We start from the raw sequence: 144,179 nt of genomic DNA on the forward strand, positions 1-144,179 counted from the left end.
GTGAGTGCTCTATATTGAGGAAAATGAAAGCACCCCAAGAACAGGCTGAACAAGCACACAGCCAGGTCACATGTGGAAGAGAAGTGTGGCTTGCCATAATGTCATAAAACAATCTATATGAGCCATCTCACCAATTTAGCTTAAATGTTGGACACAAATCAATAGTATTTTAAATTACATTGAAGCAGTGATCTCTAAAAAGGCATTGAAGTCATAATTGCATCATTATCGCAGTTTCCATTGCTTTTTTTCTTTCTGTATAAAGGACCAATAAAACTATTGAATGTAATTTGCATTTATAGCGTGCTTGAAGTAGAACTGTAAAGTCCCCTTTCTCTCACAAGCCCACATCAAGCAGAAGACCTCTGAAAATGACTGCACTCTCCCTTTAAAGCCCGCAGGAAGACAAAAGTAAAGCCTCAATGAGCTACTTTTAGGAACTTTTAGGAAGAAGATCTGGATTCATCTGCATTACATTGCAAATGTGATGAGCTGTGACTGCGATTCACCCAACATAAAAGGTCCGGGGGTAAAAAAGCACAAATTGGGCCCAATCCTGATGTCACGGGCTAGACTGGCAGTTTAATGGACTGAGTAGAGTGACAAACACTCAATCCTATCAGAGGCCTGACAGCCTGACAATGCAGGAGAGGGAACTGTGATTAAACCACTCACAATCCATTTAAAGCAGAGGCGGGCCTTACATTCGGACTGCAACTTCTTTGATTGGTGACGAGTCTTTGGCAGCCAAATTTCCTCCAGAGATGAACTGTCAAAATGATTTTCCAAAGTGAGAGAGGATGAGTGGTGTGCTGGGGGAAAAAAGGACCTTGTCAGGGCAGAGAAGTAAAAGGACATCCTGTGAGGTTAGCTTTCATAGTCGATAAAAAACTCTGGTGAAAGGACATGAGAAACACCTTTCCTATGACCTGCATGGAAGTCAAAAACACATACAAAATACAAAACGGGAAACGCTGCCTTACAAGAGGGGGTTTTTGAGCAGCAATAGCAATTCACTGGCATATTTGAAATCACAAACCAATGAAGAATTTCGCCCGGGGATCAATAAAGTATCTAAAATAAAGTAAGCCTGATAAAGTATAGCTTATCTTACCTGCCCATTAGATAATCTATACCATGTGACAATTATATGGTCATTAAATAAGTCATGCATTTTATAGTGCATTAAATTGGGGCATTTATTTGCATAAATAAAATGTTTTGTTCCTTTTGAAGAGAAAATTTATGTTGGAAGAAGCTTAGGAGCAGATGGTTTTCCTCTAAAACTGCTCTGGGAAAAGTGGAATAATTTTTTTCCCCTTTCCTCATACGAACTTTCACTGGGTCTCTTATCTACAAAAGGATTTTCACCAATCTATGACTGCTCATCCTCTAAATGTGTACGTGAGAGAGAAAGGGGTGGCGGGGGGGGGGAGAGGGGGAGAAATGATTAGTAGCGAGGCTTGCGTACAAATTAACTTCTGTCAGCACACACAAGTTTTATCGCTGAAGCTCCGAAGTGCTCATGCAGTCCTATCACAGAATAGTTTCATCTTATTGCAGTGGGTTTTTCCAGTTGCCTCTGGGTTTTAGGGAGGGGTGGGTAAGAATAGATTTCCCTACAAAACAATTCTTTATTCGGCTAATATGTTTGCCGTAGAGCTTAACGACACTGCCTGTAGCTGGAGCTAGGGCTCCAAGAAAGGGTGATAGATAATGGATCACCATTACAGAGGCTGTTTGTTAGAACTAATGAGAGACACTATGGAGGTCTGAGACAGAATAAGCAGGCCAATACAGTGCTTAACCAATACTTTGGGAGTTCCTGTAAAGGGAGCAACTTAATAAAGGCTGAGGTAATCTCCATAACCTGGTCAAGTCGTATAATAATGGCTCTGATTGAGGAAGACAGGCACAGGCTATGCTCTGCGCTAATGGGAGTTTTACTTACTCAAAAAGTATTCTGAGTGCAGAAGGAAAAATGATTGGTTCAGAGAGATAACCAATCAGACTGTAGAGGAGGTAGGACTAAGACTGATTTGTCGGCCCCACCTCCTCTAGTTGCTTGGACCCACCTCCACTACAATGTGATTGGTTATCTCTCTGAACTAATCATTTTTCATTATGCCCTCAGAACATTATTGTGCAAGTAATACTCTTACGAGCATATTCTGCTAGTGTTGTGGTCTTTCTGGTCCTGGGGGTCGGTTACTGGTTAGAAGAGACTAAATGATCTTCAGATGAACAGGCAAACTTTTAAATCAACACTAACATTCATTTAAATGTTATTGCCGTCATGTGCTGTGCTGATCCCCAATGATAATCTCATTCTAGGATATTGGAGAACTTTAATATTTGCTACATTGCATTCAGTTTGTCAACCACCTTGCACTGCAAGCATATTTCAGCCAATTTTGAATATCATCTTAGCGCTTTTTGTTTTTTGCTTTTGCATAATCTCTCTGACATCTCACGCAGCCCTATGGAGATAACGCCTCTAAAAATAAATGTAACCTCTACATTCCAGCAGCCAATGTGATAAATGCCAACAGTGTAATAACTTCCAATAATGTGATCATTTTTCCATTCTTAATGCAATAAAAGTCGATACTGTTATAACATCGATAATGTAATAAAATTTCTAAATCAAAAATGTAATAACCTATTACATTAGGCACAAAAACATATTACATTATTGGCTGGTTGTTACATTTTTGGTTGGCGTGGCGGCCATGGTTGCAATACCTACCACCAAAGTATTAAAAATGATTAGGCAGTTATTACGTTATTGGGTGTTGTCACGTTTGAAACAGGATTAAAATAGCAATAATAAATAAATGCACATATCCATTAATAGTCATTTCTGACCCTTTATACTGGTGAAATGCGTAAGACGTAGTTTATTAACAGTAAAGGGAAATTCTTCCTTTCAAACATTTGATTTAAAATTACCAATGATATAAATACTGTATATTTCAGCATCCAAAATAATTCAGATTTAATGTGCTTTATAGAGAATATCGCACGTGAGAGCTCTATGCCTATTTCACTTCAGGACTAGGAGGGATATATAAGGTAATAAATAATCTAATGTTTGGACTCGAAAAACGTGCCTAACCTATTAACATTTTTGTGATCCATTCATTGTTATGGGTTTCGGTAAATAAACCCCAATAGGTTTTCGGCCGCGACTCGCTGGTAGAGGACACCGGTGATGATACATTTCTAATAGCATCTAACTAAATAATGTGCAGTTGTAGAAGTGGTATCGTATTATGGTGCAGCAGACTGGAAGGAGTTAATATTTGATATTGCCGACACGCTTAGCTGATGTGCGCGTTGACATCATCCTTGTACTCCGGCTTCTCTTCCAATCCCCGCTTTGTGGATCACTTCAGCTTCAGGACCATTTCTTACATCCACACAACGTAAGCAGTAGAAGAGGGACAGTGTACCTGACCGCATCATCACAGAAAAACACCAGACAGGAGAGGACAAGAAATCCACCCGACACTTAGGCGATCGAGCAGACGGCAGGCATTTATAAAAAAAAAAAAAAAAAAAAACGTAGCAAAAGGAGCGTTTGTTGACAGGTATGGAGAGCCTGTTGGATAATCCTATGAAAGCCGTCCTCTATCTGAAAGAACTAACCACCATCGTGCAAAACCAACAGAGTTTGATTCAGACTCAGCGGCAGAGGATAGACGAGCTTGAGAGGAAGGTAGAAGAGCTGATCGGTGAGAACCGACAGCTGAAGGACCCGCACCAGCAGCATCACTACCATCACCACCACCACCACCACCCTTCCGCGCGCAGTCCCAGCCCGCAGCCGCCAGTCCTCGTCCATCAGCACCCGGTGAATAAAGCGGCGACCCTTCCGGGGCACGGCCAGCCTGCACAGAAAGTCCAGTCCCTGCCGTCACTGCCGTCGCATCCGCATCCCGCGCCGCCTCACCAGCAGCAGCTGCAACTTGTGCCCACGTCCCCTCCATCTCCGCAGCCGGGCCAGCCGAGCCCCGAGTCTGGAGAGGAAGACAAGAAAAGCCCGTGCTGCAAGTCTCTGGTCCCCCAGACACCCACCACACTTTGCAGGTCGGTGGGAATCGCAAGGAAAGCCGAGTAAGTACATTCATTTAGTTCAGCTCAAATTCGATTAATTATTCCAGAGCGCATAATTATATTCAGTTTCACGCCACAAATTCCCAGTTATGCGTGAATTAATTAATTTTTAATAACCCAAAATATTTTTACTTTTGCACCGGGTTATTAACTACCGAATGTTATAAATAAATTGTTTCAAATGAAACATCTGAAATACATATTTTCCGTCTAGCCGACATACGCTTTAAAATGTTAAAATTAGCATACCTAACAAAACGTGCTCGTGGCAAGGATCACATGAACTGGACGTTCTGCTCTTCAGTGCTTTGCATCGAGACATCAGTTCAGTCCATGAATAGTAACAGCAGTGCAGTAATAATAAAACTTAAAAGCCTTATGGAGCATGACCCATCGTAGAACAAGCTAAGCCGTATGATAACATCGACGCTGAAATGTTCTTTTATAGCCTATGATTTTTCATGCACATTGGGATGTGTGGATTAAAAAATATTTAAGTCTTGCTTCAGCAGTTCTTTTAGTGTAGGTCAAACTGAGAAATGACCAGGGTATAGTGAATAATCGACGAGGCTTACTTTCAGAAGAGTATAATATTTCTACCTAGTGTTATTAATTTATTTTATGGACGTATTACTAGCGGTTCATTTAGAGGTGACCACTTCCAACAAATCTGTTCCCGTGCGTAATAAACTAACGACATATATGAATAGCATTTATAATGTAATGTTTTTGTAATGCAAATGCATTCTTGGATTCTTCATGCATGCCCGTTTAGATGAATGAATAGCAATTGCTTTCTGAAATAAGAAAATAAGGAAAATAATATCTTTCTGCATATACCATGTTTGAAATAGACATGCCCCTATTCTGTGTTACCTTGCTGAATAAACACCTGATTACACAATAGCTGTGTGACATTCTTTTAGCGTTGCTGTTTATGAAGAAATGCCTGAACATACACAACAGCAGCACTTGTACTATCACCTACAGATGTTTCCTTTAACTAGCCTGTTTGTTATCTTAGGTATAGTCCTACATCTCTTAAGAGTTGTACCTAACGGACGCATAGTGCATGAGAAAATGCTGGACCGGGGAAGTCAAGAAGACAGAATAGATGGACTTTGCGATGACAGTGCTGATGAATGGATTGATATTAAAGGGAAAATCTCAACTCACATACAGTGGGTTGAGGCTGCTGAAGACAATGTCCCTGGGTTCACGTCATGAACTCCAACATGAACTCAACACTCAGCTTTCCTCTCCAGCCCCTTGCACTTTGTTCATGATAGTTGAGTGTAAGATTGACCGCAGAGATCGTACTGTTGGAGACTGTTTGAAACATGTCTCCTATGTCACACACTCCTGTTCTCAGGGTGGTGGTGATGGTGGGGGGATTCTTGGTGGGCGTGTGACCTTCTGCTAGATATGGGCAGACGTGTTGGGACACACCAATGGGAGTCATGATTGTTTTTTGTGATGCTCTGCTACCTGAAACATGCGGGGGGGGGGGCTTTGTGGGGGAGTGATTCTCCCCTCTTCAGTATGTAATAGTTGTGGAGATGTAAAACCGGTATCCTTGTAATGGGCAAGGTATTACAGGGAAGGATTTCTTTTTAATATCAAAATCCCAGAATTACAGTACTTAGATTATTTATTGATCTAACACTATAAGTGAAAACCTACTTTACTCAACAGAAGCATTGTAGAAAAAAAAAACTTAATGAAACTATTTATGCTGGGTAATGGATACCTGGTATTGGTGAACGGACCATCGCAGACGTGTAGTTTTATAATGATTAAGAATTACAGACTTGTTGCACTGGATTGACAGTTTGAGTGTTAGTCACTGCACACTGTGTTATAGAGACTGAGCTACAGCTGTGAATGGGGCATGTATTATATCAGGGTGCAACAAATTGTCAGCCCCAGATTCTATAGTGATGGGAAATCCCCCTGCAAAGGAAAGCCTCATGTGAAATATTAAAATGTATCAATTATCATATAATGCAGATATTATTGAGATGACAGTCAGTGCTTTTGTAAGCCTACTAATTCAGGACACATTTAACATTGGTGACAGTGTGCAGATTCCAATCCCACACACTGCTCTGCAGCATGTGGAGAGATGTGCATAGAGCCTGCAGAGGGAACTGTCCAAGGTTCTGGTCCCTTCACTGCTGTCCTGTTCCCTAGCTCACATGACCTGCTTCAGCAGGAGCTGAAGCTTACCATTAGCAGGAGGGCGACGATAATGACACGTGGTGATAAATAGCAGCAATTTTGGGCCGGCCAGCATTGTGTTTTTCATTTAGTGCATCGATCGTGGTACTGTGCCATGTTATTGGCTTAGGGAGTTTAGAGTACATATGTATCAGTGGAGAGGACGTGAACATGTAAAGATAAATGCGAAGCCTCTGGCTTCACGATAACAGCACCTGCCAATGATGGAGTTTCACATAGAGGAGGATGATACTGACATGAATTGTCTCCTACTCCGCTCCGCTGATCTGTGAAAAATAATTGGATCGTAACAGATTGCTTTTCAAATGCTACATAGTTTTTCAACAAATGTTTTTTTTTTTTTTGGTACAGGAATGGAAGTCAGGAGGGGCTGTGTTTTAATAACGACGCCAAAAACACTATTGAGGCTCACTTTTATTTTCAACTAGGCACATTTAAAGCTAGCTGTAAGCTTACCTTCAGGAGGGACGCTGTTTTCGTTGTCTACCCAGCAAAATGCCTTCTACCTGGCATTGCAAGCAGACCTCCCTTTGCAGATTTGAGGGGCCTCAGCCTCTACACAGAACGCAGGCAGGTCTAAGCAGGTATTTAAAGAGTTTCTTGCCAGGTGTTTCAGTGGGACGTGAGGTAAGCTTGATGGGCAGAGGACAAAGATGGGGTTTAACTTGACTCACATGTGGAAAGTAATGCACAGCTGGTCCTCTGCATCCTGAGGTGGCTGCTTGGCTCAGTATCAGATGAGAGTTTTTTTGGCTTTGAAAAATGCTTTGTTTGGCTGGATGGTGAACAGACCTACGGGATGTGAAGACTGGAGAGTGGAACAGGGCGATTTTCTTACGACCCTTGGGATGGTACAGGCAGGCGAGTCAAGTAACATTCCGAATTACTGCTTTGCTCTCTAACCCAGACCAGCATGGCGTAAACCCTGAAGAGCTGGACTGTTGATCGTGGGCATCCTCCTTTTTCTTTACCGCACAGTGAACTGATTTTGTTATCAGTACAGTTACTTACACAGGAGCTTGAATCACGACCTAGAATCTCAGCCTTGAATATTGAACCTTGAGTATCAAACCTTGAATCTCCAACCTTGAATCTTTAACCTTGAATCTCCAACCTTGAATCTCAACCTTGTTCCTGGTGAGACAGCCATAGCCTCCCCATATTTCATTGAGAGGTGGCAGGGAAGATAACGGCATCATCTGCATGAAGCTAAAGCGCTATGCATTTATGTAGAGCCTGGAGTGAGCAATGGATTGAGCATCAGAGGTATTGTTAAATTAAGAAGCAAAGATCAAGTAAATAATGTTAGAGTCAGGTCTGGTTTTGACACTACTCAAGTAATTAGTGAGCGAATCTGTTTCCCGGCATTGCCTGACTCTGAATCCCTGTGTTATGGCTTCAGGCAGATTGTAGACATCCCTGGTAAGCCATGGTCTCCTCATTCTTTTGTCAGAGTGAGCGTGCCGATAATTGAATGCTTCATACGTACTTGTACTAAATAGAGCATGACAACATATGCTTCTGCAATGTAATTGTCCTTTGGGACGAACTGCAGGGAGCCGTCGGTCACATGTAATTCAGAACTGTAAATTCTGTCCTCTGCCTCGTGAATGGAAGCTTCTGGAAGCATGCTAATGAAGCCCGAGCAATACAATTAATTGAAGAAGGTGACTGAGTTTTTCCATCTCATGCCAAACTTTCAGAGGCTACCTGAAACATTCCCATTGTTTAAGAAACTGAATCTCAGAAAATAATAGTGTCGGGATAAGAAGTCCCCCTCCCCCCCCCGCTGAGATGGTGTCCTGAGAGGGCACGCTGGGAGACATATTGTTCTGAGTGGCCCTCTTCGTCGGATGAGAGTCCGAGTGCGTGCTGAGAGCGGCAGTGATCCTTAGGGGCTGTGAAGACTGGGTGAGAAAATATGGCATCGGCAGAACCCCCCTGGTGTGTTTGTCCGGGAACAGGCTGCAGCCGTCACGAGGGACACACCTCGATGCCCCGAGCCTCCCGCTCTTCCCCAAAGGCTCCCCTACTGTTGATGCCAGGCTTTGTGTAGGGTGGACATTCTGTTGGGTATCCCTGCTTCCCCTTCCAGCCCTTTCTCTGTGTACTGTTGTCCATTCATGTGGCGCCGTGGGAGACCAGCCCCTCATTTACAGATCAGTTGGCAACCCCCCCCACCCCGCGCGTCCTTGCAACCCATGATGTCTATGTGCCTCAGCTCTGGTAAGCTGGCCCTCATACAGTGGGACTGCTGAGAAAACAACAGCAGGAGCTCATGTTTCCCCTGAGGGAGTCCTCTCTGTCTGATCCATCCTCGGATCTGCAGCCCACGTCGACCTGAGGTTCCCCGGGCTGGCCGGGGTACACAGTGCTCCGATAATTACCCGTTATGAAATGAGTCACATGTGCGTCTCACCACGACGATCACACTTTACCAAAGCTGTAACAAAGGCCGTTTCCCACAGTGAAGGAGATGATTCATTCTCGCCATCCATTGTCGGATAAGAAGATGTCAGCGCCTGTATTGTTCTTTTGTTGCACAGTCAGAAGTAAAAGATGCATCTCTTGTCCCCATTAATTTTGCACCTTGTTCAGCCTGTTATGACAAATGGCATAACCTGTGTTATAGGGGCAGAGACGAGGAATATCACATGTAGCAATTTCCACGTTCAGCTTGCCAGTGGTTTCAGCGGTGGCACACAATGCTGTTATTCATACTCAAAAGCTGTGGCCCCTTTTAGCACACGTTCTGCTTTTATCCTTTGATTTTAGTTTCCGAGGATCGTGACGGAAAGACAGCAGACTTTCTTTTGTTTCCCCCTGTGGTTAACGTCAATAGTAGATTTAAGACTGGGAGGTTGTGAAGGAGATGTGTAGATGTATAGAGGAGCAGTGGCACTGAAATAAAGTTGATGTCCTTCATCTTGTTTTGGAATAAGAAAGAAAAGAATGAGAGAGACGCCGTTACCCAGCAGACAGAATTTATTAAGGTTGGACGGTTTCAGTCCTTTTGCTGGATTTAGAGACGACTTTTGATTAGTGATTTTTCTGTGCCACAGCCCTGGTTTCTGTGATGACCCATGCGAGTTAGGTCATTTCCTGGCGGTGACACAAAAAAAATGCATCATTAAAAACGAGGATGAGACACATTTTTTAGATGTTTCAAGTAGCCTGAAACAAGCTCTAATTGGCTTAATAAAAAAAGAGTGACGAAATACAGAAAAAAGGAAGGAGCTGATTTATAAATCTGCCTCTGTCTCATGCTCTGGTGCGTAAGCATCATTTCATTCAGTAATCAATCATATCAAAATGCTCACAAACTCAAAATCCATAATTATGCTAATACTAATGCATGTTGCTGCATTGCTGTTATGAGGCTCACGAGCACCACAGATCCATACCGAATGTAAGCTTTCTTATTATTCAGATCACTGCATCATTGCAGTACATTACAGCCTCCTGGCTCTAAGGACGATACTATTAATCTGGCATGCAGGCTTTGCTCCTGGGATCCTGCATTCAGACAGTATCACCTCTCATTGTCAGATAAAAGAAGGGAATTTGGGCAAAAGGGTTAGAACAGAAATGCCCAGGTTCATACCGTAGGATTTTGGGGGCTGCAGTGGTCCACTGAGTAGCACTGTTGTCCCTCTACTGTACGGTTGTGAGATTAATTACTTGCAGTGTGCGTTCTACAGTGGAATGCCATCCCATCCCTGACATCAAAAAGCTCTTTGATTCCTGTGATAGGCTCCAGACTCACAAAGACCACGTAATAGATACAAGGTTATGGAAATCAGATGGCTATCTTATTTATTAACAAATATTGACATAAATAAAAGCATTGATATAACTAGTGAAACTTACGTTGGTGTTTAAATTCCGTCTGAGCAAATTCTATTGGATCACAGCTGCCAAGACTTTAGCCTAGCAACAACATCAAATAATCATGCAGCGAAAAATAAAATATTCATTCCCGCTTTACAACAAGACCCACTGCTGCTTATTGACAAATTCTGTGGTTTTAGGTTCGTTATTTGCAGCTAATTCCCTTAAAGTCATATTGACATTTCTGCATTTATAATAGTAAGAATTTCAGTCTCTCAGTAGCAGAATTGGCTAAAAATGAATCAATTTTAACCTGCATATTGTAGTTAAGGAAACCAATACCGATTACAGTTTTTAAAGTAAGACATACCTTACTACCTGTGCCTTATAAACCTGATCATCAGACATTGTAGTGTTTGGGCTAAAACTGATGTGTAAGGCAAGTAACATGCAACAAGGTCTCCTGAGAGGACAGCCTGTTTTTTCTGACAGGTTTTTACATGTAACTTTTTCAATCCTAAGCCATCAACACACATTCTGTAGCTTGTCAAGGCCAAGAAAAAAATGGCAGTATGTGTGTGTGTGTGTGTGTGGATTATGTTTATTTTACATTGTGGGGACCAGATGTTTTCCATGTTCTTATAAAAACCTTTTATGTTGATGTTGTGGGGACCATTTTTCAGGTCCTCAGAAATATCTCTGAATGCAATCAAAAACTAAAGATGACAAAAGTCTCGTATTTTATTTTATTACTTATGGTTAAGGTTAGGGCTGGGTAAGTGTTAAGGTCGTCATGTTGGGATTAGAGTTTTCCCCATAGGAATGAATGGAGAGTCCCCATAACGATATAATTACAATCCTGTGGTGTGTGTGTGTGTGTGTGTGTGTGTGTGAGGGCAGGGGGGAGGAGGGCGTTCCTAGTGGTATGTCATGCTCTGGGACATATATCTCTGTTATTCATACCTAAGCAGACATCTGTGCCAGCTGTGGTCTCCAGACCCTAGCTGAACTGTTCCTGCCTTAGGGAACCTCTCTCCCTCTGTGGCTCCGCTCTGGTAAGCCCCCACCCACTCAGCCACATGACAGCGTGGGCGGCTGTTACATCACGTCTTGCCGGTGGGAGGGGCCTGGTCTCTCAGCGGCAGCCGTTCCCGATCTGTGGCTAGGGATCAGATGAAAAATGGGGAGACAAGCCGAAACCCTTTATGCGTGTTGCTCCCAGTATGGGGCAGATCTGGGATCCTGAATCCCATGTCTGACGGCAGTGATGTCATTTCCAAGTTCTCCTGCGGAGAACCCCAGGATTCTCCTTGTCTAGGCTGGTTTAGGTGGCCTCTTGTTCTTGCTGAACACTTCAGACAGCTGGGCCACACCACCAGATGGTCAGAGTTTATATTCTAGGAGGTGACTGACATTTAACAATTGTTTCTTTGAAGTTGCAACAATGCTATTAACTTCATTAGAACTGTAACTCCTGCTAGATCGCACTGCGCAAACATGTTTGAGCTTGTAAATAGAAGTTTTCCTTGGCTACAGAATTTAATGACACATAATCAAACTTTGGAAAAAAAACCAAAAAACTGGTGAAGGATTACAAAGCTTAAATGTGTCACACTTATGGACTCACAATTGCTCAGTGTTCAATCTGCAACCTTTTCCTTCCTCTTGTCACGTGGGCCATCGGTGAAGTTTTCACACCAATATCTCCCACCAATTTCCCATCATGCCCCATGAGAGCAAGAAAGCGCTGGTGAACATGGGGGTCCCTAGGGCCGCCTCCAGCATTCTGAGGGGCACCCATCACAATGCTGTCCTAGAGGCTCCCAGTGAGGAGAATAAATCAAGCCCCCCACCCGTTGTCAGTGTCCTTATGGTTCTCTTTAACGCTGCCTCTTCTGGCCCATCCATGGTAATGACAGGGCTTGCTCCTTTGGCCCTGTTGCGGAAACAGCTGTGCGGGGTTGGCCTGGGTCAGCGCGGAGCGGGCACCTTCCCTGACGTCAGCCATAAACCTTTCAAGAAAGCTTAATTTATCCATGAGTGCTGTGGAGATGGGGGGGGGGGGGGGTCAGCTTACCAGTGGGCTCAGGGAATCACTAGTCCAATGCACACATACCTGCCAGCACGTCTTGGCACGGCGACAATAAGATGGACCAGTGTCACCACTGAGGCTGCACTCGATGCACCTGAAGGACGACCACATTTTAAAATTAATTGGGAAGCGCATGAATATATCTAGGAACGATCTCAAGCATCTCAACGTAAAACCAAAAGCGCAGCACTTCCTTCTGCCTTGGGACTGTTTTGACAGACAGATTAATAGACCCAGAAAAGAAGAAAACAATGCTTTTTCCCCCACCCTACAGAAATATATCTTAAAAGAAGGAGGGTTATTATTTTAAAGACTTAAGTGCCCAGTCTCATAGTCGTCAATAAATCTTGTTGGACCATTATTTTGCTGCAGGTTTTAAAAGTTCCCATGATTAAACCCTCAGTCTAAAACTAAAATTGTCTTATTTTTCAAACACATCATGGTTGGTGGTAAAACTACATAAGTGTTTTGATTTTGGTTCATTATTTTTGTCATTTCTGCTTTGTTTCTTGTTGTCTAGGCAGTAAAAGCTCAAAACAGATATTTCAGGGAATGGTGCGAATTAGAAAAGAACAGCACAATGTTTAGCCCAAAAAAAAATCTCCTGACTGGTACAAGAGACTCTTCTAAAACAGTTCACCTGACTGTTTTGCATAATATTTTTCCTGTGATGCCTAAAAAAAAATCATGGAGGTCCATTTAAAAAATTGCTGCAAATCAATAGCACTGCATTTAATTACTACCACTGAAATGCATCAGGTAATTAATGGTACATTTTGATTTCCATGTAAGCCTCTGCACTCCATCTGGATTACTATGGTTTGCATAAAGGAAGACGTGTCGTGTAAGAAGATCATGTCATACAATCATCGAAAGTAGCAGATGAAATAAATGTGTGGGAAAAAAGGTACTTTGACATGAAATATCATAAAAGCAAACAGCCTTCTTGTGTATAAAACCTCAGCAGTGTAACATAAATAATAGAAATAAAACAGCGATTAATGCAGTAATATGTAGTAGAGCATCCTAATTATTTATAAATTTGGACTTCCTGTTTGGACTGGTATTGTGTAGATTGTCCACAGTGATAGTTTCAGTAGCTGAGTATTTGTCGGCCTTGGGAGGACTGTTTCATCTGGCTGTTACAGGGAGGTGTAAGATGATCCTTTGGACTGCTGGGTCACCTCCATGGCTTTTAACATGATGGGGATGGCAAGTTATAGGGACGTCCCCTTTGCTGTAGGTTCTGTTCGCACATGCTCCAACCCTGCAGGGGGTCACCTTGGGAGGGCATGCGGAGCTCAGGGCGGCGATTGCGAGGCGGAGAGGCCGTTCCGACACATCAGGCGCGCCACGCTCACATGCTTCACACTCCATCTAGCAGTCCAGCGACATGCGGCCGGCTCTCATGTCCTTCAATGAGAATGGAGATGGAGCGTAATGTGGACTCCGCTTCTGCTTGCCGGACAGCCAGCTGACTCGCCCCTAATCCAGGGTAAGCGCTGCCTAGGCTGGGGTCAGTTAAAAATACCGTTAAACCGCTGTCCAAGGATGCCCTTAATTTTCCAAGGGGTTTCATTATGAAATGCCTGTATGCACAGATGGAGCCACATTTCCGAGCAGGGTGGGCTTAGAAGACAGGGGGCGGGTCCCACCGTCTCGGCCTCGTCCCGCCCCCATGATGTCACACTGCTGGAAGCACAGAGGCCGACAGGGATGGCAGAACCGGGTCTAAGTCTCAGGCCTCCTGGCACGGTAGAAGGCCTCTTGTCGACAGAGCGGCGCTCACTCTCAGCTAGCCCTCGCTGGCTAATGGAGCGTGACTGGTTCTGGCCGCAGTTTGCTCCGATAGGCAGCCGGCCGACAGCCGGCAAGCTGTAGAGACCGGGATCTTGTTTTCCGCTCTGTCTCTCCCTAAGTTTGTTTTTTTTTTGCTGTTATTCCCAACATTGGCAATGTGTTTTTCAGTCATTAAGGCTCTGAGGCAGTAGGTGGTTCCCTGGATAAAGATGAAAGGTTTTAAATCCCAGGAGGGGAACTGCACTGTATGTATAATAAAGCAATAGAATAAATAATAACTGATAATAGAACAAATTCTCTGAAGAAACTGGAATAGGACTCATGGAACAATGGGGAAGACACTCCTGAGTTAACCCTGGGGACTCGTGGAAGATGACAATGAGTCTTAAGACCTTAATAAACATGCAAGAACATCTCTCTGAATTCAGATGTTATCCAATAAACAAAATAACTGACAAGACAGCCACATATAAACTGAAATAAAAAAGGTAATAGAAGTATAATGCCCTAATTTCCAGAAGCATTGAAAATATTTTTTCTTATTCTTTTAATTATGAATGCCATAATCTCCCTTTTGCTGTAACCTAAATGCCAATTTCAACTTCCCGTTTGATAAAAAAGCTGGAATTAAACAGGATACAAAGGAAGATTTAGCCCAGCCCTTAAACTAATGACATTACCCCGGACCCACGATTCAACCAGCTGAAAGCGTGACTGGGCATGTAGGACAATGAGATGGGGCTTGTTCCCAATGTGGAAGCGAGCCGCGATTTCCAAACGCAATTTGCTCCGTAGTGATACAATTTCAAACAAATAGCCCAAGACTAATGCTGCTTTTATGTGGCTCTAAATGATGTATTTTTGGCCCTTCAGTTTTTATTAGGTTATTTAAGTCTGATGAAGTTAATGGGAATTTTGATGAAAGCCCTGCCAGTTTGCAAACAAATTGTGCCAAAGGGCCAACACCTTCTCAAAGCTAGCAGTAGGCTCTATGGCCCTGGATGCATCTCCCTCACTGTCCTTGTGTACAGGAGAGGGGGTGTTGAAGGCAACTCACAAGCTATAATAGTTTTAGGGCTGTGTTAGTTCTCAGAATATCACTCATTATTTGGTTCGCTTGCTTGTTTTCCAGGCTTTTAAAAGAAAGTGCTTAATAAGGCTCCTTATTGTTTAGCAGTGCGCTGTGGGTGGGTGACGGGGAACCTTCCTCGGAGGTCCGGAGATGCCATTAGGAAAATACGTGACATAATAATACTGCATGGGGAGACAAGCTCCCCCCTATGGCTGCCGGTGATCTATTAAGGCATGTGGGGCGACCCTATCTCAGAACTCCAGGCTGTGAGGAGACAGCGTGCACGGAACTCGACACAGGGTGACAGTACATTCCTGACTGCAGAGACATAAGCAGAGGTGGATAGTTCAGATTCTGTAGAGGACAAGCTAGTAAATAGCAAACTAGCTCATCTGATGTAGGTTGCATTCATCCATCCATCCATCCGTCCATTATGCAACTACAGACTTGTGATAAGCCCGGATCCTATACCAGACAACACCATGGCTGACATTCAGTAATAATTAAATATTAATATTAACATAAAAGATAAAATAAATAAGCAAGCACCACAGCATCAAAAAGAAAAAGACTTGCATTTAACCAGGTAATCACCTTTGCTATGGCTTTGGACAAACACAGGCCAACAATTGTCCCAACCAGAACGAGAGACAACTACAAAACACTTCAGTGAAAAAAAAAAAAAATTTGGTCAAGATTTGCAAAACATACAAAGGGCTCTCAGGTTAGAAACTCTGTGTAGCTTCGGGGAGACATGCAGTTTTGGGGAATTTACTCACAAAAGTAACCCATTACAGACAGAGGTGGGTTCAGGTCCAGAAAGTACAAATCCAGACCAAGGTTTTGTTTCAGCTAGCCAGTTGAGTATATAGTCCCTGGCACAGAGTACTCGGCTAGTTGGCTGAAACAAAATCTTGGTCTGGATTAGTACTTTCTGGACCTGAACTTTCCACCTCTGTAATGGATTACTTCCCCAACACTGAAGACATGACATGAAAAACACTAACCAACATTACCCCAATATGTACTGTTCCATTTAAAATCATTTTAACATATCAAAAATAGTCAGGTTCGGGAAGACATGAGAGACGCCAACATAACCGAGAGAATCTAATAGTAGCCTATATAATGTTTTATTTATTTAAAAGGGTTTTACCATACGAAATGCTTAGGTGATAAATATATTCTTTCTCTTCGGGAATGCAAATCTACGCTTTTAGGCTAAAAAATAGGTCCGCGCATCATCGCCTGTTGCGTATAAGCAGAGGAGGCGCTTCTGGCGCAGCTGGGCGGACGGCGCCACGTTTGGCCGGATGAGCACGGCCACCCCGCCGGGCTCATCTGCAAAGCCGGCCGTTATGTGATGTTAGCGTCTTTCGCGTCATCCCGAAACAAAACGACTGTTTAAAGAAATCTACTGATAAAATAATTTTAAATAAATAAATAAAAGAATGCGTATTCCATAAAAATATACTAAAAATACATATTACATAAATATATACAAACGTACCACTACGAGTTATTTATGTGGGGCGAAAAATGTAAAAATGACTCAGGGGCTGAAGCGAGCGGTGCGATAAAAGTTAAAAAAAGAAATTCCTTTTTTTATTTCTGCTGTGTAAAGGATATTTACGTCCGGCATAAGCGCTTCTCCGACAGGGACATTTACGGCCCTGGTACAGAGGGCGGCCTGACCTGTCGGTATCTCCTAGCCACATGCGTTTGGACGCCTATTTTGTCATTTTCCGGACTGCCGAACCTCCAGTGTTTTTCGCACCGAAATCGCACCCAGCCAAGGTTAGCGACTCCGGTCAGCTGGCTGGAGTGAGATTTTCAAGTCTACACACGTATTTACATGTATGTGACAGTTTTATTAACCTCGTAAATAGAATATATGGTTGTATGGTTTAAACTACCCCAACCCTTTTGTTGTAGCTAATTTGAGGTTTATAATGGAATAATATATATTTGCTGAAAGCGTGAATTTTACGTCACTGACTTCGCCGTCCAAAGTAAAACTCCATTGTTGTGTTACAGCCATTAAAACATTCATACAAGTATAGCTTGTTAGCAGTATAAATTAGTCACATTTGTCCTCAGCCACCAGGGGGACGCTCTCTGTGTGCTTTATTAGCCAGTTCCGCTAATATGATTTTCTATGGCCGAAGCCCGTAGTAGTGCGCGGTCCCTGATTTCAGGGTGTTTTACTCTGACCCGGAGCCTGTGGGCGCTGGCATCACTCCTCCACTCTGCTGTCATCATGTGCCACGGGTTTCTGCGCAGTGACTGCAAGAGACGGAGAGGAGAAAGCGGGAGAGGAGGGGGAGAGAGATGGAAAGGAGCGGACAGCACACGGGAGAGATCAGTGTGGTAAATTGCCTTTTTCTCTCCCAAACCCAGGGTCCCGGGAGCGCGCAGTCTGTTTTATTAGCCGTGCCCCGTACCAATGTGGCTAATCTAGCGAATCCCCCCCAATCCATTTCAGGGCACTCTGTGTCCATCAAGGAATTGCTGCTGTGTGTGTGTGTGTCTTGAGAGGTTGGAGGACAAGGCGATGAGGTGACCCGGGGAGTCTGAGAGCTGAGAGACACATTACAGTGTCCTTATCCTACGCTTAATGGGCCAATTTAAGGACAATATCCAAAAGGGCAGTGAACACCGACATTTAGGCCATCGACCCTATTAATGAGTGCTAATCTGTTTAAGTCCCATACCTCAGCTATCTCGTGGGGCAGAGTCAGAAGGACAACTCCAACATTGCACAGTCTCAAAACCCAAAGCTGATTAATTAACAGCTATTTAGAACAAATGTTTACATAATTAAATATATTAAGTGTATTAAGTACATTAACACGCTTACCTGATTACATTTTTACACACTATTTTTGACACTGCCCCCGCTTGTATTTGGATTAATAAATGAATCATATGATCAATGTTTTAATAATGATTTTATTCGAATTATTGATGTACTTTAGTAACGGGCGGTCTGACCGTCCACGAGGCCAAGTAGATAAGATGGCAGCCAAGGCTCCCCCATGTGGTTAGCGAATGACACGCACCAAAAGAGCATTTCCTCAAAGGTGAGTCTTTGCGATTGATGACTTCTGAGAGTAGAAGTGTGTCCATTTTGGGAGCCATGTGGCCCGGGGTGCCTACTGCATGCCCCCCCCCCCACCCCATACCTATTCTAAATGTCCCCTGTCTGTCCAAGGTCGTCTTTGGCTTTCCCCGGGTCCTGAGACGGCTGCTGCGATATTGGAGACTCACCCTGTCATCCTCCGCTCCCCTATTGCTGTCATTTTTCTTGCCGTTTACCTCGTTGCCGAAGGAGACGTGACATCATTGAGGTCTTCAGCATTTTTGAGCCAGGGCCAAACTCGGATGTGACACTCTGTAAATCCTACTAAGATGGTGCCTTCTTGAACGTCAAGGTGTTTGTTTCAATTTAGAAAGTGTCTTATAACCTCCTTTCTGCAGCATTGTTTCCCTGATTTGTGATTCTGAATACGAGCTGACTTTATGGTGCCGGGCCACAGGCACCATAACTAAGTCAGGAGAAAACACGGTAGAAGGTGACGTGATCGGTAAACGATTCATATTTTCCCAGCAACTTCATCAGAAGACGGTAGCCTGGTGCTGTTGGGACAATTTAATATTTGTTGACGAATACAAATTGCATTCATTTATTTCGTTCTATTTCGCTCTTAAATTTAGGAGGGGGGTTACAGTTTTGAGGGAAGTGTCCTTGATGTTATCAGCTAAAATATTTAAGCTACTGTCACTTGATGTCGTAATGGTTATGGAAGCGTGCTTGTATTTGAAAGATCAGTGGTTTGAATCCCTGACCAGCAAGATACCACTGAGGTACCCTGAGCAAGCACTGCTCCCCAGGCTCTGACTTAGCTGCCTCCTGCCACGTCACGACGTCACATATGGGTTAAATGCAGAGGATTCTTTTCGTTGTTGTGCACTATGTGCCGTGGTGTGTCAACAATGACTAGTCATTTCTCCTCACCTTCAAATAACGACGGCTTTGTCCTTCTTACTTTTCTGCTGTCTGCAAATGATTTGTCTAACAGCTTCTTTCTGATAGGAGTGTCCAAATGATGTGAAAGCTAATACATGTTCTCTAATATTATTATTCCACAGGAACCAGACAGTCCTCCACCAATTCTGCTGCCCAGCTCCCGATGCTCCGGAGGCAGAGGTCTCCAGCGTCCCCACAAGGTAAGGGATGTGTGCTTCCCGGCACCGCAACCAGTCAATGTCTGTCTTGTTGCTGACAGATGTGTCAAGTCGCCCGCAACTGCTCTCATCGTGTCCATTTCGGAGTGGTTGTGAGTCTCCGGTCGCCGTGTGCCAGCGGTGTCCTGCGGCCGGGATTACCGCTTTGCGCGTGACAGAGTCAACGTCCTTCACAGATCTCACATCTGAATTTTAGTTCCCTGGCAGTCTGCTTCGCAACTTGTGTGGCAACAGCTTCTAAGGTGCATTTAGAGAACCGGAAAGCAACTGTATCAAAGCTTTCGAGTAATTGTCTAGTCCTCAGTTTTTTTGAAAATAAGATTTTAAAAATTCATAGCTGGGCTCATATGCCTTAGTCATCTTGAAATTATGATTATGTTTCTAAATTATGATCCACTTATCTGGAAAAGAGATGTTCAACTGCATATTACAGACAATAGGAAGAAACAGTCTTTTAAAGCTGAACTTTAATTACTGGAAGGAAAGACGTCTAACGTACTGACACTTGGCAAGCATACCCAATAAAGCAGCAAACACTGGTGGGCTCTCATTGAGAAATATTTCCTTTATACTCTTTTGTTACATTTTGCTATTAATTCCTGGTTTTTCAATGCCCGTGTTGATCTACGTAAGTTCAAGATTGCATACATCCATCCATTCCTGAAAGATATTAGTCACAATGTTTAAAATATACCCTTCCAGGAAATTACAGTATAATTCATATTTTACAGCAAAGATTTATGATGTAATCGTGCCCTAGCACAAACGATTAAGATGCAATTAAGGCGTATTCATTTGTGCTGATACCCAACATGGCAATAGGAAGTATTGATGAGCAACAACTACGCTAACTGCATTTGTTCTTGGAAGGCTCGTATAGATGACATATTCCTTCAACACCCCCACCCTCCCACCTACCAGGCCCCCAATCCAGCGTCAGGCTATAAACAATCAGATGCTGTGCCAGAATTGACACATTTTCTCCAAAAAAAAAAAAAAGAGCAGCAGTTGCTCATTCTGATATTTTTTGTGGTGTCTGGGCACCACAGAAAAAGCTATTTATTAGATAAGCTCAGGGTAGCCTATGACTGAGATCGCATGATCCTCTGCCTGATAATCCAAGTTAAAAAAGAAAGTTCCGAACCCACTTTATAGAGGCATACATTTTTTTTTCTAACTGCTCAAAGGCTGATTGGTCAATGACAGTCATGTGACTGAGAACTCTTAGGTAACAATGTAGCCTTCTGTACACCTGATTTTTCAGTGAGCGTAATTGGCGCTGGGTCTCTATCGAGGAAGTCAGGGAATGCGTGAGGTGGAGAAGCTCTTGGCCCCTCGTCTCGAGCGACGCTACCGGCCAGCGTCGGTCAGCTTTCCTCGTTGGGTTCGAGGCTGCTCGCGTCCCGAGGGAAGCCCTGGGGGGGCCACACCCAGAGCAAACCACTTCAAATGGAGTATGCTGAGCAGTTTGCGGATCACCGGTCGCAGCTCCGCCCCCTCCCACCTTTTCCACCCCCTTCCATTGTTGATGTTTTTAATTTCAGTGTTGTGGACTATCTGTCAGAGGTCGCAGTCTTAGAGCATAACATATCCCACGACTTCCACTCCGTCCACATCCTTCTCCATCCTGGCTATAGCACATCACAGTCATCTGACACCCCCCCCCCCACCCCCTTTGCAGCCAAATGTGAAACCAGTGGTTTACAGTGATTCCCATGTGGTAACACCATGGTGACAACTTGCAGTGTGATGGGTTTACCAGACGAGTAACGTTACCAAAGGACACTGCCAGTGTCTGTTTACGCGAACCTGGAAAGATCGGTCCCGCTATGAACGGCGTCCACTTGGTGTATCTACACCTACTTAAAACACTTAAAAGAGTCACAAGTGGTCGAACCAACAAAACGTAATATGAGAACCACCAGGCTACTGACAAGGTCTAAAACCTTCTCAAATGACCCTTGGTATCAGAGTTAAACCATACTTTGCTCTATCTGCAATTTTTTTCCGTTTTCCTTGAAAATGGGTTGATGTGTGTGATAGTTTTGCCATTAGTGCTTATATGAAGTCACAGGGCTATAAATGTGTGGCAAAGATTGAAATCCATTATGTGCTGAAGGAAGCCTTAGCACAGAGAAGTAATGAGTCACGTTAAAGTAATATGTGTATTATTGCTAATAATTCTAATCTTGGGCCCAAAGGTATTTGCTCCATGAATAACAGTCATGGTGTTTAAATTAGGTTGCACTGTGAATCATGCAGTATCAATTTATTCTCGTGAATAGAATGTTCAAATAAACAAATTACACGCAAGCTGTTGCAAAATTACCATTTGGTTCCAAGAAATAACATGTCTTTTTCATAGATTACCCAAGCCCCAAATAATCGGGTTGTCTTATGTATTGTAAATGAGTGGGAATAAGTATCACTTGCTTTTTGTATTTTTAGTGCTTTGACGTTAGCCAGACCATTTTTACATCTCACGTGGCACTTTATTTTGAGCAGCTGTGTTGTGTATTAAAATCCAAATAATTTTTCTTTGTCTGCAGTTGCGGGATCACAGACTTACTCCAAAGTTCAACAGGAAAACACAATGCTGTTGTTGCTACTCTTAACATTTAGTCAGACATTATTGAGAAATGGGTGATCAGTGATCATTGTTGACGAACCATAGCACGTAGTGCACAACAATAAAATGTGTCCTCTGCATTTAACCTATATGTGACATCGTGACATAGCAGGGGGCAGCTAATTCAGTGCCCGTGGAGCAGTGTTTGGGGGTGGTACCTTGCTCAGGGTACCTCAGTGGTACCTTGCTGGTCGGGGATTCTGAAGACACTGCACACATTATATCTACTGAGGGAGGGATGCCCACATTATATCTACTGAGGGAGGGATGCCCACATTATATCTACTGAGGGAGGGATGCCCACATTATATCTACTGAGGGAGGGATGCCCACAATATATCTACTGAGGGAGGGATGCCCACATTATATCTACTGAGGGAGGGAGACCCACATTATATCTACTGAGGGAGGGATGCCCACATTATATCTACTGAGGGAGGGATGCCCACATTATATCTACTGAGGGAGGGATGCCCACATTATATCTACTGAGGGAGGGATGCCCACATTATATCTACTGAGGGAGGGATGCCCACATTATATCTACTGAGGGAGGGATGCCCACATTATATCTACTGAGGGAGGGATGCCCACAATATATCTACTGAGGGAGGGATGCCCACATTATATCTACTGAGGGAGGGATGCCCACATTATATCTACTGAGGGAGGGAGACCCACATTATATCTACTGAGGGAGGGATGCCCACATTATATCTACTGAGGGAGGGATGCCCACATTATATCTACTGAGGGAGGGATGCCCACATTATATCTACTGAGGGAGGGATGCCCACATTATATCTACTGAGGGAGGGATGCCCACATTATATCTAGAGAAGCATAAGCACAAGGTGACCTTTCCAGCACATTTTTTTTCGTCTGTTTTATTGAGAACAATGCAAAATTTTACACCCAGGTTGCCAGAAATATCCGGGAAATAAAACTGGTCCTGAATTTACTAATTCTGCCTCTGGAATATTAAAACACACTTATTATATCAAAAAGGTGTATGTTACGGGTGTATTCAAACCCCAGCTTGGTGACTGACTTCATGTCGGGTGGGGGACCCCTTCCGTTAGTCTGCATGCGTATATGTGCACAGAGCCATTGCTCCAAATCCGGGCTTCCCTGACAAAATGTCACCTTGGGCCCCCGCTTAAGCGGGTTGGCACTTTCAGCCTTAAATCTAAAGAAATACGGATCCCTCCCTCATTAAATTTTGGCAAGGAGGGGCCCCTATGAAGTGCTGCCCCCCTTGAATCTGCCAGGGTATCCATGGCCCTCTGGCACCCTTACATGTGCCATCTGGTGCTTGTAATGTCCGTGGCTTTGTGTCACGAGCTGGTCCTGGCGGGCTGAAAAATCACGTCACTCGGGCCACTTCTTGGTTCATCGCTCTTCCATTTGACGTCCTGCTTCCGCAGGAAGTAAACCGACCAGTTCAGCTATTTGCTCTTCCTCGTTCACATGGCAACTCAAGGGCATCTAACAGACTGCCTGATTAAAAACCGACATCTGCTCATCATCTGAGCTCAATATTTGACTCATTCAGTGTGTTTTATACCTGTATGCACCAGTGAAGTTTGCCTTAGACATTGCCCTATACATGTTGCACTTGTTAAAAAGTTGCCTTTAATTGCTTTTAATCATCTCACCATACCTTTGGAGACTAGTGAAGCTGCTCTCACCGTTGTCCAAATGCCTTTAATTAGGAGGTTGGTGTACTGATGTTGGCCCGTTGGGGTTAGCCTTATGATATTAGGTCCCAAGGTCTCAGTCTTCTTACATGACCTTACAATCTCATATAACCCCCTCTGTGGTGATGAAGCCCCCTCTCCAACTTTATGTTCAAAATCGAATGAGCAGACCAGGCTTCTGGTGTGACAAAGGTGCAAGATCTACAGAGAGCTATAAATTCACTGGTCAGACAGCGAGAGCACTTTGAAAACCCTGGGTCTAGCTTGCACAAGACTTCACATACATTTTGGTCCTTCTCCTGTTCTCCCTGTTGTGCCTCATAAAACTCATTAAGTTCCTCTGAGACCTGATTTTTAGTGTGGAGAATATCTCTGGAGATGTAATTGGGTGTATAAATATGACATTGCAAGTACATTAAATGGCTGAACTGAAGCAGCCATTTGCAGTACAAATTTAGCACTGAACATTTTCTCATTGCTTTTTTTTCTGAAAATGCATTAATGTTTACCAAGCGTAAAATTTGGATATATACTTTATCATTACACAACAACATTTGCTTTAAAATCCACTGAAAATCTCTTTACTTAGCAAATGATGGATGTTTTTATTACTTTTTCCAATATAATAGATATAAGAACATTTCTGAACCATATTTGCCTGTAGGACATTGAGTGTGAGCTGAAGAATGACTTGCATGTTTCTGATACAACTCAGATATCATGATGAGTGGAACCGAGGTGCCAGGATGATCAGTTCCATTGCCATCCCACGTGTCGTGTGGCTTTGCTGGGATGCAGAGTAGATGGTCATGGGTGTCGTCCTTGGCTTCCCATTATGAGCTGCTGGAATCTGGGCCCTGCCCGTTAGTCTGCGTGGACGCTGTCCACTCGATGGGACTTTGATGGTCTCACATTGCCTCCTGTGCCACTTGTGTTGAGTCTATTAACATACTCTGGCTCGGTGCTGGTTCCTGGAGTCCTGCCGAAGGAGACACATGGCTCGCCTTTCAGGTGTTTCTCTTTCCAAGGGAAACATGCGTTATTATCTGTGGTCTCCAAGGCATTATTTACAGAAGGTGTTGGTAACACTTTTCTTAAGGCTATGTATTTAGTAATTTATAAACACATTCTTAATGCATTACAATGCATCCATAAAGCATTATAAACATAGCTATAAATATTTATCAAAAACGCATAACACTTTATAGCCATGTTTATTACGCATTATGAATGCTTTATGAAGCTCTTATCTATAATGCACTATGGATACCTTCATAATGCAGTACAAAGCAACATTAATGCTTATACTGACCATTATAATGCATTATAAAGAATTTATAGTGCATAATAGATGAGAGCTTGATAAAACATTTATAATGTATAATTCACATGGTTATGTTATGCCTTTTGATAATTATGTATAGCCATCTTTTTAATTCTTTATGAATGCATTATCATTTGTTATGAATGTGTTTATAAATGACTAAAACATGGTCGTAACCCTAACCCTAACCCTTACTAAACTGTCTGAATAGTAAAAGAGTATTGCAAATGTCATTATGCAACCCATGTTTTCAATTTTAAGCCTATTTTCTTTTTTTTTTTTTCTTTTTTTTTTTTTATATTCCCTCCTCCACCCCCCCTCTGCGGAGGACTACTTTATCTGAAGTAATCTATAATTTTAAGCCTATTTTCAAAAGATATTGGACAATAAAATTCAACATGAGTAAATGTGCCCTGCAAGGGTTTTCAGTCAAGGGTGTTTCCAAATTTTGATGGCACTGTGAGCTTCACTATTGGGCAGTGAGTAGCAGGCATTTGTTTTAACTTACCAAATAAATTTTGATTACTTCAGCTAGTCTAAAGCCAGATTTTTTTCCATTTTGAAAGATTTACAATATGTCATTATATATCACAGGTAATTCTTTGGTTAGTGAAGGCTCCATGGCTTTTGCACATGTTCAGGTGGTAAGAAAGAAGAATTAATTATCCGGTACTTAATATTCAAGCCTGTTTAGTTGACCTCACAACTACATTGTTACAGTGTGTGGCTCAGTGGGCTAATCCTGTGTGCCTGTAATCTGAAAGTCACTGGTTCAAACCCAGCCTCAGCATGTCTGTGGGTCCTTGAGCAAGGCCCTTAACCCCCAGCTCCCTGGGTGCCGCTACAGGTGGCTGCCCTTTGTGGGCAACTTACTCTACAAGAGCAAGTTGAGGGGGATATAAAGACAGATTCCCCTCAGGGATCAATGAAGTATCTATTATTATTAAAATCCCAGTGACCAATTACACTAATGAGACCAGGCATCTTTTCAGACGGGGACAGCCCATCGTGACCCGACCCGAGGAGATCCTGAGGAGCTAGAACCTAACAAGGCCCAGTGGGCTGATCCCCAGCCTCTGCCATCTGACTGGCTGTATCCTGCGGTGCGGTCATGAGTGAGATTCGGGCTGTCGTCCCCGCTGGAGCCAGTCAGCCTCAGCAGTAACCAAGGCGACATGAGAGACAGACACTAGAAGCACATATAGCGTTTAGCATCGATCTCCATTTTTGTGGCGCCGCCACCAGTTTTTACAGTGAAGCCACTGACATTTCCCAACATTGACATTTGTGTTGTGTGCAACCAGGCGTGTATTGGTGCCTCTTTTGCAGCAGTGTGGGTTGCAGAGCAGGCTTTGTTAGCGTAATTACTGTCCCTTCCCAGGATGTAACAAACTGAAGAGTACGTTTCAGTACCGTGACGTGAAGGACTAGAGGAGACAGTGACTGGAATAGAAATAAGCATTGCACACGGGACGGGTAAAGATACACGGCAGACCGTAAGCTCACTGATGCACGATGACAAATTTGAAATATCTGATAATATAAGACCGAACATTTTTCACTGAACGTCTAAACAGAATCGTCAAAATTGGTTCACACAAATGACTCAGGATTTTTTTCATTGGCCACAGTGACTTGGGTGCTTATGTTAGGGCTTGGCAGTCCCATCAAGAATAGGTTGTAGTCTGCCCCTCACAGTATTCTGGTAGACTTGTGGATACACATCACATGTACAGCGTACCGTTTATCAAGTGCAGGGGCACCATGAACCTGGAACCCAACCCGGATATGATGATACTGACAGATAAATTAGTTCCAGCACCATTTGTATTAAATTGAGTGACTCTAAGTCAGGGGTCTTCAACTCCAGTCCTAGAGAGCCACCAGCCTTGCACATTTTTGGGTTACTCTTCAATTAACACACCTGATTCAGCTTATCTACTAATTACCACCCATTTATTGAGTTGAATCAGGTGTGGTGGAACAGGGAAAGAACCAAGCTATATCTCCAGGACTGGAGTTGGAGACCTCTGCTCCAAGTCACATGGTCTCCCTCCAAGGTCATATTTTCAACAAATTCTGCCCGATCTTTTATTTTCGTCCGCTGATTTTCATCCCGACATCTTGTAAAATGCACCATAACAAGATGTGGTATGCTAATGTGCTCTTGCCATTTGGTGAAATTACTTTAATTGCCTTTCGGAATCGTACAGCATGCAGGAAATTGCTCACGTGCTTGTTGCATGGTTTTATGTATTTTAGCAAATGGAATGGAGAAGACAACATTTCACTCAGAAGCCAGTTATAGATGTTAATGTCATGCAACTTCGCACATAATAAGAGAAAGAAACTTGTTTTAGAATTTAATGGTTTTCCCTCACAAATTAAATTTTTTTCTGTTGGTTGTGGGGCCCTAAGGCACAGAACAGCAAGTTTCTCAGAACCAAAAGACCATCAACAAACCGAAAGTAGAATGTGGTTAAGTCCCCTTTTGCTAGTTAACAAAATGGTAGAAACATCCATTAACCTGCAACACTAAATTGACACAAGTTTGAGTAAGAAGTATCTTATTATGCCCTTGGACAAGTTTGTTGATTTTCTAAAGTTGATCAGCATTTAAACACAAAGACTATAACCAGGGCTGGAAACTTGAAATAGTGTGACCCAATCACATTTCTTAAGGGCATTGGAGTATGTTATCAGAACCACCTGCTGGCGTTCTGTACTCTCGGGCCTGAATTCTGAAAGTTTTAATTTGTCTTTATCAAAGAATCAAAGGAATTGATCTTATTGTCGCCTTTTAAATGCTAGGTAGACATTTCAAGCAATTTACTGCTATCTCATTTGTTTGTTGTCATGTTTAATCTATCTCATCTGTGAGACACCTCTTTCTCGACATTTGTGACCTGTCTTTCTCAGCCATCAGAAGACACCGTTTTAGGGTAGGTGCCGAGGTTACATTCGTGAATGCGTGATAAGGGGTGGCATACATGGACACGGGTGAGGACATATGAGCTGAACACAGGAGAACTGCTACTCCGACATCGGCGGCTCCTTTCGAGTGAAAACGTGCAATGGTGGATGAGTATTTGCAATGAATTGAAAAACCGCTCTTCACAGTGACGTATATTGGCACTCCAATTAGCCAAACCCATAAGAAGCAGCGTGCTGGAAACAGTCGTAGGGTAACAGTCATAGCTGCTAGCTAGAGGAAAGCAGTTAACCCCCTGGGACCGGCGATCCCGCCGGCGGGATCTGACAGAATTCTCGCGAGACCGTTTAAATAACTCCGCGAGTTTTTGTCATATACACATTTTAAAAATACCCTCAGAAACTTTGGACGGTCTACTTTTCAAATATATATAGGTAGAAACTAAATATATTTTTACAGCTTCGTGATACGAATAGAAAGAACAAGAGTGACTGACTTAAGCGTCTGCGTCTCGAAGCGGCTCTGATCACCCACCCACTTGCAAATCGCGCTATTCGCATGATAATAACATGATAATCCGACAGTTAGTATTGGGTGAAGAAATATGTGAATACGCCCATTGTGACCGAAATAAACAAGAGCACATGTCTGGGTAGTGTTTACACTGATCGGCTACAATATAGCACACGGATACGTCTCTGCCGCTGAAGCTTTGCGCCAGTGTTGCCACTTTCAGCAGCGAAGCTCATACCTGTGTTCATAGCTCAGTGGGCTAAGCCTGTGTGCCTGCAATCACGTGGTCGCCGATTCAAACGCAGCGTATTTAGAACGTGAATAGCGATCTTCCGCTGAGAGCGGTCCTACACGCTCCCGACGCAAGTAAAACAAAGAAAGGTGACACGATTTGCTTTTTTGCCTATTTAACCTAATTTTAAAAACCTTAATACTTCTGACATTGGAAGTTTTGAAAAGAAGACAGATAACGGATTTAGTCAGTGTTTTTTTCATGATTCTACATAATGATTTCAGCGAGATATAAACTGAAATACACGAGAAAGATACGCGGTCGATGATGCCCTCGTCCCCAGAGCGTCAATTATAGTCACTGCATCATATTTATCGCTTTCTATATTTATATAGTCACAGTTTTTCATTTTTCATTCCATCTATCAATAAACTGTGAAAGGGATTGTATTGTTGCTACTTTTCTTGCGTTTCAAACTGCCTTTCCAAAGTGATGGGTGTGGGGTGCAGTGACATTCCAGACTGATGGGCCATTGACAGTATGCAAACTACTACAGGTGTGAGGACACCTATCTCATCAATATTCATTGTGAAGACCACTGACTTTGAGAAAAAGAGTGTCACTCCAAAGTTCTAACACTTTAGTAATCAAACCATATAAAATTTCTGAATGTCACTTTCACCTATGTGTAGCCAACCCCTGTGTCTATAAGCTTCAGAGCTCAAAAGTCTTACCTAGAAATGTCTATAATGTGATTTTTTACAATTTCTCAGCATGTCTGAAAATAGGTTTTTGAAAAGTATATGTTTAAAGTTGATTTTAACAAAAAATAGAATAATAACATTCTAAGAGGTCTCAGATTATTGGTGCTGAGTTTGTGCTGAATAAAAGCAAATGTATCACTTTGGGATAAGTGTTTTTTAGATAGGTGAAATATTTTAAAATGTCAAGGCATGTCAGACTACTTCGAAAGTGGAAAAAAGGCCTCAGGCCCCAGGGGGTTAAGAATCATTACTTTTTAATGTCTTTTGCATTTTCTACTTTATGCATATGCCTTCTGCAACTTGTGCTTGTAGTGAAAAATGTTTTATTTAATAAAGAAAACAAACCATATGTCCAAATTATATTCTGCGGACTATTAGACCTTGCAGATTATTCAGTTAGGCAGTGTAATGAGCCCCTGTGGGTTTTAAATAGTCTTATTCAATATGACCGGCATATCTTCAGACTTTTGAATCACAGGTTGTGAGAGCTTTGTGTCAAAGACAGGGTCAGGTTATACTTCAACAGCGCCGTGCATCTTAAACTGCCAGGTTGTGTTGTTGGTGCATTATAGCCTGTATGAAGTTTTTTATGTCTAACTTCCTGCTTATGTAAGCGGGGACATTGTATTGGACGGTGATAGCACTGTTACCTCTCACCTCCAAGTCTACTTGTTTGTGGATTTCCTTCTGCTGTAGAAAGTTAGTTGCACCAACATCTGGCTATTTAGTAAAGGCAATCTAAGGGCATTAATGATTGGGGGCTTGCTGGGATGCTTATTCTGACTAGTAAGTAGTTTCAGAGAAGAGCATTTTCCAAGTAATCAGGGCATGACAGAACCCTCCCCCCCAACTCGCTGCATGGGGAACAGCAGAGAGAAAGACGGACCCCAGGAGGATCTCCGGCTTGTCCTCCCTTCTACGGTCTTTCCGTCTTTTTGTCCTCCAGGCAGCTTTTCCCGGAGCCGGGGACACTTGTGGCAATCCTGCCAGCGGTCCGAATGGCAATCCACCGTCCAGCGTGACTTGTTTCATCATTGCCTCTGCAACTCCGCTTCTCAGCCGGGTCAGGTTCTGCCATACCTCTTCGGCTAGGTGCGAGTTGCTACATGAGGAGATCCCCTCCAACACGTCCCTAGACTGAGCAGCAAGGGTTACTGTTGAAGCCAGTAACATACCTCGTCCACAAGGTCAAGGTATTCTGCCTCGCTGAGGGAAGGCATCTACTTTTCGGGTCCGGTCATTCTGTTATGCAAAGCCGGGGTATGGAGCGAGGAAGCAGGCACAGGATTCCAAGTGTCGGGCAAATACAGGGTTTAATCAAAGGCAGGACATGATCAGAAGAGAACTACACTACAAATAACGTCAATGACCGGACAGGGGAAACATACTCTAACGCGGACTTACCTGTAAATACACAGGACTAATTAACAACAACGGGAAACAGTTGGCAACAAGGGGATTCCACACAAGGTAACGAGGGGGCGTGGCACACGTGAGGATCGGACGAGCAGGGCATAATACCACCATGCTATCCATTTTGGTTCTCCCTCTGTTCCACCCTGTCTTCCCTCGTCCTGAGCTGAGAGTGGCTATGTAGTTGAGCGAGTGGAATATCACTCCTTGGTGCTCTGGTCATGGGTGGAGAGGAAGCCTTCAGCACTTCACCGTTGACGCTCTTTCTCCCTGAGAGGGTGTGAAGATGCCTGTCCTTGGGCTGGTGCCACCTCACCCCGGCGAGATCCTCTCCTTCTGTGTGAGTGCTACCCTTGAGGGCTGGTGTCTGACCAATCATTCCTCCTTTTTTCAGGTGCATGATAGCATGAGTGTATCGCTGTACGCCTAGCTTCCCTAACTCCGCTCTCATCAGGTCCCTGACAGTTCCGGTGCCCGGTCCTCATTATATTTGATGTGTAATGAAGGAAGAACTTTTTTTCAGTTTACTTTCCTAAATGAATCCATACAGACAACACAGTAATGACCTGCGTGTTATGTAATAATAATGATCGCACTGTCTGAATGGATGAGGGACAGCTTACCTCTGATTGGGATATGTAATGTAATGCTTGCATCACACTGGGTTCCTGGAGTTATTGTGCGAGTCGACTTGACACAGGCCTTCTGTGAGAGAAGGGGGTATTCTTCACATTTTTCTAACGCTTGGGAGTTTTACATTTGGCTTTAGACTGATAAATTTTCTGCTTCATGCTACTTTTGGGAATCGTTTTTTTTTTTTTGGAATCATACAGTAAGCAGTTGGATGAGTGATATTGCCTCCCTAATAAGAAATGAATGTCACAAAATCAATTTTGCCTCTTCTATCTTCCAGGCACTTACCCTAGACAGGGTCATTTGGGTGCCTAGAACCCATCATAGGCTGAACAGCACATAAGGCAGCAGTGTGCAACGGATGGGAATCCAGTTCATTGCAGGCCACATATAGCCCTCCTCACTCACAATCTCTCACTATGAGCAATTTGGAGATTCCAATTCAGCTAACTGCTTGTTGGTGGACTGTGGGAGGGAACTGGAGTACCTAGAGAGATCCGAGAGGACAAATACAAACTACCACATTCGCAGAGCATAAGCCAGAAAATAAATCCTGTGAGAAATATTTAATAAATTTAGTTTGCACCATTGCGACATTTTCAGCTGATGCATGGGTGATGTCAAGGAATTCTCGCACTTTGGAAATAATACATCTGAAAGTTTTCCTGCCGGTTATCAGTTGAATTAATAATTCCTATGAATTCTTTCATCTTAACCAAAGATCTTAATGCATTCTCTAAACATCCAAATTCTTATTGTTTCTGGAGGGGATTCAAGAAAGAACCCTGTTGTGGAGACCGGGAAGGTGAAGTTGAATTGAAGGTTGTGCAGACCGGGAAGGTGAATTATTTTTTCTTTCGTCTGTCTAAGAAGCCAGGCAGTAGAGGATAAATGAACTGTTGTTAGTTATGAAATGTTTTTTTAAAAAAGATTTTTAAGACATTCCCTTGAAGTTGTTTTACTGAAAAAAAAATGATCTGACATAATCTGGATCTTTTTTGATTACTTCGTATGTTTTTTTTTTGGTGAATGTCTTTTTAAATCCCTGCATCTCTGAGTGCTAAGTAGGAAGCATGGGTTGGGACATGCTCCTGAAGGGCATGCCGCATAATGTGAACAGTGTTTGTTTATGTGTGCCAGGGTGTCAGATTATGTGGGCTGAAACTGGCATCTTCAATAGCCCCTCCAACCTCCCCCAGCGAAGCTGCCCTACCGGAAATCAAACAGGGGTTCTGGGGTCTCCATATGCTACCAATGGGGATCCAGGCAGATGATGATGTTTTCAACTCTACGTCACCAACTCTGTCAACTCTGATTTAAGGCGGAAGAGGCTGCCAAGGAGGGGCATTGTCTTTCTCAGTTCAGTTATTTTCAGTTAAATTTAGTTATTAAATAGTGCACTTCCCAACAATACTACCCCGGTGTACTAAACAAAAACTTTATACCAACAGCATCACAGTTGGACATAAAGTTATAAAGTATTAAAAGTGAAATGCATGTTGTGAAATAAAACAAAAGGAAGGAAGAATCTCTGGGGAATCCCCCCCCCCCCAATGTTACAGATGTGTACATAAAAAAAGGCAACAGGACTATCAGCTGAAACTCAGCTGACGTCTGCTCTGGAAGGGGATACAGAGACTCACCTTAGTGGCACCTGCAACATTGTTAAAAGCAGTATTATTATACTACAGATAGTATAAAGTCTGTTCTTTATGTCGCCTGGCAGAATGTTCCAAAAACCGTGAGCCATACAGCTGAAGGCTTTACCAGCAGCAGGTTTTTCATTCACATGCAGAATTATAAGAGAAGCAGAATCCAGCAATCGGGGAGCATACTCAGGACTGCACACCTTAATCAGCTCCATCACATGCATGGCTAGACCTTTCAGTTTCTTGTAAGTGCAGGAAAGTCAGGAGAAAAACACTGAGGATTTTCCTTAACTCACCAAGAAGCTGGTGAAGAGGCATTGGGGACAGGTGCAGTGTGATGACGTTTCTTCCTTGTGCTTCCAGTTCTTGCAACTGCATTTTTAACTCACAGCACGGCTGCAGGGCTGCTGATCTACAATATGTTATAAACAAATGCTGTTTTCTTCCTGAACTGTACAAAATGTTTTTGCAATATTTCTGAACCGCCCTGTGCTTTTAAAAAGTAATTAAACAAGGGCACATATGAAAAATAATTACTAGCACTGGTAATAGTCTTTGTGTTTAATTACTGATGTAATTTCTGCAATGATACAGAAGATACAGCAATATGAGGGAGTCGTTTTTGGCTTCCAGGGTTAAGGGTTGAGGGTCCATGTTCTGTCAGGTTTCCACAGCATCCCATTATGTATGTGAGCACGTGCCCTGCGATGGACTGACGTCCAGTCCGAGGTGTCCCCTGCCAGCCTCTTGTGCTTTCTGAGATGGAATGGCTCACCGTGACCTGGCATCAGAAAAGCAGTCTGGAAGATGGATGGGTAGATGGATTGATGTAGATGTATTTTAGGTACTACATCAGTTGCCTAAACAGTGGGTTCCAGCTGTGATGAGAAACAGGGTCCTTGACCTCCTTTGTTGCTGCCGCATCCTAATCAGAGGGGGACGTGTCGGAAGTGGTAGTCGGATGGAAGATAGAAGATTAATGAATTCATTTTCCCAGGGTGCTGCAGTGGTTCAGTGTAGGAGGGCTGGGGAAAGGAACAATCTGAGCGCTTCCGCTAGGCGCAAATGCCACAAATGGTAACTATAAGCCCCCCCCAAATACACACTCGCTGATTGTTCCTGCCGGTCTGGGACCGGGGGAGTATACCAGCGAGGATGGCAAGCTGCAGATCACTACCTCCCTCTACCCGCCTCCGTCGCACTCGGCGGTCGCTAATTGTTGCGCTGTCACGGAAACAGATTGGGGATGCTGAGCGCGCTGCCTGCGCATCCGCTGCGGTCGACGCCGTGGAGACAGCCGCTTTTCCGCAAGGGCATTTCATCGCCTGGAAGAGAAACAGGTCAAGTTGACCTCCATTTTGTGCCAGGCATTTATGGCCAGTTTGATTAACAGCGACTCCTGCCCTGTTGCTAGTTCCGAATCACTGGGGGACAGATTTCTGAATGCCGGGCGGAGCTCCGATATGCATAGTTCAGCCAGTGCAATAATGGGGACTCGCATTCTTTACAGAGTCACTTCTATTGCCAAAGATAATATTCCTTTGATTCTGAAATCTTTGGGATCTCATTTGGGTTTCATTATAGTCAAAAATTGCCAGATTCCTCCTTCTTTACCTTCAAATTAGTAGTGGGACCTCCATGACTTCTTCCTGCTTTAATGTTATAATGACCATCATTTCCTTTGTTGTTAGCCTCACCACTGTAGTAAATAGTTAAACATTTAAAGGGTAAATAGGAACAACAGCTTAAAGCTTTGTAAGGATTTTTGCGCTATATTACCAAAAGTTTGTGGACACCAGCTTGTCTAGCATCTTCCTCTGTTAGCAAAGGTATTAATATGAAGTTGGCTAACCCTTAGCTGCTATAATAGCCTCTATACTTCGGGGAAGGCTTTCCATTAGATCTTGGTGCATTGCAGGTGGGATTTGGTGCCATTCGGCTTGGGGATCGATATCGGATATTGGTGTTGGTTGATCAGGTCCCTTTCTGTGAGCGTGTGTTTCTTATCTCCAGTGTTGGGGAAGTTACTCAAAAATAATCCATTACAGACAGTTCAGATTCAGAAGGTACAAATTCAGACCAAGGTTTTGTTTCAACCAACCAGTTGAGAACAGTGACTGTGACTCCTTCTACTCAAATTGTTGCCATAGTTTGATGCTGCAGACTGCATGGCTGTGTGCTTGATTATAAACCTTTATGTCAGCAATGGGTGTTCCTTATGTGGTAATTTCCTGTAATTGCTTGGAGTGTCCACATGGGGCAGCGTGTGGCTCAGTGGGCTAACCCTGTGTACCTGTAATCACAAGGTCGCCGGTTCAAACCCAGCCTCAGCACATCTGTGGGTCCTTAAGCAAGGCCCTTAACCCCCAGCTCCCTGGGCGCCCCAACAGGTGGCTGCCCTTCACGGACAACTTACTCTGCAAAGAGCAAGTTGAGGGAGGCGCAAAAACAATTTCTGCATGGGGATCAATAAAATATCTATAAAAAAAATTTTAAAAATGCTTTTGGCCTTTGCATCCATCAGGACCATACTTTAATCCTATGTATCGTTTTAGTAGTTCTCTGGCAGTTTCTGTGGATTTTATATTTAACTGTAAAGAAACTGGTAATCGATATAGAAACATCAACAAGCTTCTCAAAGAAAAGCTATTACTGAATATGCAATCCACGGCATACGTGTGAATTGGAATATAATAACATAACAGTCAGCCTCGTCTTCGATTATAATTTGATCGGAGGCCAGCCGTTGTTTTCCTTTGTGTTCTGTCTCTACCTGATAAAGACTGATTTGTGCATCTACTTCCATTTGCTGTTGAAGTAACCTTGCCAATAGAGATGTGCCTGAATAAAGAAGTTGATACACAGAAATACATTTGGTCTCTTGTGTTTCCCTTAAGAAAGCATCACAATATTTGCTTGCCTCCATACCTAGAGCAGATTCCCTGATATAAACTCCCTCGACACTTGTATATGAGACAGAGTTCAGATGGATATTATATGGTATTGCATATGGATAAAAAAACTTGTATTCAATAAGGATGACAACAAACCTCAGAATGATTTTGGCATGTTAGAAGTGTATTTTTTATATTTGGCAATGGATAGATTAAGGATTTTTTAAATAATTCAAGTTTAACTAAGGAGAATTCACAGGATGCTTTCAGGGAAACTAATTGAGATTGATAACAATTTAATGCCAGCTGCCATTCTGGGTGGTGTGGCTCTGAGGATAGGGATCTGTGCTAGCAATCAGAAAGTTGCTGGTCCTGTGAATGCCAGGAGTGATCCTACTCCATTGGTCTCTTGAGGAAGGTCCTTAACCTGCAACTGCTTCATCGTGGGTATGATGTTAACCTACATTCAGCCCTGCGAGAAGGTCCTCCAACTTACGGGGGGAATTAAGGGGTTGGTGGCAGGATTGGCACTCCAGTATGCCGTATGGCTGCACTCAGGCTCTCATCCCTGAGGCTGTGTGGTGGGTGTGGCAATGCGCTGTAATCAGCACATGCTTCTTACCCCTCTTTTTGACATTCAAACAGAAGATCTGAAAAATATGACATTTGCGGGGGAAAAAGTATGCTTCCTGACTTTTTTTATGGAGCCCATTTGATAAGTGGCTCTTTCTTTGGGAGGTAGTGAAGTTGCTGATAACACCCTTCATTCTGGTTTTAAGAAGCACGTGCAGCATCAACTGGGCATAGGAGAGACACGTGGTCGGCCTTGTGTGACGCGTCTCCAATGGGAAAGCAGTCTTGTTAACTCAGCTTGTCAAACAGTAGTTGAAAATGATATCATCAGCAGATATTACACAGCTTCCAAAGATGCCCATGTCTTCCGTCTCAGTCTGGCAAAAGTGGGACTGTGTGAGTAATCTCTGACAGTTTTTTGGCTGACAATGAAATGTCATATCTTGATGAATGGGAGTACTTAGCTCCAGCATTCAAAGTGGAAGCAGGGCAGCAAGCTTCTTCCTGCTGCTGAAGGGCGGTTCTTGCAGAGGTTTAATGAGTCCGCAGGCAGGCAAACAGTACAGTACCAAAGTCAGACTTCTGAGCCTCTGTCTGTGCACCACGATGAGTTGGGCTTCAGTTATCTATCTTCTAGGGTTTAATGAAGCACAAGGAAATTCTAATAGAATGAAATGACTAAGAGAGAGAACTGGAAAAGAGAGAGAGCTGGCAGAGGAGGGTGCCTGATCTGTTGCCTGTAGATTGGCATTTCAGATCTGTTTGGCTAAGGACCTCATCGGCTTCAGATGTCAGTGATACAGCACCTGTGAGAGGATAAAATAAACATTTACCACAGATGATGAATGAATGTGTCTGGAACGAAGGAAGTATCACTTACTAGATTGGGTAGGCTGAGTTTGCCAAAATGGGTGTAATGCTCCTTGGTTCTGAATTTGTGCATGTGGGCGAGTATGTGCATGTGTGGTGAGCGAACGGCAAGAAGCAGTTAGTGTGTCTCTCCTCAAATGGGTGCATCTTTAGTAAAGCCATTTTTAGGGTCAGATTTAGGAACATTAAACAGCGTTAATTATTGGTTACAGTGGAGGGGGTGTGACACGCTGAGAATGCCCCTTCTTTGGCACTAATCCCCGTGCATGTGCGAGCTTCTGCTTTGAGGCCTGTGATTCGTTGCTCTCTCCATGCATCGTAAGCTGTGTCCCTGTCTTATTCTTTGCCTAAGATCTTCTTCTGCATTCTCTTCTCATTTTTTTCCCTCTGGCTTTTTCTCCGTTTCTCCCCAGTCTCCTAAGATTTCTCTGAGTTGTGCAGCTCCGTTCCCCCCATAGTCGCAGGCGGAGCTCTGATCGTCCCCCTGCTCCTGCATCTATCCAGCTTTGGTGGGGTTTGAATTTCACAACATGTTCAGTGGCTCCTCATGCTTCCACTCTGGAATAAGCACTGGGAAAGGCCACTTGAAGAAAGCACCATTTTTTCAAGGGTCATAAAAAAACGGAGGAAATACAGGTTTAGAAGGTACAGTTCAGGGCCACTTACAGGGCTCCCTGATTTAGGAGGACATCGCTGCAGTAGCCAAATTCTCAGCAGTGTTACTGCAGGAAGATCAAACAGCCATAATTTTTTCCCAGCAGAGGTCAAGCAGAATCTAAAAACGTAGCGGTGGCTTGTTCTATTCATCCGTAAAGGCATGCACATGGATAGGAAGCTGCTTAACCAGTCGAAGGAGATCAAGGGGATTTAAATTCCTTAAAATGTTATGTCTCGGAGGCAGGGATATACAATGTTTGTGAACTTTTCACTGAAGGTGCAGGACATAAAAATGTAATGCTTCAGCCGTCACATTTTCACAGTCTCTGAGGTGTTTTTCTATCCCCCAAATGTGTATCCTTTTTACATTTAGACTGAACAAACATATGACTGTATTTCATCCCCGTAGAGGCAGTAAATGTGTAAATAAACAACTGAGTAATTCTCTTGCTGGAGTCATTTTTGAGCATGCGGCATATGGTCAGAGATGGACATCTGTTCCTTTCGAAGTGTGGGTACATCCAAGCCCAGCCCCGTGGGTTTTGGGTCTCAATGCAGCATGTGAACATAAAGTTGCATTTTTTTTCTAGAGCTGGTTTTCTCTGCTTTTCATTTAAGAACCATGAGCTTTAACGCTTCTTTCTATGTGTGGGAGCAACACTGATGTTGAAATACAGATATGTTTTGATGAAGAAGCATGAATCATACCCTGCCTGTGACAAAGAAATATGTGAAAGACCATTTTGAAGAATAAAACTTTATTGACAAGTTTCAAACAACACTGATAATGGTAATTGGACAAAGCTCAAGCTTCATACACATGGGATGCTAGGCCTTCTGCCTGTCTCTGTGGCAGGCTGGTGACTGAATACTCAGTGCTTACAGGACTGGGGCTTCTGACTGTAAGATACGCAAATGAGGAAGCTAATTTGGATGCAGTTGCCAATTTGCATGGCGGTAACTAAGGATGAGAATGTAGGTCAGGCAAACAGCAAACAGAATCAGGACTCTGGAGAGGGTTGACCAGTCTGGGCAGAATCCTGGGACAATGAGCTGGACTTGGACTGCAGAACTGGCGAGGATGAAGAGAGGCGACGTTGCCCAGAGGAAACAACAGATGGAGGACTGAATGAACTGAAAGGAGCTAGAATGTGAGGTTGTGAGCAGGACAGTTGCAGAGATGGAATTCCTCCATGATGGCTGGATAATGAGTATCGTTTTCAGAAACCTGGCCATGAGAAGTCCTCTGAACCATAACCCTCCCAGTCAACCTGCTGTTCAAGTTACCTTCATCAACAGGAGTCCAAAAGCTCCCTGACAGTATATAGAGTCCGTGTTCAGGGGTGACTAGAGAAAGAGGCGGTTCTTACTCATTGAGTTACACCCAGTACAAGGAACAACACTATACAATAACGAATAAACAGGCAGTAGATGATTAGACATACAGTACAGCACTTAGTCACACTTCTATTTATATAAAGTGCAGTCCAGTAGTCCAGCTCGGCTATTTACGATGCAGACAGCTTGGGGGAGACGCTGTTCTTGAATATTGTACTCGGCATTCTGATGCTGTGAAGCCTCCTGCCACCTTATAACTAGTGCTGTCTAAATCCCTTAATATACGTTTTGCTTTGCTGAAGCACCGTTCATTGGATATCTGGGCCATGGATAGAAGTCTGATTGCAGTGATCTTGCTTAAAGATGTTCTGAGGGCTGAGGTGGGTCCAAGCAACTAAAAGAGGGACCAAGACATATGATTGGTTGGTCCCACCTCCTCTAGTTGACCTCTATGGCCTTCCTGTCCTGAGTTGTGTCTCCAATGTTCTGTACATTAATGCCATTAGTGAGGATGGTACTGCAGTAATATGGCCTTGCTCATTCCCTACTTCCTTTGCCACATCAGGAAGTCACAGGATTTTGTGAGGGTTAATCCAAGTGATTTTGTCAGAGATCTACAGGCTGAGGAAACTGTAGTTCCTGACAGACTCCACTGGAAAATTATCATCGTTGATTGATGTATGACTGCTGCTTTGCCTTCTGAAGTCCACAACAATTTCTTTTGTTTTATTGATGTTCCGAATGAGGTTGCTGCTGTGGCACCATTCTACCTGCTATGCTGCTAAACTCCTCTATGGGGATTAATCATTATTAGTGATCAGACCGATTATTGTAGTATTCTCAGTTAATTTGATGATGTGGCCACTACTGAATTTGGCTGCATGAATAAAGACGGATTATAGGCTTGGCCTAAGGCAGCAGTCCTAAGGAGTTCCCGGAAATGAGATTTTATTCCTGATCCTCACCACCTGGGGCCTGTCTCTGAGGAAGGCTAGACCCCAGTTGCAGATGAGTCACTGAGACCCAGTTCTCTGAGTTTGCCGTCTTTGATGGTTTCAGCAGGGTACACTTGTAGTTTACTTGAAGCACAGTGGGACAGTGGACAGGGAGATTTAGATGAACAGTGAATACTGTGACCAACTGTGTTCCACATCTGGAACCACATTTAGAAGGGATGCCATCAGAGACAGCAGCTATGCAGGCTGTGACCTTGCAGAAACTCCTCTCCGCATCCTGTTCAGGCATTTGTAGCACAAATGAAACTCATTAACCTGTGTATTTCCTTGACTGACTACACAGGTTAATTCCAAATAATTTTTATGTGGATTCACATGAACACTTTCTGGGCCCATCACAGACCTCAAGAAGGAGATTATTTAGATGCTAAATTAACACTGTTCAACAAATGCTGTAACACTGACCAAACATATAGATTTTTTTCACAGTACACAAAGATGCATAATAATATACCTGTGCAGCAGATTTTGGAGTACATCGCTAGAGATGGAGTATTAACCAGCCCGAAGGGCATAACTGAATATTCACAATATTCAGTGGTCATTTGGAAGGTAGTCTTACACTTAGTTTCTTCCTGTATCCTATGAAGATCCAGTTTGGTGAAAGATATGGACTGACTAAACCCTATTAATAGACGATGAAATTATAGGCACATGGTTTTTTAATAGCGACCTCATTGGCTCTTTGGTAATTAATGCAAAGTCTCAGTCCACCGTCCTTCTCGCTGACAAAGAAGAATCAGGCAGTTGCCATTGAACTGGATGGATGTTTAATATATCTTTTGATTGCTTGAATCTCTGATATGGAGAGAGGGCAAACTCGATCCCTCAGGGGCATAGCCCTGGTAAAAGATTGATAGGACAGTCATACGAGTGATGCAGCATTAATTCTGAGGCATTCTTTTCTTTGAGGTCAGCACAGGGAGTCAGAATTTCCACTGTCTTCTGTGACCTGTCCTCTTTGTCCTTACATGAATGCTGCTGATTTTACACAGTACACATCTTGTTTAATACAGCAATTTGTAATGGTCATTAGAGAATAGCAAGTGCTGCTTATGTTTCCCTTGGACCTTTATGGTGATCCAGTCAGATTTCTAGTGGCCAGTTTATTATGCACAGCTGTTTGCTAATTCCAGCTGCCTGTTACTCCTCTCATGTGGCTGCAACTGAAGACAGCACTAACGGCATTAACGGTGGTTCCAGTGGAGTGGGAACACCGAAACAATCACCGTGCTGGAAGTTTCACATACTGCAGTGTCTACAGTTCACAGAAAAGTGTGATGAACAAAAAAGATGCAGTCAATGGCATTTTGGTAGTTAGTAACACATCATTATTTAGAGGTCAGAGATAAATGGCCAGACTTGTTAAAGCTAACAGGAAGACCACACATGCCAAAATAAGATCTCAGCAGTGGTGTGCAGAACGGCCTTACAGAATGCACAATTCATGTACCCTTGCATTGATTCTGGAGGACCACTGAATTTGTATATCAAGATGTCCAGGTACGCATTTCATTCTGACCAGGACTATCAAGTCTTACTGCTTTCATGTCTGCTAACAGCGGAGACAGTTTGATTAGAGATTTTGGCATGAATATTTCCCAGCCTATATTTCATGGGCCACTGTGCTCCTGCCAGTAGCCTGCACCATGGTCTCTAAAGGCTGCTGTCCAGCTGAGGACAATGAGAGCATATGCTGGCCCCGATATTTATTGATGTGTCAGTAACAAATGCTAATCCATCTAATAATATATGCTTGGTCATCAATCATAACTGCCAGCTTTACGGTCCAGTTTGGACCTTGGATCATTCATGTCACAGTTTTTTTTCCTCTGATTTTTGTTAATTGTCTTTTGGCATCTGACTTTGTCTAAAGCCCACAATTGAATAGCATTGGCGTATCTTTGATGATAGTATTTCTGACTAATGGTTGGATGTAATCAGTATTTTAGGACAGGGTTGGCAAGTACTAATGTCTAATTGCTGACCAGAATGCTGATTGAGCAATTTCTTTCTTATTGTGTTTCTCAGCATACCTCACACTAAATTAGTTTTTAACATTCAAGAATTGATCACACAAGGACACGTGATGTGTCAATCTCTGAGGTGTTCAGCCAGACATCACATGACCAACCAGTCACCTGGCAAGTTATTACAGTATGCAAGATGAATGAATCAAACTGAGGAAATGACTTTCCTTCGTCCTGCTGCAGCATAATGGAAGCAATTCACTCTTAATTTGACAACAATACATGCCTCATCCCCCCACCCCCACCCCCCATTTTTTTTCTGGAGATGGTACAATCCCATTGATATGCAGCACAGGTCATTGCTACCTCAGGAGGGGAGTGCTCAGCTTTATTGACACGTGAAGACTCTTAGTGTAGTAGGGAAAAAATGAAGGGCCCTTGGTCATTGTGTTTCCAATGGATTTGAATGTGTCTTGTCCTAGGGTGCTGACCTAAGGTTTTGCAGATGTGGTCATTCATGGCTTAGCTTGAAGATATCTGCCCCCATGGTGTATGAAGGCACCATGCTGGACATAAACCCCCCGGCATTACGCAAATCACACAATTTTTTTTTCTTGAATGCCTGCTGTATTTATGAAATGTGCTATATAATGTGCTATTAGAACTTCCCTTGATTAGCCCACTATTCCTGCCACTGCCACTCTGATTACAGTGAACAGGAGGTAATAATAACTGAGTCAAATCTAAATCAGAATAAGATAATCTGGATATAATCGGGATTACTTACAAACTTACTTTAGTCTCATCGTGTTATCATTCCTCAATCCTGATTCTTGTTTCTTGTACTGCTACATGGATTGCTGCGTGTGTGCCGCAGTGACCTGACTGTGACTTGAACACTGCCTTGCACGGACAGTAATGTGCGTGCCGTGGTGCGCTGGCTATGACGTGCACACTGCCGTGCACGGACAGTAATGTGCGTGCCGTGGTGCGCTGGCTATGACGTGCACACTGCCGTGCATGGACAGTAATGTGCGTGCCGTGGTGCGCTGGCTATGACGTGCACACTGCCGTGCACGGACAGTAATGTGCGTGCCGTGGTGCGCTGGCTATAACGTGCACACTGCTGTGCACGGACAGTAATGTGCATGCCTCGGTGTATGGACTGCAAGGTGTGCACCTAGCGTCTAGCAATGCCCATGGTCCAGCCCACACTTTCTGTTTCCTAAATGCTAAACACCATTCCTTGTGTAGACCAGACTCCATTGACTAACTATAGATAACAATAAGGCTCCAGCACCATAGAAATAAAAATAAGCACAAGGTATCCGTGTGTGTCATTCCTCCAGTGGAAAAGAACTCTCTTTGCGCTAGGTATAAGACGTCAAAACGCTAGAAATACACTTGCCAGTACATTTTTGGTTTTTGAGTTCATATTTTTTTAAAAAGTGTTGACCTTCTATTTGGATACAAAAAGTCTGTGAAATTCAGCTTCCAAGAGCTGGATGAAAAGGTCACTTACTTGGACAAATAGTCAATGGATCACAGCAATCTTTAAATATCTCAAGACAATTTGATTTAAACTTTTCTGGAGGATGTTATTTATATTGGATTAAACCTGGAAAACCTTTTTTAGTTACATGTGCTTTGCTAGCTTATGTAATTGTATTACGAACCTCACATTTTCTGGGTCTGCGTTTTCGAAGGAAATCTGGTCTGCTTTGAATGTCATGGTTTGGATTAAAGCATGGTCAGACCAAATGAGGAACGCATGACATTGGTTAATATGCAGTCGGCAAGGTAGCTGTCCATGTTTACCTGAAGGTCACCCGGAACAAGTTCTACTCATCACCTATTTTCTCAGCACTGTTTCTGTCAGTCTGCAGCTTTTGCATATTGATGTTTCTTAGGATGTATGGCTTGATTATATAAAAAAATTTTTAGTCAACAAATGATGGTCTGCACATGATGGGAAAGACATGCCCTTCATATTAGATGAAGCCACCCTGTTCACATTAACACAGACTGCTGTGATCCTACCTTTTCTAGTCACCAAATTAAAAGCTGGCAGTGGTTTCAGTCAGTGGAGTGTTTTTGAAGCGACTGGCAGATGTCTGTCTTCTGTGTGTGGCTTCAAAGCTGTTCAGCCGTGAGGCTGTGACAAGCAAGTGTCCACAGCGCCATGAATAATTTATCGGATGGATTCAAACGTTCATTTTTAATCAAAGCCTTCGCAGTCATAAAGTGCGGCTACAAAATAAAAGAGTTTGCATGCAGATGTGTATAGGTTATTGATGCAGTGTTTATTCCCATTTAATTTATATACATGATTAAGATCAATTCATTTCATGTTTAAATAGCCAATTCTTCCAAGGCGCTTAACAGAAAAAGAGTAAGAAAGGGTCCCAAGATGGGTGGTCCATATGAAGTTTTCAGCAGAAGCCAGTGAATGCATCACTACTGTACTTCACCTCATGCATCATGGAAATGAGGAGATAAGAGGATGCCCTTCCCTCAAAGAGAAGCGAGGGAGGCGTCGGAATGCAGGACTTTTCAAAGGATACCTCCATGCTCACGCAATACTGCTGACAAATAGCTGCAGGGGTGGCAGTGCAAAAAGCATTGTAAGTCTGCTATGCGTTTGTTGGATCAATTAGGGCTGCTAAGTCACGTTGGCCTTCCTGCAATGTCAGGTAATTCCATGTCTTGACTCGACAAATGTTCCTCAGCATGAATGTTAATAAGGGTGTCTTGCAGAGACCTTCTTTCACCCATTGCTCCAGTCATGACTTACCTCCCCAAGCTGTCTCTGATAGCCCTGCTGGCCCTGATTAACAGTGATTGATGGATGAGAAGCAATCTCCAAGCTACATGAGATGTGGAAATGCAGGACAGTGGGTTTCTGTGTGATGTTCATTAGTAAGGAGTGGAGGGAACTCGGTACGCATCACCATGACTTCTAAGCCATGTTTGGAGTTTGAGTGTTCTTCCCGTTGTAAGTTCTCCAGGTACTCTGATTTTTTTCCCCCCAGGCTGTTCAGATCAGTTTCAGGCTCTGGAGAGTCCTCAAAATGCATGTGTGTCACTGCCTTACCTTGCGCCTCTGATAAGCATCAACACATTTATGTGTAAAGTGTATGTGAGCTGCACATCTTCTGAAATCACCATCCCCCTTCAGTCCCTGGGACGCCACCTTTGTGCCCCAGTGCTAAGCGTCCCCACAGTCGACAGTCTTCAGGCGTCGCTGTCACAGTCGCGATGGATTCCCCTATGCCACCCCCCCCCCCCACCCCCCATCCCATGGGGCATCCCGGTGCTTCTGTAGCATAATGAGCGACAGACCTGCTTTCTTCATCCATACATTTCCCAGCCTCACTTTACTTTAAAATTTAAAATCCGTCATCTTAAAAGGTATTGAAATGTGAGGGGTGGGAATTGTAGGGGGGGTGGTTTGGAAGTATCTACAGGGCAATCTTTAAAAATAGCTCACTATATCTAACTCATGTTTTAAACATGTCTATGTTTTTTTTCTCAATGTGAAAAACATTTATCTAGGCTGACTCTCATATCGATGCTGTTTAATTACATTGTCCTATGCCTGTAGTAACATCAGGTTTTCAAGCCAGCCTCGCTTAGGAGATGTGCATGGATTACAGTAGCTGTCCCAATGCTCTCAGTGTTACTGTCTCTCCAAAGGGCAGATGCAAGTGTCATATGCTATTTTCACACCCTGCGCTGGGTCTGTTTTGTTTGTCTCCAGAGCATACCATTATTACCAGATAGAGGGGTGCTAAGATGGCATTACTTACTGCTTTCTCTTGAACTTTGTTTATGTGCATGAAGTTCCATAAAGTTGTGCTTTTCAGTGCATCAGAACTGAATAATTTATGCATAATTGTTGTTAAATTGATGAATGTGGAAAAAGTGGGTCATAACCTGCAGAGTGAACTATAAGTGTGCTTAATGTTAATTAGAGAAGAAATATGGTAAATGTTACAATGTGAATACTTGTTTTTAAGCAGTTGAAACAAACCTTGCTAATTGAAATAAAACACTTTTTGTTATGGAGCCATACTTGTGTTATTTGGTTTTGTTGTTCATAAGCTGATTTTAACCGGACAGTAGCAAAGCTGTGAGAAGAACATCATGTCCCATGGGTAACGGGCTGGGAAGAACATCATGTCCCATGGGTAACGGGCTGGGAAGAACATCATGTCCCATGTGGAACGGGCTGGGAAGAACATCATGTCCCATGGGTAACGGGCTGGGAAGAACATCATGTCCCATGTGGAACGGGCTGGGAAGAACATCATGTCCCGTGTGGAAAGGGCTGGGAAGAACATCATGTCCCGTGTGGAATGGGCTGGGAAGAACATCATGTCCCATGGGTAACGGGCTGGGAAGAACATCATGTCCCATGGGTAACGGGCTGGGAAGAACATCATGTCCCATGGGTAACGGGCTGGGAAGAACATCATGTCCCATGTGGAACGGGCTGGGAAGAACATCATGTCCTATGGGTAACGGGCTGGGAAGATCATCATGTCCCATGTGTAACGGGCTGGGAAGATCATCATGTCCTATGGGTAACGGGCTGGGAAGAACATCATGTCCTATGGGTAACGGGCTGGGAAGAACATCATGTCCTATGGGTAACGGGCTGGGAAGATCATCATGTCCCATGGGTAACGGGTTGGGAAGAACATCATGTCCCATGGGTAACGGGTTGGAAAGATCATCATGTCCCATGGGTAACGGGCTGGGAAGAACATCATGTCCTATGGGTAATGGGCTGGGAAGATCATCATGTCCCATGTGGAACGGGCTGGGAAGAACATCATGTCCCATGGGTAACGGGCTGGGAAGAACATCATGTCCCATGTGGAACGGGCTGGGAAGAACATCATGTCCCATGGGTAACGGGCTGGGAAGAACATCATGTCCCGTGTGGGAAGGGCTGGGAAGATCATCATGTCCTATGGGTAACGGGCTGGGAAGAACATCATGTCCCATGGGTAACGGGCTGGGAAGAACATCATGTCCCATGTGGAACGGGCTGGGAAGAACATCATGTCTCGTGTGGAACGGGCTGGGAAGAACTTCATGTCCCGTGTGGAAAGGGCTAGGAAGAACATCATGTCCCATGGGTGACGAGATGGGAAGAACATCATGTCCCATGGGTGACGAGATGGGAAGAACATCATGTCCCATGTGGAAAGGGCTGGGAAGATCATCATGTCCCATGGGTGACGAGATGGGAAGAACATCATGTCCCTTGGGTGACGGGCTGGGAAGAACATCATGTCCCTTGGGTGACGGGCTGGGAAGAACATCATGCCCCATGGGTGACGGGCTGGGAAGAACATCATGTCCCTTGGGTGACGGGCTGGGAAGAACATCATGTCCCTTGGGTGACGGGCTGGGAAGAATATCATGTCCCTTGGGTGACGGGCTGGGAAGAACATCATGTCCCTTGGGTGACGGGCTGGGAAGATCATCATGTCCCATGGGTGACGGGCTGGGAAGAACATCGTGTCCCATGTGTAACGGGCTGGGAAGAACATCATGTCCCATGGGTAACGAGATGGGAAGAACATCATGTCCCGTGGGTGACGGGCTGGGTAGAACATCATGTCCCATGGGTGACGGGCTGGGAAGCCGTGGTTCTGGTCTGGCTCTGCTCACAGTTCCAGGTAGACTCTGGCCGGCACAGCAGCAGCATATGAAAGAGTTTTTCTCATCTAACTCCAGTAAATTTTTGCTCTGCTGTCAATTTTAAGACCATAGTAGCTCTTTCTATCCTGGCACAGGAGAATACTACTACATTAACCCTTTATTAACAAAAATGGATAAATTTATAAACAAATTCGATTATAATTGAATTACTTCAAATGAGGTGGCTATTAATAACTCAAAAGGTAAATTGAATTTCTACGGCAGTGCAGTTCATAGAAGATTTGAGAAATAGATAGACCTGATGTGATGAAATGAAGCCAACATCGCTTCCGTGGTTTAATCAGGATAGATATGGCACGCTTGTTTACCTATGAAAATTATTATAAAATTGGCATGAAATGAGTCTTGTGGTGATGCCATCTCTCTTTGTCATCGTTCCCAACTCTTGCTCTCTTTTTTGCGTTTCCTATAATTTGTTTTTCTTTATATTCTCTTTTTCATTATATCTCCAAAGCATTGCACAAATTAGGTTTTGCCAGCTCAAAGAATAAATAAAATAATTATAAAACATAATTTTACATGAAGCACAATACAAAAGTTACACTGTATACAGAATCATGGGAATAATAATGCAGCTTCATTTTGCATTGATTTTAGTCATGGCTTTTGTATTCATAATCATATTTGTTGTTAGTCATAAATATTTCTATCATAATGAAACAAAGTATGATCTGTTCAGCATCCTCCCTCTGGAACTGTGCAAAGGGAGTCATCTCACGGAACCACATGTCCTGCAGACTTTGCTATGCTTTCAGGGGGTCGCTCCCTTTGAAGGTCTAGACCGGAATGCGGTTCAGCAGCAAGTTGTAATTGTGATCGAGTGAAGCAGCAGAGCAGCAATGCAGTAGTGCATGGTTATGGTACCACCTCAGAGAGCACATATGCAGGGAGTCTCAGCAAATCAAATATAAGGAGTCATTTATTCTGTCTCAGCCATTCTCTCTCTCATTCTGCTGTCTATGTTATTGTGATATAATAATGAGTCCCCTAGGATAACTGCATGTATAGAAATGCACTTACATTCTCTGTACCGAACCTGGTCTGCTGGCCAGAGCACCAGCATGCGAGCAGAAGGTCAGGCTTTGGTATCCCCAGTTGTTCACTCGTTTGGTTTTCCTTTGAGGACAAATAGATAGATGAATGGGGTGAAAGCCTGGGGGGGAATAGAGCAAGGTGACAGGGACTTGAGAATGACTTGATGTTCATTTTCCCAGTCTGCTTTTTGTCTCAGTCCACTCAGCGCCACTCTAGCATGATGAAGTGAATCAGCCCTTACTCAGCAAACAGCCAATCAGACGGGGCTTGGTGGTGGACTCCAAACAAACTGGTGTCTGCTAGTTGAGTAATTTGGGGTTAGGGGTGATAGTAGCAGAAATGTGTCACCAGCAGCTGCCAACCCCCCCCCCCTCCCCCCCACCTTCCACAACACTGGCCGCAAGCATCTACTCCCATGGTTTTTATAGCGCCACACTCGCATATTCTATTCCATAAGCCAAGGTCCCACCCTCACCTCTCAACCCCTTAAGAGTCATGAAAAGATTCAGCTTCCTAGGAGTCCAGGCTGCTTAAACCATTTATAACATTTTGATGTTGATGTTGACATTGTTATTGCACTGTTTGTCAAATTAAATCCCCAGTAGTTGATAAGTGAAAAGCTTGCTGGAAAAAGTCTTAGACAGGATTGTATCGAGCATGATATAAGATGCATTTCTCTGGTTATTTATTAGGTTGAAGAAAGTTTACTAATTGTCGCTTTGAGGCATAATAGTAATCAGCCAATCAATGTGCCTGCAGTAATTAAAAATATCCCCAGTAGCACAACTCTGTAATTTAATGTTGAATGGAATAACTTAATTATATTTTCTTCCGTTGCTTTGGATGCCACTGATCAGGATGGCAGTTCCTAATTTGCTTTTCTTTGTTTATGTGTAGAGTTTCTGACTTTTGTCCATCACATTATTGCAAGACGGCCTTTTATTGTGATTCATCTGGATCTGCATAAATGCCTTTGCTGGAACCCTCCATTTAGCTATGGCATAAGTGAGACAGATCGAGCTGATTAGGTAAACTGGTTGTTTTCCAGAGTTGGTGCCCGACTATCTCAGTATAATTATTTTTCCCTCATACTCGGAGGCCAAATTGTGTGTGGGTTTTTTTTTTTTTTTAAATGAACTCTTGCTGAACGTTCTGGAAGCAGAAAAGATCATTTCTTCCTAGGGCCAAAATTCGTAAAGAATACCTTTCAAGAAACTCAAAGAGAAACTCTCAGAGGCCCAGGAAAGGAATTAAAACTGCTGTATGGAGTGCAGTGGGCAAAGAGGCACAAGAGCTGTGGGTGCAGGCACACACCCTGGGAGGGATGGGCTTTATTTAGGGCATGGGGGGTAAAGAGATTGGAAAGGTGTAGCGAAGGACCTGTGGTTGCCAATGGGGGGGTGGGGTGTTCTTCCTGCAGGTGGCTGGGAACAGTTCCTTTGATGTTGGCATGAGGTCAAAGAGGTGGGTGTCCTCTGGGTTGTATAATTGGGGGGGGGGGGGCACTAATGCATAGCCAACCTGCTTACCTTGGGTTTTACCTCTGACCTTCTCTCCAACGTGGGCTTTAACTTGTACCAGGGAAGATTATTCTGCCCCCTGGTTGGAGCCATTAGTAGCCACCAGCCACATCCTGTTAACATTCCTCGCGTGTGGTTTCTAGGTTGACCTTGAGGAATCGGTTGTTACTCTCCACTTGTGTAGTCCTCACCGAGGAATGTTTTTGGGTTCCCAGAGTTTCTTGGAATCAAAATTTGCTATTGTTTTCACTGAAGCTGCAGTTGTACCAAAAATCAGATTATCTGAGCTTATTTAGGCATTGTGGCTAATCAAGCTGAACAAAACATTCTTGTATAGGCAGTGAAGAAAACCAAACAGACACTGTCAAATGATAATGGCTAGTTGGGGCGGGGAGGTGGACACAAATTTGCGAGGAATGGTAGGCCAGTTGTGATGCTTTTGTTGAACAGAAGTGCACTAATGCTGCTGCTGTTTGGGCACCTGGGTTCCTGAGGGATGGCCAATAACCCATCTGTGATCGAAGCCCACGGCTAGCCTTGGAGAAGTGGTTGACTTTAGCTCTGCTCCCACGGCATAGCCAGCCCGGTGTCACACTCAATACGGTCCATCTGTTAACACTTAGTTCGGAAACCTGATTAAGTGCCCTCAGCAGGGCGCCTGGATGGCCAGTCTGTTGAGCACCGTCGTCACACCAGTGAGGGACTGAGACTATTTATTTAAGTCTAACGCTCCTTGTCCTTCCAAAGGAAATTGGCAGTGGGATGGATAGACTAATGCCATAGGATAAATAATGATAAATGGATTTGAAAAGAGTGATGCTTTCCTCAGTTGCATCCACTCCTCTTTTCCATTCATTCCATCGCGTCCTTGGCAGGTGCAACCTGAACACAGTGTCCTCCTACTATGTCTGGCAAAAGAGTGATACTTCTGCTGTCGTTGACGTAGACTGTTATTCCCCTGTGAACCTGCCCTGTCGTTGACGTAGACTGTTATTCCCCTGTGAACCTGCCCTGGGACATGTGCCAACCTGCTGCCCTTACTCTTCTGGGGCATTTATCTTATGACTTAATGAGCTATCAGTCGGCAAGTTCTGCATGACTTTAAGTTCTGTGGAATGTAGCCAAGATGCAGAGAGCACGGAATGCCTTCCTTTTGTCTTGCTTTTTTTCTGGTCACTTTTAATTACCTCGCTTGAGTTGTGGACCTGAACCTGAAGCTCAGACCCTACAAAATTAGGTGTGACTGCAGAGCCTTAAATGTACCACATATTTAAATAGCTTGGACTCACAAAGCAACGAGAAAGCACAGGCATTGTCTGCAAAGTTGAACAGAACTATTGGAGGGGACAAGGGGGGTGACATAGTCGTAATATCTGGTGTGTGCCCTCACGCTCCCTTGCACCGGACAATGGGAGACAGCAGTGCTTATGGCAGTGGTGAAATTCCACACAACACGTTGCCAAATGACAGCATTTACCAGCCATGCAGCGGTCTGTGCTTTGCTGTTTTTTATACTTTGAACTACACGCACAAAGTCATTCCGTCCTCAAGCTCCGAGATGAATTTTAAACAGATAACTGGCTGAACGGCAAGGCATTGTGATCCATTCCATACATTACACCAGCACCACGCTGGCAAAAAGAAATGCTTATTTGTGCAGAATCAATCAGGAACAAGTTTCCACTTGTCTGCCTGTGTTTTACTTGATGAATGGATCAATGATTTCTTCATGGACTTAGCAGTTGGGTCGGGAGTAAATTCTGCTAAATTCAGAGGATCCCGGCGCTGTGTAAAAGTGAGCTGTGCTACACAAAGTGCCTCAAGTGAGAGTAAGCAAGGATGCAGATCAGCCCCGGAGGTCTGAGCTGAGGAGATGGTCAGTCCCTCTCTTTGAGAGCGTTCTCCAGCAGCAGAAGGGCCATGACTCAGCAAGATGTTATGCGTCAGTTCAGTCTGACTCCCGATCCTGAATGTATGTGCACGTGGGGGGGCAGGGCTTGGTGGGCAGTTGTGCAACTGCTCTGCAAGTCAATAGCCAAGGAGAAGAGAGTAAGTACGTTTAAAATAAAGGCCCCATCTCAGCAGGGTGGGCAATGGTAGTGTCCTGTAACCACAGTGTGCTAATTTGGGGGGGGGGGGAACAAAGCAGGTGTGTCTCCAGTACAAGGGATGCATTACATACAGTTCAACAACACCCAACGCGATCGGGGTGCAGAGGAACGGCACTGCTGAATTGGGAGAAGCTATACTGGGAAGCCCCCCCCCCCCCGGCACCGGCGGGAACTCACCTACCCTCCCCACCTCACCTTTCCAAAAAACTTGACAGAGATATGAATTTTAATGCTCGTTCATTAATAATCATTATTTTGTTGGGGACCCGTGGAGTCAGGAGGCCAGGAGTCTTGAATGTTTCACATAATCAGGCTAGAGCAGGAGATCATTAAAAAGCGATCCCTTCCCATCTGGCTGCAAGGAAGTTAGTAGGTGAGTGTGGGGGTGTGGGGTGGGGGGGGGGTGCAAGCAGAAGAGGTTTTTATACATAATATTGTTGTTAAGCACTGCGGGACACAGGGTATGTGTGGGAACTGCCGAAAGAAAAATGCCAAATATGGTATTGGCCTGAATGATGATATTTACCCGGAACACTGCATTGTACCCATTTTTACTACTGCTCTGTCACTATGGATACATGTTGAGGGGGACATTGTGATTGGCCGACCACTTCTTTATCTCGCAGGAAAGACTATAGCACTTCACGCTTTACGTATGAGTGAGAGCGATGGACGAGAGCAGAGCAGTAAATCCGCAGGGCCCGCAAACCTGCTCAGCTCAACAGCATGTGACATGCCATTTGGCTCGACTCCCACATGCGAAAGGATTGCTGCCGTTTCTGCCTGCAGAGGACAAGCAGGTTTTTTATTGCGCTCTCCTTCTCTTACCCGATGCGACTTTCGGAGAAGATGTGGCCTGGTTTGATTATCTGTCTGTTGCAAGGTGATGACTCCCAGGAAAGCACTGACACCGGCAATTACAATGAGGATGCGGGCCCTTGAATAATTTACACACAGGGTGGAGATTTACCACAAGGAAGATGCAATATATACAGAGTAATACAGAACACAGGTGCAATGAAACAAATATTACAGGCAGCATGCTACAAACTGCTAGTGCTCTGGTGCAATGTTGCCCTGGCATTTGTATTTCTAACTTACTTTAGCGCAATGCTGTCAACTGCAGTGCTGCTAAACTTACATCTCATTATCAATCAGTGCCGTTAATTAGCTCTGGGATTATGGTTTAATTACTTTCTTCGTTTTAAGTTTGGCTTTATGGGATCAAACTAATGAATGACTTCATGACTTCATCCAGCAGTGGGTGAACTTATGCCCTTGTATAATTTGTTTTTGATTAAGTTAGTGTTAGGCAGAGATGTCCCTAAGTGTTGATCTAACGCTTTATCTGGAGAATCATGTTTGCTCACTTTTTCTGTCCTGTTGGTTGACGCCACCAGCTTCTGCCAATCACTTTAAAGCATGTGATCTACTCAGTCCAAAAAGTGGATTGATGAATTGACTAGGGTCAATTCATCAATTGGTCAATTGGTGAAGAAGTAGGGGCAAAGTAGGGGGGAAAAGAATGGATGCTAGGTACTTTATACTGACAAGGTGATGCCAACTGAAAGATGGAATGTTGCTCAAGGTCTGGTTAAAACTGACTTGTTGTGATGCAGTGGGTTCAAGGTAAGAGGGTGTCGACTGAGGTCAACAAATGTGGTCAGCTGTTAGTGGTTTAACAAATTGGTCCTGTTAGTGGTTTTAGAGACAGACTGGGGTAATATAAATGAGAATGATAAGGAATCTGATTGTCATGTTTTGAGTGGATGTATACCAATACATTGATGATGCCGAGTAATCTATTACGCAACCCTTTAGTAGAGGAGTAATAGATGGAACTTCAGACAAAAGCTCTGAGCGGGAGCCATTTAGCAGGAGCACAGGCTTGTAATTACACTGTAGTGATGCATTTTGCCTTGTAGCCCCTCCGCCCGTCTGTCAGGTCTCCATGGAAACGCCCTGGGAAGCAATGAGGTCAGGTTTTGCGATGGAGGAGTAGGTGAGGAACGCTGTGTTCTGCAGATGGAGAGAAGGCTTGTGTGTGATTGTGTGAGTCGGGGTGTTGATATGGGACAGCAGGTGAGCAAACAGGCAGCGGTTGCTGTCCAGTTGCTGGGGATGACTGTGAGTGGCTGGGGAGGGTCATGGAGCTCTGCTGGGTTTTTACATTTAGCCGTCTTCCTGCCTCCCACTAAAATGATGGGTTCTTAGCCTGGAGCTCTTAGGGAGTTGAGCAGAAGCCTGGCTGGTAGCAGCAGGGAGCCACTGTCCCTCGTAAGAGGAACATAAGAGAAGAACACACCTTTAGCTCTTAGTGACGTGTCCACACTCAGTGTCCAACTGGCGTCATGGTAATAATAACATGCGAATGGAATCATTATGCTAATGAGACTGTGCTAATGAAGCTGCAGTATCTGTGCCAGTGTGTCTGGGATGTCCATGCTTCCTGCAGGTGTTTTGACTGTGCTGGCAGAGCCTCCGCCGACAATGCACAGCATTTGCGCTGCCGTCTTACTGCATATTGGCGTCTCTGTGTGTTCTCCGCATGCAGAGGCTCACCTCGCTACTTGTGGGCTGGTCCTTGGGGACGCCCCCCTCCGCCCCCCCCCCCCAAAACAGTCCATGTTCCTGCAAAAAATGTCTGTCAGGGACCTGGGAGGGAGCAAAAACATGGAGTCTCAGGGGGTTCCCGAGGACCTTGTGGCCTATGCAGATCTTTTTTTGTGTTCTCCGTTGTCCGTTGTCCGTCCGACTGTGTGAACAGCTTGAATTCTTACTGCTGTGTGAAGACCATTGAGCTCTTTTTTTCTTTTTACACAAGACCACATAATCTGGGTTCAAGTCTCTGACAGGGCTCCATGTGTGTGGAGTTTGCATGTTGACCCTGTGTCATCGTGGGGTTTCCTCCAGATACTCCAGTTTCCCCCCACAGTCCAAAAACATGCTGAGGCTGATTGTTACCAAATTGCCCATAGGTGTGCTTGGGTGAGTAAATGGAGTGTGAGTGTGCCCTGTGAGTGTGCCCTCTGATGGGTTGGTGCCCAATCTTGGGTTGTTGCTTTGTGGCAGTAGCCTCTGGGATAGGCTCCGGATCCCCTGCTACCCTGAATAGGACAAGCGGTTTCAAAAAATGGATGGATGGATGGATGGATGAACAAGACCACTTTCCAAGATCAAAATCTTACAGATTCTGCTTGCTGGGTATTTTTTTATTTACAAAAATAAGGGTGATCGTATTTCTTAACATTACGACAGCAATTTTGTTTAGGGTGTTTAAAGTTAACAACCTCCTCTTCACTACTATGACGGTCATGTTTCATACCATTGCCCAGTACCTCACCGTCTTGTGCTGCGATGGGGTTACTATGGGCCAAAGGCTGGCTTTACCTGCCCTGACATGCATATTTTGCACTTGGTGTCTCAAGTCCTACTGCCTCTAGCCACCTGGGACAGCTTCTATTTGGTCTCTTTAATGTTGCCTTGTGGAGTTTAATTTGTTGTATGAAATGTTATTACCTGTATAATTAGTCACCGATTCATAGGTTCTATCACTATCATTTTAAAAATGGAGGTCTCATTAACCTCTGTAAATTAGTTTTAGATCTCAATTAAAATAAACTGAATAGAACATATACATTTGTTGAGCTCTTTCAGCACGCTTGGGACTACGATGGCCAAAGAGTTTCGAATGAACACGGCTAACAATATTCGTTGTCAACGAGCAGATTTTTTTCTACGTCAGGAAGTGTGCTCGTATCGTGCCTACTGTCCCTAAGGTTTTCCAGCCTGAAGTTGACTCAGGGATCCTGCAGCAGAAGCTTGTTTTTGCAGCCAGCCCAATTTCATCCCTTCAAGGCGTCAGCAGTGTTCACAGAGTGGAGCTCATTAAACAAAAATCAACTGAATATTTTCTGTACCTCGGGAACAGAGACAATCAATCCTGCGGCATAAATTCACCCTGCTGGGCTTTCGGTAAAATCATCCGTACAGGCTTTCTTCAACTGAACGGGAAGCATTTACGGGTGGGGAAGAAGACCTACACTGTTGGGGTGGGGGGGGGGGGTAGTGGGTCAGCCTCAGCTTCCAACTTCCTGTTTCCTCATTCTCCCACAACTCTACTTATGTTGTGGAGGAGAGCCGTGAAAAAAAGAATACTATTAGCCCCTCCTACTCCTTCAGGTCCCACCCTCAAAACAAAGAGTTACTTCCAACTCCTTTCCTCACCAGTGGAAATGGCCAATGCAGCAGTGTGTTCTTCCACTCCCCAAGGAATCTAGAGCTTAAGTAGTACCTGGACCTCCTGTGAGATACAGCAGCAATCCTGGAGTGCCTTGATTCTGATAAAACTTCCTGAAAATATCTACTGGATTTATGACAGGTTGCATATGACTTGGATGAAACTTGAATGAGTCAAAACAAGTGATATAATCAACAACCATAATCTGAGTACGTTTTGGATGCATCATATAAATATTGTAGTAGAGGATAAGGAATAATTGATTTCAATGCTTTTTATGGAGTAATTAACACTATATTCCACAACTTAAGCTAGTATCTCAGCTAGTATCCACATTTATATAAGCATACTTGAAAATGCACTTGGAACATTGTTGGTAATATTTGCTGTTTTGCAAGGGAAAGTAATTTCATAAGATAAGATTGACCTAATTAAATTTTCAGTTGATTAGGCTATTTATTCAGGCATTGCTTCCCTTCGAGTTTCTGGATCTCTGCAATCTCACATCACCACAGTCATCGCCGCCTCCTTCCAAGTCATCTGTCTAATTATGTCCCAAGATGTCATTCACTAGAGCTGTCAGAACGAGGCTAGGAGGAGATAACGTTACCTTTGTGTGGCGTTGCGGCAGCCCCTGGGATCCGCTGCGTTGGGCAGGGAAGAAGCCGGCTTCTGGATCCACTAGGGAGCCAGTCATCGAACCTGAAAAAAGACAAATGTGCCAAAGGGAGAACCTCATGAAGAATGACCAGGCCTCTCATTGACCTGATGATGAGCCTGGCAGCTGAATCAGGGAAGCACAGATCAGAAGGATGCTCTTGTTCAATATGGAGTAGTACAAGATCTGTACATACCAGATGCAAGTCTGAGATGCGATGGACCATAACGTTTCACGCCATCCTGTGCATGAACTACTGCCTGAGATACGCAGAAACACTCCTGACAAGCAGTAGGCCTGAATGGGTAGCGGACGTCTATATACTAGCATTGGAGCTGTGTGTTTAACGCGTGTTCTAGGTTCCTGACCAGTTCTTGGAGTAGGTTCCTGGAGGTGGCTCAGGAGACATTGCCAGCTGAATTATGTCCAGCATTCTAATGCTATCAGTTACTAATAAATAGTAAATAAAACCAAAATAGATATAATTTGCCTGTTAGTAATATTTATTGTTTATAGAGTGAAGGATTGGGTAGGCTTTTAATAGCAATGTGGATTTTCGAAAATGTTACTGAATTTGTTTTTCTGATTGATTTACAGCTATGGATAGTACAGTATTTGGAGTTGAATAGATTCCATAATAGATGAGTTTTGGCAGGATTAATGTACTCACCCAGCTGCAGTTGGCCACCATTAGTCTGTGAAGGAGTCCTTCGTGAAAGGACTTGCAGTTCACAGTTGTGCAATCACACATTCATTTCAGTGTGACGTCTAGGAGGCTTGGTCTTCATCTGACATCACGGCATCGGTGATGTCACAGATCACCCTGATGGCCGAATGTCCGCTTCGCTTGTCGATGTCGACAGGCCGCAAATGCATGATTGTGTCCCCGTTCTTGTGTGTCACGGTTGAGTGTCAGACGTCTCCTGTCACATACTCTGTCTGATGTTGCTACAGTCTGTGCACTCTGAAAATGAATGCCATGTCGTGTTTGCAGATGCACTAGAGCACGGCTGGAAGGCACCGCCCCTCCTCCTCCACCCCCCCACCCCCCACACACAACACAGCCAGCCCCACCCACTAGCGGCAGAGGGCAAGGAGGGAACGGTGGTTGGAGGATGCAGCCTCACACTGAGTTTTCTCCTTTCCACAGCGACTCCCACCCGCCGAGCTCTGCCCCGGGGGAGGCAGGGCAGCACGAGGGCAAGGGGGAGGCGCAGGATGGCACGGGTACCACGCCCGGCGGAGCGGAGGAGGAGGAGGGCACGGGGGCCCGGGGGGGCGCGGGGCAGAAAGCCAGCCTGCACCACACCGCCTCTCCCATGAGAGTGCAGCGGAGCAAAGGGGCCGGCGCCTGCTCACACTCCTCCGCTTCTGACTACGAGCTCTCGCTCGACCTCAAAAACAAGCAGGTAGGGGCACCGGTGGAGGCGCACGCAGTCCTGCTCTCACCCGAGCGGCGCCTGGCGCCCTTGTGGTTCTGATCAGACATGGTCAGACATGAGCGATGCTGGTCCTCATCCCCAGACGACCCTGAGAGAGGCCTGCAGAGGTCCTGAGCTCCAGGCCCGATGAGCCTGGGCATCGATCATGGTTTCTGGCCGCTGCTTCCCTGTGGTCCATTTTTCGACGTTCTCAGAAACCCGTTCTCGCACGCCAATCTGTCAGTACCCTCGAAAACCGGTAGCGTCTCATAGTAAATTTCCAAGTGTCTCCCTCATGCTTAGTAGCTTTGAGTTGTGTACTACTTTTAGGTTGGCTCCACGCTTTGGGGACTCAGGGAGAGGCGCACTTTGATTTGAAGACGAGATCAAGCTGTTTGTCATCCTCTCCTTTTTTATAGAACCTTACACACAATGCTTAGAGGCTTAGAAATCACCTCAAATATGCTGCTTTGCTCAGCTGGCTCAAATAAGGCTGAAAGATGGTTCATTGCCATGGCAACAGCAACTGCTAATATCACCATTCCATTATTTCACCTCAGTAGTTTTGACTTTGCTGTCTCACACTGGGTATTCGTGCTTAGCTCAGGCTGAGGATTCCTTCGTTTGTGTATTTTAATTTCACAGTTTTGAAAGCCAGAATTAACCTGAGGGCCTTCTGCTGTGGGTGTCAAAGCTCAAGATAATTCAGTATGTCACGACCTTTGCATTTCAGGTCTAAGAATGTGGTCTTGTGCCTTGAAACTGAGTATGATGTTTTTGTTGCGTTTCTCATTGCAGCTCCTGTCCTGTTTTTGAATGGGAAATTATTTTCTGAGTGTATGAAGTGTAAAAACTATGACCTATGCACCTGATTAAGAGAGATATTTTGGTGGATTTTTTTTTTCGGATGTGGTTGGAAAACGTGGCAAATTGTAACAGACACTGCTGCCTGGTTAATGATTGTTCAACTGTTCAAAAGTGAAAAATATGCGGGAATCAGACCGAGACAGATGACCTTTAATGATCAGTAACTATATAGTGTAAACACTGTCTAGACAGTGGGTTTACTGTCAAAAAGTCTTACTGCTCCTCATCTGATCCCATCCCGTGCATCCATGTGTATCTGAGGTTAGGGCGAATGCCTTCAAAAGACCTCATATGAGGTTCCTCACTACCTACGAGGTGGCATGCACTTTCTATATGCATGAGGGATACATATTCACTGACCAGGCACCCTAACCATTTTACTGCTGGGCCTATAACCTGACTGATATGATGTAGAGTAGAATCAACAGCTTGCTTACAAATGTCCAGTAGGCTGAGTGGATTGATTAAATGGGTTTGGTCTGAGTCTCAGTAAGTTGAAGCTGAGAGGAGAAATGGAATATGGGTTTTTCCTATCTGGTATGACATTGATCGTACTGCTTTTGTGCTTTGTTTCAAGGAGATATTTTATCATTTTCTGTAACAAATTTATAGAGTGGACGACTCATTTTATGACAACCTTGATACCGGTGCATGATGGGAATCTGTTATTTTTCAGAATTACCCAAGGAGTAGGAAAACAGAAACATATTTTTTACTTGTACGGTTTTTAACCATGTGAACTTCCATCAAAGATCCATCGAATCGACTTTCTGTCTGGTATGACATAGACATCTGTTGAAACGAGTAAATGCTTGTCTGACTTACTGGCTTTGTCATGAACTGAATTTGCTGCTAGAGGTTTTGTCGAAGTACAAATGCATAGTGCTGTAGTGCTTTGGCTAGGAGGCAATCCATGGTGAGACTCAAACCTTGGTACTCTGCACCAAAGGCAACAATAGGCTTTTTATCAAGACTCATAGGTTTTCTGCAGTGCTTTTGCTGCATCACATACAGTATGCAGCTCTACAGTTGTTTGATAGGTATACAGTTGACCCTTCTCAGTTGCAAATTTCCCCATTATAGTTTTGATATATTGTGGGGCCGGCGTAAGAAATGAAACGGGAGTGTTTTGGGAGTCTTGCAAAAGTCGCAGAAGACACAAAAACTTTATTAAATCTTAAATACATAAAATATATGTACAGTGCTGGTTTGGAGAACGCCAAGCATGTTTACGTCACCCTCTCACATGATATCTCGCAGTGGTCTTGCAGTGATCTTTGTGTTTCTTGCTTCTCGTATCTTTTTGTGCTATTTTAGCGCCCTAAACTGTACTAAAATCTGAAACACTTCACTTCATTTGCCAAGGGGACCAAAACATTTTACATGGTTTTTCAAGGTGGTGGGGGGCTGCACCCCTAACCCCTGCGATGTGGAAGGGTCAGCTGTAGTGTCATTCACATTTAGTTCCAATGTAATTTTTCTCTAAGATTCAGATACACTGGGCATTTGTAATCCAAAATGAATCTACAGTATTTATTCAGTTTTCCTAGTGAGAATTAATTCATTGATTCCTTTTTGTGGGGAAAACTGAATTACTGTGGGAGTCCAATGAATGGTGACACAGGCTTTAATGTCCACATTTAACATGCGGGGAAAGTGATTGACGTGATGGGATACTTGCCAACACATTTCTGGCCATTTCTGCTCTGTGTTTCTGTGCTAGCTGGTAGCCAGTCAAAATCCAGCTGAAGTCATCGGGAGGCCATTTCTGTCTGCCAGGATTTCCATTCCTTTCTCTGTAATTGCTTTTTCAAGCACCACAGTCCCTGCTTAAACAGCATCACTTCAGAGTTTATTAATCAAATAGTATTTATCTCTGAGATGTTTTTTGCTAGATTTAAAGTACCATAATATAACCTAACCCTTTGTACACATACACGTGACCTGTGAAATGTGTGACATTAACCCACAATGCACTGCAAATTTCCACTTTTGTGAGTCATAAGCTAGTTGACTCCTTCACAGCTACAGGCTATGTGCTTCATATGTGTGCCTCGCTTGTACTGTATGCCTGCTAAATAAACAAATGTAATTGTATGGATTGAAATATCACGGCCTGTAGCAGGAGCGTAGAGATGCTGTATGGTAACAGCATTGATTCAGTCCACACTAACAATTACTAACAACAGAATTTTTTGCATCTACCTGTATAAACTTCCGGAAATGAGTGAGTTGCAGATTGCCAGAAAAGTGGACAAATTCAATGGCTCTGAGCACCTAAAAATGAACAGATCATATTCTTCCTTTCTCTGCGGATTCGAAATCTAGACTTGATGAGACAAACAGGTACTAAAATGCAAAGACTAACGAGGGGTAACAAGCAACAAGCGTGGCTCTTCAGGGCCACGTGAGGGAGGAGACAGGGAGGTCAGACGGACATGACAGGTAGGATGTAACGCCACTGATCAGCACTTTGCAGCTTAATGGTGAGGACCTCCTCACTGGATACTGCTGTGAGATCTTTGAGCACTGCTCTCTAAACATTGGAGATTATGATTGTGGCTATTTTTCCTGGGTGATTGTTTTCATACCAGGGGAGTCACATGGAATATGATTCAGTGATAAAAAAAAATTCTGCATTTGGGAAAAGAAATTCTCCCATGGGTACTTAGAAATAAGAATAATGTATACGCCTTGCATGAATTTAATACATTGCACGTGTGTCTTTTGATTTCTCAGTCTTTAAGCTGTATAGTTCTGTACTATTATCTAGACCAGGGGTGCCCAACTACAGTCCTGGGGGGCCAGAACCCTGCACATTTTTGTGCTTCCCCTCATTTAACACACCTGATTCAACTCCTTGTGCTAATTACCACACAGCTCTTGAGCTGAATCATTTATGGTGGAACAGGGAAAGAACTAAGCTACACAGGGCTCCGGCCCTCCAGGACTGGAGTTGGGCACTCCTGATCTAGACCCTAGAAAAAGCTCCAGGCAAGAGTTCTGGTACATTTGTCAGTCCCTGTCCACCTTCTGTCTGCTAGGACCAGCAGCGACAGTGACCCATCTGGCAAGTGTAGAGTGTTTACCCTCAAACACCCATCATGATTTATGGGTTTCTCGTTTTTCAGTCTCCTGATACTTTGATGTTTAATCAAGGTTATTTCCTAACGTCATTTGCATTACATTTAAATGTTGCTTTTTGTAACATGTTATGCAGCTGGATGTAATCCTGTGAAAGTTAAGGTGAAGATCCTGTACGTGGGTGCTACAGAAAGGTTACCAGGTAACCTTACCACTCATTGCCTCCCAGCTGTATATAAGTACAAATGGATCAGGGGACTGTACATTAAACCAATCAGTAAATCAACTGTCTCAGTCGAAAACAGACAAAAGTAAAGAGAAACAGTTGCTCTGGAACAAACTTGTCTTCAAAAGTTCTTGTTTTCTAACATTCAGATGTCTGCCATTCTCTCGTGGCTCCAGATGTTTTAGTATTTCATTTGAAGTCAGCTGAATTGAAACAAAAATTTTATTAAACACAATCTGTATGTTTGTTCTTGATCAGTCGTGCTTCAATTGTACATAAGCCATACCACAATTATCAGTTCATTGATTCTCCTTAATACATATGACATTTATACTCCCGATGGAATGACGACTTCACGCTCAACTGTTACTCATCGCTGGCTGTGGCCTGTTTGTTTTGTGTGTTGAGTGTGTTTCTATTGGTGCTCCAGGTCGAGCTGCACTTTAGGGCCAATCAGCAAACAGCCTTGCCTATTAATTGTCATGCTTGCGTAATGTACTGCCAGCACTTGTTTATTGTATCTTGGATTGATTGGCTCTGTGTGTTTTTTTTATTATGCAAGTATATCGGTATTTACATTCATATTTAATCTAATAGACCGCATTATAAATTAATCACACTTAGATGAGTTAAGGGTTTTCTCAAATACACTGGCAGGAATTAATAAATCATTTTAAGACTGAGATTATCCATAAATATATGATTATTTCTCAACCCTTCTTATTTGGAAACACTTGGCATTTATTTTTAAGTATATGGTAATTAGGATTGCCCTTGTGAATGTGAAATGAAAACCCCTGCTGTTACTGGGGAAGTCTGTAAATTGGTTTAACTGTGTGTACAGATACAAGAACATTTCTCGATACGCGCATGTGTGTTTGGGTGTATAAATATGCATTCAAACTAGTGTGCCTGTACTCTTTATGTTCTTGTTCTTGTGTTATCCTGGTTTCCTGTGGTGGTTCAAAGACATGCATTTAGGCTAATTTGCATCTGTAAATTGCCCATAGTGTATGATTGTGTGTGTGTGTGTGGATTATGTTTATATTACATTGTGGGGACCAAATTTTCCCCACAATGTGATAAAAACCTGTTATTTTGATGTTGTGGGAACCATTTTTTGGGTCCTCACAAAGATCTGTGAATGCAATCAAAACAGTAAAAATGCCATAAGTCTTGTATTTTGTTTGGTTACTTATGGTTAAGGTTAGGGCTGGGTAGGGGTTAAGATCTTCATGTGGAGATTAGAGTCTTCCCCATAGAAATGAATGGAGAGTCCCCACAAATATAATAACAAACCTCAGTGTGTGTGTGTGTGTGTGTGTGTGTATGTGTGTGTGTGTGTGTGTGTGTGTGTGTGTGTGTGATGGACTGGCATTCCGTCCAGGCTGTACCCATACCTCATGCTACCTGAGATATGCCCCAGACCCCTTCCGATCACTCTTTCCATAATAAATAGTTGTAACATACTGTAGAACAACTGCTTTGTACCCACGTACATTCAGGCCGTGTATGTCTAACAACTTTAATACTAAGGCAAAGGCACAGAAAGGATGTAAACAGTAGGTTTGATTTTTTTATTTGTATTAAAAAGGCTCTTCATCATTTGTACTCAGTCATCCCATAATGTCAAAGCCTCTTCATTTCACTCGGGCACATGACATTTACTGAACTGCTGGGAATGTACCGCAGTGGAAACACAAGGAGGAAGGAGGACAGGTGCAACCTTTGGAGAAGAGCAGGAGTGTGGGCCGTGGCCGCCACAGACATCAGGCGCCTCTACGGAAAATGAAACTGGATAAGCTAATAACAAAGGCAGGTTGTCGCACAGACAGGCAACGACCTTTAGCTTGGCTGCTGTTTTCCTGGCCCCACGTGGCTGCTGTGTCCCCCTGAAGAGATGTTCCTCTGAGTGGACTGTTATCTTTAAAGCCTTCCAGCATATCACCTGTGACAGGGGACAGATCCCCTTCCTGGATGCGTCAGAAGGGCCTCTGTGCCCGAAAGAGGTGTGTGTCGAAACCCCATTTCGGTTATGAACTTACGGTGGTTTTGTCGGAAGGAGATGGACCCATCTGCAACTGCGAGGCAGCCTGGGCTGGGTTCATGACGACGGGCGATCTCTCCATCAACGCCGGCCGAGGCAGTAGCCGGTCGAAATGACAGCCAGTTAATAGGAGAAATTGCAGCGCCTGGTGCAGTGGGGTGACTGTAATTAGAGGAAGCCATCTCTTTCTCCTTGTAGCCTCCATTTTCCAGTTGGCAGGGCTGGGGAGATGCAGTGTGATAGCTCTGCCTTGAGGGGGCATACATAAGCAAGATGCCTCCTGCTACTATTCAGAAATCTCTCCCTAATTTTCAAAATACACCATATTGGATGCAGCCTCTGACACGGCTGCTGGGGTATTTGCAGCCTCTGACACGGCCGCTGGGGTATTTGCAGCCTCTGACATGGCCACTGGGGTATTTGCAGCCTCTGACACGGCCGCTGGGGTATTTGCAGCCTCTGACATGGCCGCTGGGGTATTTGCAGCCTCTGACATGGCCGCTGGGGTATTTGCAGCCTCTGACACGGCCACTGGGGTATTTGCAGCCTCTGACATGGCCGCTGGGGTATTTGCAGCCTCTGACACGGCCACTGGGGTATTTGCAGCCTCTGACATGGCCGCTGGGGTATTTGCAGATTTCAAATGAGAAATTAAGGAATAATTAGATTCTCTGACATGGCCGCTGGGGTATTTGCAGCCTCTGACATGGCCGCTGGGGTATTTGCAGCCTCTGACATGGCCGCTGGGGTATTTGCAGCACCGGTTTGCCTTCCACAGTTGCGGGATCGGTACATTTCTGCGATAGTGACTTGCACTTCTGAGAGTCTCGGAAGTCACTTTGTCGATGTGTCTGCATTAAGAGCTCTCACACAGAGCCAAGAAAAAAGCAATAAAGGTGAAATGAATGAGAGAGAGAGGGAGAACATGACGTTGTTTCTTTAAGGAGCCTGTGCTTCCACAGTGGTATTAGTGTTGTCAGATCTTCATGTTTCATTGGCCCTGTCCTCTGAAATGAAGGTTGATAAGCGAACTTTATTGTAATTTTGGATAAGTACGCAGTTTTTTCATGCTGGAGATATTAAGTGACATTAAGTGCTTTGAATTTTTTTTTCTGATCATCAAAGCTCCCTGGTGCTATTTTAGGGGGTGCAGTAGCTGCGTGTGTTTAAGTGTGTGTTCGTTTGTGAAAGTTACACGTCTTTCTTGCCCAGCCTTTCCATAGAGCTGTCATGGCCGAAGGGTGGTTGATTCTGTCTGTCGACATGCTTTAAAAACCTGGGACTAATCTCCCAGGACGCCTTCTTCAGTCTGCTCTCAGTCTCGGCCATATCCAGATGCGCCCTTTAAGCGGGGTCCGTCCTGCCCACTCTGTTTGGCTCAGGGCAGCCCTAATGATCACGATAGCTTTATGCTGCTTCCCAGCATTTTCAACTTTAATGAACTGAGAAATTGCCGCTGCCTGTCATATTCTTTTGAGTGGAAAGGTCAGACTTTCAAATGAGTTTTAAATCATTATTTCTTTTTCTAGAAATGCAGATAAAATACAACAATGTACACAGTGTAATCCTCCCAGCCACCTTGATGGGGAGTTTCTGTGCTGCCATTTTTTTGTCTTTGCAGGGGCTTAAGATAATTAGCTGGCTTCCTCATGTGTGTGCTTTCTGATTATGGAGACAAAGCACCCAATACTGTCAGACCCCCTTTACGCTTTTTAAGGAACACAAATCACCAAGGTCATTTCCAGCCAATATATGGTACAACAACAATTGACATTTAACATTTTGACATTTGATATTTTCCCTCGGTTTGGTAATTACCTTGCTAAAATGTCATATACATTTTTGAAAAAGGGACTGGAAAAGAAGCAGAAAACTCCTACCCGAACAAGCCTTATGCAACACATTCCGATTCTGAAGACTTTTTAAAGATAATGATCGGAACTCTGCCTTCTTTCCTTTGCTGCCTGGCGATAAAATGCATAAACATTTCATGACTTCCTTTGCATGCAGCCTCAAAATACCCCGCAACGATAAAGGAATCATCTTTCTACATCAACACTTGAGAAGCAAATTCAGATTTTATGCAGATTTGGGCTTGAGGGACACACAGGAGGCTTCGTGGTTTTTGGATTCGGTCGAAATGATTGCAGATGAGAAATTAAGGAATAATTAGATTCTCCCTTTAGTGCTTGACTCATGAATGTTCTTCAAGGGTGCCGAGGCTGGAGTTAATGAACGGCCATTCAACGTCAGAACCGAATTAAGGATGAGTAGATGAGCAGCAGTGGCACCTCCGAGCGGCCTCCAAGGCTGTTATCTCTTGGTTCTCCGATAAGAACGTCCCCTTTTGGGGGGCGGCTGAAGATGGCTCCGTGGGGAGCAGTGGAGAGCTGGGTGCCGCCGCTGTAGATAATGCTGCCACCAAAGAGCAGTCCCCAGTCCCCATAGTGCCCCCAAGCAGAACCAAAGGGTTTAGCACAGAATTACCGATGCATCGGTCACAATATGCATTGTGCTTCATTTGTTATGGTCTTGCAAATCATCCAAATATGGAGTGCGGCTGTCCATCGGGGACTGAAGCACAATGCTGATGTACAAACAATGGATGTGCCTCTCTCATTTCCTGACTCTGGGTTATGAGGCGTTTGTATTTCTCTGTGACAAACAGGAGTAGAAAATGGGGTTCTCATGGGCAAATGCTTGTTTAGTATTATTAAAATATTATTTTCCATTAAAATGGGCATTCAGTTGTTTGATTGGGAAAAATTAACATGGTGATATGTTGCCAAAATAATTCCATCTGGAAATAGTTGCTAATAGAAGAATCATTTTCACAAATCATTCATAGCATTTTGTCATTTTAGCTAAAAGGGGTTTTAATCACACCTAAATAAACAAGTATGTTTAACTTTCCTCAACAATTTGCCTGTCAGTGGAAAAAGCGAACTTGACTGCTTGGGCTTCATTAAGACTGTGACTTTATTTATAATTTGCAGTAACTGACAAATGCATTGTGACAAATGCATATACTAAATTAATATTGTGGTAAAACTTGGGTATCATAAGGTAATTTAAGACAATTGGGCATTAAAATGCTTTATTTAACAATGTTGTAGTACACTGGGACTTCTCCTGTGACCAAAATGCATTTTTTTGTTTGTCTCAATTTCAATTAAGAAAAAATTAATAAATCAGTGCATTATGATGCCTTTCAAAGACGAAACACCGTAATTACATATCAATGAAATAGCGTTTCTGCAATCTTATGACTAAATGCTATAAAATGCTCGGTTCCGAAGAAAACATAGTGTGACTATTACAGTAACTACAAATTCCACACTAAAACCGAGGCGAATCACCCTTTTCCTCAGTGTAAGTTGTATGGCAGTATGGTACAAAAGTCTATCAAAATATGTGACAAGCTAAATTGCTTAACTGTGGGGGCAGAGCAGGACGAACGTACCTACCCCCCCCCCCCCCATCCTGCCAGATGAACACAGCCATGACCAGCTTTCCTTATCTGACTGCAGCTGCCCGTGAAGCTTTCTTCAGCCTGTAAATGGCTTTTCCCTGGATCGCAGGCTCACACGCCGGCCCGCTTTCCCGCTCACGCTCGCGTGATATTTATCTTCCATGCCACTCGCGGATCTTGGGGAAAAAGCGAAGATTGAAACTGTAAAGCCTTGATAATGAACTGGGCGCCGCCGTAACTTTGCGGAGACTCTGCGCTGAAGGGTTTATTGATTGTAGCAGCGTCAGGAGTGGCTTTCTGCTCGTATTTAAGGCCACGCTTGTTTGCCCACTGAAGCTTCTCTCGGCGTGAAGAGCTAAAGCTGCTGCATCTTTATGGCTGTTCTGGAATAGTCCATCCAAACCACCGCATGGCCAGCAATATAGGGATTACTCTATTTACACATTGTTTAAGTGAAATTTACAGAGCGTGTAAAACTGCTGACAACAACAGGGTATGTTTTGGTAATAAAAAGGCCAAGCGTTTTCTATCTACCAAATATATTTTCTTCATAGAAGACAGTAATGTTTGTTCATTAAATCATCCTGTGTGAATTGATGTGGTCCAAACCTTTCCCTGCAGCACAGAGTGATCGAGTCTCATCACACTCTTTCAACTTTATATATATATTCCAAAATCCATCCTGTCTTTTATAGATATTCAGCAGACAGCTGCTGCCTTCTGTTCAATTTTTCTCTCCTTCGACTTACTGAAAAATGATCAGTGATGCTCCACCTGTTCTCCTGTTGTGTTTTTGCAGATCGAAATGTTAGAGCACAAATACGGAGGCCACCTGATCTCACGCCGGGCCGCCTGCAAAATCCAGACCGCCTTCCGCCAGTACCAGCTCAGCAAGAACTTCGAGAAGATCCGCAACTCTTTGCTGGAGAGCCGCCTTCCTCGGCGCATCTCCATGCACAAGGTACGCGTGCAGAACGCCGAAGGCTTCTCTGCCGAGAAGGCCCTGGTGGAGGGCTATAACTTTGTGGGCATCCCCCTGGTGCGCTCCCCCTCGCTGCCCACCACCGTCAGCGGCACCCTGACCGACCTGGAGGACTCCTTCACTGAGCAGGTGCAGTCCCTGGCCAAGTCCATAGATGAGGCCCTCAGCAACTGGAGCTTGAAGACCATGTGCTCTCTGCAGGATGGAGGCACCTATAAGTTCAAAGAGACCTTCAGTACAGGTGCCCCAGGGCTTGGCAGCGGGGAACTAGGTCTAGGGGCTGAACATTGTGCCCTGCAGGAGAGCATCCTAGGGGAGAACCCAGAGAACCTGCCCCGCAGCGCGAGTAAGCTCATGATGGCCTTTCGTGATGTGACAGTGCAGATCGACAACCAGAACTTCCACATGTCCTCCTCTGTTATGGAGTCCACCTCTGTATCCCTCGCTAACTGTCTCCAGCAAGGAGGCACTGTGAACCCCAAAGAAGCCCTGGAAGGAGAACAGGAGACCCCTGACGAAGGGGGGCTCCCAGGCTGCGACGTGGTTGATAATGAGTTCCCTGACCCTCCTCCGATTGGCGAAGTGGTGTGTGAGGAAGAGCAGCTGGACGTGAAGGAACTCGAAACTACAAACGTGGAGGCAGAGGTTGTGGTGGAGGCTGAGGGGGAGGTCACAGAAGAGATGGAGAGGGAGCCCGGGGCGGAGACTCTGGAGGCCCAGCGCACGGAGTCTGAGACGGCCGACAACAGCTCTGAGCAGATGAGCAGCAGCAGCACCTCCACCTCGGCTAAGTCGGCCTCCGAGGTCTCCTCCAAGGAGGCCCTACAGGCCATGATCCTCAGCCTTCCCCGTTACCACTGCGAGAACCCCGCCAGTTGCAAGTCCCCCACCCTCTCCACCGATGTCATGCGCAAACGCCTCTACAGGATCGGCCTCAACCTCTTCAACGTGTGAGTAGCGAACGATTTCCGCCTTCCTTCTACTGTCCTGAAAATTAACCCGAATGTTACACACGCTACCATTTTAGAGCAACAGCATTTACTTTTTTGCTAATTCGAGATTGCATTCTTTTGGGTCATAATATATATTTATATCTATTTTTATATCAATTGTTCAAAGTGACATACAAGTCAGGATCAGAGAGCAGGGTCGGACAGTGTCCCAGGAATTTTTGGGGTTGGGGTATCTCGCATGAACACAACAGTGAAATCATCCTGCCAGCCATGGGATTTGAACCAGTGACCTTCTGATCAGAGGCACTGACCCACAAAATCACACACCACCAGAATATAGCTGTGTTTTTATATTTTTATATTAGTGTATTTATGCAAACCCTACAAGATGCTGTAGGTGATCAGGTCTCACCCTCCCCAAATGAAAGGTAATTGGAAGTTTAATTATTGTTAAAAATTCACACGGCATCCCAAACTATTTATCTGATAACAATGCTTGTCCCTGCCAGCTGTAGAGGAGAGCGGTCGAGTGGGCCGCGATCGCATCTCACAACGTGACACGATCTTGCAGTCTGGTGGTCACGGTCGCTGCATGCTCTACTGAAAGGTTTGCCCTATCACGTCCATGCATCCCCCCCCAGTGCAGTTTCACTGGAGCGTGTAATGCCCGATGTGGCATTAGTGCGATCTGGAACTCTTGCAGCAGATACGTGAGTCAGTCAGATAAGTGAGGGTATTGGGCCTCTATGTGTGTGTTACTTTAATAATATTGTAGATTAAATGGATGCTTTTGATAAACGTGGCAGTAAAGGCCAGATGTATTGTGTTCTGTGAGCTCAAATCCCTTCACTTCTTCCAGCAGCATGGTTGTGCTGTATAGACTTACTTCAAAATAGTATAAGCTTATCCGTTTTGCAATCAACACATTTCATAATGATATAGTGAAAACAATGTGATTTTTTTTTGGAATTTTGACATATTTCAATAAAAGTCAGAAATCCCCCATTTACAGTCACTGTACAGTCTATTTACTGTATGCTTGGATGCATCCTATTTTTTTTAGAATCTTTTAGATGTCTCCAAAACTTGATTGTAATTCACCTGTGTCAAATTCACTTGATTAGACATGATTTAGAACGGTGCACGTCTGTTTTTATAAAGCTCCACAATTCACATCGGTTAGCAGAGTGAAACCACACCATGAAGTCCAAGGACCTCTTTGTAGAATTCTGATAAAGGCTTTTGTCAATGCATGGATCTGAAAAGACTATGTTTAAAATTATTGAAGTTCTCTAGGCACATAGTGAATAGGCTGTCTGACCAGACTGGGTATTTGGACAAGAAGAACAATTAGAGAAGTTTCCAAAAACTCTATGGCCACTGCCAGAAGGACAACCATCACTCAATAAATCAGGTCTCTGTGGCAGAGTGGATGGTCTGAAAAAGGCACATGGCTTACCAAATGGCACTTAAAGAACTCCAGGAGCATGAGGAAAAAGATTCTCTAGGGTGATGGTACTAAAATTGAATTCCATGTCTGGCAGAAACCAGGCACCGCTGGCTAAAACTGTCACTATGGAGACAGCATCATTCTCGGGGGATGCGTCTTAGTGGCTGGGAATGGGAAGCAGCTCAGAGTGGCAAGAAAGAGTGAAACCAAATGCAGAGAGGTCCTTGAAGAAGACCTGTTCCAGAGGACACATAACTGCAGCCTTGACTGAAAATTCAGATTTTAGCAAGAGTACAACAGCACATAGCCAAGACAGTGCTAGTGTGGCTTTGGAATAGGTCTGTGAACATTGAGGAGCCCAGCCAAAGAGTGGACTTTAAATCCACAGAGATGTTTGTATGGTAAGCTTAGGTGAACTGTACCCTGACAAAGCCTGAGCAGATCTGTGAAGAAGGATGGGGGAAAGTGCCCAAATCCTGGGCCAGCTGGAATCACTTTGTCACATTTATTGGTGTTTACTTGATGGGGCACAAATAATGTAGTATTATGCTATTACTTTTTGTATTAATTAACCAGAAACTATGTCTTAGTTACATATTAATCTTATGTTAATTCATCATTAATGAATTACGATGCATGTTTTATCAAGCAATTACTATCTTTGTTACTATATCTCTTAATGTTGTAAACCTTTGTGAACTACTGAAGGAACAAGGCATGAATAACACATGTAAAATACTGACGTTATGTTTATTCATCGTTAATGAATCATGATGTATCTTTTAACCCAAGCAGTTACTCTGCTTGTTACTATATCTGTTAGTTCTGTAAACCTTTGTGAACTACTGAAGGAACTGCTAAGGAAATATTGAAGGAACAAGTAATGAATAATTAGTGAAATATTGATCTCATTTGTTCATCATTAATGAATCATGACATGTCAAGTAGCGAGTTTTTTTTGACATGTAGTGATATAATTTGTTTATGATTTGTACTTTGGTAGTAACTGAGTTACTGCTAATTATTTGTGCCCAATCAAGTAAAGTCTTGCCAATTTCTTAAACAAGGTACTGAATAAAGGACATGGATACTTATGTGAGTGGGAAACAGTTTTGTCTTAAAAATTTGCAAAAATTTATAAAAACATTTTAGCATTTTTTACTGATGGCAAGAAGTTCAATCAGTTCAATCCAATTTTTGTGTATACACATGTCAAAGCATGGAACCTCATTTTTGAATGCACTGAATAGAGAGTGCATATGAATGTAAATATATTTTCATCTGTCCATCCAGCTTCAAATCACTTATCCTCGTCAGGGTTATGGGGATAAATATATTCTTTATGAACATGTAAATGAAGTATCTGAAAGACATTTGACATCTAGGCATTTTCATTATTGTGGCTCATATTGAATCAGCTACTGATTGTGTAATACAGAACTGATCCTTCTGAATGTCACTGGATTAGAACATTTTTTAATTTTTAACATGTTTTAGAACATTTTAGAGAGTATGAGGATCACTGCAGAAATTAGATCAATAAACACAATTTAAATGGATTAGAAAACCGCTGTACATTATCTTTTATTTTGGGCAAACTGCCCATTTAATTAATGTAATGTCAGTGTTCTCTGCTCTGTAAACTCATTTTTCTCTATTAGTTTGGTGCTTCTGTATGAACCTATGTCTGCTTTAACTTGGCTACAAATTCTTTTGTGACAGAAATATTTCCAGGCACATGAGAAACAAAATGGTAGAAATTCCCATGTATGTAAATTGATGTGTTGCGTAAGTCTTTAGCATGGTGGCTCATTGGGTAGCACTATAGCCTCACACTTTTAAAACTCTGCCTTCTGCTCTGTGTGGAGTTTGCATGTTCTCCTTGTGCATGTTTGTGTGTGCGGGTGGATGAACTAATGAATGAATGATATTTTATTACTGATTCTTGCTTATTTTGCACCCAGCCCACACAAACTTATTGGACACAAAGAGCACCGTAACATTTTTTTGCACTGAGATTTTTTTCTGTACACTGTATTTTTACAAAACAAGGTGTGTGCTCTGTGATGCACTCATATTCCTTCCAGAGGTTCCCCTGCCTTGTGTCCTGCATTACCTGGCATAAGCTCCAAGTCCCCCCCCCTCACAGGTCTTAAAGATCCTGTGAGAGATCCATGCAGAGGGGGACCTGCTGGTGGCGATAAGGAGTGCCTTCTTAGACCGGAGAGACAAAAATGGCCATGGAGTGACCAGCAGAAGATGGAGGATCATATACACATAGGAGAGCAGGACCCCTTCCAGTCCCTTCTAGTCTCTTTGAGTCTCATGCACCCACTGCTACCCCTCCATTTTGTCCACCAAAATAAAGGCTTTCTTTTTTTACAGCATTTTCTACCAGCTTGTGCACTTTTTCCATTTATATTGTTCCATTCAGTGTATTGAAAGACGTGGAGGTTTGGTCCTGGGGGGGCATAGGGACCAGGGGAGGGGTGTATGGTGGAGATAGGTGATACATGTTGAGTCCAGCTCACAGAAAATCTTGGTAAACTGCCGGCTGCTTTGGATCTCATAAATCTCATGCGAGGATTAATAGCATGCTTGAAAGAACCATCACTTAATCAGGTTGGATGGATGGCTTTCTAATCCTCCTGCAGGTCATAGCATTAAGATGTGATTGATTTTAAAGAGCATGCTTTAATGTGATGGATTTATTTGGCCACACTGTTATCATTGTTTTGGCCACAGATAAGCCTGTGCAGCTTTTCTCCTGCTGCTGCAGATCTTGATACAGGCACATTATCCGCCTTTCTGTCAGCTGATGTCCAGAAACGATCTTCTGTAGACCAGACTAGCTGTGGTTTATACAAGGCATGACGCTTGTGCCCAGAGAGATAAATGTTTTTAGCAACTGAGGTAGTATGACATCCAGTCCAGGATGTACTCAGGCCTGAGATAGATGCCAAGGATCCCCATAACCCTGATGAGGATAAGTGGAAGATGGATGGATGGATGGATGGATGGTTATAGGACTTGGGTAAGAATGTTCCCGGGTTTATACCCTCAAAATCCAGACAGTTGTCATTGAACACTAGTGTGTTCATGTTATGGTCTTGTGTTTGTTTGCTATATTTATCTGTGCTTTTCTTTTGCAATCTCTCATAATACCTATTTTTACTTGTAATCATTTGGAGAAGCCCAGATGTCCTGGTTAGAGATACAGTAGTTCAGCAGACATTTGTTGCATAGCATGAAAGACTGGGGGCCTGTAACACGAAGCCAGATTTCTTGCTTAGCTGGATAAGTTGACGGATTTAAGGTATCCCAGTTTAAATGGACTGTATCTTTGTTCACTTACATTTAGCCAAGACTACCTTAAATCCGAAAACTTATCTGGCTAAGCGTGAAATCCAGCTTCGTGATACAGGCCTTGGGTAGAATGTCACAGAAATATTTATGCGACCTTCCGGTTTGTTGTTGGATTTTTATCGGGTCCGAGGTTCCTGAGCAAATTCAATGTAGTATTTTGTTCTTGCGTCTACATTTGTACTGTCAGTATGATCAAGATCTCCACTGGGTGTGTGGATGCTAGACCTTGTATACAGAAGCATGAATGTAGAGCTGGTTGGTAGCGTGGGAGGCGTTCCCAGCTAGGTCTAACATTTGGCAGCATCCACATTGTATAAAAATAGCAGTCAATATGCCATGAATGTAAGCTGTGCTGGATCCAGCTGTTACCCATTCATGTCGGCAAAAAAGTCTTTTTCTCAATAGTTCTATCACACTTTCATCAACTGCTTCTCACTCCTGGAAAGTTTTCGTAACCATGCTGTCAGTTCTCATAGTTGTGCTATGAGATTTTACATTTAAATAAAAAAGCTTGAGGCATTAACCCTGCACCCCCTGAGCTAGGCGCCCTTATTAGTTTCACCTTTTTATTTCCTTGGACTCCATTCTGGATTCCAGGCAGGTTGCAGGAGGTGCTGAGGCGTGCAGGTTCCTCAAGGCCCCTTTGCGGTTCCCCATAGAGGTGCAGTGGATTTAAATTCAGGTCGGGTCAAGTTGTGCCTGCTCTCTCAGAGCATGTAATTAAGAGCGATAAGCTGAGCTTAGGGCCAGACGATATGGATAAAAAAAAAAATCATATCTCGATATCTTTTGGCGATATATGATATATATAGTTTGAAGTGGAAAAAAAAATTCAGTACGCCAAAGCCATATAAAATGAGACAGAAACACTTTTCTTGTACACTTTATTATCAAAATAAAGGCTGAAGGACAGGACAAATGAATGTAGTCTTAATTAAGCTTTTCATATCAGCCTAATGATTCTGGGCCAGGAACAGCAGCCTGCCAGCCATATCAGACATTAATGATACCCTGTGACAAACTCACAGCATTGGCTCTGCAGATAAATACTCTCTCTGATGGTGAACTGGTCGCAGGAACACAGAGGTATTTTAGTGCTGGGCAGCTTAATGTGGGAAAGATGAAGGCATGTCCCTTCCACCATGCAAGGGGATCCGCATTGTGCTGTACTCACTCTGACACTAGGTAGTTTCACTCTGAATTGTTTGCCTCTTTGATACTGTGTGGCAGGTGGGGGTGGTCTGTGTGAAAAAACTTGCAAGGAGTTTTTTCTTTTTAAGTGGCGCCTCTGTTGGCTGCTCTGCAGGCTCATGTACAGTGAGTACCATAGCTGCAGGCTCAGATGCAGTGTGCACCACAGCTGTAGGCTCAGACACAGTATGAACCACGGCTGCAGGCTCAGACGCAGTGTGTACCACAGCTGCAGGCTCAGACACAGTATGTACAGTACCACGGCTGCAGGCTCAGACGCAGTGTGTACCACAGCTGCAGGCTCAGACACAGTATGTACCACAGTTGCAGGCTCAGACACAGTATGTACCACAGCTGCAGGCTTAGACACAGTGTATACCACAGCTGCAGGCTCAGACACAGTATGAACCACGGCTGCAGGCTCAGACGCAGTGTGTACCACAGCTGCAGGCTCAGATACAGTATGTACCAAGGCTGCAGGCTCAGACACAGTATGTACTACAGCTGCAGGCTTAGATACAGTGTGTACCACAGCTGCAGGCTCAGACACAGTGTGTACCACAGTTGCAAAATCAGATACAGTGTTTTGAATGTGGATTCTCATAGTGGAGTCATTCGTGCTGCAGCAGCTCTGGTCAGAGGCCAGAGACTCCATTTTCCATACAGCTCTGACATTCTGTGCCTTGAGCTTCTCACCTCCAATATTTCTGGATTTAAATTGTGGATCAACAAATGATGCAGTGTCCAACAGGTTGCTAGTTGATGGGTCTGCATACTTTTCATTCAGGTAATCCACAATGGCAGACTTGATGAATTTTCCAAGCTCACTGTCTCCTTCATTGAGTGCCAAGGATGGTTGATTTGAAAAGTTGGATTACTGGCTGGACATATGACAGGGTGACATAGTCCTGCCCAGACAGGGCATCAGTAAATTCATGAAGAGGTTTCAGAGATTTCTGCACCAGTTTATGAACCTCAGTATCTTGTCAGGTAGGAATAAGATGCCTAGATTTTTTTGTCAGAGGGCAGGACTTTAACAAGTGCTATATCCTGCTCCCGAAGCCTCTCAGTCACATGCTACCATGACCTCCAGCGTGTTGGCTAGTGACCAGGCAGACTCCAGTGCATCTGAACTTCGGCCTGCTCTCTCCTCCTCCACTAGCTGTAGGAGAAGATGCCCACAATTCTTTTGCATAATGAAATTGCCCGGGTCACTCGGCCATCATCCATGCCGTGTCCTGTAATAAAACACGATTTTACTTTTTAATGTTTTACTTTTATATTAAAAAGAAGCTCACTTGCGTCTAATGAAATCTGATTAACACCTCACTGTACACTAGAAATTATTTTATTTTATTATTATTGTCATTTTAGTTTGGTAGGTCTACCTAAAATGCTTCTGTTTTTAAACAATTAAATCTGTAAAACACACTTCATTTTTGGGAAACATGTCCAACCTATGGGCATTTTACATTATATGCTATAGCTATTTTAAAGCCGGCAAGCAGTCAAAAACTTTTTACTGCTTAATTCCAGCTTTAATGGATAAAAGACTTAAGCAATTAACATTAAGTTTTTGAAACTTGCACTTACCAATTGCCAGATGAAGCTGATTCCCAAAGCACTGCATCCTTTGCCACTTCAGCAGTCGCACTGCTTTGGCAACGTCGTTCCCAGTGTCAGTTGTCACGGCGACGAGCCTCTGTTCACCGAGCTTCCAGCCCGCGATGGCATTTTGCAGGGCTTCTGCTGTGTGCACCCCAGTGTGGTTTTCAGGGAGATAGCTCATTTGCAGACACGCACTTTTAACCTTCCATTCGTCAATGAAATGAATAGTCACACTCAGATGCGGCTCGCAGGTGCGGCTTGACCATATATCAGTTGCAGGGCACTCAGGTTTCATCGAAAGTTTGGAGTGAGATTAAATATGTTAGGGGCGCAGCGAGTGTCTCACAGTCAATGCGCAGTAGCAAGGAGTTAAACAGCTTCTTCATACTGTATTTTGTGCCGCTGTTATGAGTGATGAAAAAGGTTGGTAACGCTTCCAATTTTGACACTACCTCTGTTCGGCATTCCCTGCGGATCATGCAGTTCTGCTGCTCATCTAACCTGTGAAATCCAAACCACCTCCAAATAACTGAACCATTGTTCTTCTGTTTACGTACTAAGTCGTCGTCAATCGAGACTTGTGTGTCATTCCCATCCATGTTGTTCACGTGCGCATGTGTGTGCGTGTGTGTGTGTGTGTGTCCATTCACGCGACTGAAGGTGGGGTTGCTAACAGTGGAGCCGACAGCAGAGAGTGAAGGGGAAGGTAAAGGTTTTCCACAGGATTGGAACTGAACTTTATTTGAAAACTGTGAAACTTTATTAATTTCGATATAAAATGATATCTCAATCCATATCACACACTGTTGATATTCCGGTGATTTTTTAAAATCTCGATATATCGCCCAGCCCTAGTTAGTCTGGTGCTGAAGCTGTACCTGAAATGTAGGCTTTCACGGGAAGACTGATTTTCCTTTCAATGCCAGAGGGTCACAATGGATTAGGCACTTTTTGTATGCTGATGCTGTGCAACACTAACTCCAGATATAAGACCTTGCTGGACGTCTCCCTCTCACTGCCCCGCACCTTCTGCTTTGGACACTTAACTGCTGGGCATTTTGAATGTGCATTGTCACAAATAGTGGCCCCAGCATGCCGTCACCTGGGGGGGAGATATGGTCCTTATATCTCGATGAATAAACCATGAACAGGAGATGACCAGAGATAGAGATAAAGATTTGGGGTCAGCTCTCTCAATTAGTACAATAGATGAACGCTGTCCCACACCTAGTAAAGACAGGAAGATTAAATGGGTCTCTCTGTCCTGCTGCTGGACCACGGCAGGGAACGGTGACCTTCACAAGAACCAGCACTGCCGTTTGGTAATGAAAAGCAAACCGTGTGGATGGACGCCACATGTGTGATTCATGAGCGTCCTTCAGGGACTGCAGCTGGAGGTCGAGCCCTGTAGGTGCAGATGGTGTGCAGGAGGTGCCCCAGGGTACCCAGCATTCATCTCCGTGTCTCATCACGAGTCCTTTGCTAAAACTGACAAGGTGATGCCGGGTAGATTTGATGGACGGGTAGTATTGGCAGCCCAGCCCCATGAAGCAAGGCTGGTGGCTGGCCCTCCTAGATGTGTGATGAACTCGGTGTGTCCCCACGCCCTGCTTCAGTAGCCAAGGACTTGCTTTTTGGTAGCTGCCCCAGTCCGATGTCTGCGGCACATTGTAGCACCATTCCTGTACTCGGTAACCCTACACAGTTCCTTGCCCTGTTTGAGTTCTTATGTCCCTGAGTCTGTATATTCATTTGCTTTCCCTCTCGAAACAGTGTGTTTGTTCTTTGTGTTTTGTGTTTACCGCGCTTTCACTGAACCCGCCTCAGAACTCAGAGACGGATAAGCGAGTCCATAAACGACCTGTCATTTCCTGCTCCATGCCTGTGTCACCTGGCCTCCATCGCCCGGGTCGGGGAGATTCCAACATGCATAATGCATTGCTGCATAAATGCATGAGTGCCTAACCTGCAGAGGAAGAATGAATATTAACAAGCCAAGCTGAGAGAAGCCTCTGGATGACTGTTACGTGACTATGAACAGCCTTAAATGCGCAGTTTGAAATGTTAGCTGGTTGCACCGGCACTGCGGGTTAACCTTGGGATTTCAATGGGATTTTATAGCTGGGAGGGTTATTATGTGACGTCATGTGATGATCATGTGATGCCTCCTTTTTGAATGCGGCATCTTCCCGGTGCGGACTGGGACCACACCGGTGCTGATTAGCATTTCTGCAGACAGGTGTGGAAATCCGCAACATCCCCGTCAATGTTCAGCAGTGCTGGCTATGAGGAGCTTCTCAGCACTGTTAACAGCTTATGGAGATTTCCTCAGACACCCCCCCCCCATTATCCTACCCCAGGAAGTGCGTGTGGGAATGATGGGAGTAGTGAATTCAGCTTTCATGTTTGCTATGGCTCAGCATCTAATGCTCCTGTTGGATACTGAATTTGAATAAAACTTTATACTGCACCAATAAATGCTTGAAAAATATCTACTGGGGAGATGCTTTTTTTTTCTTTTTGCTTTTCCATGATGCGAGACTTTTTTCTAAAACATCCCATGTATGTCCATTTTTAAATATTTTTTAGTTTGCATTCGGATTAAATGACCTCATTTAAATGACTGTACGTGATGCCATGTAACACCAGTGTAACATTAACTTAATAGACACCCATTCGAAGTTAAAGCCGTCCTCACATATTTGTTCAAGGGCTAAAATTGCAGATGTGTGTTATTCTATGACATAAGTAGGTCTCTAAACTCTTGAAATTCCTCCCATCGAAGCTGCTCAACCTGCATGCAGATCATTAGTGGAATTAAGTGCCATGTTGTGAATGCTGATGCTGTGCCTGAGGTGAACGTCACGTCCGTGTCTGTCCTCTGCAGGAATCCCGACAAAGGAATCCAGTTCCTCATCTCCAGAGGCTTCATCCCCGACACGCCCATAGGTGTGGCCCACTTCCTGCTGCAGCGGAAGGGCCTTAGCAGGCAGATGATTGGTGAATTCCTGGGCAACAGCAAGAAACAGTTCAACAGAGACGTCCTGGAGTAAGTGTCTCTCCACATGAGCTTCTCAGACCCCCCCCCCCCCCCCAGCACAGAGGTAAGACCACTGTACCTCTGCTGTACTCTGATTAATGACTTCTGATAGTACATGGCCTTGTACACCTCAGCTTGTCATAGGTTTCTGTTTAATGTTAGTCAAAGGACCATCCAAGGTATCTTTGGACAGCAGGGGGAATCCAGCATAGCCAGATAAATCACCCAATCTGGGAGGTGTGAGGAATAATAATAGTAATAATAATAATAATAATAGCTGATCTATGATGAAAATTACATAACCTTTGTTATTTCATGCATTTTTTAACAAAGTCTAATGAAATAAGCTGGCTGTACTTTTTGAGTCTTTAATCAAGGCGCTCATCTCCGTTCCCTGTTTTCCTCTGTGGCACCGCTGGACTGCCTGCATCTTTTAATGAAATCTCCGCCACCTGGCGAGATGACTTGGTTTGCACTGCTGCACGCTCCATAGGAAACCAATACATTAGTGAGCTCAAAGGTGCATACGAGGAAAGTAACCAAGGCCAGCGAGCAGCGTCGCTTGTGCGAGGGGACACGGAACATGCGTCCGTACGTGCCGGGTGCTTTTGCGGATAGACTGTGGCGAATTCCCCTCGCAGTAAGGGTTCTGTTTTATCTTTTACCCGTTTTTATTTACAAGCTGAAAGGGCCAAAATTGTCTTTAATTTTCATTTGTCTTGCTGGGGTGGGGTTATAAATCATGAACAGAGTTCAATGGAAGCACCCCCACCCCCCCTCGCCGAATGCTCCCACGATGCCCCAGGTGCATGTTTGTGTTTACATGTGTGGCTCTGTGTGTGTGTTCTGCAAAAGAACTAAAGGAAAAACAGAAAAACTTGATTATGTTGATTGCATTGGGATTTTCGTGGTGCAGAAAGTTAATTCTTGGCTAGGACTCTTCCGTCAGTCACAGGCTCGAGGCGGTTTTGACTCTCCGCACTGTCCCGTGTGTCGCCATCGGTGGTGGTGTGGAAAATCACCGACAGTCACAGAGCGACGGCAGCCAAAAAAAAACACACTCACTGCACCAAGGACTGTGTGCCCCAGCGGATATAACATTGATTATGGAAATAACTAAAAAAAAAAACTTTTCCAGGTTATTTTTGCATTAGCTGCCACTCAACATTTTGCAGAAGATCCTTCTCATTAAATTTCTGTGGGGTAAGGCAGGGACACACGGACTAGGTTTAATTCAGGTTCCACTCTTACTTAATAGGACTCCTCCATCACCAATTTGTGAGCCGGGAATGGTCAACCCTTTCTTATTAAAGGTCATTAGAGGTGATCCACCTTAATCTCAGCCCTGACAACACATCTTTCCCCTCACAGGGTGGAGGTCAGGCTGACAGGCCTCTGCAGGGCTTTGGGGGGGAGGGGGAGTCATACCTTGCATGTTTCCCGTAGGAGGTGAACCTTAATATCTGCCTTTGAAGAAGATCAGAAGTGTCTCTGAGGAGGAGGTTGTGTCACATGGTGCACTGTAGGGAGCTGATCTCTGCTTCTCATCCATTGTACTCTCCACACCATCATATTCATGAACTAATCGCCCAATGAATCACTGAACATTAAAACAGCTGGATTGTGAGTCAGTTCGAAAAGAATATTGCACGACAAACTAGAAGACTCCAGGAGAAAACCCAGTTTGCCAATAAAAGAAAGACTAAAAATAAAGCCCTAACCTTTTTACAGAAGACTGTTAAGAATACTCTAAGAAAATAATAAATAAAATTTACCAATTACCAGAAACAAATCGCTAAGAATTCCTATTAGCTGGCCAAAAGCAACTGTGGGCTAGTAATTACGAACAGGCGATGGGCAGGCTGCAAGCAGGGGGCAGAGCACCGAGAGAGGCTGCGATGCCGATGACCATGTCAGTAGCTGGGACCATGGTGGTATGTTGATTCATTCCCTAGACTACGAAACCTGCTGGAGATCTGTGAGTTTGCAGCCAGATGGCCCTAAGTGGGAGCCAGAAGGGAGAGCAGAGAGAATGAATAAATATTTTGTTGATAAATACTGAATGTACAGAAGTGTGATAGGAAGCCAAGTGCAATCCAAATGAACCCCTTTGGACCAGGCTGTGGCAACACAGGAAGAATATGTGAGGCATAGAATTTGAGCAACCACAGCGATCTGTGAGGTAATCAACAAGGAATTGTGGTGTGAATCAGCTGGAGGAGCGTGCTGACAAACAGCTCTGTGGTGAAATCCCCGTCTCTAGGCAGCTCCAGTGATTAAGAAGATAGATGAGACCAAGTAAACTAAGTTTATGGTCGTAGAATTAGATTTAGGGGACAGATATAGAGAATTAGAGTGTGTGTCCCGTAAGCAAAGGCATGTCGCATAAGGGTGCAATGCGATGCAAAAATGTCTTTGCTTCGAGGAAGCAAAAATAGGAGATTGCAGTTCAGTGCAGCGTCCGGACACTGAAGATATGCTGTTCTTCTTCTAATCGGTGCCAGTGGTGCTTGGAAATATGCTGTGCGCTACTTCAATCCATATATTCTTTCCGCTCAGAGGAGATATCAGTGTAATTAACAGGTCTGTCATTTCTGAGTAAAAAAATAATTAGAATAATTGGTAATATTGAGCTGCGACAACAGAAATGATTGTGTTGCTCTGTAGATGTGCTTACTTTCCTTGTGAAGAATTAGAAATATTTATTGACTCTGAAGCATGCCAAGCTATAGGCCTTGTTAGCATGCAATTTTGCCTCCTATTCGCTGCAGCAAGCGCTGTTCCATCTGGGTGGCTGTGTTTACCTCACCGCTGCCTTGTGCACATATTAATCAAGCCGCGCACGGTAAATGTAAACAGAGGAGGATTCCAGGCAGGGAGGGGGGCTCATTAATAGGAGAGTGAGCCCAGGGTTATGGACCCTGGTGCTGACCGTGATGGCTATTACGCAGACACAATGGGGAGATGTCTCCTGGGGTTTTCATTATGGCCATGACAGCCTAATCAGGGCCAACAGGGAAGACCTGTGATCTGTGTTCTCTCTGGCGACAACATGATGAAAAGGACCGATGTTGTTCACGGGTTTCTCGCTGCTGTCCTTCCTGTCATTCAAAAGCTGCCTGTCCCTATTGGATCTTTATAGGGATTCAGCTCTAACCCACAGTCTCCGCAGCTCTGATTTCCACTGATCTTTTTGATCTGCTGTGTTTGGTAGCACCGTGATCCGTGAAACAATCCATTTGGCCGGCACTTGCCTGCTGGCTGTCACCGAGCAGCATGCTTTCTCTGTGCCAGCCTCCGTCGCTGTACTGGTTTTTATTTCCAGCTGATTTGTCGCACTCGCTTTCGTATCGGCTGGTGCGATCTAATACTCTTCGTCTTTACGTTCTTGCTGCTGTCAGGCTAATTTGCCACGGACTATTCAGGCATGCCCACCGGCCCCCTTATCTACACGCCAAATGATTTGATGTTTGTTGAGCGATACGTGCGATATCCAGCTTTGCAGATTATTTTGCTATTTAAGCCCTACAGGTGGCAGTGACTGCATGCTGCTGTTTCAGCCGTATCCTTGAAGCCCAGGGTGCTGCTGCTCTCTACCCTGCTTTTGTTATACATCTATGGTGTTTATGCGTGCTTTAGTTGCAGTCTCCTCCACAGACATCACGGCGCAGCTGAGCCACTTATTTTCACACAACCTTAAAAGTAATTGCTCTGTTACTCCTGGTAGCAGCCAGTACTCAAAATGAGTAACAGGCTTCAGCAAGTCCCAACTTCCTTAAGGTACACATGGGGGGGGGATAGTTTTGAATTTAATGATAGAAATTTAGCATATACTGTCTTTATTGGCCTTATGGATACCAGCAGGAGTCGAAGGCTTTCCAAGATATATTTTTCCCAGTGACCAACTGGGAATCAGGTGTTTGGATAAAGGTGTTGGGCAGGTATTCCCAAATTCAAGCACAATATAAAAAGAATGGTGAAAATAAAATTGGAAAATTGGAAGTAGAGTGCTGGTGCTTATTGTCACTGTTTTGGTGGATAAATCTATTGGTACTATGTACTATATTTAATCCTTATCTTAGATCTTAGTTTATCATTTTAAGGGGCATGAAAACGTTCAAAATAAGAGTAACCGTGCCAGCCTCCAAATAAGAATCGACTTCAAAGTGGCCTGCTCTGTGATTTGTATTCTGCTGTGTACTGGATATTTTTTCCAGTCTGCAATCATCCCAGCATGTTTTCCTTGCTGCTTGCGTTGAGAAATAAGCAGCAATAACACTGCAACTCAGCCACTCGAATAACCCACTTAAAATGAAAAGCAATAAGTCATCAGTATTCTTCACACTGAAAGACCAGTTGTGAGCTGTTGAAGCTGATTTAATCTCCTCGAGGGCAAAGCAAATTCTGACTTCCAAATGGGTTTTAATGATTGAAAGTAACCACGTTGGAATAGACACTCCGGAAGATGTTCTGTTATTCTGGGGACAGGTTCTAAAGCACGTGCCTCTTTGATGTCCAGAAACTTTTCATCATTTACTGCCGAGCCATAGAAAAAAGATCCGAAGGCATGCTTGGATCCTTGGTTTCAATTATAGCTGTGGGAGCTAGTTCGAAAGTTTAAGGTTAGATATTTTTCTTTGAAGACTCATGTAAGGGGCTTATCTCAGTCTCAGTGTATGCCCATTTGTTGAGCATCCATGTATGGCTGAGATTCTTAACGGAAACTGACAAGCACAGCTTTCACATCATTAGGTTTCCTCAGACACCCGTAATGCTGGTTGAGCTGTGCTGCCAAGAGGGTGGATTTTGAGTCAATTTCATTGGATTTCTCCCTGATTCTCCCCTACCTCTCCTGCCTCCAGCTGCGTGGTGGATGAGATGGACTTCTCTGGGATGGAGCTGGATGAGGCCCTGAGGAAGTTCCAGGCTCACATCCGGGTGCAAGGGGAAGCGCAGAAAGTGGAGCGACTCATCGAGGCCTTCAGGTATGCCCCCCCTGGTGGGTGGAGCCTCGACTTGCACTTCCTGTTCTCTCACAGCCAAAAACAGCCAATGGGTGTGACTTTGTCAAAACAGGAGTAGTACTCTGGGAATTAGGATAGAATGTACCAACAGGAAGTAATCATCAAACTCTTACCAACCAATAACATAATTACACTGATCAGTGATCCAGTGGTTGTTCATTTTTTGGTTGTTGTCTGCCTATCTATAAGCCAGGGTTCTGAAAAGATAACCCCTTCTTTGGTGAACCTGAATATCCTCCAGCATAATCTTCAAAAGAGATCCTCATAATGAACAGCAAAGCTCAGATCTCTTTCCAAATGCTTTGTGCAAGAACCGCCGTTGTAATTATCATTATGGAATAATATCACTGGGAGGGTTTATTTATTTGTTTGTTTATTTATTTATGTGAATCTGGCATTCTACTTGCTCACATGAGAAAAAAACACCTGATAAAAATGCATTTGGTTTAAAAATTACTTTGGTTACATAAGACCTTTTCCAGCAGCTGCTCACTGGAATTTCATGCCTTTGATGTGCGAGAGGAAAAAAAGAGAGTCAGGCATGCAGAAAACAAAAATGAGGCAAGAAATATCACTCATGTGCACCTCTCTGGCATTTGAACATCTCCAGAAGGGCCACTGTCTGCAGTTACCACACTGCATACGCAGCTGAGGTTTCCGTGGCGATTCAAGTGAGCGACAGCTCATCACTGTCTTTAAAGATGCAGAAAAAGCCAACATTCAGTCAGAATGAAAGCTGAGCCCTGATTGTAAACCACGAAGCACTTGGGCCTGGGATTATGTCTCTGTGGGAGATACCATTCAGGTAGATAAATTCAGACTCCTTAAAAAAAACACTCTTTGTTGCTCTTAAGTGCTGAACGGAAGAAGTGAATCTGAAGTGCTGCCAGGAAGTACTTTGGTGAGATTAAGGTTTCACCTTTAAAAATGGTAATAATTATGAAAATAAGTCATTGGAAGTACTGAACGTGCATTACATACAAAGTATTATGCTGAAAGTCATTTCAGCATGAAAAAATGCAGTTGTGCTTTGGCCCTACTCTGAGGATTGCTGCAAATGGAAAGTTCCCAAGAAGTTCAAAGGGAGCTTTAAATTCTCTCCCCTTCAGCAGTTATTCTGAGGATTCGGCTACCGCTAAAACAAAAGCATTATTGCTGTATTAGCTGCATTATTTCATATGCAGGGACTTCCTGGGGGAGGGTCGATAGCGGCCATCCAGTTTTCGATGTCCACAGGAATCACAGAGAGAGTGAATTTTTTATTACCCTGGGGATGGTGATTATTTATTAATGCTACCTGGCTTTAATAGCTTCACCAGAATTACTGGCATGCAGTATGTTAATGCCACTCTATTTTTAAATAATTTGCAACTCATAACACCGTGCATGAGTGAACAGTAAAATTATACGCGCACGTTCCGTTCAGTGCAAAAAGAAGGGCGTGATGAGACTGGAAGATTTGTTTTCATTAATTAGGCATTTAGGAAATATCATAGTCTGACTCAGTTAGCGATTTGCTCACAGCATAAGGGCCTCTAGTTGGAAACCCAACGCTGCTGTCTGCTAAAACAACTTAATCTGGCTGTAAAATGTCATGCCGCAGAGCCGGGCTGCCAGTGCGCTGAGTGGTCACACCAAGTAGGGTGCAGTCTTTCTAATGTGCTTGACAAGTATGACTCTTTAGCTTTTACAAGGGGGAGACCAGTGTCTCCTTTGGGTCAGGATGTAGGACCTTTACTGGGTGGAACGCGGGTCCTCTCCAACTGGAGGGCCATTAATTGCCCACTTGTTCCCACCTCTCCTATCGCAAAACCCAAGTCGACAGAGTGGCCTGAGATATTTACTATTACTACGGGCAATAGACTCAGGCAGGGGGGCTGAGGGCCAGACAGTACATAACAGCCCCGTCTGAGATTTAGAGTTCATTGGAGGATTTAAATCAATGGCTAAACCAACTGTCTCATCTTTAGTACAAAACGCAATGACATTCATATTTCTGCTTCATATCCCCTAGTCATATATTCACTTTCCCTGTCACAGATTTATTCAGGAATAGATGTTCTGTGGTCCTTGTCCTGTGTTAATCAGCCCTGTTCAAACCATAGTGTTTTATGTGTGTGTGTGTGGGGGGGGGGGGGTGCATGCAAGGGAACTTAACTTATACTTCACCAAATAATGAGATGATGAGCCTTCATTGTTTCTACAATGGGCCTCAACACTTACATGAACCAGCTGCATTTGTCTGGGTTGAATCAAATGAAATCCTACACTCTGTGGTAATAAAATACCTTATAATGTAACTGCACAAGCTCCATCATGTAGATAGATAAATTTCATGGGACTATAGCAATATAGCAGTACTGGCAGGGTTCAGTGGGCAGCACTCCTGCCTCACACCCTTGGGCTCAGTGGTTTGATCCCCACCTCCCCTTTGTTTGCATGTTCTCCCTTTAAACACTCTAAATACGTAGGTTAGGTAAACTGGTATCATCAAATTGTGTGTGTATGTGGCCAGCAACGGACTGGAATCCCCACCAGGATGTACCCCTATCCCAGGGCTATTCAAATCACGGTCCGTGCCCTGCTGATTTTCCAACCTTTCTTTACCTGAGAGTCAGTTGCGAAACCTCTGGCCAATCAGAATCAGTAATTGTTACACTAACTACCTGGGAGAACTGAAAACAAGGCCTGGATTTGGAATCGAGGTCCAAATTTGAAGAGCCCTGCCCTATCCCATCCTGTCAGATAGGCTGCAGGTTCCTCATCGTCCCTGTCCAGGAGAAGTACATGAAGAGGGAGGGGTGTTTTACAGCCTGGGATGCACGTAACTGGTGCGCAAGTATGCATTCCCCATAAAAGCATACGTGCAGCGATTTGTTACGTACACATATTATGTGCATTTTCGCTGTTAGGACAAGTCATGTGCATTTTAACCTTTATACTGCGAATAAAGTGCATATTTGCTGTATAAAGATTAAAATATGCAATGATTTCTTGTAATAACAGCACAAATGCCCATAAGTACCCATTTCCGCTGTTATGACACGAAGTTTCATATGGCTTTATAGGATGAATGCATATTTGTGCATCTGTTACGTGCTTTCCTTGTTATAGTATTAAACGTCCCTCAATTCTAGCATTCAATCTGAACTATTGACTGTCACCTTCTAACATAATGGACTGTTCTCCTGAATGGTGACCAGCCTGAGGAATAGAATTTGTCCCTTTGATGCACATACAACAAATCCGCGTATAAAAGCATTCGCGAAGAACGTTGGTAGGTGTCACTGAGATTCTGCCTGTATAGCCTCCGAGACGAAGGCCAGCTGGAGACTAGGGGAATAATGGAAGGCAGTGCGGCCACACATGCAAAGGTGCGAACAGGTCCACATCAGCAGGAGAGCTGATTATGGGCCAGCTGCGGGTGTCAGCATTTCACAGCGGCAGTTGCTCCAGCCTGCAGGATTTTCTTCAGGTTTATTTATGTTTAGCTCCAAATCATTCACACGCTCTGATGTTTCACCGAACGTTTTCACAATGTGTTTTTGACAAAAAAAATGTTCCTGTTCAAATTAAATTTGTTAAAGTTAGATTTGAAAAGTTGAAATTTGAATGGCATATTAAATCGCTCAGTGGGGAAAAGTCCGTGATATTCGAGACGGAAGGATTAGCAAGGATTCTCACTTAAAATTAAATGTAACCACGTTTTTCATAATTGTATGTTAAATGTACTAAAATGACAATAGATGGAGAAATGAAAAGATTCCTTCACAAATCTCTCCATTACCCAGAACTCCTCCCCCCCCCCCCCCATATGACTATGTGGGATTTATCTTTTATTGTTTGAATTTCTTTTGTCCATTATCGATGCATAATAATAAATCGTGACATGCAAAATGAATAAAATGAAATTCATGTTGACATAACGCGGGGGGTTAGAATTTTTATTGCCGTTTTTCATTTTCATACACGCTGAAAATGAAGATGAAACTATTGCCGTAAACTGCTGTTGCAGCACATGTTTAATAGATTGCCGGCGTCTTGTGTGCACCGTTCATAAAATTTTAAAAATGCGCTTAGGGCGAATTTTATCTGGAGGGAACGCCGACCATTATCCACACGCTGTTTATAATATAAAACCGTAAGTCTTTTATTTAAATAGTCTTTCCAGATTCACTACAGCATTCAGTGTTTCTTATGCGATAGAAAATCCGGCTTCACGCTTGCACTTTCTCCAAAGAGCAGTCTCTTACCGTGAGCGCTAACAGCACAGTGCGCTGGGCGCGCCGGGGCTCCCCGGTGCCCCTTAAGCCGGTGGCTGCAACGTGCTTATTGTGGACGCTGCCTGCGGTGGACCGCAGCTCAAAAACCCACTGGGAACAGACAAGGACGATCTCAGCAAGCATTAAAAATCACGTTGTTGCCACTTTGGTGGAGGAAAAACAAATAAAAACACAGATACATAGCATTTAGAATGATAATTTGTGTGAGTGTGAATCACACCGTGATCCTGGGAAACTTAAAAAAAGATTTGTACCATAAAGGACAAGAGGCAGGTGGAACATATTATTACTGATAGATCCTCACCTCTCTCCTTCCCTACAGAGATAGACTGCTGTCACTCCCTGCCTCTTTTCTCGTAATTGTTTTGTCACTGCGATAAAAAGAGATTGTTATATGAACCACAGGTTGTAGCGCGTTTTTATTGCTTGCAACATACATCTAAATTTTTCGCACTGCCCGTCCTTTTGGATTTCACTGCTTTCCTACCGGACAGCACCGTGATGCTCGGTCGATTGATGCAGCTAAATGCTGTTTGCAAATGTTTCTCATCTGGTTCTTTAACGCTTGTTGTTTCTCACGTCCGTGAAATTGCCGTGCAAAGTTAATTTCATTGGGCACAGATCAGTGGAAGTTCTCCAGGCTGTTTCAGGTGCAGTTTGATTAACATGGAGTGCAGTTTTAGTCACAGCACAACAAAGCATGATGTTTAGTACCGAACTGTGTGGGTATCATGTGAGTCATGTGACTTAGATTGACAGGTGGACTATAGAGTGCCTGGTCGCCATTAATAGATGAACCCTGTGGAGGATGTTAGTGGTTCACACCCGCAAAAATGACCAGATTTTCTCCCCTCCCCCTTAAAGCCAGCGCTACTGTATGTGCAACCCAGACGTGGTGCAACAGTTCCACAACCCGGACACCATCTTCATCCTGGCCTTCGCCATCATTCTTCTCAACACCGACATGTACAGCCCCAACATCAAGCCCGACCGCAAGATGATGCTGGAGGACTTCATCCGCAACCTGAGGGGTCAGTTCTGGAGAAGTCAGGGGAGGCTGCCACTTATCATAATGTTTATGCTAATGCTAATGCCGCACTCAGGCACTGCACATCAGCTGAAGTCATACCTCGGTCATGCACATGCTAATGAAACACCGGATGGGGACCCTACTGACTCGACTAAGGGAGTTGCTTGGCAACCGTATGTAATGGGAACTGACAGAATTCGACCAATGGGAGGGCAGCGAGCAGTGCCTTTGTATGTACTCAGGCAGAGTAAATTGAACCACGTGTCATGTGTAGCATCTCAGGAAAAAGGCTGCCTCCATGAAACTGGGGAATTCACCAATTTACCAGTATTTGCTTGCTGGACACGTATTATAGAAAGGAACAAAAGTTTCTGCTCAACCGCTTCAGCGTTTGTGTCTTCTTTGATTGTTTTTAAAGGAGGATCTGTGTTCTTACAAATGTAGCTGTAAAATCCATCAGGGCCAGTTGTAAACATCTTATGCACAGTATTGTTTGAGGCCTCTTCCCTCTGTCTCCCTGTCTGCCTTCATCACAACTGGGGAGTGTCAGCACACCTCATAACTGTAACACAGTCTGACTGAACAGGTGAAACAGTGCGGAGATGGACACAGATGTTTAATGCGCGTTGTTGGTGTGCATGCAGTTGGAGGCAGTGCGTAAATGCTGGCCAAATATGCCAGGATTGCTCCCATTTTGTGTTATATCAGTACTTGTGTTTATGCGGAATGAAGAATATTAAAATGTTTCTCGTCTGCGTTGCTGACATTCCCGGTGTGTTAGAGGCATATTATGAATCGGTTTGGACACGGATCCCACCGCAGCTCTCCCTCCAGCTAGTATAATCCTCTGAAGGTAAAGGGTATATTAAAAAGGATTTGTTGCTTGCAGTGATAAGAAGCAAAATTAAAGGATGCCGATGGCTTTTGGAGCTAATCAGCAAGTCGAAAACTCCATGATAATTATTTCCTGGGGCTATGAAGTAGCAGTGCACATATTAGGGATTTGGGATGAATGATGTGGCTGTCTTGTTATTGTTACCCAGGTCTGCTTGTTTGTCTAACCTAAGAATGACTCTGCATCTTTCGCTGTGCATCTCAGAGGCAAAGGAAGTCAAACCGATGTCAGCCTCCCAACCTCACAATCAAGCAATTAGCGTTTGTTGTGTCGTTTCATGCTTCCAAAGCTTATGAAGGAAAACAATGCACCATACTGTAGCATCCTCTCTCGGCAGGTAGTTATCATTATGTCAGATGGATGGCGGTGACCTTGGGAAAACATCCGAACTGTGTGACGATGTTGTTTGAAAGTTGAATGCGTCGGATGTGTGGAAAAATAAGACACACTTTTGACTAACAATGCCCCAGTGCTCAAAACCCATCTTATTTTCCAGTGTATGTGCAGCTTAAATTCTCAGTGCTTCCTTCTTCCTGAAGTAGAAAGAGCTGATTCTTGTTCTAATGCTGTGTCCTCCACTGGGACCCAAAACCACTTTCGAGCTCCCCAGCCCCCCCTCCATATCCCGCTTACTCCCATACAGCACATTCCTAATAAACCCGCATCCCTCTGATGCTGAGATGCACCTGGGCTCTTAAAGCCTGTCTCTTGGATGCTAAAACAATAACAGAACCATAACCTTCGCTCGTCCGTGCAGAGGCTGTAGCCGCACTTAAGGGGCCGGCGGAGAGCACAAGGAGCAGTGGGAACATTGTGTGCTAGCTCACAAATAATCGTGACCACCAGACCATGCTACAGAATACTGACCCTCGGACTAAAACGGACAGATAATGACGAAAAACCACGCTGATTCACTGTATGCCTTCTGCTATTGGCGCAGGTCGTGCCTGGGGCACAGGTAGCAGACGGATCCGTGTTTGAATCAGACAGTGTTTTTTAAGCATTGTGGTCAATTTTGGCATCTAAGCTACTTTCTTATTAGCAGTTATATTTAGCAGTTAGCGAGTGATGCAGCTATTTTGTATAAGCAAAGCAGCTGTATTTACAGCATAGTAGTAAATTCAGTCATCTAGGTGACAATGCATCACAATATGTCATTGAGAAGCTGCAAGACCTGGAGCGAAGGCAGGACATTCTGTGGGGGAGCACAGCGGTTTGAAGGCACCCAATAATATACTGTACATCAGGCAAGACATTGAGTATGGGTGTAGTAGGCAGTTTACTTATTTACTCAGCATCTCTGCACATCCCATGCTGTTCCTGCTGATGAATTAGTCCTCTTTTGTTTATCTGAAAACAGTACCTGACTGACAGATATTATTAACAGGAAGTTAGAAACAATGATCTCTACTTTTAAATAATGATGTAATTGATGATGTACCCTTCACTCACTTAGTATGCACAGTTTTTGTATATATTTTTAATTGCCATCACTTATCTGGGTAGCTGGAGAGTGTAGTGCTAGGGGTTGTGTGTGGCTGTACAGTACTTCACAGATGTTCCACAGGACTGGAAATTCGCATGTACACAGATGTGGACTCCTACCATCAGGAGAGTGATTTTTGTACACTATATGGACTTAAGCATTGGGACACTTGGCCAATACACCGATAGCAACTTTCATGACATTCCATTCAAATCCATAGGCATCGATATGGAGTTGGTCCCACCTTTGCAGCTATATCAGCTGCCACTTCAGGCACTGATGTTGGACATGAAAGTCTTTCTCACAGTCTTCATTCTAGCTCAGCCCAATAATGTTCAGTGGGGTTGAGGTCAGTGCTCTATGTGGGCCAGATAAGTTCTTCCACACCGAACTCACTCAACCATGATTTTATGGACCTTGGTTTGTGAACTGGGGCACAGTCATGCTGGAACAGAGAAGGGCCTTCCGCAAACTGTTCCCACAAAGTTGGAAGCATAGAATTGTCCAAAATGTCTTGGTATGCTGAAGCAATAAGAGTTTCCTTCACTGGAATTAAGGGGCCTAGTCCAAGCCCAGAAAAACAACCCCATACCATTATCCGTCCTCCATCAAACATTTGGCACAATGCAGTCAGGCAGGTAACGTTCTCCTGGCATCTGCCAAACCCAGACTCGTCCATCAGACTGCCAGACAAGAGAAGCTTGATTTTTCGCTCCACTGAACATTTTTCCACTGTTCAAGAGTCCAGTGGCGATGTACTTTTAGGGTTTTTAGGGTTTAGGGTTAATGCCTGCAGTTATTGAATCAACAGAGCATTGGCAACTTGTATGCACTACGCGCTTCAGCACTTGGGGACCCTACTCTCTGACTTTATACGGTCTGCCACTTTGTGGCTGAATTTCTGCTGTTCCTAAACGCTTCCACTTTGCGATCATACCAATTACAGCTGACCATGGGATATCTAGTAGGAAAGATATTTCACAAACTGACTTAATGTAGAGGTGGCACCCTATGACAGTACCACACTTGATTTCACTGGGCGCTTCAGAACGACCTGTTCTTTCACAAATGTTTGCAGACCTGACTGCATGGATAGGTCCTTGATTTTATACAGTTGTGGGTTTGAATGAAACACCTGAATTAAGTTAAGAGGTGTGCTCCAGTATTTTTGTCCATAGAGTGTACTTGTTTCTGAGCAAACAATATGGAGAAGGTAAGCCCTCCACCCTTCTGCATTCCATTGGAAGGTGATCCTTGCCCCCTTGTATTTAGTCTGAAGCTTTGACGATTTCCTGTGTTATCAGAGTTTGTGGGTAGTATTAGGGGGCACTGTGGTTAGTTTCTCCCCCGTTCCACTAATTGCAGCATGCCCCCCACAGTTGCAATGCATTCCACGACCTTTAAAGGCAGGCTGAAGTGGCTAGGACACATTACTGGTGTCCCCAGATGACACCAACATACGTCTTCATTCACCTCTGGTTGGGTGATTGGGTAAAGCTGGGACCCGAGGCACCTTAACGAGTGCCCTTAACGAGTGCCCTTAACGAGCGATCTCAGGTGGAGGTAGAAACGATCGACCGTACGGGTATTAGTGAGCTTTACTGAAGGACAATCTGTCACGAATGCCGGATCATTGCGGGCAGGCTGTAATTACTGGTCATGTGACATCGGCGGTGGAATTTGTGCAGTGAGTTTGGCTCTGCGGTGAGGGCTGTGTCAGTAGCCGCCTTTTGTGTGTTTCTCCTGTAGTTCAAAGAGTAGAACCTTGTGCTAACAATGTAAAGGTCATGAGCTTGAATCCTAAGAGGTACAGCACTGTGCGACAGTCCTGAGCTGTCAAAGGAAAATGTTTAATGCTATTTATCCAGGTAGTAAGTGTATATTTGCTCAGGAAAAAAATACACAATTTAACATTTTAGAACATATGCAAATTAAAAATAATACGGTAAAAGCTAACAAGCATTTCTGCTGTTCTCCAAAACATTACTGATGCTTTGTTGGATGGCTAGATGAACACCGCTTCAGTTCCCAAACCTCCCCCCAGGGACACCTCAGCCCTTCCATGTATTTGTTAAATTTCACCACCTCCTCCCTTAATTAATTAATTAAATTAGTTAACAAAAATCAATGAGGTATTGATTAGCCATAGGAGGTGTGTTAGTGGTCAAGTAAAAAATACATGGGTGTAGTTGGATGGTTGCTGCAAACACTGTGGTGACTTTAGGGGAGGTTTTGAGGTTTCGATGGACATACACCAACACGATGATCATGTGAGCGTCATTTTTCCTCTGCTGTAAGTCGCTTTAGATAGAAGCATCATGTAAATGTTTCTGTCAGTCAGTTCTCATGCTTAAAGCAGAAGGTGGTCCTGTTGAGAAGATCAGCTTTATGGAGTTCCCTGACCCTACGAGTGGACCCTGTATATTCCACTACATGGTCAATGTGATTGACTTGACAGCGTCTGCCCCCCCAGGAGTTGACGATGGTGCGGACATCCCCCGTGACATGGTGGTGGGCATCTATGAGCGCATTCAGCAGAGGGAACTGCGATCCAATGAGGACCACGTCACCTATGTCACCAAGGTGGAGCAGTCCATCGTGGGAATGAAGACCGTGAGTGTGCTGGCCTACCAGTGTTATTAGATAACGCCTCGTGTAATAATAGCAATGACTACTATATAGTGACACTGTACTGCAGGGGTATAGAAACCTCGGGGGTGGGGTGGACGTGTCCCCTTCGATATTTAATTGGGCTTCATTCATACCCCCCCCCCCCCCCAATAAACAGACCTTTGTATTTAAATTATTCTTTTACGGGAACTTTACAATAAGAACACGTAGAGTAAATATGCGATGAAGCAGATGTGTCTGTAATAATCAGAGGTGGAGATTTCAGATCCAGAGAGTACAAATCCAGACCAAGATTTTGTTTCAACCATCCGGTTGAGTACTCTGTGACTGTGACTCTTTATACTCAACTGGTTGGTTGAAACAAAATCTTGGTCTGGATTTGTACTGTCTGGCCCTGAAATCTCCACCTCTGGTAATATCCACGTCTCCCTTTTAACATTATGGAACTGGCCAACATCTGCATCATCTTTTGATCTGTGTAAATTCCCAAAAAACCAAAGTCAACTGCAGCAATATGTGGCGGATTTCTCTGCAGCAAGGTTTTGAGGCGCAGTGCTTTGTCATTCCTGTCTGAGGTTATTCATACACACATCAGGCTGAAAAGGTATTTTCTTTGCACATCAACATACTGCCTTGCACACAAATAATGGATTTTACTAATTGTGCATTCTTAGGTGATTAAAAACCTATATATCAGCAAAACATTATTTATAGCAAAGGAACAGACATCACCGGTTGACTGTTAATTGGTGGGGGCCGATGCACAGATGGAGGTCAGAGCAGGGAGGGGAACGCGGGGATTTAGAGATCATTTCACAGAGCGGAAGATGTTGAGGATGACCTCTGTCCTTCTGAATCACGCTCTCAGCTGTTAGGCTAATCGTGTCTGCTGTAAAGTCATTAAACGACTTATTCCATCTACAATCTATTTTCATGGTTCAAATATTAACAGTTTAAAACACATTACAGCAGAAATCCATAATATCCATCTCTCTATCTGTGTATCTGTCCTGCCATCTCTGTGTAGTGAGAGAGGATTTATGTGTATTTATCTGTGAAATATTTTTGCATATTTTAATCATTTATAAATATAATTTGCAGAATAATTAAATGCGTCTTTTATCAGGCTCGGGGAGATGTATGATTGCAGTTGGAAACTGGGAAGACTAAACTCTTAATATTAAAGAGAGGGAGGGGGAGGTGCTGGGGAATTCTGGGAATGGGCCGGGGTGACCTTCCCAGCCCTGCGGTTCATCCGTCCCACATGTAATCTCTGCATTTAATCATATATGAATTGTTCAGCTTAATTACTATAACGGTGCAGGAGATTTTGAAAGTAATCTTTGCAGGGAATTACAGAGGAAGTTCAGGTTCAGAAAGCACAAGACTGTGACTTTTTATACTCAACTGGTTGGTGGAAACAATATCTTGGTCTTGATTTATACTTTCTGCGCCTGAACTTTCCACCTCTGCAATTAAATGTCCCCATTAATTATACTTCCCACTTATGTTAATTTACGTTAAGAAAAGCACAGGAAAATCAGGGGGAGGGGAGAGGTCAGGATGAGCCTCCTCCCCTGGATGATGTCCAGCCCACTCCCTGCTCTGGCTCCTGCTCACTCCCTCGCACTGTTTGCTCTGTCAGATTAATTTGATTGTTTGCCCGTGTCCCCTGAAACAAGGCTGAAAAAGGTCAATGGCGTTGTCCCAGGCCGGTGTGCGGAAGAGCGCTTGGAGGCGTCGCGGCACCGTTTGCGTAAGGGCTTAGCTCGCTGCATCAATCTCTGCCTCGCTGCTCCGCTCCTTCCAGCACGCTTAATTAACAGCAGGCGAGGTTCGAGAAAGCGAGAAACACCCGGGCTGGCGGTTCATCATCGGCCGCCGCCGGCCCGCCGACATCTCAGTCCTCACTTATAGGAATCAATGGAGCGAGGAGGAATCGATCCAAAAAGCTGGCCCAGAATTTATGGGCTATTGCACGCTGGCCACCGTGGCCCCTGATTTGCTCACTGGCTATCATGGGCCTCTGATTGGTCCAATGGCCACTATGCCCCCTAATTCGCTCATTTGCCACTGTTCCACCTGCTTCCCTTGCTGGTTTTAATCACGCTTTAACCTGGACTAGATCATAATTTCCTTGATAAGCACTTTGGATATCAAGAGATTTATGTTCTACTTATTGAGCAGAAGCTTTTATCCAAAGTGACATGTATTTATCTATTTATTTTTTGAGAAAGTAGGGTCAACCAGTCCTTAGAGCAATTGGAAGTTGAGGGCCTTGATTAAGGGCCCAATGGTAGAATCTCTCTGACTCTGTTGTATTTGATCCATCCTAAACTGCTTAGCTACACACTTTTCAATAACAAGTAAAGTGGAACGGACCAGCAAGTGCTGATGTCTGTCATCTCTATAAAGCACCACGTTGTTCCCATTGCAAAGAAACACAGAATGAATTTTTTAACATTGCGCATAGAGTTAGTTCAAATCCTCTGGGTCTTTATTAAACACTGGCTGTATGGATTAGGGTTGGTACGTCACCAGTTCAAATCTTGCGGCTTGCTGAGAGATTTTACTGTTGGGACCTTGAGCAAGGCCCTTAACCCCGACTGCTTTAGGGACGATGTCTGATGTTGCACTGATCCTCCCTTGTACAGAACTTTGAACAAAAGCATTTTTAGAAAAAAAATATATTTCCCCCACTGCCCCCAGGTGCTCTCTGTCCCGCACAGAAGACTTGTGTGCTGCAGTCGGCTCTTCGAGGTCTCCGACGTCAACAAGGCACAGAAGCAGGCAGCCCACCAAAGGGAAGTGTTCCTATTCAACGACCTCATTGTGGTAATGGCTCCATCTTCGCCAGTGAACAACCTCTCCTTAACTCAACGCGTTCAATCGACTCAACTAGTGATTTAAAACTAGTGAGAGCTATCCAAGATGTTCTTGCCTTTGGCTTCTCTTGGGCAGCTGTAGTCAGAGGTTCCTAGTTTTCAGTACGTTTTGTGTGTTTGGTTTTTTTTCTCAGCTCTGTGTTGTACTCGAATATGTAACTAAGACTCGGTACATGCCGAGCTCCCCAGGGACTGTCTGCATTAATTAAAGTAGTGTGTTAATAAGTAATTAGGTCAAAGGGTGTAAGAGTTGCCTGGATTTAATCCAAATGCATTATTTGGAATATGTCCATGTGATATATTTAAAGGTAATCTCTTTCAGGTTGTCAAGCGTCTCTAGTAATGACACTCAAGTTATTATGCTGATGTCAGTTCAGAGAAGAGAACAAGATGATCATTTGCATTTGATTCATATAGTATCATGATAGGAGGGTGATAGGAAATAGTGGAAAAAGTCATAATATTACCATGATAAATTGTTCGACAGTATGGTAATAACAGAACTGTAATTTTAAACATAGGTAATCCAATAAATCTTGCTAGAAATCAAAGTGAAAAATGGTTCTGGCAGACATGACATAGGGCTCCAAGGAGGTAGAGTCACAGGAGACTTTTTTTCCTTTACGCTTTTCGCGATTTGAAAAATGAGCCCTCACTTGGTTTATATTCAAGTGAACGTGGCGTTTTAGAGGCAGGTGCGCATTCCTGCCCCCATTTTTGATAAGTAAGTAAGTAAAATTTATTTATAAAGCACATTTAAACACAGCTATTACTGACCAAAGTGCTGTACACCAATAAATAATAAAATAAAATAAAAATTAAAAATTTTCAGACTAATTAAACAAATAAATGCATGGTAAGACAAGCAGAACAGGTCATACAAGAATGGACACACTAGGCCACAGGAAATGAGAGAATTAGGGCTATAGGAAAGCCTGTGAATAGAGGTGAGATTTTAATCTAGATTTAAAGACGGGAACAGAGGGGGCACATCTAATATCTGAGGGTAACTGGTTCCATAGGATTTGGATATGAAGGCACAGGGCACAGATACAGCACTAAAGCATACTGACTTCATTCGCCAGTTACTGTATGTCATGTGGGCGGCACATGACACCTAGTTCATGCTATACAGACTTCGTCATGTGACCCATGAGGCGACGCCTCCCTTTCTGCTAATTGAGTGATGTCATGCCTGCACTTTTGACCTCAGATCCTGAAGCTGTGTCCCAAGAAGAAGACCTCTGCGACCTACACCTTCTGCAAAGCCATGGGGCTTCTGGGGATGCAGTTCCACCTCTTTGAGAATGAATGTAAGCCCATCGATCTGCCGCTCGTCCTTTGCCCCTCCCCCTCCCTCACCCATGACGCGCTTGCAACTTTCAAGGGAAGCTGCTCATCCCCACACGCCCTTAATCAGATGACTTATTTAATGTCCTGGGTGTGGTTTTCTCTGAATGTGGCAAAATGAAATATTGACTATTTAAGATAAAGCTACGAGGTTATAAGATTTCCATCTAGCAGAGTCGTTAACTGACAAGCTGCAGATGCCCAGCATTATTACAGGTAACGACTTCCCCTGCGGCGGCCAAATTAGGGATGCTGTTTAAGTATCAGATTCAGTCTTTCCGTAGCATTGATTGACTGCGGCATTTAATCAAGAGGCGTAGAAACATGGCACACTGCAGATACAGTAGGTGAGAAGTTTCAAAGTGGCCGTGGATCTGCATATTGAGCAAGGCAGCGAGACCTTAATCCCTTCTGGTGCTTGCTGGTTGACTATGAATAACTATGGACCACTGAACTGGTCACCTTCTGCTAAATGTTTGTACAATCAGGCTGTAGATCAACCATCATTCTGTGCATGATTGACAGATACAACTAAAGACAACTTCAATACTGTCATCCATTCATTTTCTATAGTGCTGTCCACTATGGGGTTGTGGTTAAATGCTGTTATATATACATTTAAAAGCTGTAATTCAATGAAATATCAACAAGCAAGCTGTGAAAAGTATATTTGTATAGCATAACATGAAAGGAAATATATATATCTTCATCCGACTATTTGTCCATCTATCAAAGGTGCTTATTGTTGCAATTTTAGTGTCTTATTTACTTCTTAAATTAAGCAGTAGATTGCTTTAATTGCTTAAATGTTCTTAATCGCACTAGAAAATGTTTTCCCCATTATTCTGCAAACTCCCACAACACTGAGGGTCAGTGACTAATTTAGGAATGACCTGCAACAGATTGTTTTGAATTAAATATCATTTGCCAGTCTTATTCATATCTGTTGGTGCAGAATCAGGAAATACTACTCTAGTAATGACTGGTAGTCAAGCAAGGGGGAACTGTTGCTAAAATAATTTAATTTCCCAGTTTTGTGCCTTGCACAGTTCATTTTTAAGTTATTTAGATATTTAATAACGTGTGAAAGTTGTGTGTTTTCCCTGTTTGCGTAGATTTCCTTTGGGTAGTCCTATTTCTTCTTGCCGCAAACGCATGCGGTTAGGCTAATCGGTGTAGTTTTCCATTGTGTGTGTTTGTGCCTGTGACCTGCTATGGAGCGGCAGCCTATCCAGGGCGACCGCTGACCTGTGCATATGTTCCCTGGGACAGACTCTCTGTACTTGACATGTGTTTCGATGGATGGATGGATGAACGTTGAGTGACCCTCAGACCTTGGCTGTACCTTTTAAGCCCACAAAGACCCCATGGTCTGTGTGCTCACAGACTTTGTAAGCGATCTCGTGCGTTACCCTCTCTGACAGATTACCCCCATGGGATCACCATCGTGTCACCTTACTCCGGCTCAGAGAAGAAACAAGTGCTGAACTTCTGCGCCCAGAGTGCCGAGGAGCTGCTGAAGTTCGTGGAGGACCTGAAGGAGTCCATCGCCGAGGTGTCGGAGATGGAGCAGATACGCATAGAGTGTGAGTCCTGCCTCCGCTCCGGCGTCTTCATCACCATCCGGGTCCTCCGCCAGGCTGAGCGTGTCAGGATGTCGTCTGAGACCTGCAGAGCAGCCCTGCCAGACTTTGGTTATGCCTTCCGTTCCAGTACATTTCCTCTCGAAATGAATGCTGTCTTTACACACAGCGAGCGACAGTGATAATTAGGCGTACAGCGGCTGTCGACACCCAGCAGGTCCACCTGACAGCATTTCAGCAGGAGGCGAACCTTAAAATAAAGCGACGCCTGCCACCAAACTATGGTCGAGTCAGCTGGGGACATACCTCAGCCTCAGGCTGCGGCCTCCATGAAGGACGAAGGACTCCTACTCACTGACTCTTCCTGTGGGCCCTTCACCTTTCCATTTGGTTTACCCAAGTACATCTATGAAAATCACCTCAGTGTCTGTTTCTGCAAACCTCACGCAGTGTTCAAAGTACTGACACGTTAAATGCTTTGTGTAAAATTATTTGAATGCAAGCCTCTACTTGCAAAACCTGTTTTTTATTGCAGCAGCTATTTTTTGATAACCTTGTTATTTAAATTTACTTATTGTTTCTGCATTTGCTGAGCTGTTTGTCCCTTTTGATATGTACAATGAAATGTAAATGCAATGGCAATCTCCATAATGCACAATATAAGCTTAACTACTGCTGAGGTTTATAAACTAAATTTCTCCTGTCCGATATGTCCACAGTGCTTCAACCCTAAGGCGAAAAAAAATCATTCCCTGAGGAGTGTCTTATCTCACACTTTCACTGATATTACTTTCAGAAGATTGCTGCATTAATACACTTTGAGGTAAAGTCTGCTGCTGTAGGAGTGAACGGTTTGCTAATATAAAGACATTTAAATGTGCAGTGTACTGGCTTAGACTGGCTTGCAGCACAGACCATTGGTACAAAAGAGCCATAAAAATGGAAGGAAAAAAAACAGCCAATTGTTTTTTCTACAAGAAAAAGAAGGTGCCATTAGTGAGAGGCATACTAGCACTTTATTTTTCATGTATGAGACGTTTTAGCCCTTTATGTAATTACAAAAAATAAAAGTTAAGCAAAAATAGCAACATATTGCAATAAAAAGTTATCTTACATCAAAATGGAACCAGGCAACTTTCAACAGCGGTCCTACAATTATATAAAAGTATATTTCACTGAGGGATTTCTTGATTACAAATTATATAAGAGGAACCATCCTTCCTGTCGAAGGGGGTACATCTACAGTGAGGAGACAGTGCTGCTCGAAGTAGCTATCACATTTTTAGCATCAACAGCACATCAGATGAGTGTAAGCTTATCAACCACCAAATACTCACCAAGCTATGGCAGTTCTTAAGGTGACAGCGCTACTATCATCAGCATAAGGAGGGTGAACCTGCGGGTTAGAGGGGACTCCCGCTCCAGGTGTCCATATGCAGACACGGTGCCCTCTACAAGCTCTGCCGCAGTCTGGCTTTTTATTAAATGGATAAGGGTTACATACTGTATGCAACACTTAACCTTCGAAATCCAGCCCAGACCTGAAGGGTGAGGCTTCAGGAGTCTATATTAGTCTTTCCACACATTGTGTTTGAACAGAAACGTCTTTTTTATATAAAGGAAATGTTAGCTGGGGGGGGGGGGGGTGGTGTGTTCTGCTCCTATAATGGCGAGAAAACAGGCAGAGCCGTAAAAAAAACCACAGCTGTGCATCCCGCATGACGTTCTCACAATGTAATGAGATCGGCATCTGCAACAGCCCCCCATCCCAAAATTTTGTCCTCCCTCCATCTGAAGAGCTGTGTCATAGACATGTCAGAAAGCGAGATAAGGTAAAGGACCAGAGGACCGGTCTCTGTAACACCTGGGGGATTAAAAAAAAAATACAAGGTACACGGCTGCAAAAAGAGATGTGAAGCAGACGAGATTCCTCCAGGAGAACAATATCTCCCAGCGGCGAGTGGACAAAGCAGGTGTAGATAAGTGCATTGCTTTTAGGCAGTGTGGCTCTTATTGAGTGGGATGGCTTTAAGCTCGGAAAAAGATCTTATAATTAATTGCTTGGTTAGTATCAAAGTCATTAATCTCAAATCATTGTTTTCAAATCAGATTTTTTGAGATCTGTAATATGACAGACCAAAGATCATTTTCTCTGCTAGCTATAATGGATAATTGTTTTAGCAAATAGTAGGTGTGCATTGATTGTGCTTGATTTGCAGTATTTCTGTTGAATCCATCCATCCATTAATCGTGCATACTGTTTATCCAGTACAGGCTCACATTGAGCTGTGATCCTACCTAAGGCAGGGGACATCCTGGATGGGAATGCCAGTCCATTACAGGGCACACACTAACATACTATGGGTGGGGCGGCGAGTGGCTCTGTGTCTGTGATTAGAAGATTGCCGGTTCGAGCCCTGGCCTCCAGAACAGTCACATGCCAGTGGGCCCTTGAGCAAGTCCCTTAACCCCCAGCTCCAGGGGGACGGCACGTTAGCTGACCCTGCCCTGTGACCCCCGAGCTACGGAGAGCAAGACGGGGCAGGCAAAGAGAAGCATTCCAATGTACTTGTACTTGCGCAAATCGCAAATAAAGGATTTGTTGTTTACCGTAATTTAGAGATCACCTTTTTTTAATCACCTGTTTTTGAACTAGACCTGCAAAATCCATAATCCTGGACCCTGGAGACAAGCAGCCGTGGCGCCACACCTGCTGCAACACCATGTAAATGGAGTTAATGTGCGTCAAATGAAAGCATTATATCTGGGTTCTTGCTCACTGTGTCCTGCAGGGGAGCTGGAGAAGCAGCAAGGGGCCAAGACGCACCCAGTGAAGACCAATGGCACTCAGCAGGAGATGGGCGGGAAGCAGGGCTCTCCCACAGGTACTGGGCTGCTCGCTACCCCGTCCCGCAACGTGTCGCTCTGCTATCCCGCCTCGGCATCGGAGCCTCACTCCATCTACCACTGGCCTGTACCTTAACGTTCTTTCACGGCAGGAGAGTGTGTCGTATGCTTTGAGTAACATCCACTGGTGGATTATTGCAGCATACATATACAGGTGGGCAATATTTCAGGTGTAAGAAAACATAATATAGTATTATTATTATATAGTACAAGAATATACTACTACTCATAATGATACTATAACAGTAGTAAAATTTAGTGATCATTGTTGACCCACCACAGTGCACAACAACGAAATGTGTCCTCTGTATTTAACCCATATGTGACGTCGTGACATAGCAGGGGACAGCTAATTCAGCACCCAGGGAGCAGTGCTTGGGGACAGTACCTTGCTCAGGGTACCTCAGTGGTGCCTTGTTGATCAGGGATTCGAACCTGCAATCTTTCAGTTACAAGTGAATTTCCCTGGCATTAAGCCACCACTGCCCACAGTAGTAATAGTAGTATTAGTATATTCTTGTACTATATAATAATGATATATACCCTGTGTCATACAGATAATCACATTACTGGGTGGACTGTAATTGTGAAAGAATTTGTGAAAGTGCTTTTAATTAACATAAAATAGAAAGATGCTATTTCAAGAACTGGTAGCTTTGCATGACCATTGAGTCAGACAAATTCCAAAATGTTCTTAGCTTCATGCAGTTTGGTATAACTTCCAATGAGCCTGGAGGGCTGATGTTAAATGTCACTCTGATTGCCTACAAGCCTACAGTAACTGTTCTTTATTTTGTATTACATTGGTCATGGGCTTACTAATTGATTTAGTATTAGTAGTATATATATATTTGTAATTTTGCTTCCAGACAAACAGGAGCTTGACGCAAAGGCTGGGAACAACACCTCTGAGGTAAGTACTCATTGTTATGGAGAAGGCAAATGCAGGTAAGTATTTTGCATTTCTTGTCAGGAAAGGAAAGGCTCAGATTGGTTAGCTGTCAGGTATCTGCAGCCTGACTGCCTTGGTGTATTTATGGGGGTTCCTGTCCATCTCAACTTTTGGTGATCGACTTCCTGTCTCAGGCATTACATTGGTACGATACTGAAAACGTGAGGCATGGGTGCGTTGATGAAATATTGAACACAGGATATTACATTTTTTTTGTTTTGATATTGTGTACATGTCCTGGAGTCAAACACACACCCCCACAGTAATTCACAGGTTGCAGATTAGACTTATATATCAAAAATTGCACACATTATCATAAAAAAACTGTTTATTTATTATATGCTCAGTGCAGGAAATCAAGTATTGCCTTAAAGAAAATCTCTTCCATATACCTAAAAGAATTTGAATAAATAATTCAAATTAAATACTGAACTTTTTTAGAACTATTTTTGTAATATTTATTAATCTCGTACCTCACGTTTATTTCACAAAGGAGGTTCCATAGAGATATGCTCCAAAGAAATATTTTTGTGCTGCATAATTAGGTAACTCAGTGAGTGTGCAGTGCAGTAACATAATGAAAGATGCAGCAGATCCATTTATGGGATAATAACATTTGAAAGTATACAGGTAGGCCCGAGCAAAAGTATACAGGTAGGCCTGAACTAAAATATGCAGGCAGGCCTGAGCTGGAACGTCTTTGGTCTCAAGACAGTAATAGACAGGCAACTTACGTGGAGAGGGAAGGGGAAGCCATGAAGCCAATGAAAGCCTCTGTGGGCTAGGTGTGCAGAGACTTTTAAGTAAGGGGATGTCACAGAAAGGGGGAGTCAATCATTTTTAGAGTGAATCTGGTTTCTGTGCAAGTAATAATCTACACAGGATAGATCGATGTAAGAAAAGTTCTCCAGTGTGATGTTCTAAGTGTCATAGCACCAGAAAAAAAACACTGAAGCTGCAGTCAAACAGGATAAAGAGGATTATGGTTCTGTTTTGTCTGATAGCAGAAAAATGCAGCACCTTGTTTATCAGTACAGATTACATGAACTGACGTCCCTTAGTTTTTCTAGACAGAGCACGGCACAGCCACTAATTGATATTAATTATGGTTGTATATACCAGGATGGAATATTTCTGTATCGGTACATGCATTTCTGTTCTTATTCAATGCAGCTAATGGATCTTTTTCTTTCACTCCAAGCATGGAGTGGAGTTTTTAACAGTGGGTCTGGTAATGTACCATTTATTTGGCAATGCACTCAGCTCTCTCTTCCTTAATATCAGTACATCCAAAAAAGCACGAAACGTTACTTCTGAAAGCAGGACCGAAATAGACCAGCACCAGTCTACAATTAGCACACAAACTGAGATCTGCATTTTAGCAGAATCTCATAGAGGCTTGGGGAATTTGAAAAAGGTTACAGTTTTTTAATTAGAGGCTAATTAACAAGCCAAAGACAGCCTTATTCTGGGGGTGTGGGGTGGGGTACTTTGAAAAACCCCGAGAGCTGGTGTGGAAAGATATATGTTTATTCATAATGGTTTTCATATATTATGTCAGCAATAAAGACTTTAACTCTGTATTTTACACTTACAGTTGTAATGTTGGGGATTTAATCCTGTCCCTACTCTATTATTTCCTCTCGTCCCAGTCTTTCCTCCCATAGTCCAAACATATGGTTACCTTAACTGGCATCTCTAAATTCCCAGTAGTGTGTACTGTATGTGCCCTGTGCTGGACTGAAGTGTTCCTGTGCCTTGCGCCTTGTACTGGGGTTGGGCAGATCGAAACCTCAGTATTTGTGTACTCAAAGACTACTTGTTTTGTATTGATTTCCATTTAAAAGTATCGATTACAAATGTTTGTTGTCCTCAAAGTCAGACGCAGTATTCTCTCAAACTTGACCCCTTCTCTGGCTACACAGCAGATACTCGTCAATAAATAACAGAACCTCTGTGATCCAAGAAGCTAGAAGCTCACATTTTTGGATATACAGTATATGAAACTTAAAAGGGATGTTTAAATATTTTTAATATATTTTTTACGAAACAGATTAAATCTTTGCAAATAGTGTAAAGGTTTATGTTATATTTGTACTTTATTCTTCTTTCTATTTATTTGCTTTCGTAACAGACTTACTATTTTTAAGTTCAGCTTACGTAATGGTCTTAACATTTTAAAATATAAAATAACCCTGTGGTGGACTGGCGACCTGCCCAGGGTGTACCCAGCCTCTCGTCCGAATATGGTGGGATTGGCTCCAGCTTCCCTGCACCCAGATGGATTAAGCGGTATAGATAATGGATGGATGGAATAAAGAATAACCTATACTGATTAATAATCATCAATTAAAAGACAATTACTATCATTATCATATTTTAATATTGATGTTTAAATAAATATTGAGTATCGATATCATACAATATGTAGGTTATTATGCTCACCGCGACCCTGTACGGATAAGCGGTTGGATGATGGATGAACAGAATTACTTTGTTTTAACAGTAGTCAGAGAATTAGATGTACGTATAATATTGCACGCCTCTTTTTTAGGCTGTAGATTGAGCGGAGATGGCATGAAGTTGGTGCTCCCCGCTAGTATGTCACTCCGGCCGGAGATGCGGCGCTGTCAGGTCGCCCTTAGCGACGGGGCCATTGGCGCTGGTCTGTCTGCCTCTTGGACACCGACCACAACCAGCAGACGGAGAGGCTGTCACCTCTTGCCCAGGCACAAGCGGCGTGGAAGCCGGCCAGATCAGTCACATTAGTGTCCGGTGAGCCTTATTTAGGCGAACGATGTTAGCAAATGTTAGAATCAGTTCCCGCTAAACGTTTGGTCAGCATGTAGTTAAAGTAATGACTGTCGAAAGGGACTGCGAGCTTCATTAATCTTTAACAACTGAATTGTTATTGGAAAACAATGAACGTGTTTGAAATCAAATCTTCTTAATTGCTGAAAATGTATAAGGGTTTAATAATCTGTGGAGCTGAGATACACGCGCAAAATGCATATCCAACAAAGCAAGACGCTTGCAGAACTTCGCAAAATGTAACTACTGCAGCGCTGCGTCTTTTCCATGTGCCCGCCGCAGTGAGTTGTTCGTGTATATTTGGAGTTTTCCTTGTTAAAATGTTGTGTATCCCGGCGAGAGACGACGTGAGACGGCTGGGGCGGGAGAAGCGCTGTCTCTGGGATGAATACAATTATGTGCATAATAACATTTGTTTGCCAGCACGGAAACATGCGGTACCCGAGTTGCCGGCATCCCTGCGGGCTGATTATAAGACTATGCTAATGCTCAGGTACGTGCGCTCCTTAAGGAGCAGCCCGGAACTCCGAGCAGAAGTAATTGACTGTATAGCTCCTAAACTGGATTATGATTAGAAAAGTCCCTAAATTGTATGGGCATTAAAACGCCACGTTTTCTGTTTTATTAAGGCGGCTTTAGCAAATAGGAAACGTGCTTCGGTTTTTATGTTTGATCTGCAACATGAAGAACGTCGGACAGCTTTGTGCTTTGCGGTAAACCTTCAATTTGACTGAGATGGGAGCGAAAATAACGTTACGTAAATGTATAGTTATATAAATAGTTAATGCATGACATTATGTATAAATGTATGTACACCAAGTATGCATGTATAAATGTATGTGCATACAATGCTGTTTGCCTATGCGGTACGTATGGTAATAAGCACATATTTAATATTTAGTCAGTTTTACTTAACTACACAATTTTAAAACTGAAATAAGCGCAGTGGCACTTGTAATGAGTAGTATTTTAACTGGTTTAAACATCCATTTTACAAAGTTATCCATATCATATAATAACAGTATTTAATAATATTGTTTATTTTTATTCAAAGTCATGCAGTGAAACAGTGTCTGGTATTTCTTGGAATTACGTAAAATATTATGACAGGTATTTTTTTTACATTCACCTGCCATTTTAATAATTCTGGCTAAATGTACTCAAAAGTAAAGCATTTTCTTTTTGAATGTCATTAGAGCAGGGATGCCCAATCTTATCCGCAAAGGGCCGGTGTGTATGCGGGTTTTCGCTGCAACTCCCTAATTAGGTCACTAATTAGAGGACTGATTGGCTGAAGAGTCCTCACACCTGGGTTTGAAAAGCTGACCTACAGGTTATCCCAAAAACCCGCATACACACCGGCCCTTTGCGGATAAGATTGGGCACCCCATTAGAGCGATAAATATGTATACTAATATCATAACAAAATTGAAAAAAAAAAATGCAAAGTATTTTTTGTTATAATTGAAACATTCTTGAAGCTAATCTGCAGGGAGTGTATTATTAAGCTCCCTGGAATGTTGAGCAGATGCAGTTCAGAAGATGGATGGATGGAGACCTATGCTCCTGTTTATCACTGGTGACTGGTGTATAATTTAATACCTTTTGTCACCTTGAATGCCTTCATGATGTAGAGACCTTGGGTAACAGAGAACTGCTTCTGCTATGTCTACCACTTTTGTGGCTGAATTTTGGCTTTTTACGTCTCCAAGGACATCTTATTTGGAGCAGAATAATGACCGGAATGTTCTTCTGTGCTCATTGGTTCCCATTATCTCAAAGTACACTTCTTTTCTTGTCATTAAATAGTACTGGCTGTGTTTCCTTTATGTAGTGAATCATCTTGTATTGTATCCAGGTTTAATCACTCTTAAGGATTTTTGACCTCTCCGAAAGTTCTGTTTTTCCTTGGAATTAAACCTAACATTTTTAATGAAGATGCTGACGGATTAGGAGGAGGTTCCTTTAATAGTCAGTAGAAGGTGCCCAGTAGTGTCCAGCAGGGGGCGCTCCTCTGCGTCACAGGTCAGCAGACAAGCATGCATGAGCCAGAGAGGTCAGTTACTCTTCGTAAAACATTGAGACAAGCCCTTCCTCCACATCCATTTCCCGCCATTTCCGCATACTGCATCTCATAGCTTCAGGGCCGGCGCGTTTCCTCCAACTCCCAATCTCCCGGTGCTGTAGACTGCATTGCCCTGGCGCTCCTCCTCCCCGCTCCCCTGTAACCCTCAACCTAAGCCGGTCTTCATCCAAGGTGATCCTGATTGCTCCAGCGGCCGCGCGGTCTGAAACTCGGAAGCTGCATTCATGAGCGCCGATGTATGCTTGGTAGTGACTTTGTACCTCTGGGGCAAATAGTGTATTACCAAGCCGATAAACCTCTGGATCATCTTCTGAGTTTCTTATTGGGTGTTTTGGCCTTGGGATTGACATTAAGCTGGATAAACTATGCAGGGTATAGCCAGTGCAGGCTGTTTATTTTCTAATGTGGATACCAGTCTGAACCTGACTTAGACTGCTTGGGTCTTTATTGTAATATCCTGAACTCCAGTTTGGATTATCCTTTGGATGTTGTCGGTCAAACTCCTTCATTTACCTTGTTGAGATACTAGTTGTTATCTTCTGCAAGCATCTTCCTAATTTGGGATAGTTATTTTTTTCTTGCCTCCTATTCATGCAAGCAGGCAGGTCCCATCATACGAATTATATTCATCATTCTGGCATATTGTGATATAGTTGACTGTGATATTTAGAAATCATAATCCTAAAGATACTGATTTTTTAAAAGTTTTCTTTAAAAATACTTCACAGTCTAGTCGGATGCATACCTATAGAATATGTACCAGTAAATATCAGCTGTGCACTGTCAGGTTATTGACAAATAAAGCTACTGTATGATGTGGTCCTATATATTTATTTCACAGCATAAGCCCCAGTTTTAGATGGTTTCATGGTATTTCAGTGAAGCCCAAGCCAGTACCAAAAAAGAAAACTTTCCAATAGTCGTCCTTTCCACCTAGAGAATGTCCTGAGCCTAGTGTGGTCCAGAGCTACATGGACATGACTAGGCTTTCTGAAGTCTCTATGAACTATGAAGGCATGCATTCTCTCGAGTGTTGCCTGCGATGTCTGTGGAAATCCCTCTGTCTGAGCTCCGCCCCTCTGTCCCTTAGACTCCTCCCTCCTCCTGCTTTTTTAATTGGGCTACAGTGACTCCTAGCAGTGAGCCAGCTTCTGCACTGTTCCCCACCAACCTGACCTCAGGTCACATGTTTTCCCTTTAGCGCGTCGTTGGTCGATTAGGGTGACACAAGGCCCTCAGTGTCCCTTCCCCCCCCATCATGTCCTAAGCCCTGAAAAGCAAATTAACTCCACCCCTCTTTCCTTTCCCCTCCCTGGCGCTCCCTGTCAACCACACCCCTACCACCAGCACTTCCAGCACCTCCTCTTCTTGACTGGCCCTGCATCTTGCCGCACGTTTCCCCGACACGCATGCCTGTTGTGTTGTTTACACCAGAGGGCTGTCGACTTAGAGGAGGAAGGTCTTATAACATTTAATGCTGTCTCTGGCTGTTTCTAAACTAGGTGTCAATTCACAACAGGCTTCAAACGTACCAGCTCAGTGCGTCCCGGAGCCCAGAGAGTGGATCCCGCCTGGGCGCCCGTCTTAACCACCAGGGGGAGCTATGCTACCCGCAGCTCCAGCCGGGTGTGGCGACGTCGGCCCACTGGCCCGCCGTCGCCGACCTGAACCCGGAGACACTCATCCAGTGCCAGCAGATCGTCAAGGTGATCGTCCTGGACAAGGGCGGACGGGGCCGCATGGAGGCCTTCCTCAGCCAGACCCCGACGCACCAGCTTATCCAGTCTGCCGTCTCCACCCCCGTGAGGTCGCCAGAGGGTGGCAATCAGGGGACGCCCTCCAAGAACGTCTCCCAGCCTCCCCTGCCTCCACCACCGCCACCCTACAACCATCCCCATCAGTTCTGCCCCCCTGACCTTGTGCTTGGCAGACGGAGGCACTCAAGTGGCACGCGCAGTCTCGTGTAAATATACCTCCATGAAATATATCATTATCTTTTATAGACAAGGCACATATATTATATAAAATATATATGTAAATATGCAAAGCAAAAAAAAAACTGCTATATTTAAGATAATTAAAAATTAGTACAGAAAATGTGAAACCACTTTCACTTCTTTTCACTATAGTTCTCCTTACATGTACTCAAAAGTGAAGTAGTTTTAATAAATTTGTATTTAAAGATCGCCAATTTACTCTATAACTTAGGATATTTTGCTTCCCCACTACTCTGTCTTTCCCAAATGGATTCAAATACTTCAGCGTTCAGTTATCCAGAAAAAACTGCTCTTGGAAATAAACAAAGGAACCATTCATTTTGCAGTCTTCAGCTAGTTCCCTATTTTGGACACGGTTCTCGAGACTCTATACCATTTTCGTGTACTTCTCCTAAGATTTTAATTGTGATGCGTGTTCATGTGACGGATGGGAAAGGTGTGACCAGGCTAACTCTATTGTGAACATTGCAGGGCTAGAAAGCTATTTTACTTTCTGTGACATGTAATAAGCTTAAAGGTTTTGTCTAAGGTCCCCTACGGCTATAATGATGAGTAAGAGAAAAATGCAACCAGCACCTGAATTTTTAAATGGTAATTTAAGAAGGACTTTGTCTATGTGTTTGTCCCTATAATGTCATGTAATGTGGTTTTCTCTGTTTAGTTTTCACATCATAGTCTACGTGTCATTTTTAGGTCTTTGCGAAGATGACAAAATATTAGAAGTAAATGAAAACTCACAGCCAAATTAAAGCCTGTCAATACAAAGAAGCACTATTAAAAATGTCCATCGCTCTATAGCTCAGGAATTATAGGTGTACTTGATACAGGAGATAATATCCTCGCCATGTTATAAGTGTCTGGACGCATTTGTGAGGTCATGCTCGTCTTACAGACACTAACCTTATAGGTGATTAAAGCCCTATACAGTTATTTATTTCTTTACATTCCATACGTTCTGTATTTCAGTCACTAAATGTCCCCAATCATGGTGTGTCCTGTTACTCCTGTTATATAACTGGTGAAAAACTGATTTTTTTTATGTTGTCACCAAACTTTTTTTTGACAAATAATTCAGAAAAGCTGATAGTTGGAGAAAGCACCAAACTAAAAATCTCTCTTTGGGTTTGGGTGGTATTCAGTGGTTTAAATGTGTATATCTCTTTGTGTTTGTGTTACAGTTCTAATTTGTATTTCTGAGTGTGTTACCTGTAAAGAGGATATTTAAAGCTGTGTTGTGTGTGGTACATGTTAATAATTATTATTTTTGTGGGAAAGAGAAGGACAGTTCATGGGGTGATGTTACTGAAACATGTTTAGTTCATCTTGATGTAGGATAAATCCCACAGTGTTTGTGTGTGTTTGGTTGGACAGTCTTCTTATTTGTTTACTCAGCCACCATGTCCAAATGCACCCAGAAGACTCGCAGACCAAATTTCAAATCATTCCCTAAACACACATGTTGTTTGCCCTTCTTGTTTTTCTTTTAAAACACACCGTATTTGATTTAGGATTTGGCATATCCTCATCATAATCAATTGCCATGACGTACAGGTTTAGAAAAATTAATCATGTACAATATTGCTGAGGTGTAATAGGCATAACAGAAAAATATCATCATGTATCTCTTCTCCAAGGAATTGTCTTAATAACGCAGTCGCGAATCCATGCTCTTTGATTAGTGTCATTACATCTATCGATGCATCATTGAATAAGTCGCATAGCACCACGTTTTTCAGAGATGTGCCTCGGACTTTTTCTCAGGGGACTGTAGGACACCAGTCATTGGTCATTTTCTCATGTCATTGCTGCAGTATCCATTTATGGGCTGTATGAAACTCTCCCTCCACATGGTTCTGCATCCTTATCTGTTTATATTAGACATTATGGTGGTACATGCATAAGCATTAAAACTTTTCTCAGTATTCATCAGTACTATCTTGACCATTTCCTAAATCCATCCAGTATTGTCGGTATGTTTTCCAGTCCACTGTTGCAATAGTTTGTTATGATATTAGATGCTCTCTGAATTGGCCTAATTGTGCCTCTAACTTCTCAGCCTTTCCATTATTGTAAATGTGACTCCTTGTTGCATCCCTTGTGTTTTCCTCGCCAATTACTCCCTGTTGTGAAGTATGAAACGATGCCTTGGCTCAGCACTCCTTCAGCCGAGTCCCTTGTAATGCAGAAGTACTGAATTAGTCAGTCCACTTCTTGTTGCAGTTCATGATGACGGAGTGGCAATACCCCATCCGCTTTTTATCACGCAAAACATTTCCATCTCATCCCAGATATTTTCAGATCATTATCATTGGGTGTCTGGATCTATATAACTTAACTTAAGTGGAAGAGACCTATAGGATTTTCCTTATTGAAGTTTTTCCCCTGCATGAGTGAAAACCTCTGTCATCATGACACATTGAGAAGAAGCATAATTTTAAATTTATGACATAAAAGGGTAATAATGATAAGATTACAATTTTTGTTGAATTCATTTTGTTGGAATAATTTATGAGTGCAAAATGATGATAAGGATGTAATTATTCAACCAGCACCGCAATGAAAGGACACAAGTGTCTCCAGAATGACTTTAAATGCACATAATGTACTTGAGTGAAAAGTGAAGTATGTATCTAAAACATTGAAAGTCACAGCAATATTCTACTTGGAATACCTGAACTGAATTAAAAAGCAGGACTAATTTAATATTTTATTATTTATACATTTCTTTATTTTAAATTTGATTTGGGGCCTCTGTTAACTTATGCTATGTATGTTATTTAGTAATTAATATAGTATTAGTTTCATAGTCATTTGTTTAAGGAATACGTCATCGTGTTGCTGTCTTTCGAGACTTTTATGAAGCAAACTGTGAATGACGAGTGTCCGTCTCGTTCGGAGTACACGTGTGTCTTTCCCTTTCCTGTGTCCACGTGCACCCAGCCACTGAGCCGCACTCAGGCATTCGGACCGGACTGTTCGTCCGACTGCTGTTGTTTTCCTGCGTATGGAAGCTCGCGTGGCTCAAAAGTGCTTGCAGTGGGGGCCACGGTTACAGTAACGAAAATATGAGCAAAAACAGCAAAGGTATAGCCAGAGTTTTAAATGATGCTTATATATGCCATACACTGTGATTAACAAAACTTTGTAATAGATATTTTAAAGAACAAGTGTACATAATAGTATTGGAATCAGTACTTCAACACATTGCTAAAAGACTTATAAAACTATAAACAGTGAAATATAGTATTTAAAGACTGCTTTTATGTATGTTGATATTGTATTGAGATTTGCATTAGGTCAGTTGCTTGTCCATTTGGAAAACATAAATTTGCCCTTGCAATGCAACGCAGTGCTTGAATGTAAATTTTAGACTCCAGTGCATTGATTTAATCATGTTTAGGCATATATTTAAAAATTAAAATTAATAAAATCGTGCATTTTCACAGAGCTCGCACAAACCCTTCCTTCGCATACATATGCAGTGAGAACACATTCTTGGATGTTTTCAAAAAAAAAAGTAAACATTAATGGACAATATTAGATTGTCACACGGTCTCTGTTTTTTTTTTTTTTTAATTGTTATGCTGCAGTCAGTATTTTACAGCATTTGCACTCACTGTTCTGAAGGCAGGAGGAGGATGGACGCTATTATGAGAGCTTGTTGTGCAAGATGAACATTGTGGGGTTTCTGAGCCGCGGGACAGCAGCGCACAGAAACTCACAAGTCCACTGAAAGCCACATCGCATGAAAATGTCACCACATACGAGTACCGGCGTCACTGGAATCCTGAGAGCGCAGTCTTTTCTGACCTTTGAACTGCAGATCCCCATAAAGGTCACACCCCATCTATCGCTGGATGTTTGCCATGGCAACGCTTCCGCTTCTTGCCCTCCCTCTGTGACGGATCTGTCTTCTCCCCCTCTCCCTCTGGAATTCAGTGTTATGAACCCCATCCACATCGCCATCTAGGACAACACACGTGTGTGTCTGTGTATGCGTGCTCAGGAGAATGCGACAGGAGGAACCTGACTGAGGAACGAATGTTGGAGGATGATTGCACGTTGCCGGGTAGGACCACAGCAGTCAGATGGAAGGGAAACAGTAAGCAAATCCATTATAATAAACACATATGGCTTGCCGATTGTTTCTGGGTTCCTTCTTAATGCACTGCTTCATTCCGTGCCCGTTTATGTTCTGCTTTGCTTTGAAACTGTTAGCAAGAAAAGCTTCCTCTATATGAAAGGAAAAAAGAAAGAAAATTGGTGGGGTATGTCTTATGAATAAAAATAAAAGAGCTTTACAATAGAATTTGCCCAGTCAAGCATTTTTATTTCACCGTATATGGGCACAGGGGATTGGAATGATGAGTGCACCGAAATGTAAGAAAAAATAAACAAACTTGCACTTTTATTTGGAAATGCAGTCTAATTGCATTCTGCGCCCATTAATCAAACGTTCAGTTACTCTGAAAACTCTTAAACAACAGTCAGATTTGTATGGCGAGATATTATGTTGCTGTTATGATTTATGTTTATGAAAATTAAGGTTGTTTTGAGTGAAGCATTACAATTAAGTAAGTCAAATAGGGTTTTTCTGTGCAAAAGTAAATGCATGTAATTTGGCTTTTTATTGCCTATTTATATATTTTGTGGCACTGGCACGGTGGCCAACACCATACATTTATTATTATCATTATACCTTCTGGGAAAAAAAAATACAAGGAGGAACCAGCAGACAGCCATCAGAACACTGAAGACCTGGTGAAACAATGACATTCTGAATTTGACAATGTATCAACCATTTCAGTAAAACCTGGTACAAGAACTGTTTATAAGGGATACAAGGTTAAATACATACCGTGTGATATAATTAAACATTAGGCTGTAAGTACCAGAGTATCGAAGATATTGAACATAATAAATTGTCTTCTTCCCCTCTAGGAAAATGCAGTCCTAATCATTGTGTTATTAAGTTACATTGCAGGGGACTTTTAGTACCTTAATTAGCAATAGTCATACACAAGAAAGATGCATAAAGTGTGTAATAGAAGGAGTTAAAGAGGTTAATTAGTAAATATTTAATCGATTGGTTTGGAGCTATGGATGTTAGAAGTACATTGCATTTAAACATCAGTTTACCATCTGCGGAGTTCTCTGTCTGTTAACACACAAGGCCAAAGTTATAATGTGGCATCTCACAATAGTCTGCAAGGAAGATACTTTGCCCAAAATCAGCACATTGCTACTACAACTGCACTGTGTATTTACTGCAACATGAAGTCAGTTACCTTCTCATACAGCAGCTTATTAAGAAGACTCAATAATATCAAAGTTCTCCCTTTAGATTTGTCTGTTTACAATTAATTCTTTTAGAATAAAGTCAAACCAAACCGTGATTTATGTTTGCTCCAAAAAATTAAGAAAAATCTGCTAATGAGGTGGTAGGTTTTCAGAATGGGTCATTACCTTCTGACCCCTGAGGTGATAGAGCTATTCTCAGAGTAAACATTCCCACTCTGTAGTTGGTAGCGTTCACACTCTTCTCACCTCTTATTTCAGTGTATTTTGAACATTTTATTTGATTGGTAGCCTATGAATAAAAAACTCCCCTTATTTACAATTATAATTAAAGAGTGGGACGCAGATGCAGAGAACCAAAGTCAGAATACTGGTTTACTGGGTAATATTACAACATTCCAAGCATCAAAAAGGTCCCTTTTCTCATTTTAAATGAGCATTGTCTCACACCTCTTGTGTTGGCGGTTCTACTCTCCACTCTGCTCTGTGTATATTCTCCTGTAGTTTCCTCTGGGTCCTTTGGTTTCTTCCCGCAATCCAGAGTTACAGGTAGGTAAACTGGCCTCTAAAACCTGCCCATAGTGTGTGTATAACCTACGATGGATGGGCATCCAGTCCATACTATAGACTTGTGTTCTGTGCTGTCTGAGACCCCACCATGACCCTGAGCAGAATGAGTGGTTAGGAGATGGATGGATAGAATCAGGGCTGTAGCCAGCTATGAGGTCACCGAGGTCCGGACCTTGGTAATTTTTTAAGAGCTAAAGATAAAATTTGAAGCTAAATGTTTACCTGAATAAAAATTAAGCTAACTAATCGCTCACATAACTGATTAATTTAAAAAAGGGCTTATGAAGGAGAAAGTACAGTATCACTAATATGACTGAGGAGACCCACCCCCAGGTCCCGTACCTCACTATTTTTCAAACTCTGGCTATGGCAGTGGATGGAATTACAATTAAACGAAATATTCCAGGACCAGATCTATCACCATGGAGGAAAACTCAAGGTTAAGGTTATGTCGGATTTGGTCAGCAAATACAGAGGCACCTGTGTGGCAGTTTACACAGGGAGATATTTTAACTGTTATGGACCACAGACAGATTTATCGATCTTGAGGAAAAACCTTAAGACTTATTTATGAGAACATTTTCTCCAGGTCATGTGATTATTGTGGACGTCTGTGTTTGAGCATCTGTTCTGAGCCCAGTGTAATACATCAGTTCCAGCAGAGCTGATGCGTGTTTTATTTGAAGACCCCAGGGCACAGAGGTCTACAGTAGAGGTGGTACCTTCTTCTGCCCTCCCTGTAGGCCAGAAGCCTAGGAATGAGTGAGTGAATGAATGAATGAATGAATGAATGGAGTAGATATGTTGCTGAAAATAAGATATTAGAAAATAAAATGAGCCTGATTTTCATAGATTATTAATACTATTCTGTCAGTCATAACAAACAATAAAATAAAAATGGAGATTTTAAAAGGAAGTAAAAAAATATATATATCTGCTGATTTCATTACTGTGCTACACATCGAGAGGTTCATGTCAGCTTGCAATGCCAAACAACTTTTGACTGATTGATTGACTGATTGATAAAATGCCATCTTCTGTGCTAATTTAACTCTTGCTTCTGTGAATCTTCCTCACCTCTCTGGAGGAATGTGAGGGGAAAATCAAGTTCTGTTCAGTGGCGTTGGTCCAGATTGGGCAGCTAATCTGACACTGCTGTTATTCTTCCAAGATCGCATCTGATACCGAGTGCTTCTCTCCAAGGCGCTTCCATGCTGAGCTCCGACTGGACTCCATGTGTGATTATTAGGACAGTTATCCTCACCAAACTGATGAAATAAATGTCTCAGCTATGGATCTTACAATTAAACTGCAGAATTTATGGATTGCAGATTTCATAATTATCTTTAGTGTTCCATTAAACTCACAGCTAGATATTTTCAGATGAATTATATGTCTTGTTAAAACAGGATACAGGGTATAGAATCCACACTTCTTCTTGGTAATATAGGACAGGAAGCCTGGGGAAGACACAGTAGGAAGATTGTCTAAATGCTTTTGAAAAAAAGAAAGGGAAAAAAACTCATGCCACATGCATCAGAAACCAAAGTCCCAAAAGAGCTCTGAGCCTTCGGGTTCAGCATAGTTACGACTACACATGAATGGGGAATAGGTTTATTGTATTCAGGACAATGAGTGATTCAACACAAGTGGAAAAAGATCTCAGCCTCCACATCCAGCCAAGAACTGCTTACAGAGACAAACAAACACATTGTCAAGCCCAAATATACTTTAATCAAAACCATTTATTTAACTTATTGTATACCTTTATGATGGCCCGGACATTGTGACATGAATTCATTACTGTGAGAACTATTAAAAACTGCTGTGAAATTTCCCAAAGAAAAAAATAAAAGGAACTTTTTGGATAATGCTTCTTCCGCAAAGTCCAGTGTGTGTGCACTTCCAGCTCCCTTGCTGTCCTAACCACCTGCCACAAGTTAAGGGCTTTTTGAACACGATGGCCTAAATCCGTCAGGCTCGGGGTGGGGGGGGTCCTCACTGAGAAGATGAACATGAAACAGGCTCAGAGGTGCACTTTTCTGTGCCAGCACCAGAAAGAACTCCAATGAGGATGCACTCCTTCTCTTATTGCCATTGGACATAAAATGCCAGTTTATAAAATCACTTATAACACTTTGAACACTTTTCACAAAACAGAGTCAGAGGTAAGTGAATGATAACCTATAGGAAAGACGGGGGAAGGAGCTGCCTTTGGCTGGAGATCATTTATATGATGAAACTGAATATAGTTTCTGTTATAATTTTTAAAGACCTTACAGACAGGAAACAGAACAAATGAAGGACTGATTGCACTGTTACCAAGCAGCATTTAGCACATGTTCTTTCATACCTGTGGCTAGTGGCATGGTGTTCAGTCTTTACAACTTTGAAAACATGCCTGCAATTAGTTACTGGGATTCTTATAGAATCATTCAACTCAGCTGTTTCTATGCTGCATCAGTGTTCTTCATTCTCCTCTCACAGGAGTGCAAGCAAGGTGACCATGACATTGGAATATAGACCAGTAGGCTACTTAGAAGTCTAAAAAACTGCAGATAGCGATGCCATGTAGGCATTTATCAATTTGATCTCATATTTCTCATAGTTTATTCCCAAAAATTTCAGCTTTGAGGGTAAGTCTTTCATGGAATGTAAGTTTAATAGATGCAGTCCCTTTCTTTATTTCTGAAATGACAGCATGCCCATCATTGGTTATATCATGGTTAAAAGGCCAGTGCAAAACTGACCTTTTGCATCTAAGAGACTTGCTTCACCTTTAAAAAGGAACACTATAGCATTACTTGGTGACATTTCTACAGAAAGTACCAAGCTAATGGATAAAACAAAAATGAATTGAATGAATCAATGGAATCACTTATTTTCTATTTAAATTGTCTTTGGTTTGGTTGTTTGTATGTATTTATTAGGACTTTCTGCAATTCCCATGAGGGTTACGTAGATGTCAAATCCTCAGGCACAGAATTGCCAACAATCACCCTCACCTGAATATTAACAGACTGTTCCACTACTTGATTAGATAGATCTGTTCCGGATTATCTGTAATTACTTAAACCCTCCAGATAGAAGCTTCAGTCATTTCCCACATTTGCTTTGCAGCCTGAGCATTAGTTTTGTGTTTTGGATTTCTCAGGTTTTTCTGTTTCTGAGTTTGGATTGTCCCCAGGACTCTGATCTGATTATGCTTGGCTTTCAAATCAGGACCTGGGAAACAATTTGGCTTTTAGAAATTAACTTCCCTAACCTGAAAGTTTCTTAGCTCTGTGACACAAGACTTTGCCATGAGAAAGGATCCAGCAGAGCCGCCGTCATGGCACACAACTGTCACCGTACATAAAGCATTGTTGGGACAGCAAGAAACTTACCACGGAAGTATTTCGCAACCCGTGCGGGAAGTCTTGCAACCATTGAGAGCAGGTTCCCCTGTTCCTGCATCTGCTTACCTTGTAGACAGGGATCTTTCACCTACACTAGTTGAACATGGAGTCCCAGGGTCACTGTAATTTGTCAATCAACCAACTACATTTTTGATAACTGGAATGGCTTGTATTAATTGCTTTCCAGTGAAAAATGTGGGTTGAAGGAAGGAACACAGGTGAACTTATGCTGGCCCTGAACCAGGAGACCCAACAGCAATGTATTGTGCAGAATGGACACATGCGTCTGTCTATGGAGGAGTGCCAGTGATGGAGAAAACCACAGTTGTGCATCTATTGTGGATGACCTAGACACTACATCACCAGCTGTCCCACCACACAGTCTCATTCCAACGAGTGCCGTTACCCAGGAGTGTGTACTACTTACCCATCTGTGTCTAGTTAACAAATACTGTTCATAATTGAATTGTCTTGGAAAGCACTCTCTCTGTTGCTTATTGATTCTGGCTTGCTGTGTAACTTTTATAAGTAATTTAGTAAATAGATTATGTAGTACCTTTTGAGAATGTGTCACAAAGTACTTAACAAGAAATAGATATTCAAACATCAATAGGTCTGTCTTACATAACTTTCGAGATGCCATTTAAAAGTTTACATTGCTGACTGATCTAATGTCCATGACCAGACTATTCCACAGGCTTGCGGCAGCAACTGCAAAAGCTCTGTCACTCCTGGTCTTAAACTTGGAACTGGGGATAAGAGGACCCTGATCAGAAGACCTGAGGGTCCTGTTTGCTGAGTGAAGGATCAAAAGTCCATGGATACAAACGAGCACCTGAATGTTAAGAGCCTTATAATAATAATTATTATTATTATTGAACCCCATGGGGGAAATTTTATGCTTCTCCCAACTTTCTCTCTGTAGGTGAGAGCAAGCTGGTCACAAAGGGCAACCACCTGTTGTGGCATCCAGGGAGCTGGTGATTAAGGGCCTTTCTGAAGGACCTACAGACATGGTGAGGCCAGGCTCAAACCAGCAACCTTCTGCTCCCAAGTCCAAAGGCTTAGCCCACTGAGCCACACATTGCCCCAGGAAATAAACAAATCTTAATGTGTCCTACATTTTGGTTGAACACTTAACTATCCTGGGCACTCATTCTGTGGCACCCTTAATGATAAGAGAGCCCATTGGAACTGGTGGTATCACCTGGATAACCAGCCTTACCCCATGGGTGAGTTTATTCCGTAATGACACTGTCTTCCTTGGCTGGTTTACCATGACCCTATTATTTTCTGGTCAAGGAAGGAGCTGATTTTTTTGAGGAGAAAATTGTTTTTCAGTGTCATACCCTACCTGTGTAAGGAATGAGTGTGTAGAGTCCAATTATTTCTGGGGACTCTATGATACCTGCTGAATATCGAGATCTGGCCAAGGTCTTCAAATAGAAAAAAGCCAGCTGTCTGCCGCCTCATCAACCCTCTACCAGGAGCCACTCCCCATAAGGTCATATTTACCCATTGTCAATCCTGGAGTCCAAAGGCCATGAAACAGTACACACATTCAGGTCACTTTGGATCATGGATATATTAAGTGGTTCACCTCACTTTTTTGTATGGAGGAAAAAGGATGGGAGGTTCTTTGTCCGTGTATTGACTATATTGACTTGAATGAGGTAACCATTCAAGTATCTACCCTTTACCACTGGTTCCAGCTTTGGGGGTAATTAAAGGAAGCAAGATATTTCACTAAGCTGGACCTGCAGAGTGTGCATCATCTCATCGGGATCTATGAAGAAGATAAATGGAAGATGTCATTCCACAAACACAGTGGGCACTTTGAATATTTGGTCATACATTACGGTTTCTTAAATCTGTTTTGGGCTTTCATTAAAGAGATCTTCCATAAATGTCTTGGGAAATGTGTTACACTATATGTCAATGATATCCTGGTATAATCCTATGATTGTCAAGATCATTTCAAGCATGTCTGCCTGTTTGTACATCTAGGAAAGTGTGAGTTTCTTAAGACAGAGGCCCAGGTTAGCAAAACTGAACTGCCATTCATCCAGCTGATCCCTCCACACACCAGGATCTTGTGATCTCCCTGGACGACTCTCTCATTTGTCCTTCAGTCACTCCTCGTAACCTCAGGGTAACCATGGACAATCACCTGTCCTTTTCCTCTCGTCTTGCTAATCTTTCTCCTCTTCAATATCATAAGGGTTTGTCCATTTCTTTCCACACAGGCCACCCAGGTACTTGTTCCATCTCTTGTCATCTCGAGACTAGACTACTGTAAGTCACTCCTAGCAGGTCTGCCTCTCAGCATCATACATCCTCTGCAACTGATCCCGAATGCAGCTGCCCGACTCATTTTCAGCCATCCCAAGTTCTCCCACACGACACCATTGTTACACTCCCTCCACTGGCTTCCTGTAGCTGCCCACATCAGATTCAAAACACTGATGCTCGCATACAAAGCTAAAAGTGGGCCAGCCCCCTCCTAACGAAAAGAATTTATATCACCCCGCACTGCATCACACTCTCTTCAATCCTCCAGCACCGCTCAGCTGGTCCCACTATCTCTCAAGGCACAAGGAAAACACCTATGTTTGCACCTAGACTCTTCTCTGTTTTGGCACCTATGTGGTGGAATGAACTTCTAGATGCCCTAGATGTCCAAACAGCCACTGGATGCCTTCAAACCACCACTAAAACCCTACCTCTTTCGGAAGTACTTGGATTGGCGCTTCCAAGATTATATTCCTATTGAAAAAAATGTATTACTTGCCAACAAAGTTTTTTAGAGTGATAGTATTTTAAGCCAGGTTCTATTAAACCAGTATCAGAATGTATTCAGTGACGAAACGTATAAGCCCTTATTTAAGTTGCTCTGGCTAAGGGTGTCTGCCAAATGCTGCAAATGTCAAATGTAGTTACAGAGATTTCTGGATTTTGCTAATTTTTATTGCAGATTTATTTGGAAGTTTAGTAGTACCACTTACTGCACTGCTGAAAAGGGGGGGGGGGGGGGGCTTTGACTGTGTTGGGACGAAGAATGGTAGCATTAGGTTGAAGGAAATTGACATCCTTTCCTTGTCCTCACAAACTGAAGCAACCCAAAATACTTCAGAGCAGCTAAGCGGTTAGAACCCCAGCAGGCATGCTGGTTTCAGCTGTTTTGTCACCTTCGGTTTGTCCTGTCTTACAGGCTATAAGAATTCCAAGGCACACAGACTGTCACATCTCCAAGGCAGCCTAAATCCACAGGATACCCCAGACACCATATTTCTACCCACCTACGTCATTGCTGCCATCAGATGGTATATAGTGGATGAAATTTAACAGGCCTGGCTTCAGATCCATCTCTGGCTGAATACACTCTGGGAAAAACATATTTCCCAACAGCAGAGCGTCCCTCTATTTTACATTGGACACACTCAGTATTTAGTTCTGAGTGTCCAGGTATTCAAATCACACTAGAACTTGTGAACCTTCCGGTGGTCCACAATAACCCAAGATGCCTCCCAAGATGCCCTGACTGTGCTAAGTCAAAGCCACCAGTTGGCACTGGGTTTCCTAAACCCTTGCCTATACGTAACTGAATATGGTCATATAGGGCTCCACAACCACCTTGGTATTAGTGGACAGATGTCCCACAGTGGACAGTGTCACTGAAGGCCCTGCCTTTAGGCCTTGAAATGGCATCATTTCTACAAGAATTATGGTGTACCTGAAGAAATAGTTCCGGACAGAGGCTTTCCATTTACTTCTCAGGTTTATTTCACCTTTTTTTTACAAAAGCTATTTTAACATCTGGTTATCTTTCCCAGTCCAATAGCCGAAGTGTGTCAACCAAAAATGGTTCCTGTCATGGACTAATTATGCTAAAAATGTTCTTACCAGTAAATCTCCTAATCTGAGCACATTTCAGTACATTTCCGGCTACCAGCTTCCCCTGTTACCATGGATTGAAGAACGGATCGACGTCCCAGCAATGAATGAGGGGCTGTGATGCAGTAAGGAAGTCGACACATGTGCCTCCAGCAAGCAATAACTTTCAAGCGAGTTTCTTGTGTCCATGGAATATGCATCCATAGACCAGCCCTGTGCAATTTAACACATACTGTTGATGAAAACTTCAGTTGGCAAGCATAGAGTCTTTCAGCATAGCATGGGGCGAGCTGTAAAGTCAGTCTGTAGTTGACTGCAGCTGTGAGAGCTTCTGGAAAAGGTTTTTATATATTTCTTGTGTGAAAAATCATTGACAACTACGATCCTTGCAAAGGTGGCAGAGCATTGAGAAAAGCTGATCCTGGAGCAGTCAGGGCTGATCTGAAATGAGTTCACCCCATTGCCTGATATTGCTGGGTATTTATTTCTCCAAACCTTGCCATCATCTCAGTGCAAAAACATATGAGAAAAATGTAACCGTTTTTGCCTTGAGTGTTAAAGGGCCATGACCCAGCAAGGTTTTGATGAAACATTCATGGACTTCTGAGGGCCATTGGCTTCCATGGGAAATACCTAAAGAGAATGACTTAGAAGCGCTCAGGAGACCCAGGATGAGATCTGAAATGCTTCCACTAAAGGGACCTTTAAAGTGTGTCTGTTTGGAGCATGGGGATATTTGAGGGTGAACCACATCATAGCCAGTGTGGTGGAGGGATATGGAGCATAATATATGGGTGCATCGGCATATCACCTCCTACTCTATGGTGAAGAACAGAAACAGAATGTGAGAAGCATGGTTCTTGACATCAGGTACAGTAGCTTGGATGCATCGATTGAGGAGCCCAGAGAAAACCCCAGTGATTCATGGATTGCAAAGCACACGCCCCACAGCTCTGCTGTGCATCTCGCGTCACCCTCATCTCATCAATTTAGCATCAAAATTTAGCCGTGGCACCATGTACAGATGATTCTTCGCTTTTGTATTTGTAGCTTTCTTTTCATCCACTGTAAAAAATGGAAAATTTGAACTTATTTCCAGAGGCTGAATACCAAACAACGTTGATGAGAGAGAGCTGGAATTTTAAATAGGCCACTTATTGCTTTGAACTCATAAAACATCTTCCACCGTCTTGACGAGTTCTTGTCGAAAATAATGCACACATGCACTCCATTTTCTGATTTGTGTCCAAATTTATTACTTGCAGTTGCAGGATTTTGCTTACTGTTGTTCCTTCATGATGTAAAGTGCAATGCAAGCTGGTCTGATGGTGTTTTAATTGCCAAGAATAATTAAAAAAACATTTAGAAGAATTCAGAAAAGGTTTTCAATTGGTTTGTAAATGGAACCCAAAATAATTAATAATAATAGTCAATTTACACTTCAAGAGCGTTCATAAAGAGCGGCAAAGGTACTCTGAATAGTCTGTTGAGTGCGTGCCCTATTATGGCCTGGTATGCCCTACAGGGTTTCCTCTACCTGGGATAAAATTGAGCCTCACAATGCCCAAGCACTGGATAAGCAGCAGTGCAGAGACACGAGGCTTGCAGATCCAAACCGGGCTTGATTAGTCTGGGTGATAGATGCCTGTTGACATGGAACACCCCCCAGAATAACATTACCACAGTGTTTGCTTCCTGCTTGTCAATACCACAGATACTTGTCAGCTATAGTTTTTGCTCCTCTTAACACTGAAGGCCACAGCTAAATTAGACCTTCCTGGGAAAGCTGGACAACTTCTTAAATAAAGTGGAACAACCACCAACTTGTGGCAACCACTGGTATAAGGGCCCAAAAACATGTGAAAGATCCACCGCGTCGTTCTCTCACCAGAAAAAAAAAAATATATATATACAATTTGACCTATATCAGGCTATATGAAAATAAAGTCCCCTATATAATAAGTCTGTCATTGCAAAGTCGTTGCAAGATAGGCTTTTAATTTGAATTGTCAGACTTGCTTTTCATCACACTTGTTTCTCTGCTGACTGATCAATGACTAATTAAGGCTGAACAATCAGCTTGGACATTCTGAGTGGATGAATCATTATCTTGATGCCGGGGAAAACTCACAGAAAGGAAATCGAAATACGTATTCTGATCTCATTTCTCTGTTGGAAAACATATAGTGAGCTGAGTCATTCCTGCTGTCATTTGTCATTACAGTTTTTGGGATGCTGTCCATCATAGCCATCACGCACAAATGGATAATTTGCCAGTTATAACTATTATACAGATATTATTGTGCATGGTAATCATATGATATGTGTTATTTATATTTTTGCTTTTAAATTACGTTTCTGCTCAGAGTAGACAGAGGAAAGCACTCACCCCATTGTAATTGCCACTTTCATTGATGGGTAGGTGACATCAGCAATTATATTATTGGAATTAATTATGAGGGGAAAAAAATGACAAGATGACCAATGAAAATTTGGAAGTGAAAAATAGATGTATGTATGTATGGATTGAGGGGAAAATAAGGCGACGTTTTTGTCTGATATGCGTCAGTTGTTAATTCTTTCTGGAAATGTAAAATTAGGACATGTCACTTGTACTTCCCACGCTGTACTGTAATTGGGCCTTGACAAATCTGGTTTGTCTTCACATGCTTTGGTAGCCATTTTAATACTCGAGGAATCAGCACAAGTGTCACAGAAATGTGCAGGCGTGACTTTCAGGACATGGTTTCCCCATCATACTTTGAGCTCATTATTTCCAGTCATGCTTTGGTTTAATCAATGTGAACGTTACCATTGAGCTCCAGGATCTGCACTCTTGCCTTCTGGTGATCGTGAGGAATACGCAGCGTCTTACATCGTTCGATATTCAGACCCTAATGTGGGCCAAAGGAACCATTTTCCCAGTTAAATTACTTTTCTTAGCAAAACACCTCAGCAATACTAGGATTTGCAGGATGGAGCTGAGAATATTTGATACGCATGGCCTGGGATTTGAAGAAATGGACAATGATTATGTACAGCTGGCCTGTTTGGTCATTTCAAAATTTCACTTCATTTACTGAAGCTTAATTTAAATCCCTGACATAGGACTCATGAAGAGAAGATATATATTGCCTGCAACTTCTCAGTGTCTGCCTGCACTTAGCCGAAACAGGGGGAGATTGGAGATTTTGGAAGTAATCTTCTTTCTCATAAGTGGGAATTTTTTTTAGTTAAAGTCACATAAACTTCTGGCAGAACAGTTTTTGTCTCCTGGTGCTAGTTGAAACGGTACAATTATCACATTTACCCAAAGTGAAAACTGAGCCTGCCACCTAACTAACGATTTTTATTATTTCCATGGCGGAAGCTTTTTACCAAACGCACTTTTACAATTTAATGGGCTGACATGAAATGCATTAATGCCCTAATATCTTCACACTTGCCAGTGACTTTGCCAGTAGCATAGTGCAAGGCTTGCTGTGCGAATGACCGTGTTTGTTTTTGCCACGCATCATCGAGGCCACGGGGGTGTGACGCATAACTCTGCAGCATGTTTCCTTGGTGCTGTTCACAGCCTCACTACTGCATCTTATTTCCCTGTACTGCAGCCATCCCTTGCCGTACTCCTCCTCACCTCCACCGTGCGTGAACTTCCTGTTTCCTGTGATGAAAAGTAAAAGGTTTTGTGGTTCTCAGACCAGGAAATACTCCTGAGCATGACAGAAAAATTGAAGCCCTTCATCTAAAGCTTTACAATTATAGACTGTATGACTTTAACAAGTTATTGTTTGGAATACAGAGGTATTATATTCTTATTCATCAACAACAGTTGCTGGTATTGTCTTGCTGGGGTTAGAGCTCTGCTCAAAGAGCTCCATCCATCTTCCAACCACTTATGCTAGTCAGGACTGCTGGGGGCCATTTCAGAGCAGTTACCTGGAGCATCCAGAACAAGCCTGCAACACTCCAGACACATTCAGATTGGTAACAGGAATCAAACACCCAACAAAGGAGTAGTGAGGTAACGGTACATCTCAATGAGTCATCAGGCAACTCTTCAAGAAGTGTGTTCAAGATTAAATTAGCTTTCAACAGTTTTGTAAAAATTCACAATGAAAGAACAGTCAAATGAAGCCTTAAATAAAGTTGGAGGAAATTTATTGACATAAGTTCCTTTTCGGCAACTGTAGCATTGTCATGTCAAAAGTGAGTGATGCAATGGAACTGCAGAATGGTTGGCATAATCGGAGCAATGCCATGACAGAATCCATGATACATAAGTACAACAACATAAAGTCTTTGACCACTTTCTCTATTGTTTTGAGTGGATCTGAGGCCCCAGTTTAGCATTGGGCTACTGTTGATTGCAGTGAAGGATTGAACGGTGCCAGTATAAAAATATCCAACAAATCAAATAACTGGACCAAAATGTGATCACATCAAAATATGACCCAGAAATTAGACATAATATTCCACACTATTCTGTAACCATCTAAAGTATGAGGCCTTATCTTGGGTACCAAATTCAGAAAGAATAATAAAAAAAAATCGCACATTGATAAGTTTGGTGAGACGGGTAATTGGTGAGCTTTGTAATCCCTATAGCAATATAAAATCCATAATAGACTCAAAAATGGAAGCTTGGTGAATTCTAGTGCTATCATTATGAGTGAGGAATTCAAGCACAGAGGTGAGAGATTTAAATGGAGAAGAGACAGGTCTTCTCAGCTGTGATATTGCTGCCTTCCCTTGAGCTGTGTCCGGGCCTCACTGAGGCTGGTCCAGCTAGTGCCGGTCAGGAGGATCCCCACTCTACCGAGAGCCGTCAGAGGGAATCGCTGCGGACCGGTCTCACTGATGAGCCTTTCAGCTCCCAGGCCAAACTGCAGATTAATCGGGTGCCTGTGCGAATTACGCGGCTGACGGAGCAGGGAGAACAGAGGAACAAGAAGGCGCCGCTGGCCTGCGCTGCCATTTAACTGGAAATGTTACCTAGAACAGGAGCGAACACTAATTGCAGGTTACTCTGCTGCCAAAAAACACACATTCAGGCAGTTAACTGAACACCAGGTGCCATTATTACTGAAAGTTCAAATGACGTCATGAAATACAGGGCCCTCAAACAAAAGCACACAAAAAAATCAATAAAGAACAGCATAACCCATGGCAGATATCAAAATACTACAAATTTGCTGTGACTTATGTCAATTTTGCACATTTTAAATAGCTGTTTTTTCAAAGCGAAAGGTGGCAGCAGCATCAAGGCCTTGATGCAGGAGTGTGTTCTACACTGGAACAGAATCTAAAATGATTAAGATTATCTTTACTTTAAATTAAAAATCCAGTGCATTTTTAATGGAATATATGAACGTTTTAGAGATTTGAATAGGTGGGCTCTTAGTCGCTCACTGCCTCCCATCAATTTAATTAACCAAATGACTTATGCCCTCTAGTGGTAGTTGTCTGTCAGCATTAGAGTGAAAACATCTTTTTGTAGGCTACAGACCCATAAATACTCATAGCTGAGAAGATTCACTGTGTCCACTGATTGCTTTAGTACACGTGGTACATATCCATCCCAAACAGCACCTACAGCACTATGGGCTGAAATATAAACTCGATCCTCTTGCTTATTACAGCATCTTTTTGCCCTTCTGGACAGTCAGCGTGCTCACAATGGGAGTAATGGATTTGCGGCCATCTCTTTGTACTCTCAGTGATGACCTTGATGCATTTTGTAGTGCAGGAACACACAGGTCTATATAACAAATCTAGCATTAGAAATAGGCTGTTTCATGTGGGAAAACTACACTTTATTGGTACATCAAATTTTATTGAGAGGTGTATATTTCTGTTATGTGGATCGTGATTTTCTGAGTATAGCTTTTGGGCCTTATTATTATTAGTAATTCCAAACAAAGCTCCATTTGGCAACCATTACTGGGGCTTCCACACTTTGCACTATCAAGGCAACCAATTCAAAGTAGTGTGTGCATGTATATACACTGAAAGTGTATATGTTGTTTTACTCAGTGAATTCATGAGCTACTACAAGACACAGTTATAGCTATAGAAATCACTACTATGACTTCCCCATGCAATACCACGCAATCTCCTTATGAAGTATTTTATGCGGAAAGACCTAAAAGTACACATTTTGCCACACTAAAATGAAAGTTTATAAACCCTTATAACCACATGTTCAGTATTTGAAGGAAGCAATTTTTACTCATTTGCAGTTTGCCTCCTGTCTGGCTGTGAGGCAGAAAATGTTTTGATCAGTAACACTGTCACGTGAATCAGGGATTGCTCATATGGTTCACATTCCTAACCAATCGATGCACAGCAAACCTGTCCATGGAAAGCTGTTAAAATTACACAAGTTTGTGTGATGTACCTCAGCTGTTGTGAGTTTCTTAGGCTTGGGTTGTAGCACCCTCCACCCAAAAAGTATAATGATAAGAAAATGGAATCTGGAGAAAATGTGTGATATGTGTCCATTTAAACAGGACAAATCATTCAGATGCTGGAAGTTTAACTGTAAGCATAGTATTGGTATGTCCTTTATTTTACATTTTATTTATCTATCAGACATTTTTAACCAAAACAACATACAGTTGAGAAAGTAGGGTGATTAGGCCCTGGAACAAATGGGGCTAAGGGACTTGCTCTAGGGTCTAGCAGTGAAATCACTCAGCTGACCCTGGGATCCAAACCCATGACTTTCTGATTAAAAGAACAGCATCCTGACCCACTGAAGCACACACCACCCAGTCATTTATAATTTCTCTGTCCACATTTATGCACACATTGATGTGTTCAGGTTGTTGTCTCTCTCTTTCACCCTGCAAACAATCTACTGTTTACATCTTCAGGCTTTCTGGATACAGAAGTCCCAGCCTCTTACTTATTAAAGCAGCCATTCATGACAGCTGCAGAGAGAGAGAGACGGGGCTGTACTCGGAAACACATTCAAGGTCTCACCGAGCACCAACACCACTGCAGAGATGACACAGCACTGACAGCCACACGTCTATTTTCCTGATTTAGTTAAACACAGGGTTGAAAGGACACTGCATGGTGCCCCATTCTGTTACTGCAGTCCAACTGACTTTACTGGGCACCCATTTTAAAAAATCATTTATCCCAAATAGCATGTTTCTGAGTGCTGGATTTACACTTCTTAATTCACTTTCAGAATATGGGCTGTATTGAATGATTTAGGAGTATCTACCGAACCATTTCAGCAGAATTATGGGCAGGTCTAAGCAGGGACTGAGGGGGGCATTACCCTCCGTACCCCCACCCCAAAAATTTCCATATGCCTTTCCCAGCAAATCTTTTTTTCACCCTTTTTTATTTTAGTTCTGTTTGGAATAAAAATAGAATGTTTCCTAAAAAGGTTCTTCCTTACTGGCACCTTTGTGGTGGTGGAAAGGCAGTTGTAGATGAAGAAGTAGTCTGTATTTTAATCACAGGTAAACAGAAGCATGAGAGACCCAAACATATGATTAGGGTGAGCAACAATCAAAGGAGATACCCTGTCCTACCCATAATGGTGAGTTGTCTATGTCATACACATCTAATCCCTCTAAAACATCTGTTCCAAGTTATAAGAACAAACATTTAAGTAATAAACCAGGGGAGAAGATGAGACATTAATTTCAGACTACATTTACTCTACTAAACCATTTTCCAAAACATAAACATCTAGTTTTATTTTCCGCTGCGTTTCAATTTTTAAAGTCAACTAACGCCACCTTGTGGGTGTTTCACAGATGTATGCTACAGTCCAAATTTTCATTGTAAGATGGAATGGTTATTCTACATGATTACTGATAATTTAGCATCTGTCTTCCAAATGCTTATCCAGGACGTGGGATATAGGGACAAGAGGGTCTAGCTGCAGACGCCTGTAGAGTGGAGCTCCACCCGAAATATGCCACCTCCACAGGAAACACATGATCTTTAAAGACGTAAAGTGGAGCTCTGGTTACGGTTAGGGTTAAGGAAGGTTAGGGTTTATTCGCTGTAACACAGAGTTGAAGTCACGTGTTTCCTGTGGAGGTGACATATTTCTGGTGGAGCTCCACTCTACAAGCATCTGCAGCTGGACCCTTCTTCATGACAGGGGTACATTGTGGACAGGATGCCAGTCAATCAGAGGGCGAACAGGCAGTAATACAAACAAAATTCTCTACAGGCAATTTAAAGATTCCAATTAACCTATGTGCATTCATTTGGATTTAGTGCATTTGTGCATTGATTTAGCTACTGTGATTCACTTGACTGGTGTAACTAACAAACACAGACACACATTTGAACTCATTAGAACTCGAATTTCTTAAAAGTCGAACCAACCAGTTCGGGATAAAAATGACATAGAAGTTAGAACTTGATCTGAATCTCAGAAGTCCAACCGTGAACGCCAACCTAAGATAACTTGTACGCGTGGGGAAATGAGTCACGCAGCACGTCTCTCAACGGAAACAACCCTGAAGGGGGGCCGTGCCCTTGTCGGGCTGGGGGTGGAATTTCCCTAGATCTTAGGGTTTTCGCCCTCCTTCCTAGGCTAGATGAGCAGCGTCATCGGGCGGTGCCGTGGGCAGAGCAGTAGCGGCAGCTGCAGCAGGCCGTGCAGCCGGAGCCGCTGGCAGGTCAGGAACCGGCAGGACGGGTGGTGCCGGCGAGTCAGGCAGGACAGGCAGGACCGGTGGCGCCGGCGAGTCAGGCAAGACGGGTTGGACAGGAGCTGGCGCTTTTGAGGGAGTCTGTTCCTCTCTCAACTGGAGCAGTCTCCTCAAATTGTGTGCTAACCTCTCCAAATCGCCCTGTGGAGAAGTTGGGGTAAAGACAGCGAACTCTCTCTGAAGCTGTATGGAGAGCTGGGTAGCTTCAGGGGAGTCCTGCACTGCCGGATCTTCCATCACCCTCCAGTACAGTCCTTGGAGGGCGAAGTACAGTATTGTCCGGCCAGAGACGGATCCGGTCCTTTAAGGGGTGGAGCCGGAGATTCGACCGGTGTAGGAGCATTTCCGGCCGAGTTAAACACCGCCTGGTCCAGGATAGGGAGACGCTCCTCCTGACACCCGATAGGGAGAGAAGCGGAGAGGGAAACAGCCCCCAAGAAGATCGCTGGTACCTCTTCTTGCTTTTCTCCTCAATTTTTCTTTCTCCAATTCGCAGCCTTCAGCGGGGGTTTAGCGTTCTCTGGGAGATCTCGCGGTGAATCTGGCAACCGCTCGTCACCGAGCGGGATCCTTCCGGCTCTTAGCTCGGGGAATCTCCCCCGCAGCTGCTGGAGGTTATCACGCACCTGAACAGCTACAGTAGGGCCAACATTTCTAAAGAATGCTTTCAGCACCTTGTTGAATCAATGCCACGTAGAATTAAGGCAGTTCTGAAGGCGAAAGGGGGTCAAACACCGTATTAGTATGGTGTTCCTAATAATCCTTTAGGTGATTGTATGTTTATGTATTGAGATTGTGTAGGTGATGTAGTCCTGGTGAATTATGTAGACAAGATACTGTATGCAATGTATCCTGGGGAGTTTATTGCATGGCGATCCTCCCCTCTATTTGCTGATGTACTCCCTGTGCTGCAGATGTTTGACTCTGAGTGCTGGTAGTTTGTGAGCCATGCCAGTCATGAACCCTGAAGGGGGGCCGTGCCCTTGGCGGGCTGGGGGTGGAATTTCCCTAGATCTTACGGTTTTTGCCCTCACTCCTAGGCTAGATGGACAGGATTGTGTGTGGGATTCTGGAGTCCCAAAGAGAGGAAATATATGGAATACTATTTAGGACTATACAATGTAGAACATAATCATTTTGATGTTATTAAAGAGTATGCCAAATATTCATGATGAAATCATTACTATGTAATCAATTGAGTATGTATTTGCACCTTATGATAGCCTCAAAGTTTGTTAGCTATTTTATGCTAGCCCTGGATGTATGACTATCCACCGTTATTAGTGTTGTAGTTTATCACTACGTTGACGGACAAATATATTATCAACCCTCTAGTCAGACAATATGCAACAAGTTCAGTGTTTTATAAGTTAATAGCAACATTTTGTAGTCAATCCGAGACTTAACTGGAAACAATTTACCAACAATAAGCGAATAAGTTAACAATAATGTGAAGTGCGGGCAGATAGTGAAACATTGGGGGGTAATGTAATGTAGCTCAGAATTGGTGTTTGCTCTGATTACTCCCACTGCTTATATGATTGGTGATCATATTAAAAATCCACTGGAGGATTAGATTTGGCAGTTTTGCCTCCAGCAATGAGAGATAGTTGATATGGTGACAGCCCCAAAAACACATGCTAATCAGGTAGCATGTCTGAGAGTTCTCATTGAACAGTATATTGAGTCAAGAGCCTCACTGTTTCCAGATACAGCACTGAAACCGAAGCATCATTTCTTACTGCACTATCCAGAACTCATAATGCATTTTGGTCCACTCATTTGGTTGTGGATTTTGCGTTTCGCAAGCAAGCACACATTTTTCAAGCAGTGTACAAAGAAGCTGCATAACTTCAAAAACCTGAATAATACTTTGGCTGAGAGGCATCAGCTTCTGCAAGCGTATCTTCAGGCCGGCAGTCTCTTCACACCAAATCTTCAAATGCAGCAAGCTGGCGAGTTTGATATCTACTTGTACAGCCTTGGGACCCGGAAGCTGTTAGATTGGCAGGCATCTAACCGGCTGTTACTTACAAGGGCACCAAATACCAGAAACCGATGGTTGTAATTATGACATAGGATATACTTTTGGAAAGCGAAACAGAACTAACGGTGCCCATACAATCAATTTTTATTCCGATACCTTTAGTTTGATGCTTATGCTCACATTGTGGGACAGGTAACCTCCAGGGGCACATACTGTAAACCACAGACATGCGCAAGGTTAAAGTTTTCCTGTGTCTTTTACTTTTGTAACATTTTCGAAAGCAATGGCTGCAAGTTTTTATTTTTTTTTACTTTTCCATATCTTAGTTAATATTTACAAGTGACTTATTTTCTATGCGCTGTTTTATTTTGGTAATGTGCAAAACAAGGCTACCAATGATTCACTGGATTGCAGGGATGCTAAATTACGATACATACCTGCATATGTTAGTGTATCGTTTACTTGTATTTCCGCTGATGATTAACCTTAGCACTTATCGACCAGCTTGTTGTAACTTTGCTATACCAGATTAGAGATCTCCTGAGTCTTTTCTGTGTTTTGTTTATTGCAATTTCACTCATAGATTTTCACCTGTCACATACGGAGAAAACACGTAGGAGGAATAGTACACTACTGTATAAACATTTATAAATATACTAATGTTATGAATGGTGCAAAGATGACATTAAAATAAAGATGGTTTACACGAACCCACTACTCGTTCAGTATGCCTGAAACAACGGTAAGGGGCGGCTCCTCGCTTATGAACCAGGTCAAGTCAAGTCAAGTCAAGTAGGCTTTATTGTCACTTCAACCATATACAGGTAGTACACAGTGAAACGAAACAACGTTCCTCCAGGACCAAGGTGCTACATGCAACATAGATTTACAACATAAATTAACAGAAAAACTAAAACTAGCTAACTAAGAGGCCTAGTTAGCTGGCTAGCAGAGACAAGACAGATTGGCAACATAATTTTACAACATAGAATAAAGTGCACGTTCGAATGTGCAAACAAGAGCAACAACAAAAGTGCGATAAACAAGACATAACATAACATAATTATATGGTGTTGAGGTGATGAGTTGAGGTAGTGGAGAAACAGTAGACGTTCCTTAACATAGCAGCAAGAATTTAGGAATTAGTGCAAAAAGTAATCCAGTATTGAATATTGTGCTAAAGAGCATTTACAGGTTGGTGTGTACGATAGTTTGGTAGTGTAGGTCAGTGTGTTTGCGCTTGTGTTGATTAGTCAGTCCAGTCCCAATGTTTAGAGGTAGATGAGGTGAGCTGAGTGATAATGTTTGTGTGTGTGTGTGTGTGTGTGTGTGCGCAATTATCAGTCCAGTCTGTTTTTGTTGAGAAGACGGATGGCTTGTGGAAAAAAACTGTTACACAGTCTGGATGTGTGTGCCCGAATGCTTCGGTACCTTTTTCCAGATGGCAGGAGTGTGAAGTGTGTGTGAGAGGGGTGTGTCCAATCAGCCACAATGCTGGTGGCTTTGCGACCTTTTTGTAGGAACGGAAATCGATGAGCAGTGACTGTATTGTTCATTCTGTAGCTTTGTCCCCCTGTTATCTGGTTGTCTTGTTTTTGCCAAGTTCTCTCTCTGTTCTAGCGTATTGTTAAGGCAACATGGAGAGTAGGAAGAGGCAAGGGAACATAGCAAACTCATAATACAACACAGTAGCTTCTAACCTTGTTACATAATGACCAACTCAGGAACATAAATACACAAACCGAGCCGGGTAACGAAGCAGGAGGAGTGAGATGAAACAATTAACCAATCAGGTAGAACGCACAAGAATTGGTGCAAGAAACCAGTGAACAGGTGAAACTAATAATTGGATCAAGGAACTAAGTTAACCAGTATTGTACTGCCAGTGATCCTCGCAATGTTCAGGGCAATTATTCTAAAAGTGCCCCTGGCAGTTGTCAACTGGTTAACAAGTGGAAATCTCTAAAGGCTACTGGGAATATATATCTGAACTGGTCATCAAGCTCCACCCTTCTGCAGCTCTTAACTGTGAAGTTCTGGTGGGGACCCGTCAGAGCAAGCGCTGAGAGGATGTGTAGAGACGCAATGAAGTACTTCATGTACCCCAGCCGGACGACTGCAATGAGGATGATGGCAGAGGCACCGATGATCCAGCCATGTGCAACCAACTGCCACCAGGTATAAGTATGCATCCTACAATACAAAGCATGCACAAAATACAGGTTTAAATGCTCAGAAACTACACAGATAATGCATCAGCTCTCTTTGAGTTTCCTGCCTAAGCATCAGTTTTATTAAATCAGATACTGGTACTCACTGCTGACACGCCACCACCCTGGCCTCCTCAGCATCCTGCAACATAGGAGTGGATTATCACTACAGCACCACTAGTGTGTCAGTCCATCACATCACTGCAGTATTAACACCCAGCCAACCATATTAACAATGCTCATCATCAAGTGGTACACTGAGCAAAGGGCTGGATTCCCATAGTGGTATCGGCCCATTGACTTTATTGACAGCCTTTATAAACAGTTATACAGAAAAAGTTTAAATGTACATGTTTAAATGTAAATGATCTGATTTCTTTATAGACAGATATAAATGTGTATAATTATACCTGCTTCAAGATGACCATTGCATATGTAGGATGACTCTGGTCATCTGGCAATTCTATGTTCTCTGAATCTGAAATACAAAATTTTCTATCAGCTTTCAGTTGCCTCCTGGCTTTCCTTTCACTCAAATTTATATTTATGTCACATCTGGGCTTTTTATTTGGCGACTTAAAAATTAGCTGACAAAAGGTACTTTATCTCAGCTGGTTACAAGACTCATGCCACCAGACGGGGTGCTTCCTGTCAACGGACATTCTGTTCCATTGTGACCGCTCCATCCAAGTCAACGTCTTTTGGAGAGGATCTTAGTAGCCACCATTTCCAGTATTGTACTGCCAGTGATCCTCGCAATGTTCAGGGCTATTATTCTAAAATTGCCCCTGGCAGCTGTCAACTGGTTAAGAAGTGGAAATCTTGAGCGATCTACTGGCAATTTGCATCTGAACTGGTCATCAGGCTCTTACTTTAAAGTCTTGTCGACACATATTAGAAATACGAATTAGTATTCTGATTAATGCTTCGTACATTATAAATAAAATACGTTTTTGTTAAGCAACTCCGTTGCTAGCAATTTGACTCCTATACCATCCAACTCGGCTTTTCCCTGAAGTCTCTGGACAAAGTGCACGGTGCCAGTATCTGGCAGTTCTAGGTTCTGTGAATCTGAAATACAAAATTTGATTTAAAGTGTCAGTTGTCTCCTGCACTGTAAATTATACTGTAGAATTTATAGTAAATTACTGGCAAAAGTTTTGTTTTCCTTCGTTACTTTTCAAATGGGGCGCTCGTCTCTGCTCCGCTCCTGCATTCATGGCTGCATCGCATCATAACCAGACATTTTGCATAAAAAGCAGTTTGCTGGCAGATAGCAGGAGACTAGTTAGACATACAGTACTTTTGTCCTGTGTTAGCTTTCTGTACGCATCTCTTGTGTTAGAGGGGTCGGTGCCGACCCATGTCTTAAATCAGCCATAAAATACCCTCAAAACAATTATTTATCATCTGATGAATTTGTTTCTTACCTCTTGGTTCCTTTGTTAGGCTTCCTTATCCGTAAAAAGATTGGTTTTAATATTTTTGGTGTGGCTTTCTGGACCTTTCTTTTGACAGCATACCTCTCGTTTTCAATAAAAAATAATTATAAAATAAGCCTCAAGTATATCAAATAAACTGAATTAGTCTTATCTTGCCTTTCATGTCTGGGCATGCCTTGCCTAGTGAAAGTTTTTATTTATTTATTTTGTTTAAATAGAGGTTCCTGGTGCAATGCACAAATTTATGTGGTGCTTTTATGCATTTTAAACTTAAAAAGGGGTTGGTGCTGACCCCAATACGTACCAGAGCTGTTGTAATCTTGATCAGAGCATTTATAATTGTCACGCCCTGCTCCGTCCGCTCCTGATGTGTGCCACGCCCCCTCCTTATCCACGTGTGCTTTCCCGATCGTGCCCAGCTGTTCCTTGTTAGTTTGGCTTGTCTGCTGTATTTAGTCCGCGTCTGAGTCTGTTACCCCAGATCCGTCATTGATGTTGTTTTGCGTGCTCTGTGTTTCCGCATTAAACCCGTATTCCCCGATCCCTGACGTCTGTTCGCCTGCTTCCCCGCTCCGTGCGGCACGTACCTTAACAATAATTTAGTGATTTTTTTTTTTCTGTTTGTTTTGTTTAAATAGAGGTTCCTGAGAAATGTAAAAAGCCTTGATGCAGTACACAAATTTGTGTGGTGCTTTTATGCATTTTAAACTTACAAACGGGTCGGTGCCGACCCTAACACCAGAGTGGATAATATCTTGACCACAGCATTTATAATTTAGTTAATTTATTATTATTGTTTTTTAAATTTTATTTAAATAGAGGTTCCTGACAAAGTTAAAAAGCCTTGATGCAGTACACAAATCTATGTGGCACTTTTATGTATTTACCCAGAAAACATGCCCGTTTGGGCCCCGCATGGGCAGGTGTGGGTTTACTGTGGGTCAGTGTGGGCAGGGCAAACCCACACTAATCCCACGTGGGGCCCGCAGCAGTTTTGCCCTTTGGGGCCCCCATGTGGGTTTTCTGTGGGCCAGCCCCTGGCCCCCCTGTGAGTAAGCCCATGCAAGGCCTGCTGCAGTTTTGTTTGACAGCCCCTTTTTAATTAGAACTGCACACAGTCACCAAGGCAAGTAATTATTATTAATTATTATTACTGATTAATGAAAATTATTATTAATAATTTATTATTATCAACAGCAACATCAATAATAATAATTATTGTTGTTGATGATGATGATGATTAATTATTATCAATAACAGTTATTATTATTATATCTAAAGCTGTGTGCCTCACTTTGGCTGTGGGTTAGACAACAATCCCGTCATAGAGAGTGTTCTGGCCCTGCCATTTATTTTGTGTGGTCACTGGGGACACATTCCCTGCCCTGTGCCTTAGCTTCTGCAATAGGCTCTGAACCCCCAGCGTCCCTGAATAGGACACGAGGGTACAGAAGCTGGATGGATGTGTAAGGATAGTGACTGTCACAGGACCTGGAAAGAGGCACCCCCCTTGCATATTTTATTTTATTGTCCTATGTTCATGGATAAAGTTCATGTTATTCTTTGTATAGTGATGTTTTGGCACAAAATACTTTTATGTTTGGTTTATTTTCATATATCTGTGCTCCAGTGTTGTGTATACAGGCGACAGCAGTGTGTTTAGATCAGGGGTGCCCAAAGTGGGGCCCGCGGGCCAAGGTTGGCCCGCCGTACTATTTAGATTGGCCCGCCAATGAATATCTAAAATAAATTAGAATGTACATGCACGGGTTTTTGGCGTTGCCGTGATTTGTTTGATGACGCGATCGGCATGCTATAAAAATGCACATGCATGTCGGCTAACAACAAAAGGCATATGTGCACCAACTAAAAGCGGAGATTTACCAGTATACAATAAAAACCACCGTCGATTCTCGATACAAACCTTTAATTATATTATCCAACATTGCAAACACAAAGATCGCTCACAAAAAAACCTGCGGGGTGTAGTCCGTTGTTACAAAAAGCAAATCTGCAGTGTCAAAATTACATTCACAAGTCATTTCGCTCTGACAGCTCTGAAATGTATCATACACGCAGTTAATATGGTTTCTTTACAATGTCTAAAATGCTTTGTTGCTTTTTACCTTTAACAATCTGCTTGAAAACAAATGCTTCGATATTATTTATGCTGTCTAAAACATTCCATCCCCTACAAAAGAACCATACTGTCGAATTTTTTGTAGCATTTGTATCACCTCACCGGCAGAGGGAATTGGTTCCAAATCTTCGTCCGCATCTTCTTCATCTTAGTTGTCATTGCCGCATGCAGATATGCTTGGCTTTGGTTTTGATGGGGATTTACCTAGATCGCGTTTCACCTGCGTTGTTCAGCGAATTACCATGCGAATGCGATTTGAATACGCGCTGTTTAGCACTTGTGATACATTTTAAAAAGCCGGCGATTAGTCACGGGGATCGAGATAACCGATGTTAAGTGGCGATTTTGGCCCTCTTTCGTGCTCGAGATATTAGGGCTCGGCGACATAAAAGAATCGACATAACCGATGAGAAATACTATTGCAATAAGGGAATTTGGCGGTTCCACTTCAAAAACGTCGATTTATTAGGGTTGGCGAGTTGGCCAAGGTCGAGATAAGTGGGTTCGACTGTATATTATACAGTCCTCACTCATGGTGCTTTGATTACATTTGAAATATCTAAGACTAAAATTGAAATACAAGCAACTATAAGGGTAATGTAGAGTATATCTGTGCACATATGTACATTTCCACACTTCATAAATAGTCATATTTTAACAATTTACAAAAAGTCCCATGAGTCTTTGCTGCCGCACTTTGTTTGGCAGCACTTACATCTGTGAACAGACTTTTAGTGTAATGAACCTTAACAAGTTCAGGCTCAGAAGCACTCAGACTGACCCACACCTACAGGACATCCTCAGCCTCTCAGTGAGTCAGCTGCAACCTAATATTGATAGGCTGATAAACGCCAAAGAACAGCTTCATGTTTCTCACTAGTGGTGCAATTATATTGTTGCTACTGTTGTTGTGTTGCTGTTGGACATGCACTCTTTGACATTTTGCACTACATGTGATTACAAAAGTTTAGACGTGCTCTAAATGCCTATATAGGACTTATTTGTCATATTTTGTTTAATGTTATTTACACAGAAAGGAAGGTTAGATAACTGTTTGATAAATAAAAGTACTTTACTTTACTATTAGTGTTTGTATTTTGTGTAAAATAT

General features: G+C 43.2%; 1 protein-coding gene and 1 long non-coding RNA gene across 6 annotated transcripts in view; both read left to right on the forward strand.

Moving 5' to 3' along the window:
- Positions 1-3,595: 3,595 nt before the first annotated feature.
- On the forward strand, positions 3,596-117,848 carry LOC111835854 (IQ motif and SEC7 domain-containing protein 3-like). 4 transcript variants are annotated; one of them, XM_023796566.2, is made up of 14 exons: positions 3,596-4,119; positions 19,308-19,385; positions 58,961-59,219; positions 69,727-70,859; positions 81,365-81,526; positions 86,380-86,502; positions 91,689-91,855; positions 96,709-96,848; positions 99,576-99,701; positions 100,965-101,064; positions 102,526-102,687; positions 105,477-105,569; positions 106,461-106,504; positions 112,943-117,848. In XM_023796566.2, the coding sequence occupies exons 1-14, from the start codon at positions 3,596-3,598 to the stop codon at positions 113,405-113,407; spliced, it is 3,576 nt and encodes a 1,191-aa protein (XP_023652334.2). In that variant the 3' UTR covers positions 113,408-117,848. The 4 variants fall into 4 exon arrangements, with proteins under 4 accessions (XP_023652334.2, XP_023652335.2, XP_072565992.1 ...); XM_023796567.2 differs by having other exon boundaries at positions 112,960-113,151; XM_072709891.1 differs by lacking the exon at positions 58,961-59,219 and having other exon boundaries at positions 3,971-4,092.
- A 25,700-nt stretch (positions 117,849-143,548) lies between these two features.
- The window catches only part of LOC140588212 (uncharacterized), a 7,052-nt gene continuing 6,421 nt past the window's right edge, over positions 143,549-144,179 (forward strand). For both annotated transcript variants that reach the window (XR_011989548.1, XR_011989547.1), the window contains exon 1: positions 143,549-144,179. This exon is cut by the window's right edge and continues 467 nt beyond it. This is a non-coding gene — a long non-coding RNA (uncharacterized lncRNA).

Source organism: Paramormyrops kingsleyae, chromosome 1 (genome assembly GCF_048594095.1).
Source record: "Paramormyrops kingsleyae isolate MSU_618 chromosome 1, PKINGS_0.4, whole genome shotgun sequence".
NCBI classification, from domain to species: domain Eukaryota; kingdom Metazoa; phylum Chordata; class Actinopteri; order Osteoglossiformes; family Mormyridae; genus Paramormyrops; species Paramormyrops kingsleyae.

Bases quoted from the DNA above. Each gene is read 5' to 3' on its own strand.
- LOC111835854 (XM_023796566.2), top strand. From the start codon at position 3,596: ATGGAGAGCCTGTTGGATAATCCTATGAAAGCCGTCCTCTATCTGAAA. The intron at 81,527-86,379 runs GTAAGTGTCTCT...TCCTGCCTCCAG, and splicing joins TTCAACAGAGACGTCCTGGA to CTGCGTGGTGGATGAGATGG. The intron at 99,702-100,964 runs GTAATGGCTCCA...TTTTGACCTCAG, and splicing joins TATTCAACGACCTCATTGTG to ATCCTGAAGCTGTGTCCCAA.